At 43.1% G+C, this 121896-nt stretch overlaps 1 protein-coding gene across 4 annotated transcripts; it reads left to right on the top strand.

Annotated features, from left to right (window-relative positions):
• Positions 1-595: 595 nt before the first annotated feature.
• LOC142049447 (uncharacterized) lies at positions 596-57934 on the top strand. 4 transcript variants are annotated; one of them, XM_075077181.1, is made up of 13 exons: positions 871-1073; positions 10922-11055; positions 18234-18357; positions 18647-18762; positions 21927-22091; positions 23122-23300; positions 26176-26306; positions 27813-27927; positions 33502-33621; positions 36586-37110; positions 54014-54106; positions 54940-55075; positions 56795-57934. In XM_075077181.1, the coding sequence occupies exons 4-13, from the start codon at positions 18712-18714 to the stop codon at positions 56945-56947; spliced, it is 1668 nt and encodes a 555-aa protein (XP_074933282.1). In that variant the 5' UTR covers positions 871-1073; positions 10922-11055; positions 18234-18357; positions 18647-18711; the 3' UTR covers positions 56948-57934. The 4 variants fall into 4 exon arrangements, with proteins under 4 accessions (XP_074933281.1, XP_074933280.1, XP_074933282.1 ...); XM_075077180.1 differs by lacking the exon at positions 18234-18357 and having other exon boundaries at positions 596-1073; positions 27870-27927; XM_075077179.1 differs by lacking the exon at positions 18234-18357 and having other exon boundaries at positions 596-1073.
• The last annotated feature ends 63962 nt before the right edge of the window (positions 57935-121896 follow it).

Raw genomic sequence — 121896 nt, 5'->3', positions numbered from 1 at the left:
GTAAAATCAATTTAATTGGTATAGATCCCCAGTGAAGTTATAACAAAACTGTTAACAACCTATTATTCCATTACAACCCTTCCTGTTTAAACATTGTTAGGGTAAGTTTTCAAGGGTTTATTCCCTAGGGTAATTAAACTGCCTCTTATTGAGCTTGGCTACCAAAAGAGCATTTAAATTGGAAATCTATTTTTCCTTTCTATTTCTTGCGGGCATATTTTAATTTGATGGCAGAGCATTCAGTGTATTTCATGCCAAACTGATTAATAGAGCTAAACCTGACCTATTAAAGGTGGGGTTTTGTACCTAGACTTGGTATCCCGGTTTTAAAATTTCCTTGTCCTTGCTAAAGTTAACAAGGTATTCAGGCTCCGTTTGTGCAGGGATTAGTCAGATGCGCTCACAGCTACACCTTCCCCATGTGTGATGGAGCTATCTAACTGCCTCAGTCACCCTAGCAGGGCGCTGCGTGTGGCGTCCGGGCCATTGTGCTCGCTTCCTCCGCAGGATCTGCGGTTCGGTCCCCTGGCAGCTCAGGGCGGGTAGCGTTGTGCATGAAGGGAGGGGCGCTGGTCCCGCCCTGGCAACGGCGGCTAGGCTAACTCCTTGGGAAACCGGAGGAAAGAGAGGTGAGGTGAGGTCGTGTCGTCCCCCCCACAAGAGGAGCCCTCACGGCTGAGCTCGAAGCCTTGTCTGTGTGGAGGGAGAGTACCCGCTCCCCCACGAGCCCCAGCCGGCACGGGAAGAACGGCTGCCCGCCCAGAAATACCCCCAGGGAGCAGTCGAGTTCGCCACTAGAGCGCCCGCACGCTAGGACGCTCTGGCAGACGACGCGCGCTCCTCTCTGTCGTCAGGCCCGCCTCTCCGGCTGTGTGGCACCGCCACAAGGGTAGCGATCGCGCGGGCTCCGCCATGATGAGCAGCGGAGGGATCGGGGTACCGCTTGGCTTCCCCTTGGGCCCTACGTCTGTCATCCAGGTCACGAACCTGTCCTCAACAGTGACCAGTGATCAGATGCGGACTCTCTTCGGCTTCCTGGGAGACATCGAGGAGTTGCGCCTCTATCCTCCAGAGTAAGTAGGGCCTGCGCTGGCCTCTGGAGCGATAGACTTGGGATGAGGGAGAGGCCTAGAGGGATCGGGAGGATAGAGGGAAGGGGAGAGAGAGAAGGCCTTATGTGCCATCTTGAGTGTGGGCACCAGAGTTTCCCCCACAGGGAGGGGAATCACGTGGTCGCACCCCTTTGTATGGGGCAGGAGCGTTAGGGAAAAGAGGCTTCGCCCGGACCTAAGATGGCGGCCCTGGTCCGGAGGAGGGGAGTTACTGCGGTATCTCCGGAGCGGCCTGTAGAAACACGACGGGTTTTGTGTTCTCGTGGTGGCGGCGGCGGCCAGGGCCGCGGCCACCCGGTGGAGACTGCTGGCACTGAGTCACAACCTAAGGCCTGGCGAGAATCACAGGTTGGAAGGGACCTCAGGGATCATCTAGTCCAACCTTTCTAGGAAGAGCACAGTCTAGACAAGATGGCCCAGCACCCTGTCCAGCCGAATCTTAAAAGTGTCCAATGTGGCTGAGTCAACCACTTCCCTGGGGAGATTATTCCAATGGTTGACTGTCCTCAATGTGAAAAATTTTCCTCTGGTGTCCAGTCGGAATCTCCCCAAGAGCAACTTGTGTCCATTCCCCTTGTCCTGTCCATGTGACTCCTTGTAAAAAGGGAGTCTCCATCTTCTTTGTAGCTACCCCTTAAGTACTGGTACATTGTAATGAGATCCCCTCTAAGCCTCCTTTTCTCAAGGCTGAACAATCCCAGTTCTCTCAGCCTTTCCTCATATGGCAGGCTTCCCAGTCCTTTGATCATCTTGGTGGCCCTTCTCTGGACCCCTGCCAGCCTGTCTGCATCCTTTTTGTATAGTGGGGACCAGAACTGTACACAGTTCTGTAGAAGCGTGCTCCCCGCCTGCCCCGAAGCGCTTCCCCCCTTTTCCTGAAAACTTCTTTTCTGTGGCCCACTTTTCTCTTTGCTCGGACTTATTCCAAGCGGAGGGTGGTCGGGCGGGAGTGCTCCAGGCTCGACCCTCGCCCGGTTGGCTGCTAGGCCGTGCCACCCGGGCGATGCGTACCGGCGGGACCAACTCTTTTTGTTCGAAGGGCTCTTTTCTCCTTTGAGAAAGGGCCGCTCGAACAGAAGCCAGCATAGCTGTTAACAGAGGAACGGTACCTGCCCTGTGCTCAGAAATACCCCCGATAAGACGTTTGCAGGAAATGAAAGATAATAATGGACGTTACATGTTTCTCTAAATTGTAGGTGTTCTCATTATGTTAGCTGCATGCGAGGGATCCACTGAGATGGGAGATAATATTGTTATTTTGCTAACCTTAATGTTTCTTTTAAGTAGTTGGTGGTCAACAGAACAGGGGAGGAAAAGAAATATTTTTTTCTTAACGTGTCTGTTGTATTAGGAAGTGAATGACAGACATGCTCTTTCAAACTATTTATCTTTTCATTTTCCTTATGAAAATTAAATAGGAATACCAGAAAGGGACAGAGGGAGTAATTCACATCCATACTTCAATTTTAATACAAAGAAGACAGGAATAAAAATTCAATTTCTTAAAAGCTAAATAGCAAAAAAGTTAGTATTTGTCTATTTTTATCTGTTACTCGATTATATTTGGCTACGTTTGAATGGGGCCATTCTGAAAAAATTAAATGTGATTTTAATGTGTATATAAAGTATATGTAATAGGCATTTAATCATGTAAAGATAAAACAGCCTTACCAAGTTTTAAACACTCTTTAATAGATTTATGGTGATTTTTGTACAGTTTTCTAGGTTTTTACTTTGGACTTGTTCCACAATATACTTAATACACTTGTTTTCTTCTGACTTAGTATATTTTTTTGTTATAGCTGTTGCTCTTATTTTTCACTAAGTTATATAGCAGATTTTAAGGCAAATAGATATTTTCTTGACATTCGTATGCAAATAATGTTTGTGCCTATGTATAAAATTTTGCCAGTCTGTGTATACACATAAAATATTAAAATCCAGTACCATAGCTGATTTTGACTTGGAAATGTCAGGGTTATAATGCAGTAAACATCAGTTCTAAACGATTACTTTAGTTTTCAGAGATAGGATGTGGGATTGTGATTACTTACTTTACTCTTGGTTCTATTTACAGTTTTTATGCATAACTTTTACAAATATGCATTTCCTTGCCAAATAGTTCTGGACATTTGACCCGACTTTGAAATTATTACCTTGGAGAGAGAAAAAAAAATTTAATCTAAATCTAATGCCCTTCTTGTGAAACAGTAAAAACATGCTTCCTATTGACCCCTGAAAATATATTTTAATAATAAGTTCAGAAAATAGTGTTTCATTGACAAGTACACAGGTAGCAAAGGTATCCCAAGCAAAAAGATGCTACAATAGATGTCTGCAATTTGTTAAAATTATTTTCTGCTCCTATTTTTTCTTAGGTATTTAACAATTTAAGGCTTAATTAAAAAAATTATTTCTAGTAATTCAATTAAAAAGGAAGTTTGCTTTTTACATTAAAGTCAACATCATACAAAAATTTATGTCATCCTAGTCTTAGGTTTAAAAACATTTCTGTAAGCAATCCAAACTTCTGATGTATTCTAGAGCGTGAATTTTGCTACCTTCATGGAACAGCAGGAAACCCGCTTTTCAGTCTGGTTTCTAGCTGAAAAACATAATTCAGTAAATTGAATTAGTGAATTACAGATCTCATGGATATTGACTACTGAATGACAAATATTAATATGCTCCTTTAAATTTATTTAATGCTGAGGAATAAGAGAAAGGTAACATGGTAGTTTTCAGTTTTTCGAGAATAATTGTGTTACCTAAGTTAAGGAAAGGTTTTCACCGAGACTGGGACCCCCTTTGCTAGCCTTTGTGTAGAAGCACATAGTTAAAAAAATAAAGCCAACAGTTCTTGTTTCAAGAATAATATATAGTGTATTATATATATATATATAGTATCCTAACTCTTTTATAGATGAAGTGATGTGGTGAAATAAAGTTACATGTCGCATTGTGTAGAATTGTAACTTGTTTTCTCTCTAATTCTGTATTGCAAATATTCAGCCTACACACAAAATATTTTTACTTAGTCAAGCATGAGTTTGCAGAGCAGAGGGAAGCTGTGTTCTCTTCTGTATGCATCCTCATGTATTAAAAAAAAGGGCATTCAAGTTAAGAGATTTACTGTAATATTTGTAATCCTGCCATTTGTAATGCCTTTGCTGGGCATGTTTATTTCTAATGGATATGAACTTCTAGTTCTGTTGATGCTCAACAGTAAACAAAATATATAGACATATGTATGTATATGTACATGCGTACACACACACTTTATAAAGCATATAGACTCCCCTTTTTCTAATCCAGCATTATGGTCTTTCCAAATACAAGTATAAATTATCCATCACCTCTTCCAAGTCATTCATGTTTGTCAGCCTTCTACTTTTTCCCTTAATCTGCTGAAAATCCATAAAATCTGATTGTATTAAATACTCAATTCATTTAATAACAAAACTGCCTTTTTTTTTAATTGAAAGGAAATAAATCTCATTCTGGTATTTGTGAATTAACTTGGTCAAGGGCACGGATCATTTTGGAGCATTGCTCTTGATAATTTAATTTCTTTTTGAAATACTTTTCCCCATTCTTGGAAGATGCAGCATTACATGCTAGCTTTGGATGGTTTTTTTTGTTTTGTTTTGGTGGTTGGTTTTTTTTTTTTTGCTTCTTCCTAATCCTCTGATATTTTGCTCTGTCAGAAGAATTCAAGAGGTTTGTAGAAGTGGTGAATTTGATCAGGTGATCATTTCAACCTTATAGGAAATTCCTTTGATAACACCGTTTCACTATAATTCGTTGTGCAGTACGCTACTGCTGACTTGTATGAAAAAAAGAGAAGGTTTATGACTTACTGGGCAGTGAGGATGATGTATCTGGCACCTATAGGCTCTTCAATGATTGTAGAACAAAGTATAAGGCTATGCTATGGTTGTCTGAACTAGCATTATAAGAGAGGAGAGATCCTTTTTATCCATTTCTGCATTTCTCCAGTCTCCTGTCATTAACATGTCCCTTGGTTTTATAGAGCGCAACAGATAATTTCTTTAAAAAAACTGACAGGAAGTCTCAATTGTTGAATATAATTACTTACAGATTTCAATAAATAGAAAGCATATTAATGTTAGATTAGTTCACTTGAAGTTCTTGTAAGCATGTGAAATGTGGAGGGGAAGAGAGAGAAATCACCTCTGTTTCTTAATGCGTTAAATAAAATGCAGGTTCTTTAAGATGACTCTTCAGTATTCCTAGCAAGCTTCCTGAACCTGGTGACTTTTCCCAGCAGTTAATATCTTAAGACTGTGATTTTTAAAGGAGCAGTTTCTGTTCAGGTCCTTTATTTTGTATACTGAATTGATTGGGAAGACTTTTATGAACGTTGAGCCAAATCACACTATGCTCTTTGGTAGTTTGTCACTTCATGTTTTATCTTCATTCACCAAAGCCCTTCAGTTTCTTCAGTCACTGCTAATCAGATGTCCCTTTAAGAAGGATGGATTTCATACCTGTCATGTTCCTGAAAGCCTAGTTGTCCATGAGGAAGTGTCTATCTCGTGTATTAGAGACTTTCATGCTTTATGCAGGTGGCAGTAAATGCTATTTTATTATTACTGTTATTTTCCAGAGGCCTGTGTGACTGCGAGTAGCCCACTTTCAGATTCAGTGTTGAGGGCATTGGAAACTCTTGGCACTAAAGAAGTTATTTCCATACAGTCATCATCCTGATTTTAGCTACTTGTCAGTGAGGCTTCATTGGCACTGAAAGCAATACTTCTTTTTATTGGAAAGCCATTAATGTGAATCATCTTTCAGTGGGTCAGAGATGCTTGTTACTGATGGCTGTTTGTATTTAAATATTTTCTTACAAGAAAATTTTAAATTTGACTTGATTGTACAACTATATACTGTTCTGCTCTCTGGAAGGCTTTCCATTGAAACTTTAATCTAAAATTTGAAAGCACCTATTTGATGAATAACATCAGTAGACAAGTATAAGTTATGTGGAGGTAGGAGAAGAGGTGGGGTTTTTTATCCACTCATTTTACTCTTAATTTGTATTTGATTATCAAATCTTAAAGAGACTAGCTGAGTTTGTTTTATCATGCTACAACTGTCTGCTGTATTGATTTAAAGTTGGCATCAAAAACTTGCCCAAGAAACTTTGACTTCATGAGGTTTTTTTAACCCTTTCCTTGTAAGACTTGTCTCTTTAAGAGTGCTGTAGGTAGTTTTCAGTGCTCAAAGACCCCTTTCATTCCATTTCATTACTATTTCCAAGAATTTTGGTCACCTCTTCTTCCCTGTCCCATAAACAGGGCTTTAGTCTTGAGAAGAAGGATATTCAGTGAATTTGCACTTTTTTTTTTAATACCAACTGCTCAGAAAGGAAAGTAAGGGATGATTGTAAAATCCTTTCAGGAAATAGGATTTCGATGATGTTGGGTTTTTAATTTACTTGTACGTATAGTATTTTCCCTTTTGCTTACATCTTGAGGAAAATAGGATGACTGAATTGCAGGTTTCTCATTTTACCAAATGAGATCTGGTTTCTTCCTGAAGCTAAAGATTTAAATATTGTAAGGAAAAGTTAAAGGTGTATATGAGAATGACTTGGAAAATTATGGTTAGATAGGGTGAAACAGTCAACAAGACCAGAAAATATTATTACAGTTGCAGTCTGTGACAATTAGTTTATGTACTAACAGTTGTTACTATGTCAGGGCTTCAGCGTGGATTTGCCACTTCTGCGTAGAAGAGGGTGGCTTTAGTGGGACTTTGCTGTCAGCTTCAGTGATATTTTGTCATCAGTCTGAGGAAAAACTCCTGAAGTTTTGAATACCTGTGTATGGTCCTGATTTGGCTAGAGATCTGAATTCCTATGTTGAGAATGGAGAATTGCTGTCGCTGTTTAACAAGTGCTCCTCAGTTTGCTATTTGCAAAACTTTCAGTGCTTATTGAGTTTTCTCAAGTGGGAATACACAGAGGCCATTAAGGAGGTAAGAGGGAGGCATCCTGCAAGCCCTGTGTGCAAAAGATCTCTGAGAAACCATGCTTGTGTGGTGATGCCAGGAGCATGAGAGGGTATGCTGTATTCCCTGCTTTGTAGAATATTCTGTGAAACTTTTGTCTCCTTGCTGCATGATTTTTTTGGGTGGGGGTTTTTTGTTTGTTTTGTTGTTTGTGGTTTTTTTTAATCAGCCTAAAATTACTTGCACTTAAACTTACAAAATGTGTTGTCCAAGAAAGTATTAATTTGGTACCTTTTTGTTGGTTGTTTAAATAGACTTTTGTGTGAAGATGAAGTATGGCTTCTTTTTCTCACAGTTCTGAACAAGACCGAGACCAGTAGTTATAGATTACTTTCAGTTTGCAGTACATTTCAAATCTGAGGCTGGTTTGCAGGTGTGGCAGGTCTTTTGCCTTGGGTATGTACTCCAGTATGCTAACTACTCATACAGTTTAGAATTGGGTTCTGGCACACTAGGAGACCAGTGACATCTGTAATCAGATTCTTAGTCCTAATCATGCTTTTGCATTATGCTTGTCACCCAGTTGAAGTCTGTGTTTCAGAGGCTTCAAAATTATAGCAATAAGCTTCAAATGTGGCTGTAAGAGGATTTTTGAAGAGTTAAATATTGATAAGCTTTATTGAGCAACAATTGAATTTTTGCAGAATGAATTATTTGAAAGCAGGGAGGCACAAACTGTCTACATTAGGTGTTGAAAGCTCTGCTATAATACTGTTTGCTTCTGGATGTTCTGGAGTGGTCTTGGAGGCTAGTACAGACAAGTGTTTCTTAGACATAGTTATATCCTGCAGTGACTTTGGGATAAAACATACAGAGCCTTATTTAAATGTGATCTGCACAATTATTCCAGAACATCTTATGATAGGTTATTAATTTCTGCTGTTGTCTCCACCACCACCCTGAGAAAATTTGGACCCTTAGAGGGATGTTTTGTAGCCTTTTATTTGATTTTTTTTTTTTTTTTTTTCACTGTAGCTTTCTGAATAGGTTGTTCTTCTGTTTTTGGTTGGTGGTTGTTCTGTTGGGAGATGAATGTTACTGTCTCCCTACAAAGGAAAACAAAAATGGCAGAAACATCTGAATACTATTCAGATCTTTATTTCCTTTTTTAGTTTTCTTGCTTTCCTAAAGAAACTAAATTATAGTAACCTTAAATCAGAGATGTAGGACTTGCTTTTTTGCATCCATGCTTTGTAACCCTAGGAAGAAGACTACGACTACCTCAATTCAGCCTCAGAAAAGGTTGGCAGAAAAAATGGAACAAAAGGAATTAAAACAGAATAGGACTTCTCTGCTTTAAGAAAGACTTCTTATGAAGCCTACTGAGTTAGTGTTGTGGTTTAGCCCCAGCCAGCAACTAAGCCCCACACAGCTGCTCGGTCACCCCCCCACCAGCAGGATGGGAGAGAGAATCAGAAGGGTAAAAGTGAGAACTCGTGAGTTAAGAACAGTTTAATAGTTAAAATAAAACAATAATAATAATAATAATGTAATGAAAAGGAAAATAACAAGAGAAAGAGGCAAAACCCAGGGCGGGGGGAAGGGGGAATAAACAACAAAAACAACACGTGACGCAGCCGCTCACCATCCGCTGACCCGATGCCGCCAGTCCCCGAGGTGCAACGGCTCCCCCGCATGTGCCAACTCCCCCAGTTAATATACTGGTCATGACATCATATGGTATGGAATATCCCATTGGCCAGTTTGGGTCAGGTGTCCTGGCTGTGGCCCCTCCCCTCCCGGCTTCTTGTGCACCCAGCAGAGCATGGGAAGCTGGAAAGGTCCCTAACTACTATAGGTGCTACTTAACAACAATAAAACATCAGTGTGTCATCGGCACTATGCCAGCTACAGTGAAGAAAATTAACTCTATCCCAGCCAAAACCAGCACAGTTAGCAATGAAAACAAAAAAGGAAAAAGCAAAGAGATGTTAGAAGTGTGGATCACAGAATCTTCAGTGGAGGCTTCAGCCATTTGGGTTGTAACACTGGCATGTGTATTTAAAAACAAAAAAACCCCAAACAACCAAAAACCCAAAACATCCTCCCTCCCAAACCCATGCACACAGACTCCCTTCCACCCCCTTCACCTTCCAAACCAAAACAAATGAAAAAACCCTATGGCCATTAAAAAAAAAATAATCTTTGCAGTGAGCAGTCTGGCTCTTCAGAATATGTAAGATCATAAGTTGTATGCAAACATTTCTGCTGAGTACTGAGAAAGTCATTGCTCTTTGTCAGCTCTGATAGAAACTGTTCTGAACCAAGACCTTACAGATGGCTCAAAAGCTATTTTATACATTTATTTCCTTCTTGAACATGAAAACTTGAAACTGTGAAAACATTGTCCGCTACAGACAAACTAAACAGACAGAAGAAATGTAGTCATCTTGCAATGTTTTTCTAAATCATGTAAGGTTGACTTTCATGTTTATGTTTCTCCCACCCTGTTTATTTTTGCTTCCTCAATGTCTTTGGTTTCACAGAATTCCATCATAAATGTTTCTGGTTGCCATTCTGAAGTTGGCTAGCTCTCTAGATATTTTACCTAGATGTTACCTTTCTGGTAGCCAGAAACATACCAATCTGCCTGCCTTAGTCTAAGTTCTTGGTTCATTTATGATGAAATAATAAAACTAAAACTTCTGAGTTTGTATTTAAATACTAAAGCCTAATTCCATACAACTACTTTGGGAGTACCTGCTTGGAATTTGAGGGACTACAAGATGGATTGGGCTAAACTTGAACTGCTTCTGGTACTTCCAGAAAGTTGTCAAGTGTTTCTGTTTCAGTTGAGGGAGGGTCAGTATTAAACAGTTGATGCAGTGTATTTTCCATGATTTACTACTTTGCTAGAAGACAGATGTTTTTTTCAAATGGAACTTGCTGATGTTCCAGCAATACCCTATTATATTGTCTTTTAAGGTTTCACCTGTATTTACTTCATATGAAGAAATAAACTGCTTGTATAAAGAGTATAAACCTTGGTTAGGGGGAATACATTTTTTTAAAGCAAACTTTTTTTGTATCAAGATTTTTTTGTTCAAGCTTACGTATTGTGCTTTCTGACCTCTGTTGGTGTGCTTTCTAATGGAAAATCAAATTACCCAACATATTTATAATTTTCTTCCTTATTCTAGCTTAATAGTGAATTCCTTCTACCTCCTCCGATCTTATCCTGTACTACACTATACTAAACTAAGGCAGATGATAAAAAGGATTTTTGTTACATTAGTGATCTAAGACCTAACATTTGAAAGAACTCTCAAGAATTGCTTTTATCTTAATATGAATTAACAAAACTTATTTTGTGAAGGCCTAAGAAAGATACTCGGTTAATATGGGCTAATATCTGAAGGACCCACTAAAAATGACTGGGTTTATTGTTTGAATCCTTAAACAAGGATTATTTTGAGGATAAAAGGTAAACTATAAATTATTTACTTGACAAATGTGTTGAGTAAATGTGCTACTTAAAATAGTAATTTTGAATGTACTGGTGAATGCCATTTAGCAAGGTTTGTAAAGAAAATCAGACTTGTTAATTTGGGATTTTGGCTTCTGTAAATTTTCATTTAAAAGGAGGAGGGGCTATGCTATGCTTTTTTTTAGTGACTTAAGTGGGCAAATTAGTAAATTTCTATATTCTTGTCTTTTGGGTGACTTTTCCAGGAAGTCTAAAACTTTTTTTTTTAATTAAGAAATAATAGTTGAAAATGCATGCATACAATTATTTAATATGGCTAACTGGGTTTTTTCCTTTTATCTTGCAGCAACGCACCTCTTGCTTTTTCCTCCAAAGTATGTTATATTAAGTTTCGTGAAGCATCAAGTGTTGGTGTGGCCCAGCATCTAACTAACACGGTTTTTATTGACAGAGCTTTGATAGTTGTGCCCTGCGCAGAAGGTTGGTATTTCAGACATTCTTGTGTAATGTTGGTCTTTGTCCTGTCTGCTAATTGTTTTAAGCTTTCTATGTAAGGAGGTGGTGCTCTGTTGTTTTATTTTATTGCTTTTGAAAAAAAAAGTCTTGAAACAAAATTGAAAATTGAATGAAGAAACCCAATTGTATAGATTTAATTGAAATTCAGCATTAGAAAAAAATCAGTTGATTTAAATTAGGATAATTCCGTTTTCCATAATTATTACATTTTTGGGGGGAAAAGAAGGTAAAATAATTCCCTTCAATATGGTTTGTGTTGGTAAGCTTATTCCCACACAAAGTTCTCACTGAAGTCAATGGAGCACTGGAAAGATTAGGCAATTTCCTAGCACCGATAACATGGCAGTTTGGATCTTAATGTATCGCCCTTGGTGCGGTAGGTTTTTTTTTTATTTTTTTTAAGATACTAATTATATTTTCCTTTTTTTTAGCCTGAATCCAAATTTTGTCTTGTAGACATGTGATATATGCATTTGACCATTTTGGATTAATCTAATCTAAAATATTTTTCATTGTGGTGATAACTTCTGTTTGAATATAAATGTTTGTCTGCTGGTTTAATTAAAAAAAAAGCAGTTTTCTTTTCTTGTTCCTGTGGAAAATTTTACTTTGTATGCAATAAAAAGGCTTTCTTATGCATACTGGTACTCTTTTTTGATTTTAGATATCTCTTTAAAAATGCTATCAGCTGTACAGAAATGCTTCTACTGTAAAATATTTTTATAACTCTTAATACAATAAAATGCTTGGTGAATACTAAATCTACAAGTGTTCCTTTAACTAGCTTTGAGGTCATGCTTTTACGGATGAGTTGAATACAAGGTTATTCTTATTAGTATACTGTCCGAGATCTGAATACAATTCTATGAGGCATGGCTCTACTGTAGGCAGATTGCTAGAGTTAGGCAGAGCCCCATTAACTTCATTGGGATCATTGTGGGAATTGAGTCTGCCTATTTGGATCTGGACTTTTTGCCTCTTTGGAGTGGAAACATTCCAGCTGGTGGAGTGAAGCTAACTTTACTTTGAACACGGTAGCTGTTTTGCCATGAACAACATTCTTTAGAATGATTGATCCATAAACTGCAGCAAGTCCAGAAATATCTCCTATTAACAGGACTCTTCTAATTGCAAGAGTCAGGTTTTGGTTCAAAAAATACTGTTGACTTCTTGGAGTTTGTTAACAGTAGTCCCAGAGTACCATTTTTTGGCATATTGGCCACATCATGATCTGGAGAGTATGAGATTAGTGCTGCTGTAATAATGGTCTGGGGTGTTCCTAGCAAACTCTGACAAATCTCCAAAATTACATAGACTCTAAAATGACCTACAATATACTGTCTGTTCTTGTAGCCTTGTTAATATGGGCATATTAACAAGTCTTTGTGAAGCCTAGATTTTTAGTTGCTTTTATGCTTTGTTTTGGGGGCTTTTTGGTTTTATTTTTGGAACTTGACTTGTTCTTAAACTACAAAGAAGATATTGCTGTATCCACCTGAAGTTTTGTAGAGGCTTTGGGTAGGCAAAATGTATCAGGCCAGAGTCTTTATTGAAAAATTGCCCTTAAATAATTGACTACAAATTCTTCAGGATCTTAGTTTTATGTGTCATTGAAAAGACCTTAACACTAGTTCAGTACTGCCAGAGAGGAAAGATTGCTGCCTAATGAATGAACAACACTTCCTGGTGTTTTTCTTGTGATGAGATCGCTGCCTGACGTGATATGGCAACAGGCAGGTAAAGCTATGTTTTCCTGGGTCTCTTGATGGTAGACAATGAGTGGAAGGAGAATGAAATCAAGGTTCTGAGAAATCTTGTTCCAACCCTGTTTGTAGCTGACTTATTAGGCGTTTGTGAGAAAATGTATTACAGAAAAATCGTCACTATTCTAGATCATTTTGAACTCCACAGAGATTTATGCATAATTAGGTGAACAAGTGATTGGGTTGTGAGGTCAAATTTTGTTTTAAAGTCAGAATGCTGTTTCCATGTAACTTTCTAACAGAATCACTAATTTTAATTTGTAAAGGTATGAATTCATATAGGTTTAACTTTGAGGAATTTATTCTGTGGAATAAGCATGGCTTTGGAGATCACAGCGCAACATTTTTTGATTCATTATGTATCATTGTTAACAGAGTCAGTGGATTGTATCACGAGCTTTAAAAGTAGCAATGGCTATATTCTACTGGAAGATTAAATTATATCCATGGCCAACAGTGCCAGTAATAAAACATTTCATGTGCTGCATCAAACATAGAAGAGAGGTAAAATGGAACTCTGAAAACTTGGTTTTAAAAACAGAATAAAATCTGCAATTTGGAGTGTATTTAAACAGTGGTAAATCAAGGGAGTATGATGAGGGAATCACTACACAATGAAAACAATATTAATTTTGTGACATTTAATAAACAATTTAACAAAAATGTAAATGAAGTAACATGGATTTGTGAAAATATTACTTTCTTTTGCGTGTATCAGTATGTTTTTCTTTAAACATTATACTTTGAGAATGCAAAGGCTGAAAGATAAACAAAGATGCCACCCTAATAATTCTAAATTTTATGTCCACATTGCCTAGTAAATGGATTTTGACTATTAATTTGGTTTTGTATGTTTTCTCTGTGTGATATTTGTGCATTATTAGATGACTAAACTGGCCAAGGCAGACCTGTTACACTTGCCTGAGTTAGGCATTGTTTGCCATGCCACTAAACCTGCCGCCAAGTGAAACCTTCATGGGGGAAATGAGATTGAAGTCTGGCCTGCTGAAGATGGACGCCCTGTCTCTGTTTTTATTTTCTTTTGCTTTCTTTCCTTTGTTTCTTTTATTTTTATTTTTTTCCTTTTTTGTTTTGTTCTGTTAAATCTCTTTTCCTTGTACTTGTGAACTGGTAATTCAGTTCTGAAAAAATGATGTTTTGTAAAGGGTTCACAGTGTTTCATTTTGAAGTTGACCTGGAGCTGCTTGTGGATGGTATACACAAAATTTAGAATATGTTTAACTAAGTTTTATGCTGTGAATTATGGATAAATTTGGTTTGGAATACATTTAAGCATCTAAATTCAACAGATGAGCACATTGTGTCAGACTGGAATAGTGAATGGAATAGTTTTAAAAATAGTTTTTAAAAATAATTTTAAAATGCAGTCTTTCATATGTTATGCTTCATGAGCATATCTTGGAAGAGGACAGTTGAAACTCTTACTTTCTAGATAAATTAACTTTACAAAGTAAAATCACGATCTTTGCTATTTTTCCTCTTCTCAGCAGAGTATTATTTTAAGGTTGCATAGTCTGTTTGAAAGAAAGCTTTCTATTTACGTCTAATAGGAAGAGTTTAAAAGAATTATTTCTGATATAGAACTTTCATGAATATTGAATGTCATGAAATATTTGTTTGCTTCTGATTAAACCTTGTTCCAGTGAGGTCAGTGGCAGTAAGATTTCATCCTTTTGTTTTTGTAGTTTTTTTAGAAAAAACTGTTTACCACTCATAAGTACAAATGCAGCCTGAGGTTTTGGTTGGAAAGTGTTATGTGAGGCACATTGGTTTTTAACACTGTTATTTGTGGGAAGATTGAAAAGTTCTGTGTGTATGTATGTGTGTATTGCACTTTTACATGCTCCAGTGGTGATTATTTATAGAAGAGTTTAAAAAAAACCCAAACAAAACTGTCATCTCACAATCTCAGAAGCCCTGGCAGCTCATGCTGGAGCAATTGAGAAGGTTCTCATCCCTAAATGATGTTTGTTTTTCTTTCTTGTGAAATGGAAGCCCTGAAACGGAAGTGCTGGACCAGGTGGTGTGTCTAGTCCTCAGGCATTGCTCTTCCCAGCAAGCTGCATTAGGACCAATTGGTTTCACTGGTAATGCACCAGGCTGTGAACTGCAGCTGGGAAGAGCTTTGCTTTGTGATCTCTGTTGGATTTAGCTGTGCCAGTTGAGTTAATTACCAGTAGTTGTAATATCTTTAATCTCTGCTGCTAAATCCAGTAAGAATCATGAATTGGATCACACAGAAATTATTTTATTTGTAAGTGTGTGTTTTCCATTGATTTAAAATAGTAGGAAAATAACAGTTCCTTTACGTTTCGAGTAGATGTGACCAGAAAGTATTTTTAAAACAAATATACTTACTTATTGCTGAAGCAGTTTTGGGGGCAGGGGAGGATTAACCATGTAGTTTCAGTACAAAGAGTAGGAAATTAATTTCTTCTGAGCACATGGAGAAGGATAAAAATACTGTGATCACTACCTGCTTAACACAGATGCTCCTGTTCAGCATTTAGAAAAATGGATTCTGGTATGGACTAGGTTGACTAGGGCTCTTAAGCCCTTTGGCACAAAAAAGTAACAATCATAACTGATATTTAGGACAGCTGTACATTTCTGAAGAAGCATAAGGTAACTCTAGGCAATGCAGAGCTAATCTACATATGCTTCCAGATTCCTTTGCAAAGCAAAGAATAAATAAATAAATGATCATAGAATCTGTAATTTACTAAACACTCATAAGCTTCTAAGGATGTGGTATAGATGTGGCGTATTTATTTTATCTGTTTTCCTTATTAGAAAACAAATATCTTTACCTCATTTCTATTCAGCTGTTAAATACCATGAGTTTAAAACCCGAAACAGTTATTCTTAAACTAAAGTGTCCTAATTTGTTATGTCATTACCCACATGCTTTGTTGTATCTTTGTGGGCTTGTATTACTTTTATAAATAAAATCATGGAGATAATATTCCAAAACTTAAAGGCTGTAACTTGTGAGGTTATTTGGCCTCACATATTAATTTGTTTTTCAAAACTTTTAAGAACAGGGAAGTAAATTTGCAAGATGCTTCAGGTTCTGGGGCTTTGGTTTTTTTTACCCACAACAATTTATTTTCTATAGAATTGTTAAAAAGTTTGACCTGATCTTAAAAACTGGAGGAGGATCTTTTGAAAAGAGTATCTCTGAAAATACAGGCAAATTTTCAGGATTCTGTCCGTAGAGATACGGATTCCTCATTCTTGAATAAAATAAACGAGCAGATCATTGTTTGTGGCATGGAACTGACCAACTAGATTTTTTTATTTAAAATAAAACATGATGTTGTTGAGGGACCAAATTATTCTGGAAATAATGCTGCTAACTTTATAATTTAGATATGCATGTTATTCATTTTTTGAACCGCTATAATAGTTTACTTAACTGAAAGTGTTCAGTGGATTCCTTAAGCAATGTTTGAGCAAATGAATAATTCCAGTTATTTCGGTAAGATGACCTATATGCTTAAAGTTTAGAATTGTATTTAAGTACCTTTCTGAACTTGACTCCCTGTCTGTTTAGTTATGTGCATAACTCAATTCCTGTTTAAAAGGGCGGTTAAGTGTATATTGAATTGGCTGTAAGTGCATACTTAAATTAGGCGTATGCACATTACTGACCAAGGATCTAAATTAGAATGCAGATGCACCACTTCAGGGGCCATTTCTGCCATTGGATTTACTTGAGCCATGTCTGTTGATCCTGTAGAAACATGTATGAGTATGGCTGTTCAGCATAAGGTCTGGTTCATCAGTCATTTGAAAACACTTAAGTATTTTGATTTTCAGAAGAACTGGTATATAATTGTATGCCTAATTTGCACGCACAGTTGCTGGAACTGTATGTTAGTTAGCTATATAGTAGGCAGGATGTGCAGCAAAGTACCTGATTCTCATGAGCAGTCAGGCAAATCAGGTACACCTGTTATTGCATGCCTGACTTCAAAATGAGACCTGTAAAGAGTGCTGAACATTGTGACAATGACTTATTCATGCATGTTTTTAAAAAAGCCCTGGAAGATGCAATTGCACAGTTAATTCTTAAGTGCTAATTTCCTATTTTTCCCCTTTAGATAGCAAAATCAAGTGTTTTGTTACATGTTAAGGAGCAAGGTGCCTCAAAACTTAACATAAATCTAAACAGGAGGCATGAGGAAAAAAAGAGTAGTTATCTTTTCTGTTCCACCCGTGCTACATATAAATTAATTTTCATTTAGATTTGTTTTGACCTTTGGTCATATCCAATTGTAACCCAGTCCTTGCTGCAGATCTGTAGAACAGGTTTGCAATGCTTTTGTCTTTTTATTTTTTTTATAGTATGATTCCTGTAGGGTTTATTGGAACTCATATAGCTAAAATAGCACAGTGTTTTGAAACTTATAATATATTTGTTTTTTGATAACAATATTTATATATCAATTTTTAAATCCTGAAGTTAGGGGTTTTATAGTTAAAACATACACAGTTTGAACCAAAGCAGTAAAAGCCACTGGCACAATATTTGTATATACCTTGACTTTTAAAACAATGTTTAAATAAAAACATTTACTTTATTAAAGTGCATGGGGTAATACCAAAGGGCTCAGTTGGATAGCATATATACAATTATGCCAGTAATTTTGAATAGATCATAGATACCTAGTATAATTATGAACTTCCTTTCTGTAGTTTTTCAGTTTAGTGTTTAATGTTTGTACCAGTTTAAATCCCTTTATTTCAAATTGAATACATATATTTAATTGTATTCATAATTAACTATTATCTTCTGATTTTTTTGAAGATTTTTTGGGGTTCATTTAGCAGTCTAATTGTAACTAATTTTGAATGAAACTTGTGTTTAGTTCAGATTAGATATTACTTAAACTTTTAGCATGATGGGGAATATAATATGGTTGAAATAGTAGGAAATACATATTTTAGGAAAATATAGCTTGCTTACCTGATCAGTTATGATGTTCTTCAATCTCAGTAAATTTAAAGCTAATTTATCAAATTTTCAGATAAATTGAGGTGACTTAGAATGTAAGACAGTACAAATCTGAATTTTTCTGCCCTCCCCATCTCCATTCCCAATTTTACTTATAATATGTCTTGTGTGGAGTCACAGTAGTCTTTATTTTATTTTTATTTATTTTTACATCAAAAGTAGGTAACATTAGGGGGGGAAAAAGCACACTAATTCCAGTTAGCACATACTCGGTTTGGGCTTGGGGTGGGGTTTTTTTTTTTTTTTTTTTAATACTGATTTGGTTATTTGCCATTTCTGGGGATTAAACTTTAAAAAATGTTCTTCTTTTCTGTATCTGATGTTCTGTGTGCTATTAGTGATGCAGCCAACACGAACGGTTGTCATGTGTAAAACAACTTTCGATCACCGTGAAAACACCGCCCTGGGAAAGCGTCCATGCTTGATATCGTTTGGTTCATGAACGTTAAGTTTCCAGTACAGGTGACCCATAGCTCAAAGTGTTAAATAATTGTGTACATTATTCAGTTTTAAAAATAATAATCCATTAATGAGATGGCTGGTCTTTGAAGTTTTGCTCACTTGCTTTTCCTAGTAGAGCAGGGTAAAAGGAAATACTTAAGTTTATATTTATTTCTTTGTAAGGATCTGGTAGATAGATTCCTTCTTATTTATTACTTTTTTAAATGCAAGGGTTAATTGTAAAATCATAGAAAGAGTAACATCTGTGTAGTGTTCCAGCTCTGTGTAATGCTTTCATTTGCTTCCTCAGGTAAAATCCCAGATGAAGCCAAAGCCCTTTCTCTATTGGCACCTGCTCCTACTCTGACAAGCCTGATGCCTGGTGCAGGGTTGCTTCCTATACCTACACCAACCCCTTTGACTACAGTAAGTAAAATTCAGTCCCTGTTTGATTTATGGTTTTCCTCTATACTCAGTAGCCTTTCTCTGTTCAGAAACATCCCCCCGTGGGATGGGGGAGAGAATCGGAAGAGCAAAAGCAAGAAAACTCATGGGTTGAGATAAGAACAGTTTCATAATTAAAATAAAACAGTAATAGTAATAATGGTAACGATAATGATTATGATGATGATGATGATGATAGCAATTACTATATCATGAAAAGGAAAATAACGAGAGAGAGAATGAAACCCGGGAGGGGAAAAACAAACAAGTGATGCAACTGCTCACCACTTACCCACTGATGCTGCCGGTCCCTGAGCTGCAGTCACTGATTCCCCTGGCCAACTCCCACCATTTAATATGCTGGGCATGACATCATATGATATGGAATATCCCTTTGGTCAGTTTGGATCAGCTGTCTTGGCTGTGCCCCCTCCCCTCCCGGCTTCTTGTGCACCCAGCAGAGCATGGGTAGCTAGAGAAGTCCTTGACTCTAGTACAAGCACTACCCAGCAACAACCAAAACATCTGTGTGTTATCTCAACATTGTTTTCACACTAAGTCCAAAGCACAGCACTGTGCCAGCTGCAGTGAAGGAAATTAACTCTATCCCAGCAAAAAATAGGACAGAGAACAATAAATAAATGAACACAGTATTTGAGGTGTGGCCTCACCAGTGCTGAGTAAAGGGGCACAACCGATTCCCTACTCCTGCTGGCCACACTATTCCTGATACAAGCCAGGATGCTGTTGGGTTTCTTGGCCACCTGGGCACACTGCTGGCTCATGTTCAGCTGGCTGTCGACCAACACCCCCAGGTCCTTTTCTGCTGGGCAGTTTTCCAGGCAGTCTTCCCCAAGCCTGTAGCGTTGCATGGGGTTGTTGTGACCCAAGTGCAGGACCCAGTTCTTGGCCTTGTTGAATCTCATACCACTGGCCTCTGCCCATGGATCCAGCCTGTCCAGATTCCTCTATAGGGTCTTCCTTCCCTCAAGCAGATCAACACTCCACCCCAACTTGGTATCGTCTGCAAACTTACTGAGGGTGCGCTCAATCCCCCCATCCAGATCATTTAGAAAGATATTAAACAGAACTGGTGTAATATCTGTGTTTAGATACATTTGTTTCTAAACTAACCTTCTAAGGTAAATTCACTTTGTGAATTTTATACATCTTTAATACATCTTTAATAAATTATCTGTGGATTTTAGAATATCAAAGAGTAAGTCAAGGTGTATAACTGTCTGTTCAGTAATAAAAGGCTCATTTCAAGTAAAGACCGAGTAGTTCTCTCGTTACATAAAGAAAATTTACTGGTGACTTGTTAGAAACTTTGTTTGCTGGAAAGGCAGTTGCTTGTTTTGGTGGAGAAAAAAATAAAACCAGGAACTCTGCAGACCAATTTAGTAGTGATTGTTAAGTCAGTTGTTTTTTTTTTTTAAATAGCATTCCCCAGGAGATATTTCAATCCCCAGTCCTAAAATTGAGAGTTATATTGTCCTCAATCTCTAGGAAGTGACTGTGTTTGTAGGGAAAGATCTTAGACTTAATATCATTTGCATTTCAACTGTAATTAATCTTGTCTTATGTGATGTTTGTTCAAAATGTACCTTATCTGTCCCTTTGATGGACTGATGTCTGTTATGGACCAAATTGGCCCTGGGCACTGCAAATTCCCATCTTTCCTTCTGGGCAAGGCCTCAGCAATTCCTCATCCACTTATACTACTTGTTGTGGCAAAAAATAAGAATATTAGCAGTGTTTGAAGACATCTTAATCAATTCAATTGACTGTAAGTTTTCTGATTGATGTACTGCGTCCCTGGCCAGACCTCTTTGATAAGGTGGTAACTGATAGCACACAGAAAATGTTAACTATAGAAGATTATTTATGGGTAGATTTTTATTCTTTAAAAAAAGTACTTGTTGGTTGACCGTGGCTGGGTGCCAGGTGCCCACCAAGTCGCTCTATCACTCCCACTGGACAGTGGAGAGAAAAATATGGTGAAAATCTTGTGGGTCGAGTTAAGGACAGGGAGATCACTCAGCAGTTACCGTCACAGGCAAAACAGACTTGACTAGGGGAAATGAATTTAATTTATTGCCAATTAACAAAGGAGTAGGATAATGAGAAATAAAACCAAATCTTAAAACACTTTTCCCCCTACCCCTCCCTTCTTCCTGGGCTTAACTTCACTCCTGATTTTCTCTACCTCCTCCACCCCCCAAGTGGTGCAAGGTCGATGGGGAATGGGGGTTGTGGTCAGTTCATCACATGTCTCTGCTGCTCCTTCTTCCTCACATTCTTCCCTTGCTCTAGCATGGGGCCCATCCCATGGGAGACAGGCCTCCACGAACTTTTCCAACATGGGTCCTTCCCATGGGCTGCAGTTCTTCACAAACTGTTCCAGTGTGGGTCCTTTCCACGGGGTGCAGTCCTTCAGGAAGAGACTGCTCCAGCATGGTTCGCTCATGGGGTCACAAGTCCTGCCAGCAAACCTGCTCCAGTGTGGGCTCTCCACAGGGTCACAGCTTTGTTCGGGCATGTTCACCTGCTCCTTTGTGGGGTCCTCCACAGGCTGCAGGTGGATATCTGCTCCACTGTGGACCTTCATGGGCTGCAGGGGCACAGCCTGCCTCACCATGGTCTTCACCAGGGGCTGCAGGAGAAGCTCTACTCTGGCACCTGGAGCACTTCCTGCTACTCCTTCTTCACTGACCTTGGTGTCTGCAGAGTGTTGTTTCTCTCACATATTCTCACTCCTCTCTTCCGGATGCTGTTGTGTAGCAGGTTTTTTTTTCCCCTTCTTAAATATGTTATCCCAGAGGCGCTACCACTGTCACTGACTGGCTCAGCCTTGGCCAGCGGTGGGGTCCATCTTGGAGCTGACTGGAACTGGCTCTGTCCAACATGGGGACAGCTTCTAGCAGCTTCTCACAGAAGCCACCCCTGTAGCCCCCTCCTCCGCTACTGAAACCTTGCCATGTAAACCTAATACAGTACTTAGCTGGGACCTTACAGTTTAAAGTCTTGCCTATATTCATTAGATTTATTTTTATAGAAATGCACAGAGGGAGCAAAGTATTAACAAGTGCCGTATCTCCCACCAGTGCTTGGTTGAAAGCATATTTTATTTTTGTGTTTTCCAGCTTGGTGTTTCACTTGGCACTTTGGGGGCTATACCAGCAGCAGCATTGGACTCTAATATTGCAGCACTGGGAGAAATACCACAGCCACCAATTATGGGGAATGTGGACCCATCCAAAATTGATGAAATCAGAAGAACAGTCTATGTTGGAAACTTGAATTCACAGGTAGCTTTTTTTGTTGTTGTTGGCAATAATAATGGAAGATGCACAATTGTAATTCATTAATTATAATCTTACATGTCAAGAGTTTTTGTTAGTTGATGCCAATAGGAATTTAAACAACAAAAAACTTTTTGGTTACTTGTGATATTTCAAAATTAGTATGCTCTTTTGCCAATCAGATCAGACCAGACTGGAATTCATTCTAGCAGGATACCAGAGAAATCACACTGTAGCTGAATTCAAGAAACGTACTTATGATTGTATGTGTTGATCAAATGTCCATCTGGGTTGTGTTAGCTGAACAGTGCTGCAAAAGTCATGACATTATGGTAGCTGTCCCCCTGAACACTGTGCAGTTGCTCAAGTACAGTAAGAAGGAATGATTTGTCCTAGTGGAAGTTGCAAAATTAGCTTAAATACCTTTGAGTTTCTCTGACAGGAAAGTTAGGTCTTTCAGAAATTTGTTTTTTTCAGCAATTGATTGAATTCCGTGAAAAACAATTTGCTATTGACTGATGGCAATATAACTATTTGATTTTGGGGTTTTTTATTTTGACTGCCAAAGTAGCTACTAGAGTGTAAAAGTTCTGTTGATCACAATAAAATAAAACAAGCTGGAAGCTAGTAGAAAACCAGATAAAAGTGAAGTCTTGTAATACTGTTGTTTTTTTTTTTAAATTGATCACAGTTCATAATGAGTAGCTTAGACATAGTTGTATAAGGAAATTCCTCATCAGTTATTTCAAATGAGTTGCCTGAAAAGTGCAAAATCATGTGTAAGTGCTTTTTTTTAACCTAGTTGTAGGACTTCAGGGCTTGTGGTTGCACTATTTTAAATTGTTTTATATTATTTAGATTAATGGAGGAAAAAATATCTCTCTCTCTTAAAGTGTAATGTTACCAAATTCATATCACCTGTGTAATAACGGTGAGATGTCTTTCCAAAATCTGTAGCTCTTAGATTACCTGATATGTTGGATAAGTGGTTTTCATTATATATTTTACTTCAGCTGAGCTCTTTGACTTTTTCTAGACTACAACAGCAGATCAGCTGCTTGAATTCTTTAAGCAAGTTGGAGAAGTCAAATTTGTGCGAATGGCAGGTGATGAGACACAACCAACACGATTTGCTTTTGTGGAATTTGCAGACCAAAATTCTGTACCTCGAGCTCTTGCCTTTAATGGAGTTATGTTTGGAGACAGGCCACTGAAGTAAGAAATTAATTATCTATATGAATATTTGTCATGGTTTAGTCCCAGTCAGCAACCAAGCACCATGCAGCCGCTTGCTCACTCCCCCTTGGTGGGATGGGGGAGAGAATCGGAAGACTAAAAGTGAGAAAACTCTTGTGTTGAGATAAAGACAGTTTAATAATTAGAATAAGCAAAAGCTGCATGCAGAAGCAAAGCAAAAGAAGGAATTCATTCACTACTTCCCACGGGCAGGCAGGTGTTCAGCCATCTCCAGGAAAGCAGGGCTCCATCATGCATAATGGTTACTTGGGAAGACAAACACCATCACTCCAAATGTCCCCCCCTTCCTCCTTCTTCCCCCAGCTTTATATACTGAGCATGATGTCATATGGTATGGAATATCCCATTGGTCAGTTTGGGTAAGCTGTCCTGGCTGTGTCCCCTCCCAGCTTCTTGTGCACCCGGCAGAGCACAGGGAGCTGAAAAAAGTCCTTGACCAGTGTAACTGCTACTTAGCAACAACTAAAACATCTCCACATTATCACCACTGTTTCCAGCAAAAATCCAAAACAGCCCCATACTAGCTACTACGAAGAAATTTAACTATCCCAGCTGAAACCAGGACAATATTGAATGAGAGATTTCTTAGTATCCTTATACATCTGTGACTCTGATGTGCAGGAACCTGCTGTGATGAATATTTTTTTAAATATAAGGACCTATTGTTAGTAAACTGGAACACTTTTACAAACTCTAATTTCAAGGTTGGGCATAACTTTCTCCAAGAAGAATATTTTCATTAAAAAAGAATTGTCTCAGACTTATGTTTACACACAGAATACACAGAATCATATAGGTTGGAAAAGGCCTTTAAGATCATTGGGTCCAGCTGTAAACCTAACACTGCCAGTTCACCACCAAACCATGTCCTTAAGCACCACATCTACACACCTTTGAAATACCTCCAGGGATGGTGACTCAACCACTTCCCTGGGCAGCCTGTTCCAATGCTTGATAACCCTTTCAGTGAAGTAATATTTCCTAATATCCAGTCTAAACCTCCCCTGGCGCAGCTTGAGGCCATTTCCTCTCATCCCATGACTTGTTACTTGGGAGAAGAGACCAACACCCACCTCACTACAACCTCCTTTCAGGTAGTTGTAGAGAGCGATAAGGTCTCCCCTCAGCCTCCTCCAGACTAAACAACCCCAGTTCCCTCAACCTCTCCTCATAAGACTTGTTCTCCAGACCCCTTCACCAGCTTCACTGCCCTTCTTTGGACACACTCCAGCACCTCGATGTCCTTCTTGTAGTGAGGGGCCCAAAACTGAACACAGTATTTGAGGTGCAGTCTCAGCAGTGCTGAGTACAGGGGCACAACCACTTCCCTGGTCCTGCTGGCCACACTATTCCTGATACAAGCCAGGATGCTGTTGGGTTTCTTGGCCACCTGGGCACACTGCTGGCTCATGTTCAGGCAGCTGTCAACCAGCACCCCCAGGTCCTTTTCTGCCAGGCAGCTCTCCAGCCACTCTTCCCCAGGCCTGTAGCGTTGCATGGGGTTGTTGTGACCCAAGTGCAGGACCCGGTACTTGGCCTTGTTAACCCTCATACAATTGGCCTCAGCCCATGGATCCAGCCTGTCCAGGTCCCTCTGTAGGGCCTTCCTGCCCTCCAGCGGAACGACACTTCCACCCAGCTTGGTGTCATCTGCAAACTTACTGAGGGTGCACTCGATCCCCTCATCCAGATCATTGATGAAGATATTAAATAGACTGGCCCCAATACTGAGCCCTGGGGAACACTGCTCGTGACTGGCTGCCAACTGGTTTTAACTCCATTCACCACCATTTCTTGGGCCTGTCCAGCCAGACAGTTTTTTACCCAGCGAAGAGTATGCCCATCCAAGCCATGAGCAGCCAGTTTTTCCAGGAGGATGCTGTGGGGAAATGGTGTCTAAGGCTTTACTGAAGTCCAGGTAGACAATGTCCGCAGCCTTTCACTCATCTGCTAAGCGGGTCACCTGGTCATAGGAGATCAGGTTAGTCAAGCAGGACCTGCCTTTCATGAAACCATGCTGACTGGGCCCGATCACTTGGCTATCCTGTATGTGCTGTGAGATGGGACTCAGGATGATCTGCTCCATAACCTTCCCTGGTACTGAGGTCAGGCTGACTGGCCTGTAGTTCCCTGGATCTTTCTTCCGGCCCTTCTTGTAGATGGGCATCACGTTTGCTAACCTCCAGTCAACTGGGATCTCCCCAGTTATCCAGGACTGCTGGTAAATGATGGAAAGTGGCTTGGTGAGCACTTCTGCCAGCTCCCTCAGTACCCTTGGGTGGATCCCATCTGGCCTCATAGACTTCTGAGTGTCCAGGTGGTGTAGCATGTCACTAACAATTTCCCCCTGGATTATGGGGGCTTCATTCTGCTCCTTGTCTTTCAGCTCAGTGGGCTGGGTACCCAGAGAACAATATGGATGGCATCGAGTAAAATATTTCTACATTTAATCTTGAGTTAGTGAAAGCTATAACAGTGAGAGAATCTGCAATGTCCTTGGTACTAATTAAGCTTTATATATGATGGGTAGGTAATTAGTAGGCCTTAATGTAGAGATTTGATTTGAAATAAACAGATTTCTAGACTTCTATTACAAAATATTTTAATACAGAAATATTGTGCTGCATTTTTTTAAAAGTGGTAAGATTTGAAAGCAATAAAAGGCAGACATTTCAGATACTTAGAACAGATGAGTGTTAGGAAAAAACTAGTTTTGCTGAACTTTGAAGTTTTTAGTCATACATAGAAGTTAAGATGTTTTCTTTTCTTATTTGTTTTTAATTTTCCCTTTTCAAGTGTTTGGGAGTTAAAGTTTAATTTTTCCTTAATTTAGAATAAATCACTCCAATAATGCAATAGTGAAGCCTCCTGAAATGACACCACAAGCTGCTGCCAAGGAACTGGAAGAAGTGATGAAGAGAGTAAGGGAAGCCCAGTCTTTCATATCTGCTGCTATTGAGCCAGGTAGGTATATTATCTTCATTACTTAACAGACATGTTCTGTGTGTACCTTGGCACATGCTTTAAAGAGCACTTTCAGACACAGGAAAAGGGTACTCAAAGGTGAACAACATGTGTGGGGAAAAGAAAACAAAACAATCAAAATTGTCTTCATGCAATAAAGCAGTGGAATGAAGCTGACTTTATTTCATCATATCTTATTTTCAGATACATGCTCATTGAATGTTTTCAAAAATATGAAATCAATATTAAATTAATACTTAATGTTGGTGCTTTCAAAGTTCGAAGTGCTTACAAACTTAAAAAAAATGCTTTATATTTTGTTTTGTTCTCTAGCACCCATTAATGCCATAGTTTCATTATGAGAGGGAGCTAGCATGCTGCTGAAAGCAGCATTATGCGTTCCTTCAGCAGGTTAGTTTTGTCACTGTGCTATGCTCTTTTTTGTGCTGGCTCAAGACTATGTGCATCATCGTAGCAAATGGCATCAGAAAATGAATCTGGGATAAAACTTAACATATTGTAATGGACCTTTTTTTCATCCAGATTGGTTCCCTGATCCCTGTTAACACTGAAATGCCACGCCAAGGAGGAAGGTGTTGGTGGGCTGAGTGGTTAGACAGACATTTCAGTGCTGATTTATGCTGACTTAAACTGATCGCAAAAACACAGCATAAAAAATTCTTAACTCGTTAAACCTGCAGTTGAAATCCTCCTTTTTCTTATCATCAGCAAGATTTTGTCATTCTTAGTAAGAAACCCAGACATTGACTTATGTAGGTTAGATAGTGGAGGGTCTTGAGGTATGGGTTTGGTTTTTTTGTGTGGGGGTGTGCGTGGGGGTATTTTCTATTGTTTTTTAGGGTTGGGAGAAAAATATTTCTAACATTTCCTCAGTATTAAGCAGCAGAATAATAATATTTTAGAGTCTGAACCAAAGTCTGCTGAGGTCACTGGTGAACTGTCTGTTGACTTCCTGGCCTTTGGATGAAACTTTTCACCCCCTTCTCTCCATCACTTCCTCCCCCAAAACAGCGTTTGAGGAACAGAATTTCCATATTTGTACAGGTTGGAATATCTAAAAGTATACAAAGTACTAATTATTATTATTATTATTTATATTTTATGCTTGTTTTCAAATTTATGCCCTCTAAATTTACTCTGTTCTTCTGAGGTTATTAAAAAACCCCCCACAGTTCTATTACATAATATACCGGAGGAGAACATGTTGTAATCTCGTGCATTGCGGCAGCAACATAAATCCTGTTCCTAACAGAGCCAGCTGTTTATGATTACCTGGTTTATGTGTAATGCTGCAGGATGGTTGCACTCAACAAGTATATGCAATGACTTTCTTGGATGTTTCTGAAGGATATTTATAAGGAAGGAAGATGTGCAAAGCATAGGCCCCTTGCACTATATGTGTGGTACATTCCACTTGTGCCAGATTGTTAACTGGGCTCTTTAAGTGTTCTGAGCTTACACTGCAAAGTGGTTTTTCCCTCTCAGAGTCTGGAAAGAACAGTGAAAGAAAAGGTGGTCGATCTCGTTCCCATTCTCGTTCAGAATCCAGGTCTAGCTCAAAGTCCCGATCTAGAAGGAAAAGATCACACTCAAAACACAGGTATGTATTTTATTTTGGACTAAGAGATCATACTGGGGGCTTTTTGGTGTGGGGTTTTGTCATGGTTTTGGCTGGGATAGAATTAATTTTCTTCAGTGTAGCTGGCATAGTGCTGTGCTTTGGACTTAGTATGAAAACAATGTTGATAACACACAGATGTTTTGGTTGTTGCTAAGTAGTGCTTATACTAGTCAAGGACTTTTCCAACCTCATGCTCTGCCGGGTGCACAAGAAGCCGGGAGGGGAGGGAGCACAGCCAAGACAGCTGATCCAAACTGGCCAAAGGGATATCCCATATCATATGACATCATGCCCAGTATATTAACTGGGGGGAGTTGGCCAGGGGAGGAGCGATCGTGGCTTGGGGACCAGCGGTGTCAGTCGGCGGGTGGTGAGCAGTTGCATCACTTGTTTGGTCGTGTCTGTCCCCCCCATATGATTATTGTTAGTATTGTTATTACTGTTTTATTTTAATTATTAAACTGTTCTTATCTCAACCCACGAATTTTATTACTTTGGCCCTTCTGATTCTGTCCCTCATCCCACTGGGGTGGGGGGTGTGAGTGAGTGGCTGTGTGGTGCTTAGTTGCTGACATTTCTTACTAAGTTATGAGACAAGTATCCCTGTAGAGAAGATTAGTAACTTACACTGACCAGATCGGAGTAACTAGGAACTTTGTCTCTGAACAGATACTCTTTCCCTCTAAATGCTAAATGTTTTCAGGATTACTTTCAGGTAAAACACACTTCTGTGGTTTCATGGCACATTTTGTGCCATCTAGCATAATTTCATTTTGTGACCTCTGTATTTTAAAAAGAAATAGTTATCTGTGTTTTGTGGATGGAACATTTAGTTTCCTGTTAACGCTCTGAACAGATAGGCTGGCTGGTTTTGCTAGTAGAATGTTCCTGCTGTCCTGAACTTCTAAACATCTAGGTAACAAATACAGTATTTTTATTTACCGTACTGTAAATGTAAAGCTATATTTTTTAAAAGCCAGAAGAAAAAGGCTTTTGGGGCAGTTTTTCATTCTTCAGAGTTTGTTTGCTTTGCGAATTTGTTCATTTCTGAAACAGGCTTCAAAATATAGGAGGAAATAAAATTACTAGATCACACTTAAAGTTTACCCAATAAGATTTTTTTCCAAGAATGACACAGTCTTGCTATGTGAGACCTACAAATGCTTCCTGAAATGGTTCCATGTCAGGAATGTCTTCTGATCATTTAGATATATTAAGTATCAAAAAAAAAAACAACAAAACTCAACCCCAAAAAACAAAAACCAAGCACCAACAAAACAAAAAACAAAAAATCCCCAAACAAACCAAAAACCTCAAAATGTATTTGATAGCTTACACTTTAAAAAGGCAAGTGTTGTCAGTGTTGCAGCAGCAGCACTGGTTGCATTCTTTCATCCATTGTCTTTTAACAGGGCAACTAGAGTTCTTTTACATGCAGAAAAGCTGGCCAGAGGGACACACCACATAAGTTATACTACCAAACAAATATGATCTATGTGCAGGCTTCAGTTTTGTAATAGTGTTACACTGTACATGTCTTCTAATGACATCAAAACATTGGATACCTTTTTAATGCAAGAAGAATAATTTGTTCAGTTCCTTATTGCTTGCTTCTCTTTTGTTTCTCTAACTCAGGACATAACTGAAAAACAGTCTTTGTTTTGTGTAACAGTGCAGTAATCTCAGTGCTATTTTGTACTGACACAAACCAAATTGATTTTTAGAAGATAAATTTGATTTTTTTTTAGTTGCAGAAAACCTGTTCTTTAAACAGTTGTTGATAGTTATATATATATATATTTTAATGATTTTGCCACTGTTACTGTCAGTTTTGAAAACATGCTGAAAAAAGGCCAGTCTGATCTGTTGAGGCAACTCCATCCCTAAGAATAAACTGTCCTTACCACTTATTTGGATTAAATTTTAATTAATTTTCCCTGTAATTAGTTTATATTTCTGCACTGATATGTGGAGCAAAGCTGTAGATAAAAATTATTGCCTCTCCTCTCCTCTTGGTACATCTTACTCTGTGTATCTTGAGTTGCAGAAGACAGGTGGAGCTGGTATTTTTTGTATCCCCCTGTTCTTCAGGATTTATTAATATACATGAATTTCTGTCATTGGTAAATTTAACTTCATCGTACCGTAACCTCTCAGGCAAAGTATTGAATGATATGTTCTTTTGAAACTTAATATTCAAATTCAGCTTTTTATTTTTGTTTTCCTAGGGAATATGACCTTCCAAATATAGGGAATATTTGGGGAAAAAAAGAGTATAATAATTTTTAAAAGTCTTGGTTTTTTAGTCAAATCTAAAACTATACTATATATGTTTATCAGAAGACTTTAATTGGATTTGTATTAGAGTATCTGCACATTATTTGCATTCCTTATTTATTGTATGGTAAATGCTCACTCCTTTTCTTGAGAACTCTTATAATTGAAATCCATGCTAACATATCCTTTCAACTGAAAAGGTAACTTGGAAAAGGTAACTTGACTAAATGCTGAAACACAGATAGTGGGGTTCTTTTTTTTTTTTTTTTTAAAAAATTCAATTAAATTGTAAGGCTGGAGATCAAAGAGGTCAGTTAAAGCCATCTTTCTTCATTGACCAAGACTGCAATAAGTGACTGGGCCTGGAAAAGAAGAAAAATGTAACTGATTATATTTTATGCACTTGATTTACTAAGAGCAGCTATCCTAATAAGATACGAATTTATATTTTCTGGGATATTTGTGGAAGTTATGAAATATTAGTGTTACTTAAATAGTGCATTGTTTCAAAGGAGAGCATGTGCACCTGGTGAAGCTTAAAGCATCCATATTTACAAAAATATTGGTAGGCAGTATATTACTGAGGTGAAACTCCCTATATAATTTTATGTAGATGTATTGGGTTTGCGTGGCAAGGATTTGGTAGTGGGGGGTTACAGGGGTGGCTTCTGTGAGAAGATGCCAGAAGCTTCCCCCATGTCCAATAGAGCCAGTGCCAGCCAGCTCTAAGACACAGCCACTGCTGGCCAAGGCTGAGCCAGTCAGCAATGGTGGTAGTGCCTCTGGGATAACATATTTAAGAAGGGGGAGCAAAAAACACTGCACAACATCAGCTGGAAGAGAGGAGTGAGAACATGTAAGAGAGACAACTCTGCAGACACCAAGGTCAGTGAAGAAGGAGTGGGAGGAGGTGTTCCAGGCACCAGAGCAGAGATTCCCCTGCAGCCCGTGGTGAAGACCATGGTGAGGCAGGCTGTTCCCCTGCAGCCCATGGAGGTCCACAGTGGAGCAGATATCCACCTGCAGCCTGTGGAGGACCCCACAAAGGAGCATGTGAATGCCTGAAGGAGGCTGTGACCCTGTGGAGACCCCGCAGTGGAGCAGGCTCCTGGCGGGACCTGTGGCCCTGTGGAGAGAGGAGCCCATGCTGGAGCAGGTTTGCTGGCAGGACTTGTGACCCTGTGGGGTACCCAGACTGGAGCAGTCTGTTCGTGAAGGACTGCACCCCGTGGAAGGGACCCATGCTGGAGCAGTTCATGAACTGCAGCCCATGAGAAGGACCCACACTGGAGCAGGTTTGTGGAGGACTGTCTCCCATGGGTGGGACCCCACGCTGGAGCAGGGGAAGAGTGTGAGGAGTCCTCCCCCTGAGAAGGAAGGAGCGGCAGTGACAACGTGTGATGAACTGACCACAAACCCCATTCCCTGTACCCCTGCGCTGCTGAGGGGGAGGAGTTAGAGAAAATCGGGAGTGAAGTTGAGCCCTGGAGGAATGGAGGGGTGGGGGGAAGGTGTTTTAAGATTTAGTTTTTATTTTCTCATTACCTAACTCTGATTTGATTGGTAATTAATTAAACTAATTTCCCCAAGTCGACTCTGTTCTGTTTTGCCCGTGACAGTAATTGCTGAGTGATCTCCCTGTCCTTATCTCAACCCACGAGCCTTTCATTATATTTTCTCTCCCCCTGTCCTCCTGAGGAGGGGAAGTGATAGAATGGCTTTGGTGGGCACCTCGTGTGCAACCAGGGTCAAACCACCGCAGTCCTTTTTGGTGCCTGATGTGGAGCATGAGGAATTCAAGATAGGATAGTAATTGGGAGAAGCAACAGGCAAAACATGGGCTGAACAAAGCTAGAGTGTGAAAAGTGGAATGGTCGTGGGGAATTTCTGTTATAATTGTGGTGAAGGGACGAGGGGTGGATTGTGTGTAAATTGTCCACTTTGGTTCGGTGCTGTGATGATGTTATTTTGATTTTCATGTGGGGAATTATTTTTTTGTTGATGTGAGTGAAGTTTGGGAAGACTGTGATGAGTGTGCATTTTAATGATAATTCTTAAGTATGTGATTCACAGAGGTGAGGGGTGGAATGTATTGGGTTTGCATGGTAAGGTTTGGGTAGCAGGGGGGCTGCAGGGGTGGCTTCAGTGAGGAGCTACTAGAAGCTTCCTCCATGTCTGATAGAGCCAATACCAGCCGGCTCCAAGACGGATGGACCCGCTGCTGGCCAAGGCCGAGCCGATCAGTGATGGTGGTAGCACCTCTGGGATAACATATTTAAGAAGGGGGAGGGAACCCCAAACTGCGCCATTGCAGCTGGAGAGAGGAGGGAAAACACGTGAGAGAAACAACTCTGCAGACACCAAGGTCAGTGAAGAAGGAGTGGGAGGAGGTGCTCCAGGCACCAACCAGAGCAGAGATTCCCCTGCAGCCTGTGGTGAAGGCCACGTTGAGGCAGACTGTCCCCCTGCAGCCCATGAAGGTCCACGGTGAAGCAGATATCCACCTGCAGCCCATGGAGGACCCCACGCTGGAGCAGGTGGATGTGCCGAAAGGAGGCTGTGACCCTGTGGAAACCCCGCAGTGGAGCAGGCTCCTGGCAGGACCTGTGGACCCATGGAGAGAGTAGCCTGCACTGGAGCAGGTTTGCTGGCAGGACTTGTGACCTCATGGGGGACCCATGCCACAGCAGTCTGTTCCTGAAGGACTGCACCCTGTGGAAAGGACCCACTTTGGAGAAGTTCGTGGAAGCCTGTCTCCTTTGGGAGGGACCCCATGCTGGAGCAGGGGAAGAGCGTGAGTGGGAAGGAGCAGCAGAGATGACGTGTGATGAACTGACCACAACCCCCATTCCCCGTACCCCTGTGCCACTTGGGGGGAGGAGGTAGAGAAATCAGGAGTGAAGTTGAGCCCAGGAAGAAGGGAGGGGTAGGGGGAATGTGTTTTAAGATTTGGTTTTATTTTCTTATTACCCTACTCTGATTTGATTTGTAATAAACTAATCTCAAGTTGAGTCCATTTTGCCTGTGATAGTAATTGTTGAATGATCTCTCCCTGTCCTTATCTTGACCCATGAGCTTTTCATTATATTTTCTCTCCCCTGTTCAGCTGAGGAGGGGGAGTGATAGAGTGGCTTTGCTGGGCACCTGGCACCCAATCAGGGTCAACCCATCACAGTAGTGAGGCAAGATTTATGTGGGTTTCTTCCCTTCTTGGTTAACATAAGTTTTATGAAATTTCAATAATAAAGTTTTTTTCTTCTGGCGTTGTTCATATAGAAGTAGATCTGGCAACAGATCGCTTTCAAGACACAAGGACAGATGCAAGTCCAGAAGTCCCCTGAAAAAACGGTCTAGATCTAGGGAAAGGCGGAAATCAAGAAGTCGCTCTCATTCTCGGTGAGTTCCATTCCTAAGAAATAATACTGTTGTTCTTAGCACACAGTACAAAGTTTTTTGAAAAGTCTAATAAACATTTTAGGTGATGGCAAAGGATGGAATCTCTAAATGCTTTAGCCTGTCCCTGGGGTTTGTTTGTGGGACAGAATAATAGAAAGTAAATTTTTATGCTGAGTGTACTGGTGTTGGCTGGGATATAGTTAATTTTCTTCATAGTAACTCACATGGTGCCTACGGGGGTTAAACCACAGTACTGAGGTACCTAAACTTTGATACCAAAATCTGGTCTACATTTATACCAATATGCAAACTGATTGAAAATAGGTAACTTTAATTGTTAGACTTTAACCAACTGATTAGGTATGTTCCATGTAGCCTGTGCAATGCACAAAAAAGTGGATAATGCTTCTTCAGTCTGTATCTGTTGAGAAGGTTGGGTTCAGGCTGAACTTGATCCCACATTCTGAGAATATGTGTAAAGTTTTTGAGCATGAGCTTTTATTTTTGCCTTTGGCTATTTCATATTGGCCATACACTGCTGTAGGCAGAAATGCATACGTCTGTTATGTGGCATATTTACATTTCAGGATCTAATACATCTATATTTTGCCTAGTCTATTAAGTCTGATTATCTAATTATTGAACTGTGAAATTCCAACAAGTTAATTCCTTCATCTCCTTGAGTGATAATGTAGTTTTCTGAGGGATGAAATAGTGAATATTCACAAAACAAAAACGCCTATGAGAGTAGCTTCATGAATAGAAGCCTTGGTACTTTTCTTCCTTCTTCATGTCTGTAATTCCCCTGACTCATTTAAAGGGAGCTTCATACTTAGGTTGTGCAGTTGTCTCTTGTTTTCTGAGGGGAGAAGTTTTATGGGAAAGAGGACTGCAGATCCGTGGACCTCGGTGGGAACAGTTAGGAGTAGGCTACGTAGCTGGGCTTCGTTGATGGATCCTTTTGATTATCTGTTGCTGTTTTCTGTAGCTTTTTGAGATATCTGCTCACCGGAAGGGGCAAGTCTAATGAAATCTCTGTGATAAATAACTGGAAGGTACTTCTTGGGTCATTGTGAGACCCCTTGCTATTGCAGGGATTGTGTGCTGTTTCATCTTTATGATCTTACATTCCTTCTGTGAGACATCTAAAGAGGTATTTGCCAAAACCCGATGGGAACCAAAGTCTTCAGGTCACAGACCATGAAACAAGCCTACTATTTATTAGTAGTCAAACACTTGTTCCAATGAAGAAAGGTGGGGGCTGTGTGCAGGGCCTTTCATGTCTGAAGGAGTCTCTTTGAGAATCTTTAAAAATCCTAGAATAGGTACCAATACCAATAGAAACAGCAACATCTGTCAGTCTGGTTCTCTTGGATATGAAAAGGTCTGCTGATCAACTTCTTCTCTTGTGCTTTCTCCTCTTTCTCTCTCTGCACATTTGCTCATTTTCACATGTCCTGGAGGCAGGTCTAGGAGTTGTGTGTCTCTTTGCTAGAAAGGAAAGATGGTTCGGAGTCTCGTGCTTTCAAATAATCCTTTACCAAAACATAATCTTCCAGCCAAAGATGTGATCTAATACATTTTTATTTGGCTTGACTACTAGAACGTCTATTGGAATTTTCCTCACTGTTTTTATGAACATGTATCATTCTGCCTATCCCAAAGAAGCTGACTTGTTCTGCTACCTTGCTTGTTTTTAATGTCTTACAATTTTTTCAATAATTTTCAAATTCCTAATGATATTACAGATGATTGAATTGTCTTGGTTGAGTTTTGACCTTACATTTGTCTTTTGAGGGAATTTGGTGAAATTTTATCCCTGTTTATTTGTTTCTGTGTATTAATTGATGTTGGACTTCCAAGCAGTTCCAGGATATTTATGTGAAAGAACACTGTAGAATAGACTTCTGTCCAGTCAGCTGTCATTATTCATGTGGGGGTGGTTAATCTGCAGTCAATTTTACGTGGACACACTTTTAGTAAAGAATGGATTTACAAATTGTAGAGTTTGTCTCACTCCTGACAAAATGTAGAAAATTTATGTATGTATAGTAACATAGCTGTGAGGTGAAAAGGCATATTTTTTCAAAGTGTAACAACATAACTTTGAAGATCACAGTTTGATTTGATTTTGGCCCCCCCTTCGCCTATTTGGTTTCAAAATTTTTCCTAGCAATATAGCCTCTCCATCCACGGGTGTCATGGTTTTAGCTGGGATAGAGTTAATTTTCTTCACTGTAGCTGGCATAGTGCTGTGCTTTGGACTTATTATGAAAACAATGTTGATAACACACATGTTTTAGTTGTTGCTGGGTAGTGCTTATACTAGTCAAGGCCTTTTCTAGCTTCCCATGCTCTGCCAGGTGCAGAAGAAGCCGGGAGGGGAGGGGGCACAGCTAAGAGAGCGGATCCAAACTGGCCAAAGGGAGATTCCATATCATGTAACGTCATGCCCAGTATGTTTACTGGGAGGAGCTGGCCAGGGGAGGGAGGCAGCAATCGTGGCTTGGGGACCGGCAGCATTGGTCAGCAGGTAGTGAGCAGTTGTATCGTTTGTGTTTTTGTTTTTTTCCCTTTTTCCCTTTTCCTCTTTATTATATTATCATTATTGTTATTACTATAATAATAATTATTATAATTATTATCTTATTTTAATTATTAAACTGTTCTTATCTCAACCCACAAATTTTTTTTTGCTTTTGCTCTTCCAATTCTCTCCCCCATCCCACAGGGGTGGGGGGAGTGACTGAGCGGCTGCATGCTGTTTAGTTGCCGACTGGGGCTGAACCACGACAATGGTAAACAGGGGTGGAGGGGTGGATAATTAAAATCTTGAATAATTACTATTTTTCAACAGAAACACATATTTCCTCTTGGACAATTAATGTATGCTAAAGAGTTATCTGTAATTTTTATTGGAAAGTTCAAAGATGAATTGATGGATTTGTGTTTGGCTTTTCACAGGGAGAAGAAAAGAGACAAAGAAAAGGCCAAAGAGAGGGAGAAAGAGAGAGACCGAGACAAAGAGAAGGAGAGAGACCGGGACAGAGACAAAGAAGGGGAAAGAGAGCGTGATAAAGAGAGAAACAGGGATAAAGACAAGGAGAAGGACCAGGAGAGAGAGAAAGAGCGAAACAAAGATCGAGAGAGAGTCAGAGACAAGGATAAGGACAAAGATGAGGACAGGGAAAAGGACAAAGATAAGGAGAAGGAAAAAGACAGGGAAGAGGTAAACCAGAACAAGGAAAAAGATGATGTTGAGAAAGAGGCGGAGAAGGACAGAGAGAAGATGAAGGACAAGGAGGGAGATAAGGACAAAGTAGGGGACAAAGAGAAGAACAGAGACAAAGAAAATGAAAAAGATGAGGATAAGGAGAAGAAGGAGCGAGAAAGAGAAAGAGAGAGAGATGATAAAAAGAAGAAAGAGAAGAGATTCAGAACACCCCCAAGAAGCTATAGCTCTTCAAGAAGATCTCGTAGCTCCAGCAGGTTTGTTTAGAATTTTTTCATGTTTCTTCGGTTTTGTCAGAACAGTGACACACCATGAAAAATGCACATCATAATTTTTATATATCAATATCACCATGTCACTTATTAATTCAATTTGTATTCTTTCTGTTTTGTAGATTTCCCTATAAAGTAAAATTTATTACAAAGAGCTCTGTATGATGCTTGATAGAAAATAATTTCTTGTTGGGCAGCTGGTGCTTGCCTTTCACATAACTGTATAGTATAGTCCTTGAGAACAGTAAGTAGATGGTTCTTACGCCATTTCTCTGTGTTGGAATCATCCAAAAGTTACAATAGAGGGACATGAAACATCATCTTTGTCCTGATGAAAGTTTGAGTCACTGTTACATACTTTCTTGGTTACTTACATACTGTACAGTGTTGGTCTATAGAGCAATTTGTTGGGCTTACAAACAGTTGGGTGGTAGTATTTGCCACTTGGCTACCTTAAAGATGGTGAATAATGAATTTTCTTGGCTGGATGGCTGAACAGCATGAAGCAAGCATGTCACTTGGCTGGCTAGCTATTCAGAAAGTGAATGTATCTCATTTGGAAGATAAGGATACTTTGTTTAGCTGGTTAGATGGCCCAGAAACAAGTAAAAAATAACATTCCTTAACCATGCTGATAGTAAACAGGAAAGCAGTCAAGGTTAATCTAGCTGTTGTTTTTGCCTCTGAGGGAGGGTAAACTGGGTGAAAGTCTGGATAAATTCAGTACAGGAAAAGGAGGCTGTGAGATTGATTATAAGCTCTGTAAGTGGACTAATTCAGGCATATTCTAAAAGCATTGCAGCAAACTTAAGTTCAGAAACTTTGGTGGAAAAACTATTTTCTGAATACTGCAGCAATTACAGAGTTCAGTAATATCACATGTCAAATTTAGATCCCAAATTTTATCTGTTGCCTTCAGAGAATGAAATGCTTGATGAATTGGGAAAAGTTCTACATATTATAATCACTTCCCTGGACAAAAGCAAAACTCCATAGCCCTAAAAATTCAGGAGTTCATAGTTCATATAATGCAGAAAAGCCTGTAATGGTTTTTAAACATTCTGTTTGGGTTATATGAAATGTCCATGTTGTTTTAGAGGTTTATGGGCAAAATACTGTGGCTTCTTTAAGCATATGCAGGCTCCTATTTTAATGCATTGTTAACATTATTTCATGGGTTGAATATCTGCACAGAGTAGAGATAGTTCTGTCAACTTTGAAAACATAACATATGCTGCCTGTATGCCTCAGGAGTGTTAAATTAGATAAGTAATTGTGGTGGGTTGATGCTGGCTGGATGCCAGGGCCCACGAAGCCACTCTATCACTCCCCCTTCTCAGCTGGAGAGGGAGAGAGAAAATATAATGAAAGGCTCGGGGGTCAAGACAAGGACAGGGAGATCACTCAGCAATTACTGTCATGGGCAAAACAGACTCAACTTAGAATCATGGAATCATTAAGGTTGGAAAAGACCTCTAGGATCATCAAGTCCAACCGTCAAACCAACAACACCATGTCTCCTAAACCATGCCCTGAAAGTGCCATGTCTACAAGTCTTTTAAATACTTCCAGGGATGGTCACTCCACCACCACTCTGGGCAGCCTGTTCCAATGCCTGACCACTCTTTCAGTAAAGAAATTTTTCCTAATATCCAATCTAAACCTCCCCTGATGCAGCTTGAGGCCATTTCCTCTCATCCTATCACTAGTACCTTGGGAGGAGAGACCACCACCCACCTGTCATGGTTTTAGCTGGGATAGAGTTAATTTTCTTCACTGTAGCTGGCATAGTGCTGTGCTTTGGACTTAGTATGAAAATAATGTTGATAACACACTGATGTTTTGGCTGTTGCTGGGTAGTGCTTATACTAGTCAAGGACTTTTCTAGCTTTCCATGATCTGTCGGATGCACAAGAAGCCGGAAGGGGAGGTGGCACAGCTAAGAGAGCGGATTCAAACTGGTCAAAGGGGTATTCCATATCATGTAACTGGGAGGAGCTGGCCAGGGGAGGGAGGCAGCAATCGCAGTTCGGGGACCGGCAGCATCAGTGGGCGGGTGGTGAGCGTTTGTATAATTTCTGTTTCTTTTTCCCTTTTTCCCTTTTCATTATATTATCATAATTGTTTATATCATAATCATTATTATTTTATTTTAAGTATTAAACTGCTCTCATCTCAACCCACAAGTTTTGGTTGAGTTTTTTTTTGCTTTTGCTCTTCCAATTCTCTCCCCCATTCCACAGGGGTGGGGGGAGTGACCGAGCGGCTGCGTGGTGTTTAGTTGCCGACTGGGGCTGAACCACAACACCACCTCACTACAGTCTCCTTTCAGGTAGTTGTAGAGAGCGATAAGGTCTCCCCTCAGCCTCCTCTTCTCCAGACCAAACAACCCCAGTTCCCTCAACCTCTCCTCATAAGACCTGCTCTCCAGACCCCTTCACCAGCTTCACTGCCCTTCTTTGGACACACTCCAGCACCTCGATGTCCTTCTTGTAGTGAGGGGCCCAAAAATGAACACAGTATTTGAGGTGTGGCCTCACTAGTGCTGAGTAAAGGGGCACAACCGATTCCCTACTCCTGCTGGCCACACTATTCCTGATACAAGCCAGGATGCTGTTGGGTTTCTTGGCCACCTGGGCACACTGCTGGCTCATGTTCAGGCAGCTGTCAACCAGCACCCCCAGGTCCTTTTCCTCCAGGCAGCTTTCCAGCCACTCTTCCCCAGGCCTGTAGCGTTGCATGGGGTTGTTGTGACCCAGGTGCAGGACCTGGCACTTGGCCTTGTTAACCCTCATACAATTGGCCTCGGCCCATGGATCCAGCCTGTCCAGATCCCTCTGTAGAGCCTTCCTACCCTCAAGTAGATCAACACTCCACCCTAACTTGGTGTCATCTGCAAACTTACTGAGGGTGCACTCGATCCCCTCATCCAGATCATTGATAAAGATATTAAACAAGACTGGCCCCAATACTGAGCCCTGGGGAACACCGCTTGCGACCGGTCACCAACTGGATTTAGCTCCGTTCACCACAACTCTCTGGGCTCAGCCATCCAGCCAGTTTTTTACCCAGCGAAGAGGACACCCATCCAAGCCATGAGCCACCAGCTTCTCTAGGAGGATGCTGTGGGAGACAGTATCAAAGGCTTTGTCCAGGTAGACAACATCCACAGCCTTTCCCTCATCCACTAGGTGGGTCATCCTGTCATAGAAGGAGATCAGGTTGGTCAGGCAAGACCTGCCTTTCATGAAGCCATGGTGGCTGGGCCTGATCCCCTGGTTATCTTGCACTTGCCTATTGAGCTCACTCAAGATGAACCGCTCCATAATCTTCCCCGGTACTGAGGTCAGGCTGACAGGCCTGTAGTTCTCTGGATCCTCCTTCCAGCTCTTTTTATAGATGGGTGTCACATCAGCAAGCCTCCAGTCATTTGGGACCTCCCCTATTAACCAGGGCTGCTGATGAATGATGGAGAGTGGCTTGGTAAGCTCCTCCGCCAGCTCCCTCAGTACTCTTGGGTGGATCCCATCTGGCCCCATAGACTTGTGAGTGTCCAGGTGGAGCAGCAGGTCGTACACTACTTCGTCCTGTGCGGCGAGCGAGGAAAGCAAGCAGCCAACTCAACGTGAGTGATAGAGCAAGCTTCAGTTTTATTTTTAAGTCACAGCGCTTTTATATGCTCTTGTAAACAAGCTTCAACAATTACTTCATACGGATTGCGACACCTCCTTAACGAACAGTCTATTTCTGTACTTCGTGCCTAAACTCCTTGTTGTTTGTCGGATGCTCTCAAGGCCGAGACATATCCCTGCCTTTCTTCTTTGCTCTCAAGGCCGAGATATCTCTCGCCTTTCTTCCTCCTCCTGGTGACTTGCAGATTCTCTGTAATTTCCCATCATCGGGTCTGATCTCTGTAATTTTCCATCAGCGGGTCTGACACTGGGTCTGTAGTCAAGCTAATTCCATCGCGTACCTATAATCCTCCAGCCCGCTTTCTATCTCAAACAACTTATCAGGGGACCTGCATGTGGATTCAAGCCTATAGTTTCCCACATTTCCCCCTTTTTCTTTTGTTCCTTGAGAAAGGAACACGGCACTCATACTTCTTTCCATCATTCGTCGCATACATTGCGATATACAAGGAACACACATTAATACAATGATAAACAGTATAAATATCATTAGTCCCATCTGCAAAATACTCTTAATCCAATTGCCAATGCCCCATCCATTAAACAAGCTGTTAAACCAATGCCATGGATCATCCTCCCTAAGTTCTGAGACCCTCCTTCTTAAGCTCTCAATACTTGCATGTATTGATTCCGAATGATCTGATAGATTCATGCAACACATCCCTTCAAATTCAGCACACCCATGTCCTTGGGCTAAAAGCAAAAAATCTATGGCTGCGCGGTTTTGCAGCGTAGCGTGTCTTACAGAGCCTACATCTAGTAATAAGTCAGATAACGCCTTTGATGTGGCATTTGTTTGCTTAGCTAGCCAACACCCTAGCTTGTTTAATGTCGTGAGGCTTTGAGCAACACCAACTCCAGGAGCCAAGAAGGAAGCAGCTATGATCTTTGCCGGATTCCAAAACTCAGCTGTAGAGTCACAGCTGTTCTCAAACTTATGAGTGCTCCTTTTGCTTCTCATCTTTCTATAATGTTGATAAATCATTGAAGTGTTAGGAGTAAGAAGTGTTAGGCGACCTATAGAGCAAGGCCCTCCCTTTATATGTGACGGGATGCCAGGCCAAGCCCGGTCTCCACAAATTAAAAACAAACCTGCAGGTAGAGCAATAGGCATATTGCTAGAGCGGGATATATTTGCAGAGGTATAGTTACACCAAGCAGTGGCATTTTTATATACACTTAGGGTGGCATTCACAGGCCAAGAAAGAGACTGGTTTCGTTCCGTATAATTAAAGTATAAGCAAGCATCCATTGACAAAGAACCCAATAGCTCAAGCTCTTGTGGCTCGAGATTAGTTTGAGGGCGATGGACTGCCCAACCGTCCCAATTATTCACACAATTCTGGGGAGTATCACAAAGGCTCCCTAAGTGTGGTGTATTTTGTGGTATCACTAGCGTCCAATTATCAACCGGCACTCCAACCAAACAGGTGGAGAGGGGATTTCCTGGCGATGACAATGATAGGCAGATGGAATCTTGGCCTGTTAGATTTGCCAGGGTAACCCATACATTCTGTTTTGGCTGGGGCGGTATGTACATGCCCTCGGTGATTCTTATCACGATACTTACGATGACTAACGGGAGTACTATTGATTTGTCTAATCCAGTCAAGGGTGTGCAATTCATATCGTCTAGAACCCTCTATTTCGTGGCCTGTGATGATTAAAACTTTATGTGTCTGTAATGGGTGATAGTAGCAACTGTCACACCACCCCCTAGCTCGATGGGTTCTTACCCACCCGCGCTGTTGACAGCTATGACACTCTTAGTACCCAGGGTCGGCACTTATTACATTGGGGACATTCTATCCGTATCCTGGCTACCTCTACCGGTGCAGTCATACGTCTTCACTGTCTCCTGTCACTTCGCAGATTTCGTTCTTCTGTTCATTAGGCATAGCCTTTACCCATCTACTGGGTATCCACCTTGGACCTGTGGGGGTAAGCACACACATGTAACCTCGACCAAAATATTTGACTTCTACGGGCCCTTGCCATAGACCAGTGGAAGGGTCTCGATACTTTACCATTACTGCCTGTCTTGACTCCTTCCTACCGTCATTCCCATGCACCCACGCAGGAGGGTTATCGTGTTCTGCAAATATGCACAAGTGATTTAATACAAACAAAACTATTGCAAGCCGTTCTTGTACATCTTTTACGTCTCGAAATTTGTTTAGATATTGTTTTAGAGTCTGGTGCGCCCTCTCAATTATTGCTTGCCCTGTGGGTGAATGTGGAATGCCCGTGAGATGGCGTACCCCCCGTGCCTGTAAAAATTTCCTAACCTTCTGACTACAGTATGCTGACCCATTGTCTGTCTTAATCTGTGCTGGAGTTCCCATTACAGCAAAACAGACTGTTAAATGACGTATAACATGGACGGCCTTTTCCCCTGACTGTGCTGTTGCCCATAAAAACTTGCTATAAGTATCGATAGTAACGTGAACATATTTTAGTTTCCCAAATTCTGACACATGCGTAACGTCCATTTGCCATATTTCCCTGGCCTGAAGGCCTCTGGGATTAACTTCTAGCCCTATGCCTGGTCCGTGATGGCTGCAGGTAGGGCAGGCTCGTACGATTCCCCGGGCTTCTTCCAAGGTGACTTGAAATTGTTTCTTTAAACCTCTTGCGTTCTGGTGAAAGGTTTGGTGAGATTCTCGTGCTTTAGCGAATTCGCTCACTGGCGCCGTAATGGCGACGAGCTTGTCAGCGCGATCATTTCCTTCCCCCAAGCCTTCTGTCCACTGATGGCTTCGTATGTGAATAATACAATATGGCAATGTTCGTTGTTTAATGGCGGATTGAAGCTGTCTTAGGAGTTCAAATAACTGTGGGTTTTGTACTTCTTTTAAACGTGCATCTTCGATGCGGTTAACAATTCCAGCCACATAAAAAGAGTCAGTTACCACGTTCAACGCTTTCATCATCCAGCGAGAAAATGTCCATACTACAGTGGCTAGCTCCAACGTCTGTAAAGAGTCACATGGCTCGGCATGTATTAATTGATATTTCCATTGACCATCTTCATGCCATGTCGCTGCTGCTCTCCTGGAACGTTTACCAGCATCCGTATAGACAGTCACTGCTTCTATTATGGGTACTGCTTTGCGTTTCGGCCTTTCCATCCAGCTGTTATTGCTGATCCATTTAAGAACGGGAGCTTTTATTGATTCCAGTTTGATTTCTATTGCTTCTGTTAATAAGCTTGATTGTAGCGCTGGGGAATTCCTCAGCCACCACTCCAGATCCTCTCGCTTTACTGGTAGGTAGATAGTATGTGGCTCTGCTCCTATTATTTGAAGGATACGAGACCGACCTTTTTTAATTATCTCTGCCAATTCTTCCGTCTTTTCTTGAATCGTTGTCCTCGGCTGTAGGCTTGTAAATATCCATTCCAACACCCTTATCTTCTCCCCCTTTTTCTTTTTGCACTGAGTAAGTGCACCCAAAATGTGAGTAGAACCATGGAGTATGGTGAGATCGATGGGGAGATCGGGGTCTAGCCGGTCTACTGCTCTCTGAACGATCTCGGAGCTAAGACGTTGTATCATAGAGGTTTGTTCGGCAGTCGGTCGGACCGGCGCGGCAGGGTCAGTGCCCTTTAACATAGGGCGAAGAACCTCCAAGTCATCATTAGTGATTCCGGCTACTGGCCGTAGCCATTGTAGGTCTCCTAACAGCCGTTGAGCATCATTGAGGGTTTTAATTGCTGTGTGTAACGTAAGTTTCTGTGGACTTACTTGAGAGTCACTGATGCGCCATCCGAGGTATTTCCATGCTGGCGAACGTTGAACCTTCTCTGCTGCTATTACTAGGTCGTGTAGCTGGAGCTGTTGCTGTAAATATAATTCTTGCTGTGCCGAGAAGGGTTGTTGTTGCGCAAACAAGATGTCATCCATGTAATGGTAAATTATAGTGTCCGGCCATTGCTGCCGCACGTTTTTTAATGCAGCATCTATGAAAAGTTGACACAGAGTAGGGCTATTCTTCATGCCTTGTGGCAATACTGTCCATTCGAAACGTAAGTCAGGACCCTCTCTGTTGATTGCTGGTAATGTAAATGCAAATCGCTGGGTATCCTGAGGATGCAGCTTTATAGTAAAGAAGCAGTCCTTTAAGTCGATAATTAGCAAATGCCAACCAGTTGGTAACATGGCTGGATTTGGAAGGCCAGGCTGTAAAGCCCCCATCGCTTGCATTTGCTGATTTACTGCTCGTAAATCATGTAACAGCCTGTATTTCCCTGACTTTTTCTTGATAACAAAAATAGGGGTGTTCCAGGGGCTTGTCGACGGTCGGAGATGTCCTTGATCTAATTGTTCTTTTATTAATATGTGGGCTTGCTGTAGACTTTCCCGTTTGAGCGGCCACTGCCCGACCCATACTGGCTCTTCTGTGAGCCACGTCAGTGGGATTGGGAAAGTCCGTGCGGCAGTGACCGCACCCGAAAAGGGGCGCCAGCTGATGCAGGGGAATCAGTGGTAAGTATCACGCCCAATTGATTCAGCACATCTCGCCCAATCAAAGCATGGACTCCTGCTGGCAACGGCATAACTGTGATGTATAAAGAGGCGACTCGGCCGTCGATAGTTATTTTAACTCGTTGTTGGCTGCGTTGAACTGGTGCTGTGCCCCCTACCCCTGCTACTCCGTCGACTGCATTCCTCAGTGGCCATTGAGGAGGCCACTGGTTTCGTGCAACAATGGTGATGTCAGCTCCCGTGTCCAGCAGGGCAGGAAGCCTCTGGCTCTCATTACCATGGGTAATCACTACACTGGTAAGGGGTCTTTCAGTCAGAGACAGAGTCAGGAAAGCAAGCCCCCCAGTGGATCCAAAGCCTTCTGTTCCTCTAGCGCTGGTACCATCTGACACTAACGGCTGTGCCAGCTGTTGTATCGGCACCAGTTGTGCGAGTCTGCTGCCTTTTGGTATATATATAGGGGGAAAGGCAGTCTGTGCCACGATACAAATTTCTCCTTCGTAATCACAGTCTATAACTCCAGGCAGAATAAACAGTCCTTGCAAGCCGCTTGATGACCGTCCAAATAGCAATGCTCCACACGCTTGCCCATCGATTATCAATGGGCCCTTTATTCCTGTCCTGATCTTCTGTGGACGAGTGTCTATCAAAGTGACATCTACTGCTGTTGCCAAGTCCAAGCCGAGGCTTCCGCTGGTGGCGGGTTGCAAATTGGAAGCTGGCCGGAGCTGCTCGGCACGACTGGTGGCGTGGTGACGGAGTGCTGAGAAGTCACTGGAGCCGCGATTGGTGTCTGCGCGCTGCGACCCCGGGCGCTCAGCTTCCCGTTTCCCGAACGCCGGCAGGCAGCTGTATTGTGGCTTTGAGCTTGGCAGTGTTTGCACCATAAGTTAGCTTCGCTGCACTGTCTCTTCATGTGTCCTGCTTTTCCGCAGCAGAAGCATCTAAAAGTAGCTGGCCCTCTGTTAGGGTTTTTAGCTAGACCCAATGGGGCGAGAGCGGCACAAACTTGTTGTTGAACCTGTACCATTCCCTGCCCAACTTCCCTCAATGCCTCAACTAACATAGCTTGAGGGCCAGTAGGTACTCGACTCATGCGTTCAAGCATCACCTCAATGCCTGCGTCTAGGGGAAGTGTAATTAAAATACTTTTAGTAGCTTGGTTGGAGTTTTCCATAACACATTGACGCAGCAATGGGCCCTTCATAAACTCAGGTAAGTCGGTACGATCTAACGCTTCTGTAACTCGATCCACAAACGTGGCAAAAAGCTCTTCCCTCCCTTGCTTAATTGACATGTAAGAAGGGGTGATTGGTGCTGTTTTGACGCGCTGTAAGGCGTCCCTTGCTAGCCTCATTGATTCTCTTAATACATCAGGGCCTGTCTGCATTTGCATGTCTAGGGACGAGAAGGGTCCTGTTCCCATGAGTTGCTCTACTATTACTCCTGCTAGCGGATCGTTTTGCTGGCGTTGGGTGTTTGCCGATCTATCGCATAGGGCGTGCCAGTGAGCCTGCCATAAAAGCTGCTGCGACTGTGTCAGTATGAACTTCATAATGTTTTTAATATCCTCGGGACAAAGCAGCCCGCTTCCCCAAATGTAATTTAGCATCTGTCTGGTCGGCTCACTGTGTACACCCGATTCGCTGACTGTACTTCTCAGCTGGTTCAAGATTTTCCAATCAAGAGGAGTATGGTGTGCAAATAAATTTTGATTGTTAGCAGGGTCCGGTTGATAGATGACAGGGAAAGCCTGAGCCAACAAGTCGGCGGTCTCTAGGTCCCCATTTTGTAATGCCTCTAACCCGATTTTCCGCCAGTCAACTCGGCTGCGCACACTAGGCACAGAACGGTGACTAGACGGGGTGCTCGGCTTATTTTCCTCCACCGGAGAAACTACATCACATAAATTTTCAATATCTTCACCTCCCTTTCCCAAGCTTATTCCTTCTCCGCTAGTTTCTACAGATCCACCAGGAGGAGGAGGAGGGGGAGGAGGAGGAATAAGGGGCCTTCGAGGTACAATAACTGGGATCCCCGAGAAGGGAGGCGAAGGATTGCCTAAGCCAATTCCAATCTTTCCAGCATTGGGGTCACAATTGTCTAGCCGATCAGAGGCGGCTGTTGCTAATCTTTTTTCAGTTTTATATTTTTTCATACAGTTAATCACTTCCCGCCAAGGTTTCATTAGCTTTTTCGCTGTCTTATCGTCATCTATCACCAAGTCCCACAAACAATCACCATAAGCTCTCCACTCCTCTACTTCAAAAATCGACTCCGGTTCTTTAAAGAACCCTTTCGCTTTGCCCACTGCAACTAGCCCTGACAAGTCTTTTAACTGACTTACTCCCCGCTTTTCTAAAAAGCGCTTTAATAATTCAAAAGCTACCTCGACCTCCATCGCCCGATGTGAGGATAAATCAGCGTCGTTTGTACGGCTCTCGCTCCCGGGTTAGCTTCAACTGCGGAAAGCGGATCCCCTCTTGAATTCCGAGGTTGGATCCAGGCCGGAGGGTCGGAACGTATCAGAAATGATGCATAAATCGACTCCTCTTTTGCCCCCTGGCCGCCGTCTGCCAGTGCGTCTCCGTCTCTCGCTGCCGTATCAGAAATAGTCCTTTTCAAGTCCCTGTTCGGGCGCCAGTTGCGGCGAGCGAGGAAAGCAAGCAGCCAACTCAACGTGAGTGATAGAGCAAGCTTCAGTTTTATTTTTAAGTCACAGCGCTTTTATATGCTCTTGTAAACAAGCTTCAACAATTACTTCATACGGATTGCGACACCTCCTTAACGAACAGTCTATTTCTGTACTTCGTGCCTAAACTCCTTGTTGTTTGTCGGTTGCTCTCAAGGCCGAGAGATATCCCTGCCTTTCTTTGCTCTCAAGGCCGAGATATCTCTCGCCTTTCTTCCGCCTCCTGGTGACTTGCAGATTCTCTGTAATTTCCCATCATCGGGTCTGATCTCTGTAATTTTCCATCAGCGGGTCTGACACTGGGTCTGTAGTCAAGCTAATTCCATCGCGTACCTATAATCCTCCAGCCCGCTTTCTATCTCAAACAACTTATCAGGGGACTCACATGTGGATTCAAGCCTATAGTTTCCCACAGTCCTGGATTATGGGGGTGTTTCTTCTGCGATCTGTCCCTGCCTTCCAGCTCAGGGGGCTGAATACCCTGGGGATAACTGGTCTTACTGTTAAAGACTGAGGCAAAGAAGGCATTTAGTACCTCAGCCTTTTCCTCATCCTCGGTGGGAATGTTCCCCTCTGCGTCCAATAGAGGATGGAGATTCTCTTTGGTTCTCTTTTTGTTGTTAATATATTTGTTAAAACACTGTTATCCCTTACAGCAGTGGCCAGGTTGAGTTCCATCTGGGCTTTTGCTTGCCTAATTTTCTCCCTGCAAGACCTATTGAGGTCTCTGTACTCTTCTTGTGTTGCCTGCCCCAACTTGGGGACATTAATTTAATTTATTACCAATCAAATCAGAGTAGTGTATGAGAAATTAAACCAAATCTTAAACCACTTTCCCCCTACCCCTCCCTTCTTCCCAGGCTTAACTTCACTCCTCCCTGAGTGGTGCAGGGAATGGGGGTTGTGGTCAGTTCATCACATGTTGTTTCTGCTGGTCCTTCCCCCTCTACACTCTTCCCCTGCTCCAGCATGGGGTCCCTCGCACGGGAGACAGTCCTCCACGAACTTCTCCAAAGTGGGTCCTTCCCACAGGCTGCAGTTCTTCACAAACTGCTCCAGCTTGGGTCCTTTCCACGGGGTGCAGTCCTTCAGGAAGAGACTGCTCCGGCATGTTTCCCCCACAGGGTCATAGGTCCTGCCAGGAGCCTGTTCCAGTGTGGGCTCCTCTCTCCATGGTTTCACAGCCTCCTTCGGGCACATCCACCTGCTCCAGCATGGGGTCTTCCATGGGCTGCAGGTGGATATCTGCTCCACTGTGGACCTCCATGGGCTGCAGGGGGACAGTCTGCCTCACCATGGTCTTCACCACGGGCTGCTCCAGTGCCTGGAGCACCTCCTCCCCCTCCTCCTTCTTCACTGACCTTGGTGTCTGCAGAGGGTTGTTTCTCTCACATATTCTTACTCCTCTTTCCTGGCTGCTGTTTTGCAGCAGTTTTTTCCCCCCTTCTTAAATATGTTATCCCAGAGGCACTACCACTGTCACTGATTGGCTCAGCCTTGGCCAGCGGTGGGGTCCATCTTGGAGCTGGCTGGCACTGGCTCTATTGGACATGTGGGCATCTTCTGGCAGTTTCTCACAGAAGCCTCCCCTGTAGTCCCCCACTACCAAAATCTTTCCACAGAAACCCAGTACAGTAATGTGTAGAAGACCCAGTTCCTTATATGAAATAGCAAGTGTAGTTAGCTGAATGCTACAAAAAATTCATACTCTAGTTCGCAACAGTTATGCTTACCTTTAAGATCCCACTATTTAAGAAAGCGTCACAGAGGGCTCAAATGTCTTGTACTTGGGCAGAGAATTCTAGTGAAATTTAGTGCATCTCTTCTAATGGACTCACAGTGCAAAGCCCTACTTTGATATTAAATTAATTTTTTTTTACAGATTCTATTGCACAGGGACAATGTTCTTTTTGAAGACTGAGGATGAGAGAAATACACTGTTTTTTCATATGTATCCATCATACAAGGAGAGGCTGAGAGGGCTGGGATTGTTTAGCCTGGAGAAAAAAGAAAGCTAAGTGGGTTATCTTATCAGGGGAGTGTGTGAAGAAGATGGAGCCCAACTCTTCTCAGTAATGGCCAGTGACAGGGCAAGAGGCAGTGGGCGTATTTTGAAATATGGGAAATGAAAGGTTTTTTCTAATGTTTAAATTGTGTGTTTCCTGGGAAAACTGGAACCAGTTGCACAGAGAGATTATGGAGTCTCCATCCTTGGTGATATTAAAAACCTGACTGGACATGGCCTTGAGTAACCTGCTCTAGTTGATCCTCTTTTGGGAGGGTGGGGGTCTGGACTAGGTGTTCTCTAGAGGGATCTTCCAACCTCAATAATTCTGTTATTCTGAAAAGTATGTGTCAATAGGTTGGCCTGCCAAGTCCTGGTTAGCTTGTATTTAGGGGTGTCTGTTTGCTTTGGTGATTGACTTGGTCTAGTTGAAATGGTTACAAACTGTTCAGGAGAAGATTATCCAACAACCTGGCATTTTAGCTGTCTGGATTTACACTGCAGCATTGAGTTGGGACTGTTTTTGAAGATGCAGATCCTTTTTCTGAAGAGTGTAAAATATTAGACAAATAGTCTTCTAGTCTTTTTGGAGAAGAGGGTGGAATAGAACATATAGGACCTTCTAAGAACTAGGTGGCAGCTCACCTTGCTTTACTGACACACAGCATGCAAGTACTAGAAATCAGATGGCTATTTTTGATTCCTAGCTGAAGGAAGAGACACAGACCAGAGGAAGAGGAGAATCAGGCTTCTTTTCCAAGAGACATCTACAGGCTAGCAAAGGAGAATGGTAGGGACTTTGTCCAAAGAGAAGACTTCTTGATGGCTGAAGCAGTATCTTCCTTCATAACCCAGTAATGGCCCAACCTGAAGGTGGTAATATCAAGTCCAGTCAGTCTTACCCATTTAATATTGTCTGTCTGGGATTTTTTCTTAATTTTTTGCTTTTTTCTTTTTTACCTGAAGAAGGCAGAGGGACCCCATATATTCCACTGGCAATTTCTGCTGGCATTAGCAAGGCTCAGATTCCATCAGGGTCAAAACCAAAATATGTGCCTTTATTAGGGGCAAACAGAATATGAAGAGGCTGAAAGCTACCTCTCTTTCCAGGAAGTTAGCTCACACTGCCACCATTCTTCCAAGTACTGCTAGTTGGAGACAGGTATTGAGAAATCTTTCTGCCCCAAAGCTTCTGTCTGTCTCAGAATTAAAAGATTCTAGCAATGCTAGACCCAGTGTTGGTCTAAGGCAAAGCTTGGAGCCGTTTCTAGTTAACTTTATTTAAATCAACAGGAAGTTGCCTCCAGTCATGAGCCTGTGGGATTTTTCCTTTCAGACAAGAATGTTAGTTCTGTGTATGATTTATAGACACAGGATCACTATCAAAGTTTTCAAACTTCTTTTTCTTAAGTTTTGCTGTATTAGTGTTGTTGCTTAAGAGTGATAATAAAAACAGGTGCACAAAAATCTTTGTATAGACAAATGTAACAGAGAGGAATGCTGTCAGACACAGCTTAGTTCTTCAACTTGAAACATGAAAAGCAGAAACTAAAAATTAGATTTCATGAATAAACAACTTCTAGTTTGAACACAATTACTATGGCACTGTTGTGTTAATAGATGAAGATATTTGGCAGGAAATAAACCCCCTTGCAATCCAGCTGGTCCTCAGATGTCAGAGGGGCTGGGGGCAGCTGGGCTTAGATTCTGAGCGATACCCAATTCAGCACTGTTAGTCTGCGAAGGAGTCACTAACAGGACAGTCACTATTAGTCTAGTCGTGCTCAATAACACTTCATGGCCAGATTCACTAATAGTGCAGTTATTTGAAGCAACAGAGATACAGGTTCTTATCGGATTGCCAGTGATAAATACACTGTCTGCAAAGCACGTGCAAGTATAAAGTGCTAAAACACAAGATAACAAGGTTGTTTTCTAAATTTCCTGGGGAATCACTCAGTATAACCAAGTGTTCGAGTCTTTCCCAATAGGTGTCCCTATGGGGGAGAAGAGAGGTTCAGCCTGTCGACTGATCCCAGTAGTCTGCAATGGTACCTTCCCTAACGTCCCTCTCTCTTGGGGTCATTTTTATACTATTTTATGTTTAGGTGGAGCTTGAGTGACTCTAGTCATACATACTTTTGTTATTGATTGGTGTAGAAATTCCTCGCTTTGATTTAAAGGTATAGACTAAGAGAAATTCAGAGGGCACACTCAGTGAGGGGTGGTCGTACCTTGGAGGCAGGTAACTTTGGGATGGAGATGTGTGTTTTAGTATTATAATGAGGTTATAATGAGCAAAGTTCACCCACAGGGCATGATGTCCAGGCATGGTTCCATGGTTCTGTCCAGCCCCCAGATCTGCAGTGATTTATGGACGAGTTTGGCCATGAAGCCTTCGCTTGACTCCCTCCTCCAGTTATCTCCCTTAGATTAGGACACTGAGCTCCCTCAGTGTTCCTAACATCTAAGAGTGCAGGTGGTGTTGCTTAGGGGACAATCACTGAACCAATTTCCAGCATGCCAACCGCATTCCATCCTGGAAGTTAACTTTTATGAAATGTGGATATAACTTTAGCCTCAATAATTTCAACCTCAATAATCTCACCCCCAGTAATCATTCCACAGGCACGCACTTGGTTGCTCACGGATACGTATGCAGGAAAGCAGAATAAAGTGGGGATGTACTCAATGTAGACCAAGTGGGAGCACTGTCAGAGTAATATATTCATTTCCATGGTGATGATAAATGTGAGGATGTTCAAAATGAGGTGCATGTTAACCAGTGAACAGCTGATCAATGATTGTGGGAGTTTTTTCCATGATTTTGAGGCTACTTTATATTTTTATTTCTCAAAGAACGAAATAAACTTAAGAGCTTGCTGAACAAAATAGTTATGAACTTTTGTCCTGTGCAGCTTCAGGAGGTCAGGCTAGATGATACTCTCAGAGTATGAATCCAGATAGTGATACTAGGTATATCTTAATATATCCTTTTGTAATTTATCTAATAACTTGTTTTCTTGGCTTTTCTAAATATTAAAGAGATTAGGTGTGAATTGCAAAAGCTGGTATGCATAAGTGCAGCTTTTGTGCTGTATCTTTTAGTACCCTGTCAATTAGTTATTAACTTCCCTGTTTTTCTTTTTGATGGTTCTTCCTGTCTGCTTTTTCTGCTCTGTGAAGAGGTGATAGGAAAGAGTCATCTTACTTTGACAGAGATAGGTTCTACGTTTATGTGGAATGAAGCTTTACTTGCTCAGTTTTACTTTATTTTAACATGTGCCTCAGTATGTTTGCAACCAGTTATTTAATGTTCTGTTCTAATTGAGCTCAGACTCCATAACAGCAACTTCAAATTCCATACATCTGTGTAAAACAGCTGTTTTGTAAAATGTTCTTCAGTGCATTATAGGTTTGCTGAGCATGGACTGCTAGGAAAACAATAGATATTAACTTATTCATTTTGATTTTGACAACAGCTTGAGCTTCTTTTTGCACTGTTTGCTTCTAAACCAATAGGAATGCTAGCTCGTGTGTTCAGGAATTAAACTTCAGTCACGCTGAGCTGAAATTCCAGCGATCTTAAGCTTGTAATGTTACATTTTGAAGTTTGTATTGCTCAAGTTATGCCTTTTGTCTTAACGTGGCTTTTCATTCAGTTGGCTTCTTTTCCTAACAGAAGAAACTCTTAATACAGGATTAGTGAATTCAGTGTGTTTCCATAGTTATCAGGTATAAGTACAAGCATGTGAGGATAAACATAAAACTAAAATCTGAAAGGGCACAACTTTTTTTTTTCTTACTTTCCACTTCCATTCTCCCCTTTCCCATCAAACTGAAACATATGAATTTTTTTTTTTGCTTTGTACGGTTAATATATTGTTGTTGATATATAATGTTAAATTCAGGGATATTTACTTAATTGTGTCAGATCATTTTAAGAGCTTTCTGGTTTTTTATGCAGTTCCTGAATTTATTATTTTTCTTCTTGAATTTCTTGGTCCTCCAGAGAAAGGCGTAAAAGGAAGAGCAGAAGTCCCTCCAAGTCTCCTAAAACATCTAAAACAACAAAAAGAAAGTCTTCACAGAGTCCTCAGAGAAGGTCAGTTTGATGTAAACATAAAAGTTAATGAGCAGTAAAGGAGGAAAAAGTTATAGTATTTCTGTTAAATTTAAACGTGACAGAGATCAGTGTTATGAAAGGGGCTAACTCAGTTTTTGTTTCTTGTGGATTTTTTTTGTTATGCAGGAAGCTCTTTAATAATTTTCTTTTCTAAGGAAAAGGTTTGTTTTTCAATAAACAGAACACTAGAAGGTGGATACAGATACATATATTGAAAACAATTTGGGAAGTATTTTCATTGATTTACTGCCTTTTCACTAGTCGCCTCAGATAATTTCAATTGGTCAGTATGATTCAGTTCTAATTTAAAACAAAACAAAAAAACCCTTCATAGATTTGATCTTTGGTATGCTTTCCCCTAGAGAGTTTTAAATCTGTTAGTGATGCAAATTTGCTTCAAATCAATAAAAGGCCTTCACTGGATACAAACTAATTTGGTTTTCTCTTTGCAAATACCATGTATACTGAACTCATGCATTCTTTAGCTCTCTCCAGTCAAAAAATCCCCTTGTCTTTATGAAGGGGTTTTTGTTATGTTTTGGGTTTTGGTTTTGGTTGTGTGTGGGGTTTTTTTGGTGGGTTTGTTGTTGGTTTTTGGGGGGTTTTGTGTTTTTTGGGTTTTTTTTGTTTATGGTTTATTTGGTGGTTGGTTTTTTTTTTGTGTAAACCCCCAGATGAGAGACACCACGATACCAACATTCTTAGTTACTGTACTGTGCAATTTACTGTACAGTACACTCAGTGTATGGATTGGTAGTACATTTGTTGCTGTTGGATCAAATTCTGATTTGAGTAAAAATTTTCTTAAACAGAAACAAGAAAGAAAAAAAAAGAGAAAAGGATACAAATAACGAAAGAAGAGAAAAGGAACACTCAACCTCCAAGAAGAAAAATAGTAAAGAAATAGAGGGAAAAGAGAAATCTGACAAAAGCACTACTACTTTGAAGGTAAGCTGTGTCACCAAGTGATAAGCGGAGTGGAGTGCTGCAAGTGGAACAATTATTGCAATTCCCTTTCTTTTTTTTCTTTTCCTCACCCTCCTTTTTCTCCTGTTTTCCTTACCAAATTATTGCCACTCGGGTTTAGGTTTTGCCAGTCAGAGACATGAAAATCATTCTCCAGTTGATGTTAGTAGGCCAGTTTGAGAAGTCTGTGTTTGAACTTACTGGACCTATAGGAGCTTGTGTGAATCGGTTACGGAAACACTTTGGTTTGGTTTCGCTCTCTTTTCTGTTCTGTGTCATATGTTAGGAGTTGGCTGGCTGCCTATCTGTGTGAGCAGGCAGGAAGCAGATTGTGTAACTGAGCAGCAGGGTTCAGGATTAGTTTGGCTGTGTTGTGGTTTAACCCCAACCGGCAACCAAGCACCACACAGCCGCTCGCTGACTCTCCCCCAGTGGGATGGGGGAGAAAATCAGAAGTGTAAAAGTGAGAAAAATCATGGGTTGAGATCGACAGTTTAATAGGGAAAGCAAAAACCGTGCACACCAGCAAAGCAAAACAAGGAATTCATTCACTACTTCCCATGGGCAGGCAGGTGTTCAGCCATCTCCAGGAAAGCAGGGCTCCATCATGCGTAATGGTTACTTGGGAAGACAAACACCATCACTCCAAATGTCCCCCCCTTCCTCCTTCTTCCCCCAGCTTTATATACTGAGCATGACATCATATGGTATGGAATATCCCATTGGTCAGTTTGGGTAAGCTGTCCTGGCTGTGTCCCCTCCCAGCTTCTTGTGTACCCCCTGCCTGCTTGCTGGGGTAAGGAGCAGAAAAGGCCTTGACTATGTAAGCACTGCTCAGCAGTAACAAAAATGTTCCTGTGTTATCAACACTGTTTCCAGCACAAATCCAGAACATAGCTCCATACTGGCTACTATGAAGAAAATTAACTCTATCCCAGCCAAAACCAGCACAGCTGAAAAGATTTTTAATAAACTTTCACTCTTCAGTTCTGCCTCTCCCTGGTCACTTTGGTCCTGGGCTGCATATTGGGCTCTGCAGAAGTAAAGTTGAAGATTTGGGGAAGAGTAGTATGGGATTTTTCCCTTGCAAAATAGAAGGTGGTGTGATTAAGAAAAGAACCATTTTCAAAGTGTTTAATCTTAGAATTTGAAAAGCAGCATGCCTTTAAAGAGTAGTTTGTGATACTCAGAATTATTCAACTGTTATAAAACAGCTGATTTAGGTGACTCTGTCCACATGCTTAAGTAATTGTCTTACCCAAGAACTCTCTTAAAATTTATCAGTTATGTGACAAAAAATATGAAAGAAAAATTGTAATCCTGTTTTATTTAGAAAATATGGTGAAGTCTTAATTTCTGGAGCTGATTCTCATAGGTCCCATGATGCTGCTTGTTCTGCTTGACCTGAATATTGATGATAAAGATAGATGACTATGCAGTGATTTCTTGGATGACAGGTTGTTATGAGAACCTAACTTCAGCCAATTGAAAAGAAAGCTTTTTAAAAAGAAAACACAACAAAACAAACAACAAAAACACAACAGAAAAAATAACCTGATACCTCTATTATGAAAATTGCTGAGACAAGATAGGCATGTAAAAATTGAGGCAAACAAAATACCAAAAATTGTTTGGAAGTCATATCCTGTAATGCTAAGAGTATGATTTTTATTTTTTTTTTAATAATTTCATCTTTGGTAGGACAAAGATCACACTAAAGAGGATCCGAATTCAGGAACTGACAAGGAAGCAGGCAACAGAGATACGCAAAGGACAGATGAAGTCAAACTACAACAGAATGGGAACTGTCAACCAAATGACGAAAACCTCTCAATTAAAATAGAAGAGATTTAAAGTGAAGAATGGGCCTCTGACTCAACTAAGGAATGAAATCCAAAGCTTTTTATTTCCCAGAATGAGGAAGAAAATTCAAAGCAATCAACCTGAACATGGTGATAGTACTAGTAGCTCTTCCAGTTCTTGTGATAGCTTTGTTGATTTCTTGCTGTAAAGCAAGAGAGTACGGACCAGTAATTATACCATGAAAAGGCAGATGCCATCAGAACTATTCATCTCTGAAAATCCATATTATTTCCATGATGGCTGTACTTATTTGTAAAATGATTTATGTTAAGTTTTGTAATAAGCTGTTACAAATAAGTAGAAAATGAATGATGTAGACCTGTACTATCAAAAAAAAAAAGCTGAATATGTGCATTGAAGGTTGTTTAAAATACTGCTTGTTGATGAATTTTGTATTGTTTTACTTTGTGGGTTAAAAAAATCCACAAAAATCTCAGTGCGTATTGTTTGATATGCTTGGAAATAGTGCATAAATATACAGAATTTCTTTTGTTGTAAATGAAAACTAGAGAAAAAGGATTTTTAAACATATACAGTTTTACGGTTCTTAGGTTAAATGCCCACTGACTAGTTTGTTTTTTATTTGCTCACTGCTTGAGATTCTTGGGTTTTATTTAAAACAATTTCTTACTAATATCCCTAAAATGAATATTTCTTTTAAAGTATTTGAACAATGCATGCTACTTTTCTGTTCCTAAAAGGAACATTGCCATGTTATAGATAACAGGTTCACTTACTGGGTTATTTTGGGGTTGTTTTGGTTTTTTGTTTGCTTTTGTCCTTCCAGAAGTGAGCACATCTGTATGATGATATTAGAACTTACAGCTTTGTTTTGAGCCGTACTGCAGTGTGTCTGTTCAGCTGCAAATAGTACAGGTGTCATTATGAAAATAATTTATTTGTTTAAAAAAATATGGGAGCACAAACAGAAGATTTAGTGCCTTCTTAAAGGTATTTTCTAGAAATGTATATGTGCTATTACTAATTTTCAGCTAAATCTTACATGATCTCTATTGCTATTTTGCCATCACAATACTGTAGACAAGAATGCAGGTGATTTGTCAGAACAATTGTTTCACAGAATCACAGAATGGTAGGGGTTGGAAGGGACCTCTGGAGATCATCATCTCCAACCCCACTGCTTGAGCAGGCACACCTAGAGCAAGGGGCACAGGAACGTATCCAGGCAGGTTTTGAATGTCTCCAGGGAAGGAGACTCCACAACCTCTCTGGGCAGCCTGTGCCACTGCTCTGTCACCCTCACAGTAAAGCAGCTTTTTCTCATATTGAGGTGGAACTTCCTGTGTTCCAACTTGTGCCCATTGCCCCTTGTCCTGTCATTGGGCACTATTGAAAAGAGCCTAGTCCCATCATCCTGACACCCACCCTTTAGATATTTGTAGGTATTGATGAAATCCCCCTTCAGTCTTCTCCAGGCTGAACAAACCTAAGTCTCTCAGCCTTTCCTCATAAGGGAGATGCTCCAGTCCCCTGATCATCTTGGTAGCTCTCTGCTGGACTTGCTCAAGCAGTTCCCTGTCCTTCTTAAACTGGGGGGCCCAAAACTGGACACAGTACTCCAAATGTGGTCTCACTAGAGTAGAGGGGGAGGATAACCTCCCTCGACCTGCTGGCCACATTCCTTTTAATGCAACCCAGGGTACCGTTGGCCTTCTTGGCCACAAGGGCACAGTGCTGGGTCAGGGTCAGCTTGCTGTCCACCAGTGCTCCCAGGTCCTCCACAGACCTGTTTTCCACTAGTTCAGCCCCCAACCTGTACTGGTGCATGGGGTTGTTCCTCCCCAGGTGCAGGACCTTGCACTTGCTCTTGTTGAATTTCATCAGGTTCCCCTCGGCCCAGCTCTCCAGCCTGTCCAGGTCTCGCTAAATGGCAGCACAGCCTTCTGGTGTATCAGCCACTCCTCCCAGCTTGGTATCATCAGCAAACTTGCTGAGGTTACACTCTATCCCACCATTCAGGTCATTGATGAATATGCTAAACAGGACTGGGCCCAGCACAGACCTCTGGGGAACACCACTAGTGACAGGCCTCCATCCAGACTCTGCTCCATTGATCACGACCCTCTGAGCTCTGTTGTTGAGCCAGTTCTCTATCCACCTCACTCTCCTCTCATCTAACCCACACTTCCTTAGCTTGCCTGTGAGGATGCTATGGGAGACAGTGTCACATTTATAGGTGAAAGCAAAGATGCATTTTGGGGACCACCACTGTACAGAAGTAGTAGCTGAATACAAAGCATTTTCTGATCACCTACATCAAAGACAGCCCTTTAGACATTTAACATACATTTGGATTACCTTAATTGTCACCTCTCCATCATCAGCTCTCATATCTGTTGGGTGATATAAAAGGAATTGTATGCAAAGCTGAGGGGATAACTAATTTTGGGGGGGAAAAGTTCTAATTTACACAGGAGTTATATGGTAGAGATTCTTTTTTCATTCTTTAAAGAGAAAGCATGTAAGAAGAAAATGACAAAGCAAATATTTTTGTCAAGGTAAAATATTGCTTGTGCTCTCTGAACTAATTTAAACATTCATCATTGTGAGATTTCTTAAGAGTCATACCTTTATACCTAAAATCAAGTAGATTATTTTTAATGCAGCTTAATACAATCAAATTACTTAATTGCCTTACCTCATGGGGAGAGTTATTTCTTTCAGTTAAAAATAACTTAATAGCATATTGGCTATTTGCTTTCAATTTGTTTTTCTTTTCCTTTGTATAGTTAATTCTTACCAAAAAAAAAAAAAGGCATATTACAGGGAATGAAACATTTGCCAAATTCTTAAGGTAATGAAACCCAACTTGATTATGAAGCTGCTTAATAACTTTTTTTTTAAATAGGATTTTATGTTCTTGTACATTTAAGACTATAGAAAATGCTTTACCATGTAAAGTATAGACAGTCATTTTTGTGATATTTACACCACATGCTGTTGGCTGGTAAACAGCTTATTCTGATAAATGAATGACAAATCTGTATGCTTATAGAAAGACTGTGAAGGATTGTGTCTTGCAACAACAGCTGTCTTATTTATGGTGTGTAAGTAGCGTAAAGCAAAGAGATTCTTTGTATACTTGTTATCTTTGGTACCATTTCACTAATAAAACTAAGTATTTTAGAGAGAAGTTTGTGCTGACACATACTTTTAGTTGATCCGGTCTTATTCAGGCAGCTTCTTTGATTTGAAATGTGGATACAAGTGAAAATCTACATGTAGTATTTATAATATCTTTGAAAATCTATGTCGTGGTTTAGCCGGCAGCTCAGCCCCACACAGTCGCTCGCTCACTCCCCACCGGTAGATGGGGGAGAGAATCAGAAGGGTAACGCTCGTGGGTTGGGATAAGAACAGTTTAATAATGAAAATTAAAAGAAACAACAACAGAAATGCAATGTAAAGGAGGACAACGAGAGGCGCAAAGCCCCGGGGGAGGGGGGAAGGGAGGGGAGAGGGGGAACGAACCGCCGGAACAAAACGCACGCGCCGCAGCCGCCCGCCGACCCGGCGCCGCGCCACCTGCGCGCTGCCGCTGCCCCCCCTCAATATACTGGTCATGGTGTCACATGGTATGGAATGAACCTGCCATTGGCCAGTCGGGGTCACCCGCCCCCACCATGGCCCTGCCCCTCCCAGCCCCCCCCCGCCACGCGGCAGAGCGCGGGAAGCTGGAAAGGTAGCCGACCCCCACAGTGAGGAGAATTAACCCCTTCTCAGCCAAAACCAGCACATTCTCCACCCCTTATTCCATACCATTTACACCATGCCCAGGTCCCATATGATGCAATACAACTGTACCAACCACCACCCCTCCCCTTCCCATCCTTTAACATAATACACAGACATCATTCCTTAGTCTATGGACCTTCCCTGTAAAATGTCCATTAAAATGTCCATTGAGTTCACCCAGTCCATGACTCTGGGCTCCATCTGTCGTATCAGTCTTTCAGGGTGGGAGAGATGGTGTGTGTGGCGTTGGGTTGCTGCATACCGAGTCAGCCATCGTTCCATCACTGCTGCACTGCTTGTTTCACAGTTTATCTTCCATGGGTTGGGAGGCTTGTACTCTGATATCATTGATACAACACGGAGGTGACACACAATATTAAACAGCAGATCGCATTGTGCCATTCAGTTCATTGACTGTTTTCACCCAAAATCAAATCCCCTTGAGGCACACATCGGATTTCTCCATCCTCCCACATCACCCACCAAGTACACCCAGGTCCTCGAGCAAAAGCAATCCCATGGATGGGTTTGCCTTTGCCGGAGGCAGGAAGAACCCAGACTGTCTTGCCCAGCATACATTTTGCGTGCACTGCAGGGACTCTATCCCCTTCCACAGTATGTAGGATTTCTGACTGGGCAGGGCCAGCTCGATTGGCAGATCCCCTCGTGTTGACTAACCACATGGCTTTGCTAAATGTGTATCCCAGTGCTTGAATGTTCCACCCCCCATTGCTCTCAATGTAGTTTTTAACAGTCCATTGTACCGTTCAATTTTCCCAGAGGCTGGTGCGTGATAGGGGATGTGATACACCCACTTAATGCCGTGCTCTTTGGCCCAGGTGTCTATGAGGTTATTTCAGAAATGAGTCCCGTTGTCTGACTCAATTCTCTCTGGGGTGCCATGTTGCCACAGGACTTGTTTTTCGAGGGTCAGGATAGTTTTCCGGGCAGTGGCGTGGGGGACAGGATATGTTTCCATCCAGCCGGTGGTTGCTTCCACCATTGTAAGCACATGGCGCTTGCCTTGGCGGGTTTGTGGGAGTGTGATATAGTCAATTTGCCAGGCCTCCCCATATTTATATTTCAGCCATCGTCCCCCATACCACAGAGGCTTTACCCGCTTCGCTCGCTTGACTACAGCACGTTTCACATGCATGGATAGCCTGTGCAATAGCGTCCATGGTCAAGTCCACCCCTCGGTCACGAGCCCACCTGTATGTTGCATCTCTCCCTTGATGGCCTGAGGTGTCATGGGCCCACCGAGCTAGAAATAGTTCACCCTTATGCTGCCAGTCCAGATCCACCTCAGCCACTTCAATCTTGGCAGCCTGATCTACCTGCTGGTTGTTCCGATGTTCTTCAGTGGCCCGACTCTTGGGGACGTGAGCATCCACATGACGTACCTTTACAACCAGGGTCTCTACCCAGGCAGCAATATCTTGCCACAATGTGGCAGCCCAGATGGGTTTGCCTCTGCACTGCTAGTTGCTTTGCTTCCACTGCTGCAGCCAGCCCCACAGGGCATTTGCCACCATCCAGGAGTCAGTATAAAGATAGAGCACTGGCCACTTTTCCTGTTCAGCAATGTCTAAGGCCAGCTGGATGGCCTTTACCTCTGCAAACTGGCTCGATTCACCTTCTCCTTCAGCAGTTTCTGCTACTTGTCGTGTAGGACTCCATACAGCAGCCTTCCATCTCCGGTGCTTTCCCACAAGGCATCAGGACCCATCAGTGAACAGGGCATACTGCTTTTCACCTTCAGGCAGTTTGTTATAGAGTGGGGCTTCTTCAGCATGTGTCACCTCCTCCTCTGGTGATATTCCAAAGTCTTTGCCTTCTGGCCAGTCCATGATCACTTCCAAGATTCCTGGGCGACTGGGGTTTCCTACTCGAGCCTGCTGGGTGGTCAGTGCAACCCATTTACTCCACGTAGCATCAGTTGCATGGTGTGCAGAGGGGATGTTTCCCTCTGAACATCCAGCACCAGCAGTCAGGGTGCCAGGAGCAGCTGTGCTTCAGTACCAACCACTTCTGAAGCAGCTCGAACCCCTTCATATGCTGCCAATATCTCTTTTTCAGTTGGAGTGTAGCAGGCTTCGGGCCCTCTGTATCCCCGACTCCAAAACCCTAGGGGGTCGACCCCGGGTCTCCCCATGTGCTTTCTGCCAGAGGCTCCAGGTAGGGCCATTCTCCCCGGCTGCAGTGTAGAGCACATTTTTTACATCTTGTCCTGCCCGGACTGGCCCAAGAGCTACTGCATGAATTATTTCTCATTTAATCTGCTTGAAGGCTTGTCATTGCTCAGGGCCCCATTTGAAATAATTCTTTTTCCGGGTCACTTGATAGAGAGGGCTTATGATCAGACTGTAATTTGGAATATGCATTCTCCAAGAACCCACAACGCCCAAGAAAGCTTGTGTTGCCTTTTTGCTAGTTGGTGGAGACATGGCTGCTATTTTGTTGATCACATCCATTGGGATCTGATGACGTCCATCTTGCCATTTGATTCCTAAGAACTGGATCTCTTCTGCTGGTCCCTTAACCTTACTTTGTTTTATGGCAAAACCAGCTTTCAGAAGGATTTGGACTATTTTCCCTCCTTTCTCAAAAACTTCTGCTGCTGTGTTGCCCCACACAATGATGTCATCAATGTATTGAAGGTGTTCTGGAGCTTCTCCCTGTTCCAGTACAGTCTGAATCAGTCCATGGCAAATGGTAGGACTGTGTTTCCACCCCTGCGGCAGTCGATTCCAGGTGTACTGGACGCCCCTCCAAGTGAAAGCAAACTGTGGCCTGCACTCTGCTGCCAGAGGGATTGAGAAGAATGCATTAACAATATCAGTTGTAGCATACTACTTGGCTGCCTTGGACTCCAGTTCGTATTGAAGTTCTAGCATGTCTGGCACAGCAGCACTCAACGGTGGAGTGACTTCATTCAGGCCACAATAGTCTACTGTTAACCTCCACTCTCCATTAGACTTCCGGACTGGCCATATGGGACTGTTAAAGGGTGAGTGGGTCTTACTGATGAGTCCTTGGCTCCTCAGTTGGTGAATGAGTTTATGGATGGGGATCAGAGAGTCTCGGTTGGTGCGATATTGCTGCCGGTGCACTGTTGTGGTGGCGATCGGCAGCCCCACAACAGAAGGGTCCTTTGAGAGGCCAGGCAAGGTAGACAGCTGTTTAGTTTCCTCCGTCTCCAAGGCAGCTACACCAAAAGCCCACTTGTACCCTTTTGGGTCCTTGACATACCCTCTCCTGAGGTAGTCTATGCCAAGGATGCACAGAGCCTCTGGGCCAGTCACAATGGGGTGCTTTTGCCACTCATTCCCAGTGAGGCTCACTTCAGCCTCCAATACAGTTAGCTCTTGGGATCCCCCTGTCACTCCAGCAATGCTGATGGGTTCTGCCCCTATATAGTTTGATGGCATTAAGGTGCACTGTGCACCGGTGTCCACTAAAGCTTTATACTCCTATGGGTTGGACGTGCCAGGCCATCGGATCCACACAGTCCAGTAAACCCGGTTATCCCTTTCCTCCACCCGGCTGGAGGCAGGGCCCCTCTAGTCCTGATCATGGCAGTCACAACTCACTTCCTGTAAATGTGAATCAAGAGTCCCTCTATTACACTTAGAAATAAAATCAGCACTTCTACTCCTCTGTCTGGGGAATTGCTCACTGGAAATTGGAGCAGCAGCTTTCCTGGAAGAGCCCCCCGAGTCTGTCTGAGACTGTTCTTCCTTGCAGTTCATGCACTCGTGCCTGTAGGGTCGAGGTAGGCTTGCCATCCCACCTCATCATGTCCTCTCCGTGGTCACGCAGGTAGAACCATAGGTTGGCCCGTGGTGTGTATCCCCTACTTTGAGCCAAAGGACGCTTATTCCTAACAGCTGAGACACTACTCTGAAGCGGTGGGGAATAGGACATATCTTCTTTGAGTCGCTGGACCTCTTGGGATATTTCCTCCACAGCAGAGACGAGTGAGGAAGAGATATTTGTTTCGTAATCCCGGAGTCTATCAATCACCTCCGCCACCGTTGGGGTCTCATCATCTTTCCAGGACATTACTGCCAATGAGTTTGCATGCGAAGATGGTGCGCTCCGTACAAACTTCTGCCACATGGGTCGTGTGCACTTGGCTTCATCTGGATCTTTGGATGACTGTTGATCGTCCAGGTCACCATAAATCACCTCAAGCACAGTTAATTCCCTTAGATACTGAATGCCATTGTCCATAGTTGTCCATTTTCCTGGGCGATATGTAACATCGTCTTTAAAGGGACACCTTTCCTTCACTCCAGACAGGAGTCACCTCCAGAGGCTGAGGGCTTGTGTTTTTTTTCCAATTGTTTGTCAACGCCCCCTTCCCCAGAAAGGGTTCCCAGTTGTTTGGCTTCTTTTGCCTCTAGTTCCAGGCTACTGGCCCCATTATCCCAGCATCGGAGCAGCCAGGTGGCAATGTGCTCACCTGAACGACGGCTAAAATGTTTTCACATATCTCACAACTCTCTCAAGGACAGGGATCGGGAGGTCTCTATTTCATTTATGACTTCTTCCTCCTCTCTCCGTGACAGCCCTGCTTTCTCATCATCCCGTTCTAAACAAGTTGACGTCCGCTTCCAATATTTCATCTTGTGTATGGGGGCAACTGGTACAGGTTTATTTTCTGAGGGGGGAGGGGGAGGGGGAGGGGGGAGGGGGGAGGGGCGAGGCGAGGCGAGGCGAAGCGAGGCGAGGCGGAACGAACCGCCGAAACAAACCGCACGCGACACAGCCGCCCACCGACCCGGCACCGCACTGCTCCTGAGCCATACACTGCCCCCCCCTCAATATACTGGTCATGGTGTCACATGGTATGGAATGAACATGCCATTGGCCAGTTCCCCCACCACGGCCCTGCCCCTCCCAGCCCCCCACCACGCGGCAGAGGCAGGAAGCTCCAAAGGTAGCCGCCCCCTCACAGTGAGGAGAATTAACCCCTTCTCAGCCAAAACTAGCACAATCTAAGTTTCTCCTTTGGGAGAAATTACAATTCTTGCAGTGTATCATGTTTCAGCTGAGATTATTTTGATTTCCCGTCTTTTGTTATCCTGAAATTGCATAGCTCTATTATATAGCAGTTACAGAATATGTAAAGATTATGTACAGTTAGCCTTAGCTAACTGAAACATGCCTTTGAAAATTAACAATGAAGGATAGCAGCCTTACTAGCTAACTTATGGATTTATACATGTGATATGCAGCACATTGTTATATTGTATGTGAATTAATGGTTCCCTTACAAAAAGGTGTTGTTTTTTTTTAAAAAGACAAACAAACAAAAATTAGAAAATCCACCAAACACATAAATTTCCTCCCCAGCCCAAGTCATATTTTCTTACAAATGCTGTATTTTCTGTTTTTGCTTTGTAAATACTGTGCAGATCTGTGAAGTAGTTAAATCTATTCGTATTATATGTTTTACATTTCCCCTCTTCCTAAAAAGCCACCGCTAGACAACTATTATTCTGTAAAATCTCTCCAGAGGTTAGCCCATTTTTAAACCAGTAGCATAGCACAATAGTGAAGTTCCTGCTTGCTCCACCAGGATTGTGTGCATCATCCATTAAATGTGTATATCTTCCACTAGCAAGTTCATTGTCTTAATCATTAATAAGTGTGCATACTGTGCCGCCATGTCAGGTTTGGTTTTGCAATTTGTAAACGAGATGGAATTGAGTGGAGGGTTTGAGAACAGCTTAGTTCATGATAGCTGTATTGTTTTAAGTGTAATTTCATTTGAATCAGCCTTTATTTGAAAACATTGTGACTTGTAATTGCTCAGAAAAATGATGATATGGTGCCATTTTGCTAAGACCATGTAAAGCACTTATGTGGAAGCTTCCATTAGTGACCAGTTATTTCACAACAGTGTTTCTGGAAAACAGATAGGATGATTCTTTGGATTTTAAAAGAGGAAGGTAGCAGAAGACAACTGCTGGTGGATGAAGCAGGATTCCAAGCTCAAAATAGAGGTGGCTGTGACTTAGATAAAGTCATTTAAGTAAATCATAAACCCAGATGTGAGGGATGACATTTTGTTTGCAAACACTGTTAGTAGTATAGTGTGTAAAAAATCTTGGGTTTCCGATTTCATAATTAGAACTAAGAGGGGAAAAAAGTACTGAAGTTGGAAACTAGAAACATCTGAACAATGCCCGAGAAATCAGTGAGATGTGTGTTCTGCCTACTCACTAGTCACCTGCTAATTTATTTGATTGCAATTTCAGATAGATACATATGAACTAGCTTTAAATTAGCTGGCTAACAGTGGCAACCTACATACAGCTTGGATTCTGAAATGAGCTGACCATTTGAGTGCATTTACTCTAATGCTAAGAGGGTAAATTCTGCAGTCTGAAGCATGCTTGTCCTTGCTTGTTAGTGTTCTCCAGCCCAGCTATATCTAAGTCAATACCTGAAATTAATTTGAAACTCTGCAAATCTGTTTGTTACATGGTAGCTTATTTGTGTTGCCCTTAGCTTGAACTGGTATTTTGTAATAGTTTTTAGATTTAGGGATTTCTGTGATTTTTTTTTCTTTTGGTCTAAGGAAGAGATAAAAAAAGCAAAGCAACTGGCAGCGCAGAGTCAAACCCATCTGGGCTGCCACATTGTGGCAAGATATTGCTGCCCGGGTAGAGACCCTGGTTGTAAAAGTACGGCATGTGGATGCTCACGTCCCCAGGAGCCGGGCCACTGAAGAACATCGGAACAACCAGCAGGTAGATCAGGCTGCCAAGATTGAAGTGGCTGAGGTGGATCTGGACTGGCAGCATAAGGGTGAACTATTTCTAGCTCGGTGGGCCCATGACACCTCAGGCCATCAAGGGAGAGATGCAACATACGGACGGGCTCTTTGAGGGGTGGACTTGACCATGGATGTTATTGCACAGGCTATCCACGGATGTGAAACATGAGCTGCAATCAAGCAAGCGAAGCGGGTAAAGCCTCTGTGGTATGGGGGACGATGGCTGAAATATAAATATGGGGAGGCCTGGCAAATTGACTATATCACACTCCCACAGACCCGCCAAGGCAAGCGCCATGTGCTTATAATGGTGGAAGCAACCACCGGCTGGCTGGAAACATATTCTGTCCCCCATGCCACTGCCCAGAACACTCTCCTGGCTCTCAAACAACAAGTCCTGTGGCGACATGGCACCCCAGAGAGAACTGAGTCATACAACGATACTCATTTCCAAAACAACCTCATAGACACTTGGGCCAAATAGCATGGCATTCAGTGGGTGTATCACATCCCCTATCACGCACCAGCCTCTGGGAAAATCAAAAGATACAATGGACTATTAAAGACTACACTGAGAGCAATGTGGGGTTGGAACATTCAAACACTGGGATACACATTTAGCAAAAGCCACCTGTTTAGGTAACACGAGGGGATCTGCCAACCGAGCTGGCCCTGCCCAGTCAGAAATCCTACACACTGTGGAAGGGGATAGAGTCCCTGTAGTGCACGCAAAAAGTATGCTGGGCAAAACAGTCTGGGTTCTTCCTGCCTCAGGCAGAGGCAAACCCATTCATGAGACTGCTTTTGCGCGAGGACCTGGGTGCACTTGGTGGGTGATGCGGGAGGATGGAGAAGTCCGGTGTGTGCCTCAAGGGGATTTGATTTTGGGTGAAAACAGCCAATGAACTGAATAATATGCTGTTAATTGCTATATAATGCTGTATGTCATCACTACTATGGTTGCTATAGGCCATATCATGGTGGGAATCTCCCAAATTAATAAAAAAATGAACTTTCATTGAACCAAGCAAAGTGCAGTGGTGGTAGAACGAGGACTGACTTCAGTATACAACAATCCAACACCACACACAGCACCTCTCTGAAAGAGTCGTGCAATAGATGGAACCCAAAGTCATGGACTAAATGAACTCAATGGGCATTTCACGGACGTTTTACAGGGGTGGTCCATAGACTAGGGAAATGTTAAATGAAATCTGTATATTCTATTAATGGATGAGAAGGCTGGTAGCGGTTATTGAAATTGTATGGGATAGTATTGGACCTGAGCATGACGTAAATGCTATGGAATAAGGGGTGGATACTGTCATGGTTTTAGCTGGGCTAGAGATAATTTTCTTCGCTGCAGCTGGCATAGTGCTGTGCTTTGGATTCTTCCGATTCTCTCCCCCATCCCAGTGGGGTGGCGCAAGTGAGCGAGCGGCTGTGAGAACTGTGTATGATTCAGTCTCCCCGTTCCTTTTGGATTATGAAAGTATGTCCTTCGTGAAGGATTAATGGCTATACTGGTTGAAGAGGACTGCACGTGTAGAAGTGGAATAGTTGCAGTGTGAGACAGAGGAATGAAAGTAGTTTGCAATGAGGCCCTGCTGTTATAGCGCTGCTTAGGCAGGATGCTGATTTGGGGGTTATACAGAAACTTGGCTTTACCACTGTGATTTGATAACCTTGAACACGATATTGCAGAAAGGTGGTGGGTGGTCTGTCGTGGTTTAGCCCCAGTCAGCAATTAAACACCACAGAGCTGCTCACTCACTCCCCCCACTCCAGTGGGATGGGGGAGAGAATCGGAAGGGCCAAAGTAAGAAAACTCATGGGTTGAGATAAGAACACTTTAATAATTAAAATAAAACAATAATAATATAATATAATGAAAAGGAAAATAGAGAGAGAGATATGAAACCTCAGGAGGAGGGAAAAAACCAAACCCACAACAATACAACCGCTCACCACCAGCTAACCAACGCTACCAGTCCCTGAGCTGCAATTGCTGCTTCCCTCCCCTGGCCAGCTCCTCCCAGTTAACATACTGGGCATGACATTATATGATATCGAATATCCCTTTGGCCAGTTTGAATCTGCTCTCTTAGCTGTGCCACCTCCCCTCCTGGCTTCTTGTGTACTCGGCAGAGCATGAGAGGCTGGAAATGTCCTTGACTAGTACAAGCACTACCTAGCAACAACTAAAACATCAGTGTGTTATCACTATTGTTGTCATACTTAAGTCCAAAGCACAGCACTATGCCATCTACAGTGAAGAAAATTAACCCTGTTCCAGCTAAAACCATGACATGGTCTTACTTTTTGGATCACTGGGCTACTGTTGACAATATACCCTTTCTATCACAATGCTTTGAATCAAGAAATGGGAACCTTCCTTTTATAATATGGTTCTGTGTATCACTTACTAAGGCTTTGCAAATTACAGTCTGGGATTTGCTGTAGCAATACATTGTTTTGAAAATGTTGCCCTTTGTTGCTGTGAACGTATGCTGGTTTTAAGTCCTGAGAGAGAAATCTCCAAGAAAAGGTCAAGCTCCTTAAGGCATGATGAGGGAATTACAGTGGGAAAACAGAAATGTTTAAGCCAGAATCTGTACTGAAATTTCAAGAAGTAAAAGTGTGATAGCTGGTGTTAATAGCAGCATCTTTTTCAAGAAGTTAAACTATGCTTCACTGCAGTATAAAATTCAGTGCTATAGCATCCCCTTTTGAGCTACCACAGTAACTTTTCAGATATCATTTGAAATACTGCATATTTAGACATATAGTGTGCTACAGACTTTGTGACAAGCTTACTAAAAAGCATTGCTATTTTTAGTACCCTGATGCAGTCATAATCTGCTAAAATGCATTGGAAAGTGATGTACCTATTTATATGTTAATAGGAGATATTCTGTGTATCGGTTACAGGACTTTTTTTTTAGTCGTGGCTGGAATAGCTTCCTTTTGACTTTGAGGACATGCCACATTCGTTACCTGGTGCTTTGGACCAACACTAGGGGACTGAGGCTGATATGTGTTGGAGGTTTGCATTTGGTAACATGCAGCATTGTAGCTGATGAAATGTATTTGTTTAAACTGTTTCTTTTTGGGGGCAAGAGTAATTTAAAATGCTTGGGAGCAGGAAGGTGCTTTTACTTAATCTAAATCAAGAGACAATTAAGTAAATATGACCTAAATAGTCCTTACTCAGTTTTTGACTCCAAAAGATGTGGGGACTCCAAAAGAGATGGAAACGGTAAGGTTAGATTCTGCTGACAGGGCAATAGTCAGAGTTCCATGGTGTCAGTATGCAACACTGGGCCTCCCAGGCAGCACAGCTGGCTCCAGGTCCAAGACATATTGGGACTGCTGGAAGGCCAGACTGTGCAAGTGTAGGAGTATAAGGAAAAATAAACAGTGTATCTTCCATTCTCTTCCTAGTGCTTAGAGCTCTTTCAGTCAACACGTCCTCGGCATCCAAACCTTCCCTTTTGTTTCTTGAAACTTTCCAATTACCAATCAGTATTTTAAAAAAACAAAAAAAGCCCACGACCTTATAAAAGATGCTGTCCTTAAAGATGAAAAAGTAGCATTCTCAGTTATACCTGTAACTGGTTCTCCAGTGTTACTTTTCCATGCACTAGGATCATACATTTTCATCAGATCTGGAGAGCAGAAACTGAATCACTTGCAGTATTACAAACCAAATAAATTGACTATTTGCCAATAAAATATTTGATGGACACAGAAGGCTGAATTTAAAGTAAAGTTCACTGCAATCCTGCAACTTCAAATACACAAATATGGAAACAGAGAGGAGAAACCCTGATGCTTGATGAAATGTAAGAGTAAGAAAGAGTCTTAGAGCAAATGGCATCAAAGCAATTGTATAGTGGGTTTCTGAGTACACACACAACCCTTTTTGGAATTGCAGACAATTCAATCATTCCAATGAAGATATGGCCCATATATGGTGAATTTAAGTATACTGCTGTAGCTTGGCTTTTCTTATTTACATTTTGCAAAATCCTGAGGGTCTTCTGACCAAGGTTGAATGAACATTGAAATAGGGTGAATAGACTCATGTTCCACTGTCTTGCATTTTAACTGTTTTTGGAGCCAGGACTTTTCTCAGTGTCTACAAAATCTCTATGTTAGTAGTGGAAATATTTTTATTTTTTCCTAGTAGGATCTTTACTGGCAATGTTAATTTTCATTGAGTCAGTGTATTCCATGTAAATTGTATCTTAATTTTTCCATAAACGCTCTGTAGGATTGGAAGGACATTTGTATGACTCAGCATAACTGGAGCTGGCAGCACATACTCACACTGAAGTTCTAATTTGTTATTGCTTTTTTCTCTATGAGATACTAAGCCATGCAGTGTTGAGAAGCTACAATATGCTCTGTGCCTATATAGATAGCTCATCTATATGTTTTATGGGTATTGGCAGTTACAACCAGTTGACACAGCTATGATAATTAAAAATTGCAGAAACACAGGTAGCCTCTCTTCTAAAAATGAGCATGTAGCACTTGGCTATAACACACAAAAGTCACAGTGGCCATGTTCATTTCAAGATAGAATGTAACCCACCAAAGCTGTTCAGATAATGAACACACAGCCACAGTATCATACCAAAAGGGAATTATTGAGCCATATGGAGCCTAATTCTGGTGAATCTCAGTAGCCATTCACTTAAAATGCATGCCAGAATGCTTATTTAATTGCCACTGTATTGAGTTTGCATGGCAAGGTTTTGGTAGCGGGGAGGCTACAGGGGTGGCTTCTGTGAGAAGCTGCCAGAAGCTTCCCCCATGTCCGATAGAGCCAGTGCCAGCCAGCTCTAAGATGGACCTGCTGCTGGACAAGGCTGAGCCAATCAGCAACGGTGGTAGTGCCTCTGGGATAACATATTTAAGAAGGGGGACCAAAAAACCCCTGTGCAACAGCAAACAGAAGAGAGGAGTGAGACTATGTGAGAGAAACAACTCTGCAGACACCAAGGTCAGTGAAGAAGGAGGGGGAGGAGGTGCTCCAGGCACCAGAGCAGAGATTCCCCTACAGCCCATGCTGAAGACCGTGGTGAGGCAGGCTGTTCCCCTGCAGCCCATGGAGGTCCATGGCGGAGCAGATATCCACCTGCAGCCTGTGGAGGACCCCACAAAGGAGCAGGTGGATGTGCCTGAAGGAAGCTCTGACCTTGTGAAGAGCCCATGCTTGAGTAGGATCCTGGCAGAACCTGTGGCCCTGTGGAGAGAGGAGCTCACAGTGGAGCAGGTTTGCTGGCAGGACTTGTGACCCCATGGGGGACCCCACGCTGGAGCAGGGGAAAAGTGTTGAGGATTCATCCCCCCTGAGGTGGAAGGAGCAGCAGAGACAATGTGTGATGAACTGACCACAAACCCCATTCCCTGTACCCCTGTGCCACTCAGGGGGAGGAGGTAGAGAAAACTGGGAGTGAAGTGGAGCCTGGGAAGAAGGGAGGGATGGGGAGGGGAAGGTGTTTTAAGATTTGGTTTTATTTCTCATTGCTGTGATTTGATTGGTAATAAATTAAGCTAATTTTCCCAAGTCAAGTCTGTTTTTCCTGTGATGGTAATTGCTGAGTGATCTCCCTGTCCTTACCTTGACCCACGAGCCCTTCATTATATTTTTCTCCCCCTGTCCAGCTGAGGAGGGGAGTGATAGAGTGGCTTGGTAGGCACCTGGCATCCAGCCAAGGTCAACCCACCATAGCCACTCACAAGAAAGATGAGGGTTGCTGATAGCTGGGTATCTTGGCTTGACCCACTACCAGCGAAGTTCAATAGTAGCAGTTACTGTTTGAGAAAGGTCAGAGGCTACTCATGAGAGCTTTATGATTCTGCTATCTCTTTCCATACTAGCCATCCATCAAAAACTGGCTGCAGCCTGCAATTTTTCAGGTAAAGTGGCATGTCTACTCTTCTCCAGCCTGCCTAGACTCCATTGTCTCCAGTAAGGACCTGAGCCTGTTTCATCACAAGTTCCCTAGCCTGTGCCTGTGCACAGGTTATAACTGCATTCCTTAGGATTTTTCTTTGTTCTGTCTGTGTCTACCACTTCAACACATCCAAATTACTTCCTTGGTTAGTTTATTTCTGTAAAGTTTCTGCCCTGGCCCAGGGAAGGCTTTGTGCTAGGAAATGCTGAAGGGGTTTCTGAGGATGGGTGATGTGAACGACAGTTTCTAGCGCTGCAGATTGGTTTCAGTTTTATTAATCAAACTGGTGTGTCCACTGTAGAAATAAAATAGATACAGGGATAAGTCTTTCCCCACATAGTCATGATTTATCTTAGTGGCACTCTTCTGTAAACAGTGCTCAGAAGTGACTGATGTAAGCTGTCCCAAGTTTTATTACCTACAGAGTCCATCAACACAGTACTAGAACACAGTTAACATCATTCAGGCAGTAGACATACAGTTCTTTGAGGAAACAGTGCCATTGAGAGAGAGAAAAAGGCAAACCAAGAGCCTGTGATACAGTCAAAAGCTCTGAGACAACTGTCTTTTGTAAGTAGATGGCTTTAATGAAGTGCTTCATTATTTTACAATTTTTGTAGCAGTAACTGGGGTTGACTTAGACTGACAAGATTCCCCTGTGCTCTCTGCTTTCAAGAGGACACTGTTCAAGCGCAGATGCCATTGTGCCATAAAGGTGGCTTTTAAAGTTTCCAAAATAACCCAAAGGCTTAGGTTTTTAGGGGATTTATAGATAGTCTGTGGTGGTTATTATTCTATTTGGTAGTTAATACAAAGTGAAAAGACTCTGCAATATTGTGGTCACTGCAATTTCCTGTTCCAGGCTGAGTGGCTGTATATCTTGTATCTGAAACACTGTAATAATTTTCAATGCTGTTTAGCTACTGCACTGTAGTCAGACCTTAAGTATAAAAAGTGTAGAAAAATATAGGAAACTCCCTGGTCTGGTACAGCCCTCTGATTACTACCCAGGTGGGCAGTGATGAGGTTGTGGAGAGAAGCCCAAGAGCAATCAAAAGGGTTTTCAGGGCACTGGGGGACTGGTTGAAGGATCGGGAGTGCAGGTAGTGCTTTCCTCAGTCCAGTCAGTGGCAGGGAAGAACAATACTGAAAGGAACAGGAAGACTCATCTGATTAACACGTGGCTCAGAGGCTGGTGCCATCAGTGGAATTTTGGGGTTTTTGATCATGGGGAGGTTTACATGGCACCAGGCCTGCTGGCAGCAGATGGAGTTCACCTAACTCAAAGGGGGAAAAGGATTCTTGCAAATGAGTAGGCAGGGCTCATCGAGAGGGCTTTAAACTAGGTTTGAAGGGGAAGGGGATGTAACCAGGCCCACTAGAGAGGAGCCTAGAGGTGGCATGCCAGGGTTGGGGGTGAAACCGATAGCCCAGCTCAAGTGCATCTACGCCAATGCACGCAGCATGGGCAACAAACAGGAGGAGCTGGAAGCCATTGTGCAGCGGGATAGCTATGACTTAGTTGCCATCACAGAGACATGGTGAGATGACTCTTATGACTGGAGTGCTGCAGTGGATGTCTATAAGCTCTTCAGAAGGGATAGGCAAGGAAGGAGAGGCAGTGGGGTGACTCTTTATGTTAGAGAGTGCTTCGGTTGCATAGAGCTTAGCGACTTCGATGATAAGGTTGAGTGTTTATGGGTAGGGATTAGGGGGAAGGCCAACAAGGCAGATATCCTGCTGTGGGGTCTGTTATAGACCACCCAAGCAGGATGAAGCGGTAGATGAAGTGTTCTACAAGCAGCTGGAGGAAGTATCACAATTGGTTGCCCTTGTTCTCATGGGGGACTTCAATTTACCAGATGTCTGCTGGAAATAAAACACAGCAGATAAGAAACAGTCTAGGAGGTTCCTGGAGTCTGTGGAAGATAACTTCCTCACATAGCTGGTAAGTGAACCTACCGGGGAGGTGCCTCGACCTGCTGTTCACAAACAGAGAAGGACTGGTGGGAGATGTGGTGGCTGGAGGCTGTCTTGGGCTTAGCGACCATGATATGATTGAGTTCTCAATCCTTGGTGAAGTAAGAAGAGGGGTCAGCAGAACCACTACCATGGACTTCCAGAGGGCAGACTTCGGCCTGTTCAGGGCACTGGTTGGGAGAGTCCCTTGGGAGGAAGTCCTGAAGGGCAAAGGAGTCCAGGAAGGGTGGGCTTTCTTCAAGAAGGAAGTCTTGAAGGCGCAGGAGCAGGCTGTGCCCAAGTACTGCAAGACAAACCAGCAGGGAAAACAACCGGCCTGGCTGAACAGGGAGCTTCTGCTGACACTCAGGAAAAAAAAGGAGAATCTACCGCTTTTGGAAGAAGGGGCAGGTAACACAAGAAGAGCACAGAGACCTCGTTAGGTCTTGCAGGGAGAAAATTAGGCAAGCAAAAGCCCAGCTAGAACTCAACTTGGCCACTGCTGTAAGGGATAACAAAAAATGTTTTTACAAATATATTAGTAACAAAAAGAGAATCTCCATCCTCTATTGGATGCGGAGGGGAACATTGCAACTGAGGATGAGGAAAAGGCTGAGGTACTAAATGCTGCCTTTGCCTCAGTCTTTAACAGTCAGACAAGTTATCCCCAGGGCATTCAGCCCCTGGAGCTGGAAGGCAGGGGATGAGGGGGATCGAGTGCACCCTTAGTAAATTTGCAGATGACATCAAGTTGAGTGGGAGTGTCGATCTGCTCGAAGGTAGGAAGGCTCTACAGAGGGACCTGGACAGGCTGGATCCATGGGCCGAGGCCCATGGTATGAGGTTTAACAAGGCCAAGTACCGGGTCCTGCACTTGGGTCAACAAACCCATGCAACACTACAGGCTTGGGGAAGACTGCCTGGAAAGCTGCCCAGTAGAGTAGGACCTGGGGGTGCTGGTTGATAGCCAGCAGAACATGAGCCAGCAGTGTGCCCTGGTGGCCAAGAAGGCCAATAGCATCCTGGCTTGTATCAGGAATAGTGTGGCCAGCAGGAGTAGGGAAGTGATTGTCCATTTGTACTTGGCACTGGTGAGTCTGCACCTCAAATACTGCGTTCAGTGTTGGGCCCCTCACTACAAGAAGGACATCGAGGTGCTGGAGTGTGTCCAAAGAAGGGCAATGAAGCTGGTGAAGGGTCTAGAGAGCAAGTCTTATGAGTAGAGGTTGAGAGAACTGGGGTTGTTTAGTCCGGAGAAGAGGAAGCTGAGGGGAGACCTTATCGCTCTCTACAACTACCTGAAAGGAGGTTGTAGTAAGGTGGGTGTTGGTCTCTTCTCCCAGGTCACTAGCAATAGGACGAGAGGAAATGGCTTCAGGTTGCACCAGGGGAGGTTTAGATTGGATATTAGGAAAAATTTCTTTACTGAAAGAGTGGTCAGACATTGGAACAGGCTGCCCAGAGAGGTGGTAGAGTCACCATCCCTGGAGGTATTTAAAACGTGTAGACATGGCACTTTGGGACATGGTTTATGAGACACGGTAGTGTTGGGTTGACAGTTGGACTCGATTATCCTAGCGGTCTTTTCCAACCTTAATGATTCTATGATATTTCTGTGTCCATACAACATTACAGTAAAAACATATACTGTGAGCTTTATAACTGAAAGTGGAATACGTCCATACCTTCTATTTGAGGCAAATAGGTACTTCTAGTGACTTTCTCCTAGCCTGATGAATGGATTTTCCTCAGCAAGAGATCAGTCAGTGGCTAATATTATGGAGGCAGTACTCATCGGGTCAAAAACCCAAACTGTGAGTTTCATGTATGAAGGCCACTTCATATACTGAAACTGCTCATAAGCCATTGGTTTGATTCTACTTATTTACTTTATACTTTCTACATAATGCAATAATATGTACTGTTTTGGTAGATGCAGAGTAAGAAAAAATGAATTCATTGTTTACAGGGATGCCTAAATTACTGAAGATATCAACTACACCAGGAAGATAAGTCATTCTGAGCAGAAATGAAAGAAATGGTATAGGTAAGGAACATGGCTAGTTCTTAGATTTGGGAAATCAACGCATTAGGCTGTGTTCAGATGACTACTTGATAATGATTGCATATGATTTGAGGACTTTATTGTCTAGAACAGCTGTTCATTTCAGCCCCTCTACTAGATACTGCAAGTACCAACAGCTCTGCTAATAGCAGGATCGTATGTGATCAGGCAAAGTCACCTGACTGAAGTTAATCAAATGAAGAAAGAGATTTAAAAGATTGCTCAAACTTTTGAAGTGGTCTGGGGAGTGCTCCTGTTACTCCTTTCAAAGAGCAGAAGTAATAAGGGTGGGTGGTAATGGGTACATTGCTTTGTAGCAAAACAATGCATTTTAAGTGCTAAGAAAGAACAATGCAAAACCCACAGTGACATACAGGTTGGTCCCTGCCAATCCTAACAGACATAGAGAGATACAAATAAAGAGTGAATATAAATAAGGAAAGTGAATAAAACAGGTTTTGTTATGGGGCTTCACTGAATCAATCAAGTGGGGGGGATTTGTAATTTCTTTGAGCTTTTTGCAAGCATGGATATTCTATAACTCATACTCTCTAATATGCATTGAAATATTTGTGTGAATGTGACTCATCCTTAACTTTTAATGAGAGAATTTTAAAATATTTCCATCTGTCGTGGTTTAGCCCCAGTCAGCAACCAAGCACCATGCAGCTGCTCGCTCACTCACTCCCCCCTGGTGGGACGGGGGAGAGAATCAGAAGAGTAAAAGTGAGGCAACTCATGGTTGGAGATAAAGACAGTTTAATAGGTAAAGCAAAAGCTGCATGCGGAAGCAAAGCAAAAGAAGGAATTCATAATTCATTCACTACTTCCCATGGGCAGGCAGGTGTTCAGCCATCTCCAGGAAAGCAGGGCTCCATCACGCATAGTGGTTACTTGGGAAGACAAACACCATCACTCCCAATGTCCCCCAGCTTTATATACTGAGCATGATGTCATATGGTATGGAATACCCCTCTGGTCAGTTTGGGTCAGCTGTCCTGGCTGTGTCCCCTCCCAGCTTCTTGTGCACCCGGCAGAGCACGGGGAGCTAAAACAAGTCCTTGACCAGTGTAAGTGCTACTTAGCAACAACTAAAACATCTCCACATTATCACCACTGTTTCCAGCAAAACTCCAAAACATACCCCATACTAGCTACTACAAAGAAATTTAACTCTGCCCCAGCTGAAACCAGGACACTAGCTAAGGATCCTCTGGTGCTTAGGGTACAGTTGGTCAATGTCTTTCTCCACAAAACAATGTTAATAAAATGCTCCATAAACTAGAGATGACAGTAATAAACTGGGTCTTCTAAAATAACTGCAAACCATTAATGCCTACGGAGTTCATGGGTGAGAACCTGTTGTAAGCTGGAAAACCAGTTCAGACTCCTTGCATCCTGGAGACACATGATGGAGTCACATAGAGAGCATACTAAGGAAGACCCTTTTTGCCCCTATATTCCAATGACACCTCCTTTACACAAGTTTTGGGGGGATGACTAACTAAACTATCTATTCAGCTCTTGAAGTCTGTTTGACAGATATTGTCATTGCATACAGTGTGAAACCATATCTGCAACTACATCTCATAACAGAATGTGAATGGATTTCTATGTCTGTATAGATACATGTAGGAAGAAATAGCCTTATTTTAATGCAAGTAAAAACTCGCATAATAATGATACTTATCATTTTCACTTACGCAGCACTATTAATCTAAGATTGTTTTACATAGATGGATAAGCATCATTCTCCATTCCTAAATTCAAGGCCTCTCACTCTTTTGTTTGGCCAGCTTTGACCAGCTGGAGAGCTTCTTTGAAGTGGTAGATGCTTTTGGTGGAATTTTTACTGAAGAGCTTATCAGATCTTAAAACGGTTGCACTTATCAGATAACTCTCCTGTTGACTAGAACAACATTGTGTTTAAAGTAGAAGCCTTGAAATGGCTTCCTACGAGTGCCCTGGGATTAAGCAACTAGCAAGATGTACCTTACTGGAAGGTTTTTCATAGAGTTCCCTGAAAGTTTTGCCTGTATGAAGACTGTAGGAATTTCCACAGAATGACTGTGGTGAAATAGCTAATCTAATTATATAATTAATCTGTTTCACCAAAGGAAGCTTATTGAAATAGAGAATAGCTATTGTCACAAGCTCGCTGTCATATATGGGCCTAATGGCTCCATTCAAGCATCAGAGGTTTTGGAACTTGATTTTATAGTATGGGAAATTATAGAGATGCTTCAGTTCAAATTGACTTGTCCCATCAAAGTTGGTCCAGATAGCAAAAATATTACCTGGCTTTGTTTGAGGTAGTCTTGGGGAGCAAACAAACCCTGATGCTCAGTTCCTTTTCCAGATGAGGCTGAGCAGCTCTTGCAGGCAGCTTCACTGTCAGGCTCATCAGGGCTTTCGGGCTGAACTCTATGCTGGTGTAGTCACTGAAGAGTAGTACTGTAATGGAAATTATTCCCTCTTTTTCAGTTGTAACTGCTTTTTCAGGGATTTCTTTGTGTCTTAGGCTCATGTCTATGTTATTGCTAGGTTCTTCTGATTGACAAGTGTCATACTTGCTGTCTTCACCACCTGTAAAGAGGTCTAGCTTCATAGGAGACTTTGACTCATGCTCTCTGACATAAAGGCTGGTGGTATTGTCTGGCAGGGCCTGAAGCAGTGATCTTTAAATGGGTGTCCAATTAGTCAGCAAGACAAAACAAAGAAAAAGAATAATTTCAGTATCATACTTATGCAAAGTGTAATTGGCAATTTACTGAAAAAAATGGCAGAAGAATAAAGCTTGGAGACAGGCAGCCTGTGCAGGGGTGAATGTCACAGACACCTGACAGATGCTCTGCAGAAGACCTTTATTCTCAGCTTTTCATTGCTTATATATTTTTTGACACATTCCTCACGCAATCACGACCACAAACAATTTCTGTTATTCATCAGCTAGCTCTAAGCACACACCTTATGCTACATTCTAATAGGCTGTTCTATTTGTGCTACTTCATTTGTTTTCGCTTACTTAAATTCTTCTTGGCATTTCCCGAGTTCCTGTCTCTGTTTTTCACTGCCTCATTGCTTCAGTTCAAGGATGTGCCAAACAGTGCTAAGTTACTTGCAAATTCATCCCCCAAAAGCCTGGTCCTGCCTATATAATATGGCTAACATCCATTTTAAAATATTTCTTTCCCTAATTCAGAGGATCATCTTCTCATCTCCCTTAGTATTTAAGCAAAGATTTCCTTGCTTTCATATGTGGACAGGACAAAACGTAATGGTGATAAAATGTAGGCTTCACTATGTTCTGAGTCCCACAGCTTTCAAAAATTTTAAATAATGTGTTGCTATAAAAAGGCAGCAACTTGAATTGAACAGCAGCCAAACTGGCTTTTGATATCAGCCTTTGCAAGCAGCTTGTTATTCACCTTAATTCCGTGTTGTGTTCCAAGCATACCTTAGGATACAATTGTATCCCAGTGCTTGAATGTTCCACCCCACATTGCTCTCAGTGCAGTTTTTAACAGTCCATTGTTCCGTTCAATTTTCCCAGAGGCTGGTGCGTGATAGGGGATGTGATACACCCACTCAATACCGTGCACTTTGCCCCAGGTGTCTATGAGGTTATTTTGGAAATGAGTCCCATTGTCTGACTCAATTCTCTCTGGGGTGCCATGTCGCCACAGGACTTGTTTTTCAAGAGCCAGGATAGTGTTCCGGGCAGTGGCGTGGGGGACAGGATATGTTTCCAGCCAGCCAACTGTTGTTTCTACCATTGTAAGGACATGGCGCTTGCTTCAACAGGTTTGTGGGAGTGTGATATAGTCAATTTGCCAGGCCGCCCCATATTTATATTTCAGCCGTCATCCCCCATACCACAGAGGCTTTACCCGCTTCGCTTGCTTGATTGCAGCTCATGTGTCACATCCGTGGATAGCCTGTGCAATAACATCCATGGTCAAATACACCCCTCGATCATGAGCCCACCTGAATGTTGCATCTCTCCCTTGATGGCCTGAGTTGTCATGGGGCCACCGAGCTAGAAATAGTTCACCCTTATGCTGCCAGTCCAGATCCACCTCAGCCACTTCAATCTTGGCAGCCTGATCTACCTGCTGGTTGTTCCAACGTTCTTCAGTGGCCCGACTCTTGGGGACGTGAGCATCCACATGACGTACCTTTACAACCAGGTTCTCTACCCGGGCAGCAATATCTTGCCATTATGTGATGGCCCAGATGGGTTTGCCTCTGCACTGCTAGTTGCTCTGCTTCCACTGCTGCAGCCAGCCCCACAGGGCATTTGCCACCATCCAGGAGTCAGTATGAAGATAGAGCACTGGCCACTTTTCCCGTTCAGCAATGTCTAAGGCCAGCTGGATGGCCTTTACCTCTGCAAACTGGCTCGATTCACCTTCTCCTTCAGCAGTTTCTGCTACTTGTCGTATAGGACTCTATACAGCAGCCTTCCATCTCCGGTGCTTTCCCACAAGACAAGAGGACCCATCGGTGAACAGGGTATATTGCTTTCCATCTTCTGACAGTTTGTTATACAGTGGGGCTTCTTCAGCACGTGTCACCTCCTCCTCTGGTGATAATCCAAAATCTTTGCCTTCTGGCCAGTCCATGATCACTTCCAAGATTCCTGGGCGACTGGGGTTTCCTACTCAAGCCTGCTGGGTGGTCAGTGCAACCCATTTACTCCACATAGCATCAGTTGCACGGTGTGTAGAGGGGACGTTTCCCTTGAACATCCGGCCCAGCACTGGCAGTCAGGGTGCCAGGAGCAGCTGTGCTTCAGTACCAACCACTTCTGAAGCAGCTCGGACCCCTTCATATGCTGCCAATATCTCTTTTTCAGTTGGAGTATAGCGGGCTTCAGACCCTCTGTATCCCCGACTCCAATACCGTCGGGGTTGACCTCGGGTGTCCCCATGTGCTTTCTGCCAGAGGCTCCAGGTAGGGCCATTCTCCCCGGCTGCAGTGTAGAGCACATTTTTTACATCTTGTCCTGCCCGGACTGGCCCAAGAGCTACTGCATCAACTATTTCTCGTTTAATCTGTTCAAAGGCTTGTTGTTGCTCAGGGCCCCATTTGAAATCGTTCTTCTTCCGGGTCACTTGATAGAGAGGGCTTATGATCAGACTGTAATTTGGAATATGCATTCTCCAAGAACCCACAACACCCATGAAAGCTTGTGTTGCCTTTTTGCTAGTTGGTGGAGACATGGCTGCTATTTTGTTGACCACATCCATTGGGATCTGACGACGTCCATCTTGCCATTTGATTCCTAAGAACTGGATCTCTTCTGCTGGTCCCTTAACCTTACTTTGTTTTATGGCAAAACCAGCTTTCAGAAGGATTTGGATTATTTTCTCTCCTTTCTCAAAAACTTCTTCCGCTGTGTTGCCCCACACGATGATGTCATCGATGTATTGAAGGTGTTCTGGAGCTTCTCCCTGTTCCAGCACAGTCTGAATCAGTCCATGGCAAATGGTAGGACTGTGTTTCCACCCCTGGGGCAGTCGATTCCAGGTGTACTGGACGCCCCTCCATGTGAAAGAAAACTGTGGCCTGCACTCTGCTGCCAGAGGGATTGAAAAGAATGCATTAGCAATATCAATTGTGGCATACCACTTGGCTGCCTTTGACTCCAGTTCGTATTGAAGTTCTAGCATGTCTGGCACAGCAGCACTCAACGGTGGAGTGACTTCATTCAGGCCCCGATAGTCTACTGTTAGCCTCCACTCTCCATTAGATTTCTGCACTGGCCATGTGGGACTGTTAAAGGGTGAGTGGGTCTAAACTGGTGACTCCTTGGCTCTCCAGTTGAAGAATGAGCCCATGGATGGGGATCAGAGAGTCTTGGTTGGTGCGATATTGCCGCTGGTGCACTGTTGTGGTGGCGATCGGCACCTGTTGTTCTTTGACCTTCAGCAACCCCACAACAGAAGGGCCCTTCGAGAGGCCAGGCAAGGTAGACAGCTGTTTAGTTTCCTCCGTCTCCAAGGCAGCTACACCAAAAGCCCACTTGTACCCTTTTGGGTCCTTGAAATACCCTCTCCTGAGGTAGTCTATGCCAAGGATGCACAGAGCCTCTGGGCCAGTCACAATGGGGTGCTTCTGCCACTCATTCCCAGTGAGGCTCACTTCGGCCTCCAATACAGTTAGCTCTTGGGATCCCCCTGTCACTCCAGCAATGCTGATGGGTTCTGCCCCTTTATAGTTTATAGCAGCTCACGTACCCATGCCTGTAGTGTCGAGGTAGCCTTGCCATCCTACCTCACCATGTCCTCTCCGTGGTCATGCAGGTAGAACCATAGGGTGGCCCGTGGTGTGTATCCTCTCCTTTGAGCCAGAGGAAGCTTATTCCTAGCAGCTGAGACACTACTCTGTAGAGGTGTGGAGCAAGACATATCTTCTTTGAGTCGCTGGACCTCTTGGGATATTTCCTCCACAGCAGAGACGAACGAGGAAGAGATATTTGTTTCGTAATCCCGGAGTCTATCAATCACCTCCGCCACCGTTGGTGTCTTGTCATCGTTCCAGGACATCACTGCCAATGAGTTTGCATGCGAAGATGGTGCGCTCCGTACAAACTTCCGCCACATGGGTCGTTTGCACTCGGCTTCATCTGGATCTTTGGATGACCGTTGATCGTCCAAGTCACCATAAATCACCTCAAGCACAGTTAATTCCCTTAGATACTGAATGCCTTTCTCCATAGTTGTCCATTTTCCTTGGCGATATGTAACATCTTCTTTGAAGGGATACCTTTCCTTCACTCCGGACAGGAGTCACCTCCAGAAGCTGAGGGCTTGTGTTTTTTTCCCAATTGCTTTGTCAACACCCCCTTCCCCAGAAAGGGTTCCCAGTTGTTTGGCCTCTTTTCCCTCTAGTTCCAGGCTACTGGCCCCATTATCCCAGCATTGGAGCAGCCAGGTGGCAATGTGCTCACCTGAATGACGGCTGAAATGTTTTCGCATATCTCACAACTCTCTCAAGGACAGGGATCGGGTGGTCTCTATTTCATTTATGACTTCTCCTCGTGACGGCCTTGCTTTTTCATCATCCCGTTCTAAACGAGTTGATGTCCGCTTCCAATATTTCGTCTTGTGTATGGGGGCAACTGATACTGGTACGGGTTGATTCTCTGAGCCAGCTCCAGTAGTTGTCGTGGGGGTTTGAGTGGCTGCACTACCTGTCCTCAGGGCTGGAGTGACTACAGTGCCAGTCACTTTGCATTTCAATCCAGAGACATTCTTTTCCCCTTGGGAGCCCTGAATACTGTTGAGCAGGGCTCGGTATGCATGGGCCAGGCCCCAGCACATTGCAGTTATCTGTGTCTCTCTGGAGTTCCCAGCGTAACAACATACTTTCTCCAAATATTCTACTAGTTTTTCAGGATTCTGCACTTGTTCGGGGGTGAAACTCCAAAACACTGGGGGTGCCCACTGCCCTAGGTATTTGCCCATGCTATCCCACATGCCCTGCCACTCGTAACTGTCAAGCCTCGGGGCAGATTTCTGGGTAATATTCTTAAGTTGCTTAGTTAAAACCAAAACAACATGCCCAAAAACTAACAATAAGTGCACCTTAACCACCCAAGGATGTTCAAGATACAAAAACGTTGTTGTAAGAAAGGTGGAAGCATCATAGAACAAAGTTGCAAAGGTACTATTCTGTATTTCCTCCATATAAAATCTCTCAGAGGAGGAGGTATAATTGCTAATTGCCTCAACAAGGTGGTATCCAAAGTACAGTAACGGTTTCAGCAAAAACCCCAAATACCAGGTAAAGCTGAAAACGAGTGTTTGTATAACAAATCTTGTAGGCAAAACATTACTAATCACAGCAGAACACAGCAGACTGAACAATCCATCACCGATCTTGAACACCAACTGCAAAAAGGACAACATGGTGCTGTGACCAGCAGCTGTTATTATCTCCAACCCTTGAGCCCAACGTTGGGCGCCAAAAAGACTGTTGTGGTTTAGCTGGCAGCTCAGCCCCACACAGTCGCTCGCTCACTCCCCCACCAGCCGATGGGGAAGAGAATCAGAAGGGTAACGCTCGTGGGTTGGGATAAGAACAGTTTAATAATTAAAATTAAAAGAAACAACTAAAGTGCAATGGCGAACAACGGGAGACTCAAAACCCTGGGGGGCAGGTGAAGGGATGGGGGGAGGGGAACGAACTGTCGAAATAAACGGCATGTGACGCAGCTGCTAACTGCCCGCCGACCCAACGACATGCCGGTCCCGAGCTGCAACCTGCCCCCCTTTAATATACTGGTCATATGGTATGGAATGAACATGCCTTTGGCCAGTTGGGGTCAGCCGCCCCAACCATGGCCCTGCCCCTCCCAGTCTCCTGCCATGTGTCAGAGCGTGGGAAGCTGGAAAGGTAGCCGCCCCCCACAGTGAGGAGAATTAACCCCTTCTCAGCCAAAACCCGCACACTCTGTGAGACAAATATTTCAAATGGAACTCAAGTCAAACCTTATACATTTTTGGGGGTTCCTGTAAGTGAAATCTAGTTCAAACAAGACTTGGCATTTTGGAGGTAGGGTCTGAGGCTTTCAGGTTTGTATTTTTAAGATATCTAGATATATGTTGCTGAGTTTCTGAATCCACCATCCAAAGGCAAACAGTTTATAATAAAAGTAGTATTTCCAGTCCCCATGCTATTATGTGAGCTCTAGCTCGTTTAATGATACTGTATTAGCCTATTTTATTTTTTTAGAAAGCTTTAAATGAGTGAAGCTGTGCTCTAACCAGAAAAAGGTATACTGCAGTGTTAGATTTAGACTAAGTGATAACATGTTAAAAATGAGTACGTTTAGCCAACTCTATATGAATATATATTATATTCATATATGTGAGACTTCATAAACATAACTGCATTGATCTTATTGGCCTATCCAGTCACCTTTGAAATAAGCACTCTTGCCAGTGACCTATAGGACCTGTTACATAAAATGTACTTAAATTATTAGAAAACAAAAGATAATTTGATTAGCTGTCATCGACAACAGGAGCAATTGGAAGAGAGGCTTTTTTAAATACTTAATGGCTCGGGGGCTAACTGGAAAACAGTTCTACATGATTGCTTGGCATTTTGCCAAGAACAAAGACTGCTGAACATAACTAGTCGTAGACAGAATATTTAAGCTGCTGAAATCTATGATAGGAATTGCCAGTAAAGATATGTGAATACAGCTAGCATAAAAAGGTCAGAAAAGACTTCCCTGCATGTTAGGTAATGAAATATAGGTAGCGTTGTGCTGTGATACACGAAATCATATACACATGAAAGCATTCCTTTGTTATCAGTAACTGTGCTGGTTTTGGCTGAGAAGGGGTTAATTCTCCTCACTGTGGGGGTCGGCTACCTTTCTAGCTTCCAGCGCTCTGCCGCGTGGTGGGGGGGGGGGGCTGGGAGGGGCAGGGCCATGGTGGGGGCGGCTGACCCCGACTGGCCAATGGCAGGTTCATTCCATACCATGTGACACCATGACCAGTATATAAAGGGAGGGGAAGGTTGTGGCTTGGGAGTGGTGTGGTGGCAGGTTGGTGGGTGGCTGTGTTGTGTGCGGTTTGTTTTGGTGGTTCGTTCCCCTCTCCCCTCCCTTCCCCCCTCCCCCGGGGCTTTACGCCTCTCGTTGTTCTCCTTTACTTTTCTATTTTCTATTGTTGTTTCTTTTAATTTTAATTATTAAACTGTTCTTATCCCAGCCCATGAGCTTTACCCTTCTGATTCTCTCCCCATCTACCGGTGGGGGAGTGAGCGAGCGACTGTGTGGGGCTGAGCTGCCAGCTAAACCATGACAGTAAATAAGGATTGAATAACAGATCTTGTGTATTAGCACTTTGTTACTCCTTGAAAAGCAGGAAAAGGTAGAGAATAATGCCATATGTAGTGCATAAAGCAAAGATTCATACTGGGTAACACAGATGCATAGCACTTCCATGGTACCATATTTTGGAGTGTTGAAAGGTTGTGAAAGAGTTGGAGGTCCTTCGCCAGTATTGGTGAATCCTGAAATCTACATAGTATATGGTCTTTTCCTTCAGTCCAGTAAGATGATAACTTGTGGTAGAAGAATTGAGAGTAGCAGCTGAAACACAAGAGAAGTTGAGGAATGAGATTATTAGATTAACTCTGATGGATGAGTCTTTATCAGTGTAGCTGACTGGGCAAAAGGCCAAATTTCTGTGTCCTAATTCACACCTGGCGGTAGCTGCACTGTACAGATTTTTTTTCATGGGTACAAAATGTCTCTAAAATGTTTGTGTACACTTTGAATCCAGAGCTAAAAACATGATCTCCTAACACATCAAGGGTGTTTAGGTGGTAAGTGCAGTAGGCTGTGTATAATGCATGACAGGGAAATATACCTAACATCCTGAACAATGAATACACTTGGCTGTAACAGTTGAAATAAGGACTGGTTTTCACAGCAGTAGTAGAACAAATGTCCATGTTAAGTCCTGTGTTTGTCATAATGGTAATTGTTAGTTATTTGCCTTGATATCAGTACTATTACTTAGCATTCAGCACAGAAAAAGGGGTGTGTGTTCTGCTTCATCTACTCCTAGGGCTTTCAGTTCAAGCTTTTTTGATGGTGCAGTGAGTTTTCCCCTGGATAGAATAACCTAACCATCAATGCTGTAGAATGCTTTTTAACATTGCAGAAATTACTTTTCAAGTTTGCCACTAATAATTTAAGTTTTTCATAGAAGGGGAAATGGTGCTATAGCCTATAGGCTTCTCTTCCCCAAATTCTCCAATAAAATTATTCTTCCTGCCTGGAAAATATGGTAGTTTGGTGTTATGTCACTGTTGTATTGATTGATGGGGTGGGGGTGGAGGAGTTCAGTCCTGGACACTCCCCTTCTGGTCTCCTCTTGTGCTCTATGATAGGTACTTGGGGTGGATTAGAGCCCCCTGAAGATGGTTCCAAACCTCCTGCTAATGCTGCATGCTTGAAGCTTTTGTTACTTTTTATGGTCTTGTAAAGGCATACGTCAACATGAATTACAGAACTCTTGTTATTCTCCTTTGTTGGGTTGTAGGTGCTATTTGTCTTCAAATAAAATTAAATACATGTTATGGAATGTCAGCATGTGTGAAGTTAATGCATTGTTGTTTATGGTAGGAAGACTTTCCACTTCAGACCAGAAGGAAAATCTTTTGATAGAGAGATGGGGATGGTTTTATTGAGCTCAAACCACTTCAGTTTACATAAACTATTCATTTATTCCAATGTGTAGAAGTTTAATCCCTTGCAGTTAAACATAAAAGCTACCAATTAAAAAAAAAAGTTTCTAAAAATGAAAATGGGTAAGAAAAACAAACTGTATTCCCTGCTAATTTACTTCAAAAAAGAATTAAGTCCTACAGTAATGCTCAGTCAGGCTTGGCTGAGTTGCAATGAAATATAAAAGTATTGTGACTGAAATCTTGTACCCTCTCAGTATTTCTTAAGTATCCTCTTCCTTTCAGTGTTACTAGAGAACTCTGCAGTAGTCTTAGAATGGTAAGCTTTAAGGAAAATTTTTCTTAACAGTATTAAATTTGAGATGCTATCTAGAAAATTCTAGATATTCATAAGACCATCTAGAGCATTAAAACTCTAATCAGGAGCTGACCTTTGAGAGCACTCAATTTCTATGGAAATCTAATTAATTCAGTAGTATGCTGTGAAAGTGCTTAATGGTCTGAAGGTTTTCTGTCATGGCTCTGAGCAACGATGACTTAGAGACTTTTTCCTCAATGAATCTATGTAGCTGATCCTGTATCCCTGGAGAAAGCCTAGTCTTCAGTAGCTATTTTGGTCCACTTCACAAGTGCAGAATGCTTTGTGATATTCAGAATTGTCATGTTAGCGGGACCTGTCCTAGGAACTTAAAATTCAGATAATTAAGTTCTGCATAAATACTTACACAGAAGACATACAAGACTGAAACCTAGCTGCTTCCTAGAGAGCTCCTTGCCTGATTCTAGTTGTCATAAATACAGCATAAAGGATGGAAGAGAAAGGAGAAATCCTATAGAGTAAAACAACCTCATCTTTAGCAATACCAAAGTAGGTAGAAATTGTGACTACTAATTATGAACATTTTTACTCCAATATTCACAGCTGTACTCATTTCAGTTTGCAATACAAGACGCTACTAAATTGGAAATGGAAAATCTGAATGAATTTGGCTGCAGTTAAATTTGAGCTACAGGGTCGAGTAACTCTGGGACCCTTTTCCTGTTATTTTGGTAATGTTATATGTAATTATATTGTTGTAAGGGGGCTCAGGCAAGAATGCACTCAAGGACATAATCTGCGCAAGCATGATCAAGACATCCTGGAGGGATGCAGACAACCTAGCAGCAGGTGCCAGTTGAAACCAAGATAAAAGAAACTAAGGACATTCTGTCATGGTTTTAGCTGGTATAGAGTTAATTTTCTTCACTGTAGCTGGCATAGTGCTGTGCTTTGGACTTAGTATGAAAACAATGTTGATAACACACAGATGTTTTGGCTGTTGCTGGGTAGTGCTTGTATTAGTCAAGGACTCTTCTAGCTTCCCATGCTCTGCTGGGTTGTCATGGTTTTAGCTGGGATAGAGTTAATTTTCTTCACTCTAGCTGGTATAGTGCTGCGCTTTGAAATTAGCATGGGAAAAAAAACCTGTTGAGATAACACACAGATGTTTGGGCTGTTGCTGGGTAGCGCTTATACTAGTCAAGGACATTTCTAGCTTCCCATGCTCTGCTGGGTGCACAAGAAGCCGGGAGGGGAGGGGGCACAGCTAAGAGAGCGGATTCAAACTGACCAAAGGGCTCTTCCATATCATGTAACGTCATGCCCAGTACGTTATCTGGGAGGGGCTGGCCGGGGGAGGAGGAGGCAATCGCGGCTCGGGGACGGGCAGCATCGGTCGGTGGATGGTGAGCGGTTGTATCGTTTGTGTTTCTGTGTTTTTTTTCCTTTTTTCCCTTTCCCTTCCTTTTCCATTTTATTATATTAACATTATTGTCATTATTATCATAATCATTGGTACTATTATTATCATACTATTGTAATCATTAAACTGTGCTTATCTCAACCCACAAGTTCTTTTGCTCGTCCGATTCTCTTCCCCATCCCACAGGGGTGGGGGGGGAGTGAGCGAGCGGCTGCGCGGTGTTCAGTTGCCAGCTGAGGCTGAACCACGACATGGGTGCACAAGAAGCCGGGAGGGAAGGGGGCACAGCTAAGAGAATGGATTCAAACAGGCCAAAGGGATATTTGATATCATGTAATGTCACACCCAGTATGTTAACTGGGAGGAGCTGGCTGGGGGGGAGCAGTTGCAGCTCAAGGACTGGCAGTGTTGGTTGGTGGGTGGTGATTTTGGTTTGTGGTTTATATATATATTTTTTTTAATTCCCCTCCTCCTCCCAAGGGTCCATCTCTCTCTCTCATATGTTATTTTCTTGTTCATTTCATGATTATTATTATTACTGTTTTATTTTAATTATTAAACTGTTCTTATCTCAACCCATGAGTTCTCTTACTTTGGCTCTTCCGATTCTCTCCCCCATCCCACAGGGGTGGGGGGAGTGAGTGAGCAGCCATATGGTGTTTAGAAGCAAACTGATGCTGAACCACAACAGTCCTTTTTGGTGCCCAATGTGGGGCATGAAGGGTTTGAGAGAATAACAGTTGTCTGTCACAGCACTGATTCACCTGTTCTCAGTATTAGTTTGTCCAGTCTATACCATGCTGATTGTGGAGTACATGTTAAAAATTGCTGTTGGTTTTTGTAGTTTGCTGTGCTCTGCAGTGATTAGAGATGTTTTGCCTAGGAGATTTATTATTAAAACACCAGCCTTGAGCGTTATCGGTTATTTGGGTCTTCCATGGAAGCTGTTACTGTACTTCGGCTACCACCTCCTGGAGACAATTAGCAATTATACCTCCTCCTCTGAGATGTTTTTTTATGGAGGAAATAGAGAATGGCACCCTAGCTACCATCTTGTATAATGCCTCCTCCTTCATTACAACAACTTTTCAGTATCTTGAACATCCTTGGGTAATTGAGAGACATCTGTTGGTATTGCTTTGGCAGACGGTTTCCATTCTGTCTAAGATTAATAAGCAATTTAAGAATATCATCCAGAGATCTGCCCGAAAGCTCAATAGCTATGCGTGGCAGGGTACATGGGATAGTATGGGCAAATGCCTAAGATGGTGGGCACCCCCATTGTATTGGGACTTCACCCCTGAAAAAGTACAGATTCCTGAAAAACTAGCAGAATATTTGGAGGAAGTATGTTGTCACCCTTGCAATTCCAGAGAGAGACAAATCACTGCAATGTGCTGGGGCCTGGCCCATGCCTATCGAGCCCTGTTTAACACTATTCAGTTCCCTTAAGGGGAAGAGAAGGCCTCTGGATCTAAAGACAAAGACAAGGAAAGCGACAAGCCCTGCAGCCATTCAAACCCCCACAACAAGCATTGCAGCTGAATCAGAGGACCAACACGTGCCAGTAGAAGTTGCCCCTATACACAATAAGAAATCCTGGAAGAGAAAGTCAACCCCTTTAGAAAGAGATGATGAAAGAGCAGGGCCGTCACGAGGAGAGGAGGAAGAAGAGGAAGAACTCGTACAAGAAACGGAATCTACCCAATCCTTGAGTGAGCTGCGAGATTTGCGAAGAGATTTTGGCTGTCGTTCAGGTGAGTACATTGTCACCTGGCTGCTGCAATGCTGGGATAATGGGGCCAGTAGCCTGGAATTAGAGGGGAAGGAAGCCAAACAACTGGGATCCTCTCTAGGGAAGGGGCATTGACAAAGAAATTTGAGAAGGTACACAAGCCCTCAGCCTCTGGAGGTGACTCCTGTGAGGTGCGAGAGAAAGGTACCCCTTCAAGTAAGATACTGTATTTTGCCTAGGAAAATGGATGACCATGGAGAAAGGTACCCAGTACCTGAGGGAACTAGCCATGCTTGAAGTGATTTATAGTGACTGTCGTGGTTTAGCCGGCAGCTCAGCCCCGCACAGTCGCTCGCTCACTCCCCCACCGGTAGATGGGGGAGAGAATCAGAAGGGTAACGCTCGTGGGTTGGGATAAGAACAGTTTAATAATTAAAATTAAAAGAAACAACAATAGAAAATAGAAAAGTAAAGGAGAACAATGAGAGGCGTAAAGCCCCGGGGGAGGGGGGAAGGGAGGGGAGAGGGGGAACGAACCACCGAAACGAACCGCACGCGCCACAGCCGCTCGCCACCCGACACCGCGCCGCTCCTGCACTGCCTCTGCCCCCCCTCAATATACTGGTCGTGGTGTCACATGGTATGGAATGAACCTGCCATTGGCCAGTCGGGGTCAGCCGCCCCCACCATGGCCCTGCCCCTCCCAGCCCCCCCCCCCCCCCGCCACGCGGCAGAGCGCTGGAAGCTAGAAAGGTAGCCGACCCCCACAGTGAGGAGAATTAACCCCTTCTCAGCCAAAACCAGCACAGGGAGCAAGTGAAAAATACTGGTGGCCATGTCATCTTCTCCTCCATCTTACCTGTTGGAGAAAAATGGGTGACTAGAAATAGGCAAATAATGGAAATCAACTCCTGGTTACGTGGCTGGTGTCAATGTGAGGGTTTTGGCTTTTATGACAATGGGATGTTCTTCAGCAACCATAGGCTGCTAGGGAGGGCTAGACTCAACCTGTCTGGAAGGGGCAAGGGAATCTTTGGCAGCAGGCTGGCCAGCGTGGTGAGGAGGGCTTTAAACTGAGGGACTGGGCGGGGTGGGGGCCAAAGTGGCAAAGCTAATGCCATCACACACAATGCAGGAATAAGCCAGGACAGCCAGAGCAGTGACAGAGGTGCCTTAGCTGCCTCATGAGAACACAACCAGGAGACCAACCATCTCAACGGTGTGCACAGCTATAGTGGGTCCTTGTGCACCCCTCCAGCGAAACCTGCATGCTCAAGTACCTTTCTGAAATGCCTGTACACCAATGCACGCAGCATGGGAAATAAACAGGAGGAACTAGAGGTCTGCATGTGGTCGCAGGGCCATGATCTGATTGCAATCACAGAGACATGGTGGGATAGCTCGCATGAGTGGAATATGGCCATGGATGGCTACAGGCTTTTCAGGAAAGACAGGCCAGCAAGGCAAGGTAGGGGAGTTGCTCTTTATGTGAGTGAGCAACTGGAATGCATTGAGCGATGCCTTGGAGTGGAGGAAGATCAAGTCAAGAGCTTGGGGGTAAAAATTAAGGGGTAGGCAAATATGGGCGACACTGTTGTGGGTGTTTGCTATAGGCCACCTGACCAAGAAGAGGAAGTTGATGAAGCCTTCTACAGACAGCTGGAAGTAGCCTCGCAATTGCAGGCCCTGGTCCTCGTGGGGAATTCAACCACCCTGATATTTGCTGGAAAAGCAACATGGCAAGGAATGCCCAATCCAGGAGGTTCCTGCAGAGGATTGAGGATAACTTTTCGATGCAGTTGGTAGAGGAGCTGAGGAGGCAAGATGTGCTGTAAGAGAACAGCCCCTCCTTGTTAAAAAAAACAGGTGTTGTATATGTTTAATTAGCATGAATCTAGATTCCTTCCTTTTTGATCAAGCACTGTTTCATGTTTTAATATTTAACCTAAGCTTAGGTGCAGGGATGAATGTCACGGTCTCCTGACAGATGTTCTGCAGAAGACCTTTATTGTCAGCTTTTCACTGCTTAGCTATCTTTTCGACACATTCCTCACGCGATTACGCGCACAAACAATGTCTGTTATTCGTCAGCTAGCTCTAAGCACACGCCTTATGCTACATTCTAATAGGCTGTTCTATTTGCGCTACTTCATTTGTTTTCGCTTACTTAAATTCTTCTTGGCATTTCCCATGTTCCTGTCTCTGTTTTTTACTGCCGCATTGCTTCAGTTCAAGGATGTGTCAAACAGTGCTAAGTTACTTGCAAATTCATCCCCCACATCTCCCCCATTTTTATTTTGTATTAGCCACATGTTTCTTACTGTTCTCTCTATTAATCGCTGCAAGCACTGACCAAAGAATGGCAAAATTAAAAGCAAAACAAGGAATTAATTCACTACTTCCCATTGGCAGGCAGGTGTTCAGCCATCTCCAGGAAAGCAGGGCTCCATCATGTGTAACAGTTACTTGGGAAGACAAACGCCATCACTCCCAATGTCCCCCAGCTTTATATACTGGGCATGACATCATATGGTATGGAATATCCTGTTGGTCAGTTTGGGTCAGCTGTCCTGGCTGTGTCTTTCTTTCATCGTTTATACCTAATCAACGAATAGTTCCGTAGCAATCATGCTCTTTCAGTCTGAAGTGATCCTCCTGCAGCAGCTTGTGCAGCTTTATAAACTGCTTCACATTCTTCCCTAAACTTACTAGTTATGGCCACGTAAATATTTTGAAGACTGTCAGAAGTTTATTCTGTAACAATTCTATTTCAGAAGTAAACTCAAGATGCACTTCAAAGGGGCACGCAAGATATTCATTAGAACTTGTGAAATATTAACATGAAATCACAATGATAAAATTTGACTCTGTCCATCAGCAGTTCTCAACCATCTACATAGACAAGTGTTTTGGTTTTTTTCCCCAAATCAAGGTCTCACGTGATTTCAATACCTGAAACAAAAGCTGCCTTATGGCACACATAGTATAGACATCACTAGTGCTACGTGGAAGAGCTCTATCTCCTCTCCTCCTCCCTTCCAGATGGGTATCAATATAAAACCCAGTTATCTTTGTGTTTTAGATTTACCCTTTGCTGCATAGTCAGCTGTGTATATTTAAAGTAATTCTCTGCTCAAAACCTCAGAGTAGTCTAGGAGTAAAAGCCTGCTAACTCACCACCAACAGAAGATTAAGAAAGAAGTGGGATTTAGTTTCTATCAAAAACAAAAGTATGCCTCACTTCTGGGGTGTTTTATTATTTTGCCAAAGACATGTAAATAGAGTTATTCTAGTATTCTGGTCTAGTATTAGATCACAGCCAGAAATATCAGCTTTAAGGAAAAGCCCTAATTTTACACCTATTTGAACTTCCAGTAGCTTTAAGCACCCAAATAATTTTAATTTTTCCATTTAATGAATGTCCTGCAGTTCTAGGAAGATGAGTTATGTATTGCTGTTCACATACAAAAAGACAGTCTAGCAGATGTTAAACTATTTATCAAATATTCGCCACCAATATTGTTAAATACATAATCTCATACTAGCTACTATGAAGAAATTTCACTCTATCCCAGCTGAAACCAGGACAGTATCCACCCCTTATTCCATACCAGTTACATCATGCTCAGGTTCCACACTGTCCAATACAACCTCATTAACTTCCCCCCTGCCTTCCCATCCTTTGATAAAATACAGATATCATTTAGTCCATGGCTTTGGTCTCCATCTGTTCTTGTGGTCACTCAGGACAGGAGAGGTGGTGTGTTGCGTGGAGTTACTGGGCCCCAAAGCCAGCTCAGGTCGGGTCACTGCTGCACTTGCGCTGCTTCTTGAAAGGCTTGTCCCCCATTGGTTCGGGTGGTTCCTGCTGTAGTAATTCCTATAACATGCAAGTCAAATCACAGGTTACAACAATTTAAAGGTAGAACCATTACAATCTCCACCCCTGGCCCCTTTGGGCCAGGTTATAGGTTTTAACATTGCGATGAACTCTTCCCCTTGCCCATGGCTTGCTGCAGTCCCTCCAGAAGTAAACCTGTTCCAACACAGCTTTGCCCATGGCTTTAGTGTTTTACTATAGGTGGGATATCATCATTTTGGAATGGTAGTGACAAGTGGTTCATCATGTATAATATTTTTGCTAATTGGTTGTGCAGGGTTTCTTGGCTATCTCCCCATTTTTGTTTTTGGAGTAGTTTTTTGACTGTGCAGTGTGTTCGTTTGTTGGAAAACACTTAATCAAACTTGGAACTGCCGTTTCCCCCTTTCCGGCTGTAGGTCTTTCCAAATCGGGATGTCATTTTGGCTCCTGTTTCATATTCTTTCGTCATCGGTGCTGGCGGCGGGGTCAAGCGGGCGTGGATGTGGGTCCCAGGTTGGCAGCACCGTCATGGATGTGCAGCTCTGGTGTCAGTTTCTGGCTGCCGATCTGCTGCCTGTGAATGGTGCGTGGCCAACGGCGGCCTCCGCTCCGCCCCTCCCTGGTGCCGGCACCGGCCCCGGTCCCTCGCGGGGTGGCGCAGGCGTTAGAGTCACGGCGCCGCTTCGTCCGCGCTGGGATTATTGCCGCTCTCGGGACAGGGCTCGGGACCATCTCTCCGCCATTTGCCCCGCTCCTTCCCATGTTTTAACATCGAACACTGCTGAGACTGTTGATGGAGCCCCATGCTTTTGCAGGAATTTCTGTAATAACTTTACTTTAAAAGCATCATATTTAATGCCTCGCTTGCTCAATAACTGAATCAGTAACTTAACAATCGCCTCTTCTTTGGCAGACAGATTAGCTCCCATGCTTACTGCCCCAGCCACTCACCTGTAATATTAAGGTGATGTCCCGGGATTAAAGCTGCGGTCCCGCCATCAGCTTGATTCGTCCGGCTGGGGTCCCTGCGGATGCTGCTCCTCAGCATTGCACTCCCACGTCGGGGTCACCATTTGCAGGGATGAATGTCACAGACTCCTGACAGATGTTCTGCAGAAGACCTTTATTGTCAGCTTTTCACTGCTTAGCTATCTTTTCGACACATTCCTCACGCGATTACGCGCACAAACAATGTCTGTTATTCGTCAGCTAGCTCTAAGCACACGCCTTATGCTACATTCTAATAGGCTGTTCTATTTGCGCTACTTCATTTGTTTTTGCTTACTTAAATTCTTCTTGGCATTTCCCATGTTCCTGTCTCTGTTTTTTACTGCCGCATTGCTTCAGTTCAAGGATGTGTCAAACAGTGCTAAGTTACTTGCAAATTCATCCCCCACACTTAGGGATGGAATATCTTGGCCATCAGTGTTTGAAAGTTTAATCAAGGGCAAGCGTTCCTTTTAGAAAAAAATTATGGAAAGTTAGCAAGAGGAAATAGCCTTAAATTGTCATTGCATAACACACGGCCATGTATGGGTAAAAAGGGTTAGGGTACTTTATCTCTGAAGACCCTCGAAGAGAGGAAGGCATGTGCATAAGAATCTGAAGCAGAGCCAAGAGGAATGACTTAATGCCATTACGCAACCTATGTAGATTAGAATAAAATGTATTAGATAGGCAGAATATGTATGGACTTATTGTATAAATATAATGAGGTAGCTGGCTTCAGTGTGCTTGTTTTGTGGGAAACCAGTGAGCACCCAGACTTGCGCAACCCTGAAGTAAATTAGCAATGTCTCTCCTGAGTGTGTGATTATTGACTCATTGCACACCGAGCAATGAATTAGCTTTTTGGACAACAGTGTTACTCGTCCTTGTACTAATGAACAAGGAAGGGCTGGTTGAGGATGTGAGAGTTGGGGGTAGCCTTGGCTGCAGTGACCACAGGATGGTGGAGTTTAGGATCCTGCGTGGTACAAGCAAAGTGACAAGTAGGATTAGACCAACCATACCCTGGGCCACATCAAAAGAAGCATGACCAGCAGGTCAAGAGAGGTGCTTCTGCCCCTTTGCTCTGGTGAGACCCCACCTGGAGTACTGCATCCAGCTCTGGAGGCCTCAGCACAAGAAGGACATGAACCTGTTGGAGCGGGTCCAGAGGAGGGCCACAAAAATTATCTGAAGGCTGGAGCACTTCTCATATGAAGACAGGCTGAGAGAGTTGGGGTTTTTCATCCTGGATAAGAGAAGGCTGCGGGGAGACCTTATTGCGGCCTTTCAGTACTTAAAGGGGGACTATAGGAAAGATGGGGCAATGTCTTTAGCAGGGCCTGTTGTGACAGGACAATGGCTAATGGTTTTAAACTAAAAGAGGGCAGATTTAGACTGGATATAAGGAAGAAATTTTTTTAAATGAGGGTGGTGAAACACTGGAACAGGTTGCCCAGAGAGGTAGTGGAGGCTCCATCCCTAGAAACATTCAAGGTGATGTTGGATGGGGCTCTGAGCAACCTGATCTCATTGAAGATGTCCCTGCTCACTGCCGGGAGGGTTGGTCTAGATGACCTCTAACGGTCCCTTCCAACCCAAAGCATTCTATGATTTTATGATTACAACCCTGGACTTAGAGAGCCAACTTTGGCCTCTTCAAAGACCTGCTTGGAGGAATCCCATGGGCTAGAGCCCTAGAAGGCAGGGGGTTCCAAGAGAGCTGGACAGTATTCAAGGACCGCTTCCTCCGAGCTTGAGATCTGGTGCATCCCTAGTCAAGCAGAGGAGCCAGGAGACCTGCATGGATGACCAAATAGCTTCTAGAGAAACTCAAATGGAAGAGGGAGGTTCACAGTATGTGGAAAAAGGGACTGGCCACTTGGAAGGAATACAGTAATGTTGTCAGGGTATGCAGAGGTGCAACGAGGAAGGCCAAGACCCACTTGGAACTCAGTCTGGCTAGGGATGTCAAGGATAACAAGAAGGGATTCTTCAAATACATCAGCAGTAAAAGGAAGACTGGGGATACAGCGGGCCCACTGCTGAACAAGGAATGGGCTCTGGTGATGCAGGAGCTGGAGTTACTGAATGCCTTCTTTGCCTTGGCCTTTACTGCTAAGGCTGGCTCTCAGGCATCTCAGCCCCCAGAGAAGAGAGGACAAATCTGGAGAAAGGAAGACTTCCCCTTGGTTGAGGTGGATTGGGTTAGAGATCACCTAGGCAAACGAGATCCTTGCAAATCCATAGGCCCCAATGGGATGCACCCATGAGTGCTGGTGGATGTTTTTGACAAACCTGGTGGCCTTCTATGACAATGTGACTTGCCTGGTTGACATGGGGCGGGCAGTGGACATTGTCTAGCTGGACTTCTCCAAGGCCTTTGATACAGTCCCCCACAGCTTCCTCCTGGAGAAATTAATGCGTTATGGCCTAGACAAGTGGTCTGTGCAGTGGGTGGGGAACTGGCTGACAGGCCACACCCAAAGGGTGGTGGTAAATAGCTCCTTTTCCAAGTGGCAACCTGTCACTAGTGGAGTCCCCCAGGGATTGATATTGGGCCCAGTGTTATTCAACATCTTTATAAGTGATCTGGATAATGGGATCAAGCGTAGCCTGATGAAGTTTGCAGATGACACCAAATTGAGTGGGGAAGTAGACACTCCAGAAAGGAGAGCTGCTCTGCAGGAAGATCTGGATAGGCTGGAAGAGTGGGCCAGCAAGAACCTTATGAAGTTCAGTAATGACAAGTGTAAGGTCATGCACCTGGGAAAACATAATCCAGGAGTGCAGCACAGACTAGGATCCACCTGGCTGGAGAGCAGCTCTGTGGAAAGGGACCTGGGGGTCCTGGTGGACAGGAAGCTCAACATGAGCAAACAGTGTGCTGCTGCGGCCAAGAAGGCCAACAGGATGCTGGGTTGCATCAAAAAGGACATTGCCAGCAGAGAGAAAGAAGTCATCATCCCACTCTACTCAGCGCTTGTCAGGCCACACCTGGAGTACTGTGTACAGTTCTGGTCCCCGCTATACAAAAAGGATGTGGACAGGCTGGCAGGGGTCCAGAGAAGGGCCACCAAGATGATCAGAGGACTGGGAAGCCTGCCATACGAGGATAGGCTGGGAGAACTGGGTTTGTTCAGCCTTGAGAAAAGGAGGCTTAGAGGGGATCTCATTACAATGTACCAGTACTTAAGGGGTAGCTACAAAGAAGATGGAGACTCCCTTTTTGCAAGGAGTCACATGGAGAGGACAAGGGGGAATGGATACAAGTTGCTCTTGGGGAGATTCCGACTGGACACCAGAGGAAAATTTTTCACAGTGAGGACAGTCAACGATTGGAATAATCTCCCCAGGGAAGGGGTTGACTTGGCCACATTGGACACTTTTACGATTCAGCTGGACAGGGTGCTGGGCCATCTTGTCTAGACTGTGCTCTTCCTAGAAAGGTTGGACTAGATGATTCCTGAGGTCCCTTCCAACCTGGGATTCTGTGATTCTGTGAAATTTTAAATAGTGATGTTGACAGCATTGCTTTCTACAGGCACCTAAAAACAAATGATGTTTAATTTATGTGGTAGCAATAAAACGTAATCTTATATTAACTCTTTTCTCAGTCAAGAACCAGTCTTCTGACTGCAGCTGAAAGATGGGGTTCCTATCATCGAACAGGAATTACTGCATATTTTAGCCAGTTTCTCTTCATTCTTTCAAGGCAATAACCTCTTTTATTCATAAACACATTCTGCTTGCTCAGGACATGTAAGCAGCAGTTTAGGTCTAAATATTGCTTTTTAAAATCAATTAGACATTATATATACTGAAAAATAATCAACTCTGAACTTTGCTGGTATTCTGAAGAACAAAATGTCAAGGTCAAATGAAATACTAAAAAAAAACCAAAATCCAAAACCCTTATTCTCAAATGCCTGCAGTATATAAATGGATCCATGTGACTGATGTCATAAGGAGCATAGCTGGACGGACCATGTGACTGCCCATGCCTTAGCACCACAGAACTAATGTGCATCTGCAGCCGATGATGGTATTGGAACTCCACTGACTGTATAGGGAATGTAGATTGTCTTAATGCAAAGATACCACCTGTGCTTAAGGAAATCCCTGAGCTGAAAACTGCTCATGGACACCACTGCTGGACAAGGCTGAGCCAATCAGTGACAGTGGTAGTGCCTCTGGGATAACATATTTAAGAAGGGGGGAAAAAACTGCTGCAAAACAGCAGCCGGAAGAGAGGAGTGAGAATATGTGAGAGAAACAACTCTGCAGACACCAAGGTCAGTGAAGAAGAAAGAGGGGGAGGAGGTGCTCCAGGTGCCAGAGCACAGATTCCCCTGTAGCCCCTGGTGAAGACCATGGTGAGACAGGCTGTCCCCGTGCAGCCCATGGAGGCCCAAGGTGGAGCAGATATCCACCAGGTGGATGTGCCCGAAGGAGGCTGTGACCCCTGTCATGGTTTTAGCTGGGATCGAGTTTATTTTCTTCACTGCAACTGGCATAGTGCTGTGCTTTGGACTTAGCATGAAAACAATGTTGATAACACACCGATGTTTTAGTTGTTGCTGGGTAGTGCTTATACTAGTGAAGGCCTTTTCTAGCTTCCCATGCTCTGCCAGGTGCGCAAGAAGCTGGGAGGGGAGGGGGAACAGCTAAGAGATGGGATTCAAACTGTCCAAAGGGATATTCCATATCATGTAACGTCATGCCCAGTATGTTAACTAGGAGGAGCTGGCCAGGGGAAGCAGGCAGCAATCGCAGCTCGGGGACCAGCAGCATCAGTCGGTGGGTGGAGAGTGGTTGTATTGCTGCTTGTTTTGTTTTTTTCTTTTTCCCTTTTCCTTTTTATTCTATTGTCATAATTATTATTATCATAATCATTATTATCATTATTGTTTTATATGAAGTATTAAACTGCTCTTATCTCAACCCACAAGTTTTTTTCTTTTGCTCTTCTGATTCTCCCCCCATCCCACAGGGGTGGGGGAGTGAGCAAGCAGCTGTGTGGTGTTTAGTTTCCAACTGGGGCTGAACCACGACAGTCCTTTTTGGCACCCAACGTGGGGCACGAAGGGTTGAGATAATAACAGTTGCTGGTCACAGCATTGATTCATCTGCTCTCAGTATTAGTTTATCCGATCTGGACCATGCTCTTGTAATTGCTATGTCTGTTAAAGATTGGTGCTGGTTTTTGAGGTCTGCTGTGCTCTGCAGTGATTACTGATGTTTTGCCTGGGAGAGTGGTTTTTAAAACACTGGCCTTGAGTTTTATTTGGTATTTGACGTTGTCAATGTTCAGCCCCAGTAGGCCAACTATTTGGGTTGCCTGATCTGCCAATAGGTCAAGGGCCTCAGCTGTTTGATTGGTGATAATTTCTAATACGGCTTGCAGCCGGATAATGCGATTTAGTTTATAAATGGGTTCTCAAGCACCACTAATCCATTCATTGGGGTTCCAAGTTGCAGGTCCATAATGTTGTATGATACGTTGGGGGTCCACATGTCTTTACCCCAGTACTGGCCACTCCCATCGATGAGGGAGGTATCAATAACTTTGGATCGTTTTTCCCGCTTCAAATCATCATATATTTGAATGCCTAAATGGTCTCTGTCTGTTTCTGAGAGTAAGAAAAACAAGGGACGGATCACCCCAACATAACATATTCCTGACCAGTTTGCTGGTGGCGCTTTATATGCATGGTTTCCACATATCCAATAGTGTCCCTCGAGGGCCACTGATCCGTTAGCAAAGGGTCCTTTCCAATGTTCCACACGGGGTGAAGGGTCAAAATAAGGGGTAGGTTCTAAACCCAATCGGTCACTTTCAACACAACAATATAGCGATTCCTTTGTGGAGTTTTCACAACATGGTATGTCTGAACAAAGTTCTTCCCACGTTGTCCTCCAACAGGACCAATCTATTCTATTACAATATTTACAGTTGTAAGCTCCTGCTTCCTGGTCCCAAATACAATCATGGCCTACAGTGTTGCCTCGGCTGGTATTAGGGGTGAGAGACCAAAACCTGGGAAATGCATTCTGGTATCCCTCTTCATTCACCCAGGCATAGATATATACGAGTTCATCCTTTTCATGTGGCCCCTCTCCCACCTGAATGGTTATGCTTATGTTCTGGTATGTCCATTCACATGTGCTGTTACCCACAAAGATGCCATCCTTTTGTGTTCTAGCCAAACAGTATTTACCTTTCTCTGGAAATTTTGTGTGCCATTGTGAATCCTGCAAGCTCTGCCATGTTTTATTCCCTTTCATTTTGCTATATTTACTCACCAACAATTTTGGTAGCAAAGGTACAGCTACCCAGGGCCAACTTGATAGACCAAACGGTCCTCCACATATACAGCATTCTGTGAGGTTATAAACACTTGCTATTTGTTCAGCCAATTGCATAAAAGAATTTTTTATATAATTTCCTTCATCCCTAAAGTCTATGAGGGGATAACTGATTGTTCCAGGGATCGCGACCCATACAATACACCAAAACAACAAAATTGAAATTTTGCTCTACAAATCCAGCCTAAGCTTACAAATGTTGTAAAAACAATCACAAAAATACAAATAGTCAAAATCAAATGTTAATCTTCTCACATTCGGTTGCGTTCCCGCAGAGGTCTCCTGTGAAATGAAACAAAACATCGACTTGCCCAGTTTGGGCTTCATCTACATGGTTAAAATGAGGGAACAATCCAGCGAGTGTTAATTTAGTGCTCACTTCGGCCTCCAATACAGTTAGCTCTTGGGATCCCCCTGTCACTCCAGCAATGCTAATGGGTTCTGCCCCTATCTAGTTTGATGGCATTAAGGTGCCCTGTGCACTGGTGTCCACTGTAGCTTTATACTCCTGTGGGTCGGATGTGCCAGGCCATCGGATCCACACAGTCCAGTAAACTCGGTTATCCCTTTCCTCCACCTGGCTGGAGGCAGGGCCCCTCTAGTCTTGATCATGGCATTCACAACTCCCTGTAAATGTGAATCAGGAGTCCCCTCTATTATGCTTAGAAAAATATTCAGCACTTCTACTCCTCTGTCTGGGGACTTGCTCACTGGAAATTGGAGCAGCAGCTTTCCTGGAAGAGCCTCCCTGAGTGACTGTTCTTCCTTGCAGTTCACGCACTCGTGCCTCTAGGGTCGAGGTAGGCTTGCCATCCCACCTCATCATGTCCTCTCCGTGGTCACGCAGGTAGAACCATAGGGTGGTCCATGGTGTGTATCCCCTACTTTGAGCCAAAGGACGCTTATTCCTAACAGCTGAGACACTGCTCTGTAGAGGTGGGGAGCAGGACATATCTTCTTTGAGTTGCTTGACCTCTTGGGATAGTTTCTTCACAGCAGAGACGAGCGAGGAAGAGATATTTGTTTCGTAATCCTGGAGTCTATCAATCACCTCCGCCACCGTTGGTGTCTCGTCATCTTTCCAGGACATTACTGCCAATGAGTTTGCATGCAAGGATGGTGCGCTCCGTACAAACTTCCGCCACATGGGTCGTTTGCACTCGGCTTCATCTGGATCTTTGGATGACCGTTGATCGTCCAGGTCACCATAAATCACCTCAAGCACAGTTAATTCCCTTAGATACTGGATGCCATTCTCCATAGTTGTCCATTTTCCCGGGCGATATGTAACATCATCTTTAAAGGGAGGAGTATTATAAATGAAAGATTAGGAAGAGCAAACATTTATGATCAAGATAAAAGCTATATTTTATGGTACTGTGATTCTTATTAATTCATGTTGTCACCGAAATTGGGAATAAACCTTGTAACACCTGTGTAGTGTTAAAAGGCAGGCCGGATGCACGGGGGAATCACTCCTCCTAACGTGCATACCGTCAGAGCTCATTGTGCCAGTTAAGTACATGCTTCATATACATATTCGTCAGCCTTTTGATAAAAGATATACATATTCTGTATATGCAGATGTCATTTTGCACATGCCTATTGGTGTCTCCAGGTGGTCGTCAGGAATCTTTCGATGAAGGACATACTCTTCCTCCCTGTGACCGCTAGTTATCCCTTGTGTTCGCGCCAACTCAGTTGTGAGATTACTTATGTGCTGTCCTTGAGGGATGGTCTGTTCTTGGTTTAGTGTTTGCTCTCTGCATTTCCTTATCTTTATGGCTCTGTACATCTGCTTTTCTTAAGGCCAAATGTCATCGTTACTTTGTTTAGGTACTTCGAATCTTGAGGCCTGTCTGACTCCCCTAAAGCAACAAGGTTTAGTCATCGTGTAGGCTGTTCTTGTTTCGGCTACCTCATTATTCTATCGTGCAGGCTGTTCTTGTTTCGGCTACTTCATTATCTTGGCTAAGTTTCGGCTCCGGGTCCCAGCATTAGTTGAGCTACAGTAGATTGTATTAGTAACTCCCAACCATTTATACCCTGAATCATTGCTACCTAAAAGTGAGGCTTTAATTTAATCCTTAAAACAGAGGTTTGGACCCTAAGCACTAGGAGTGAGGGTTTGGGATCTAAAAATTAGGCTTTGAGTCTGAAAGGAGAGGGGTTCTGACAGAAACACATTATCTATTGCATTAATGATTAACTAATGGCTAAAATACAGATCAAAGAATACACTGATTGTCCCCAGACTTAATGTTCAGTTGGATGGTATAGCAGCATCCATGTTTGGTTAACTTCATCACCCTGGTTACAATGCGCTGTTTCCCTTTTCAGTTCTTAAAGGCATAGTAGTGTGTGTTTGTGTTTAAACATTATAGTTGTTTATTTGGTGTAAGCACAGTAGCAATCAAGTATCTTGTGTTATTAGACTGTATCTCTGACTGTTTGACAATGATAAATAGCAGATTTTGACATCCAGGTATGCAGCTGAAAAGCATTTTCTTATTTTATCACTTTTGCCCTGAATAGTTGCTCTTGTTTGTAAGCTACAGTTCAGAATTCTTCTCAGGACAAGGTGGCTAAAATCTACAATTTTCTTGGGTTGGATGGCAACAGAGGAATCATACAATGGTTTAGGTTGGAAAGGACCTTTAGAGGTCATCTAGTCCAACTCTCCTGCAGTGAGCAGGGACATCTTAGCATAGAATCATAGAATCGTTAAGGTTGGAAAAGACCTCTAGGATCATCAAGTCCAACCGTCAACCCAACAATACCATGTCTCATAAACCTTGCCCTGAAGTGCCATGTCTACACGTTTTTTGAACACCTCTAGGAATGGTGTAAGGGACTCTCAACATTGTTGGCAGGCAAGTTTAACTACCAAAGCCTGATCACCATGGCAACTGAGCAGGACAGTTTAATCACCAAGGCAACCCATTGAGTTCTACCCGACAGGAATGTGTGTCCTGTTGTCTCGGCGGAGTACATGTCCTCTGCATATGCGCCCAGGTCCAGGGTCGACTGACAACATATGGTCAGGCTCAGACACTCTAGAACTTTTAAGCACCTTCTAGTGATGGTACTGGGCATGTGCCCCACCGCCAAGTGGGAGGCGTGGGTATGCAAAACAGTTATTGACTATGCAAGAGTACAACCCTATAAAAAGGGAAAACCAGCAGAGACCACGAGGAGCGTTCTGGAACATTCCCCCTCCACCGGATTCAAAGATACATCGGATGCACAGACCGCATGGACCAACCAACCAACCACATGGACTGACTGCACAGACAGATGGGCTGACCGATTGCGCAGACTGACCACACGGACAGACCAACCGACCGCATGAACAGACGGACCGACCGCTGCAGATCTGTGATGGTAGCTATCGCAAGACTCTCAGTCTCCCTCTCTCTTTTTCCCTTTCTCACTTTTTCTCTCTTCCTCTGCTTTTCTCTCACGCATTTATTGTTGGGCAAATAATGTGACTTGGCACTTGATGTTTTGAGTCTTAATTCTGTTTCTGAGAATGCAAAAGGAACCTAGTCACGATAAAACATTGGAGTTAATCAGAAATTAAGCCCAGCCACCCCCAACCTCCCAGAATTATCTGAAGTTGGTGGGAAAGAAAGGGGGTTTAACCTCTGCCAAATTGGTAACCCAACAGTGGATCGTGACAGATGGTGACTCTACCACCTCCCTCGGCAGCCTGTTCCAATACCTGACCATTGTTTCAGTAAAGAATTTTTTGCTAATATCCAATCTAAACCTCCCCTGACACAGATTGAGGCCATTTCCTCTCGTCCTATCACTAGTGACTTGGGAGAAGAGACCAACACCCACTTCACTACAACCTCCTTTGAGGTACTTGTAGAGAGTGATAAGGTCTCCCCTCAGATTAGTTGTAGAGAGTGAAAAGGTCTCCCCTCAGCCTCCTCTTCTCCAGACTAAACAACCCCAGTTCATAGAATCATAGAATCATTAAGGTTGGAAAAGACCTCTAGGATCATCAAGTCCAACCGTCAACCTGTAACCAAAGTGATTAAATCAGTCAACCAAGGATGTTGTTATATTATGGGAACATGGAATGTATGAATCAGTGTATCTGTTGATCTGTATTTTAATATCTAGGTAATCATTCATGTAAACAAAACAATAGACAATATGCTTCTGTCAGAAAAGGATAACAAAATGTGGTTTCATGCAGTGGACTGAGAAAACTGGCCAGGACAGCCAAGATTAGAAGCCAAGTAGGTAAAAGGTAATTCCGGCAGGGGGAGATCGTGACCACTGACTCACAGACCACCGACCCAAGTAATACCACCTACTCAAAAGAGAATAATGAGAAAGGACACCTGAGCCTGCGCAATGATTTGCATAGGAAGTGAGCAAGTCTGTTCCAATCACCAAAGAGAATAATATCGAATATGTATAGATGAGATGACTATGTATATTTTTGGTCTATATAAATCACATGAGAAAGGTGTGTAAGGTATGCACGTTAGGAGGAGTGATTCCCCGTGCATCCGGCGCCGTGAATAAAGAATGCCTGCCTTTTAACACTACATTGGTGTTATGAGGTTTATTCCCAATTTCGATGACAGTTTTGGTGACCCAGATGACAAGGAAATGGGTAATGGTTATGTGGATGATTAGAATTGTGGATGGTTAGAATTGTGGATACAAGGGACTCAGAAACTCAAACTGTAGAACAAATCGTTGAGGTCCCACAGAAAATCCCAGAGGAAAATTTGATGATTGGATTGATAGAAGAGTTTGCTAATTTGCAAAATGTGACCCAAATTACTGCATGCCTTCCAATTCCGAGAGCCGTAGGTGAATCAATCCCATGGGGAATTTTGACAACAAATTTGAACAAGGCGAAACCTGATAATGTCAGTTTTGGTGACCCAGATGGGACTCTGCTTTGAATCTCGACAGATCCATGGGATCATGGGACCTCCAGCCAGCACCGAGGGATTCTCGGGGAGAACTTCCAATCCCTGGACCGGAGAATTCTGAGCAAGTTGCCCTGGAATAAGGTAAACAAGGCATTCTTTTACAAAGAAACTTAGGTAGAATAATATGTGGGGTTAGCTTCCCACATAGGATAGGATAGGATAGTGGGTTAGAGTCCCACAGGCCTGCCTGTAAGGCGCAGCGAAAGCTACGCAGGGTTGGGGCAAAGAGGTACCTCGATTGGTAAGTCTCTGCTAGGCAAAAGCCTGTGGAGCAGGGCCCAAAGGAGGGGAGTCTTCAACGGGGGTTGAGGTCTCCAGGGATTTGTGGCAAGGGGCTGAGACTCTGAGATCGGAATCCAAGAGAGATTCGCGGTAAGGAGCTGAGACCCAAAGCTGAAATCCCAGAGGGAGCCCTAACAGGGGTTGGGGTCCCTCTGATTAGTGCTTGTGATAGTGCACAATCACAACCACTAGTCGATTGGGAGATGGGAATGTTTTCAAGTAAGAAACTTATCCCACAGAAAACACCTTTGCGATGTATTTTGAAGCATTGGAAAGACATTGAGGGTGGTGACCCGTTAACTCGAAAACAATTAATTGAATATTGTAATCATTGGTGGCCAATGTATAAGCTGGAGGATGAGGAGAAATGGCCTGAAAACAGAACATTAAAATATAATACCGTCTTGCAATTAATGCTGTTTTGTAAAAGGGAAGGAAAGTGGAATGAAATGGCCTATGTGGATTTGTTCTTTACACTGCGAAACCATCCAGAATGGCAGAAACAGTGTGGACTACATCCACGTGACAGCACAAAAAGTATAACAATGATGGCTCTAAAAAGAGATAATGAAAAGTGCTGCTCTAATTGTAATTTGGGGAAAAAGTGTTTAAGAAAAGAGCCAGAAGAAGAAGATACTGACTTATTGGTTGCACCCTGGAGAAAATGGGGAGATAAGGGAGAGGGTGCTTCCGCTCCTCCCCTCCCAGAGGAAGATGTTGGAGGATTTAGTCCAATCTCGGGGCGTACCCAAGGGAGAAGGGGAGGAACCGAACCCACGTTTCTACAAGCCCCTCTCTGAGAGGCTGTGGGAAACGATGGTCCAGTAGTGGTAAAAGTCCCCTTCTCAATAACTGACTTAAGATCGTGGAAAGAAACTGCGGGTATCTATCGAGAAGACCCTGAAAGGGTAGCAAAGGTAGTTGAAACAATAATTAGAACACAAGATCCGGATTGAAATGATTTACAAGTAATATTGGATACTCTATTGGATGACACTGAGAAAAAGATGGTAGTGCATACTGCTAGGAAACAAGTGGAAGGAGCACATGCAAATGGAGCTTTGCAAGGAACAGTAGACCAGAATTTTCCATCCACAAATCCTGGGTGGGATCCGAACCAACCAGGAGGAAGAGCAATGCTAACTAGGTATCAAAAGTGGATTTTGTTTGGGGTAAGGCATGCTATGCCAAAAGCTATAAATTGGTCTAAAATTTATGAAGTAAGACAAGATTTGAATGACGCTCTGCCCAATGTGGCTTATGAGGTTTCAGAAATCATTTTAAGAGCCCATTAGTTCGTTCCACTATCCCATTGGCCTGGGGGTAATACGGGGTGTGGAATACCCACTTGATTCCTTCTTCCCTTGCCCACTCCTGTACTCTGGTAGCAGTAAAATGACTGCCATTGTCTGACTGAATAGAACTAGGCTTTGGGAGGGAGCTAAACCAAATTTTCAGGGCCCGCACTGTATTTTCCCCAGTTGCTCGTGGAAATGCTTCGGCCTGGACTAGGCCAGAAATTACTTCCACGCCTACTAATACATATTGTTTTCCTTCTGACTTTCAGAAAGGCCCAATATAATCGATTTGCCAGACTTCCCAGAGGGTCTTTTTGTCTCTCAAATGGAGTGGGAATTCCTCCATGGGATGTCGCTCTAGCCGAAGTTGGCATTGTTCACAAGCTGAAATACAGGTCCTGCAAGCTTCCCAAGTGACAGGCCAGCCTCTGGCATGTGCCTCCTTGTATAAATCATTGGACCCTGTGTGGCCACGTTTAACATGGAGCCATTCTAGGACCCTATCCCAATTTTCTCCTGTTTGGTCCTCCTCCTGCAGAGGGGCAATTCTGGCCAATTCGTCCACCCTATTATTCCAGTCACTTGCCAGAGTACTCCCTTCCTGGTGGGAGGGCACCCATGCTGCTGTGAAATCCCTGCGTTTGGCAATATCTGAGATTTCTTGCCGCCTCTCCTTTTTCCACACTGGCACCCGATTGACCTCCCAGTTGTTCTGTTCCCAAAAAGGGAGCCATTCTGTGCAGCCTTTGAATACTGCAAATGAGTCGGTGTAGATACACACCGGAGTCCCTGCTTTTCCCTCGCTATTAAACACACTCCATACTGCCACTAACTCTCCCACTTGGGCACTGCCCTCGCCTTCAGTAATTATTTCCCTCTTGGTATCCACATTAATAGCTACAGCCCGATACTTCCACTGTTTGCCCTCTCATTTGGCGGAAGCGTCTGTGAACCATACGTTTCGCAGCTCCTCCAAAAATGGCGGGGCAATCTTAACTACAGAAGGAGGAGGGGTATCCTCCTCCAGAAGGTTTGTCACTTCTTCCTGCATGTTTAACACCTTTGGGGTACCTTCAGTGACTGTAAAAACACTACGATAATGTTTGATTTTAGCATACCATTTCCTCACAGTATCCCTTTGGGCCACCCTGTCAGGGGGAGGGGTCCCTGCTAACACAGGCTTAATTACCTTAAAGGGTCCCATTAAAACTATAGGTTGTTGCCATATGGTTCGCTCCGCTTCTCTAAGAGCTAAGCTCACTGCAAACAAACCCTTTTCCCAACTGGAGTACCGCTTTTCAGCGCCCTTAAAACTCCTAGAATAAAACCCAGTCAGTCGAATGGGACCTTCTGGTCCTTTCTGCCAAAAATGAATTGACAATCCCGAGCGTGCGAACCCCCATTCAATTTGAACTGGGTCGGTGGGGTGGATAGGGCCCAAAGTTTGATGGGCGCTTGCTTCAAACACCAAAAGCTGCAATGCCTCATCGTGAGCTGGAGTCCATTTCCAAATCGCCCTCTTTCGCAACAGGTCATATAAGGGACGTGCAATTATTGCAAAGTTAGGGTATGCTTTCTCCAAAAGACCAATAATCCCAAGGTGTGTTGCAGCTCCTTTTTACTTTCCAGAATTTTTACCTGATCTAACGCTGAGAGGGTGTCCCGAGGAATACAGACTGACCCTCCTTTCCACCAGATGCCCAAAAACTTAACTTCACTGGCAGGGGCTTGTATTTTTTCTTTGGGTATTTGAAGGCCTATTCCTTCCAGATGATTAATAATTCTGTCCTGCATAGTCTGCACCGAAGCTATGGTATGTCCCCCTATTAGTGTGTCATCAATATACTGATAGGCTTTGACCTCTCTTTCTGATGGGTTTATCGCCAATTCCTGTGCTAGGGCATGGTGGGCCAAGGTAGGCGAGTGTTTACATCCCTGAGGCAAATGGGTAAATGTATACTGTTGTCCTTCCCAGGTGAAAGCAAATTGATCTTGATCACACTCCTGGAGTGGAACCATAAAAAACCATGTCCTTCACATCAATGGTTGCTAAGATAGGGTGGGCCTGTTCTTGAATGGTTGCAATTAATTTGGCTATGTTGGGTACAGCCACAGTCAGGGGGCCAGTGTTTGCATTCAGTCGCCGATAGTCAATGGTCAATCGCCATTTTCCATTAGGTTTGCGTACTGGCCACACTGGTGAATTGTACGGGGAGTGGGTAAACACTAAAATTCCCCGCTGTTTGAGATCCTCAATTACTGGGGCTATCCCTTCCCTGGCTCCTAGCAGCAATGGATAGGGTTTTATGTTGGTAATCTTGGAGGGGGAAGGTTTGCCGTTTGCAATAGGCACACCTCCGCCCAAGATGTTTCAGTTAATTGCCTGATCTGGGGGATGCCAAAAGACCACGAGTTCTCCTGGGTGTCATGCCACTGCCTTCCCTTCAACACATCTATGCCTAAAAGGTTTGTCTGAAAAGGTCCTATGGCTACCATGGTATTGATGGGGGCTTCCTCTCCTGGTAACCATAGTGTCACTGAAGTCATAGGCATTGACTGTGTTTTTCCCAGAGCATTTAAGATAATTAGATTTCTAGATGGGATAGAGATCCCACACTGTTCTGCTTCGGTTTGCATCAGTGCGGTGATTTGTGCCCCAGTATCAATTAGAAAAATTACCGGTCTTTTCCTTGGTCCTACAGCTACTGTGATTAATAAATCCCCTCTTACATTCAAGGTGAGTTGTCTTACAAACATTCATCCTCCGCTCCCCTCCTCACCTTTGGGGAACGAAGGGTCTAGCTTTCCACCTTTTCCCTAGTCAGCTCCCCCTCAAGATCTATCAGGGGTGGAGCATCGGGAACTAATCCAAGAGTGGCCTTCTTCCCGGACCATTTATGTACAAGTTTTTCCAATTTTGGGGTCGGAAGTCCATCCATCAGGTCTCGAGGAACGCCCTTCTGAAGCCCTAGATGCCATAACCCCTGTCAACTTAGGGGTCTCTCTCTCCCGGGATGATTGTTGCGGAGCGGCCTCAAATCCTGGCCCTTCCCAATTGACAGCGGCCGATTGTTAACTTGCTCTGCAGACCGTACAACCCTTGTTTTGGTTTTTTGGAACGATCCACCAACAGGGCCATATTTTCTCCCAAAATTAATTAATTCCTGCGCTACCTCCCCCCACGTCCACACTTCCCTTCCTGACCGCCAATGGTCAGGGGTTATTATCCCTTCCAGAGTGGCCGTAGTTCTTTCTCCTTCGGAAGTATTTTGAATTTTCCCCTGCAATTGGATCCCAATGGGTTTCAGGGAGTCAGGGTGTAACCAAAGTGATGAAATTAATCAACCAGGGATGTTGTTATAGTGGTGACCCACTAACTCGGAAACAATTAATTGAATAGTGCACTCATTGGTGGCCAACGTATAAACTAGAGGACGAAGAGAAATAGCCTGAAAATGAGACATTGCAATATAATACCATCTTGCAATTGATGTTGTTTTGTAAAAAAGAAAGGCAAATAGGAAGAAGTGGCATATGTTGATTTGTTCTTCACACTGCGGAATCATCCAGAGTGGCAGAAACAGTGTAGATATATGTCCACAAGATTCTATGGCAATGGTTTTGAAAGGAGGAAAATGTGGTGAGAACTTGAAAAAGTGTTGTTCTACTTGTGATACTGGCTACTTTGCTTGATGAAACTGACAAGAAAATAGTATGTAATACAGCCAGAAGGCAGGTGGAGGGAGCACATGCTAATGGGAATTTACAGGGAACAGTGGATCAGAATTTTCCATCTACAAATCCCGAGTGGGACCCTAATCAACCGGGACCCAGGGGAATGTTGACTAGATATCAGAGGTGGATTTTATTTGGAGTAAGACATGCAATGCCAAAAGCAATAAATTGGTCAAAAATTTATGAAGTGAGACAAGAATTAAATGAGTCCCCTTCAGCCTTTATGGAAAGACTGAAGGTGACTGTCAGAAAATATACTAATTTGGACCCAGAAAAACCAGAAGAAGCAATTCAATCGGCCTCTCTATTCATGGGACAATCAGCCCCAGATATTGGAAAGAAACTTCAGAAACTAGAAGGACCTGAATCTAGAGATTTGGGTAAAATGTTTGAAGTAGCTTGACATGAAGGAGACCGGAGAAATAAACCCTAGATGAACACCTGCTTACACTGAAGCTAGGGAATGAAGAAATAGAATTTTTGGTAAATACGGGGGCCACTTATTTGGTATTGAATACATGTAAAGGGAAATTTAGTCATAAATCAGTAGATGTTGTTGGTGCGACAGGGCAAAGAAAAATTGGCCTTTCTTAGAGCCATTAAAGTTTAAATTAGGAAAACAATGAGTAACTCACCAGTTTCTGTATATGCCTGGATGTCCACTACCTCTGTTATGATGAAATCTATTAAGTAAATTAGATGCACAAATAACTTTTAAAGATGGAGAGATTGAATTACTAATTCCAGAATCAAAAGCCATAGAGGCGAGTGTTTATGTTACAGGATTCCTCCAGGGAGGAACAGATTCCCGAAGAAGTGGAAAATGCAGTAATTCCTTGGGTTTGGGCGAGTGAAGTTCCGGGGCAATCTAAATTGGCAGAGCCGGTAAAAATAACGTTAAAACCTGGAGCCAAGCCGGTAAGACAAAAACAATATCATATTAAGTGGGAGGCTCAAAAAAGATTAGAGAGGCTAATTACAACATTTTTAGAATATGAGCTTTTGGTAGAATGTGAATTAGAATATAATACTCCTATATTGCCAGTAAAGAAATCTAGAGGCAAGGAATATCGACTAGTTCAGGTTTTAAAGGCTATAAATCAGATAGTCCAAGATATACACCCAGTAGTAGCTAATCCATACACTTTACTGACCTCTTTAAAAGAGGAGCATAAATGGTTTACTGTACTAGATTTGAAAGATGCCTTCTTTTGCATACCTCCGGACATAAAAAGTCAAAGCATATTTGCTTTTTGAATAGGAAAGCCCCACCACAAGACAAATAACACAGCTAACATGGACTGTACTTCCACAAAAATTTAAAAATAGTCCTATGATATTTAAGAATCAGCTGGCAAAAGAATTAGAAATATGGAAAAAAACATAACCAAGGGAGAGGCATATTGTTACAGTATGTAGATGACATTCTAATAGCGGCAGACCGTGGAAGAACTGATCTTGGTGTCTCATAAAGTGTTTTGGGGTTTTAAAATAGAATTCTGTCAAAACATATCTCCATTAGAGTTCTGCACTGGCCATCTGGGACTGTTAAAGGGTGAGTGGGTCTAAACTGGTGACTCCTTGGCTCTCCAGTTGATGAATAAGCTTATGGATGGGGATCAGAGAGTCTTGGTTGGTGCGATATTGCCGTTGGTGCACTGTTGTGGTGGTGATCGGCACCTGTTTTTCTTTGACCCTCAGCAACCCCACAACAGAAGGGTCCTTCGAGAGGCCAGGCAAGGTAGACAGCTGTTTAATTCTCTCCGTCTCCAAGGCAGCTACACCAAAAGCCCACTTGTACCCTTTTGGGTCCTTGAAATACCCTCTCCTGAGGTAGTCTGTGCCAAGGATGCACGGAGCCTCTGGGCCAGTCACAATGGGGTGCTTTTGCCACTCATTCCCAGTGAGGCTCACTTCGGCCTCCAATACAGTTAGCTCTTGGGATCCCCCTGTCACTCCAGCAATGCTGATGGGTTCTGCCCCTATATGACTGTCGTGGTTTAGCCGGCAGCTCAACCCCACACAGTCGCTCGCTCACTCCCCCACTGGTAGATGGGGGAGAGAATCAGAAGGGTAACGCTCGTGGGTTGGGATAAGAACAGTTTAATAATTAAAATTAGAAGAAACAACAACAGAAATGCAATGTAAAGGAGAACAATGAGAGGCGCAAAGCCCCGGGGGAGTGGGGAAGAGAGGGGAGAGGGGGAACGAACCGCCGAAACAAACCGCACGTGCCGCAGCCGCTCGCCGCCCGCCGACCTGACGCTGCACCGCTCCCGAGCCACCAACTGCCCCCTTAATATACTGGTCATGGTGTCACATGGTATGGAATGAACATGCCATTGCCGAGTTGGGGTCAGCCACCCCCACCGTGGCCCTGCCCCTCCCATCCCCCTGCTACACGGAAGCTGGAAAGGTAGCCGACCCCCCATGGTGAGGAGAATTAACCCCTTCTCAACCAAAACCAGCATACTTCTGAAGAGGTTATATCAGTATAATTTACCTAATTTTTAGACTTGGCCTGTGATTTATTAAGAATTAGACTTGTTAAACTGGATAATTACATATTGCTACATTTAATCTCAAAACATCCTCATTGCACTTAGTTAGAATAAGACAGAATTGTTTATATAGAGTAGGTAACAGACCTATTTTTGTTAGCCTGGGCAATTTTCAGTAGCTTAATTCCATCAAAAGGAAATGTACAAGCTAAGAAACTGTGGGTTAGATGAGAGGTCAGTGAGGTGTATAGAGAACTATAGATTGCCTTCCTCAAGTAGGTGTACTACCACATGGAACTGAAGTTTGCTCCCAGACCTAGTCTACAAACTGGGTTTTATACAGGGGTAATTATTTGAGCTATAGCTAGCCAGTTAAATTTGCTGGTCTCCCCTCAGCCTCCTCTTCTCCAGACTAAACAACCCCAGTTCCCTCAGCCACTCCTCATGAGACTTGTTCTCTAGACCCTTCACCAACTTTGTTGCCCTTCTCTGGACACCCTCCAGCACCTCAATGTCCTTCTTGTAGCGAGGGGCCCAAAACTGAACACAGTACTCGAGGTGCGGCCTCACTGGTGCCGAGTACAGGGGCACTATCACCTCCCTGCTCCTGCTTGCCACACTATTCCTGATACAAGCCAGGATACTGTTGGAGACCTTATCGCTCTCTACAACTACCTGAAAGGAGGTTGTAGTGAGGCGGGGTTGGTCTCTTCTCCCTAGTAACAAGCGATAGGACGAGAGGAAATGGCCTCAAGCTGCTCCAGGGGAAGTTTAGGTTAGATATTAGGAAAAACTACTTCACCGAAAGGGTTGTCAGGCATTGGAACAGGCTGCCCAGGGAGGTGGTGGAGTCTCCATCCCTAGAAGTATTTAAAAGATGTGGTGATTGATAATATGGTTTAGTGGTGGACTTGGCAGTGATAGGTTAGCGGTTGGCCTCGATGATCTTAAGGGTCTTTTCCAACCTTAACGATTTTATGATTCTATGATTCTATGTAGCTATGTTAGTACAAAAGTACAGTTGAAAAAAAGAGTTTATAGTCTCATGGTTCATTCTGATTTCCAGCTGGGAAAATCTGAACCAGTAAAAGACTTTTATCCTGGTAAAACTAAAGCTGTAGAAGGGAGAATATGCTCATGTAACTATAATGGTATAGATACATAGCTAACTCTTAAATGAAGATACTGTATGTATAATAAAAATTTGTTGTTGAAAGAAGTGATTGATTTAGTTTCTGCAGTTTTGTAAATAGTGTCAAATATGTGCCAGTGCAAGTACATATTTCATTTTTTTCCTGTCAAATTTCTCATGAAGCTTTTTTAAACAAAAAACAATATGTCAGTTACATAATCACAGTCTTCATCTGGAAAAAAGAAAAAACAGGTGTATGGCTTTATCTATTGGTTATTTGTTGTTTTGCTATTGTCACGGTTTAGCCCCAGTCAGCAACTAAGCACCACACAGCTGCTCGCTCACTCCCCCACCCCAGTGCCATGGGGGAGAGAATCAGAAGAGCAAAACCAAGAAAACTCATGGGTTGAGATAAGAACAGTTTAATAATTAAAATAAAACAGTAATAGTAGTAATGATGATAATAATATAATGAAAAGGAAAATAACAAGAGAGAGGGGTGAAACCTTGGGAGGGGGGAAGAACCCCAAACAACATGTGATGCAACCATTCACCACTGCCGACCAACATCGCCAGTCCCTGAGCCGTGATCACTGCTTCCCCCAGCCAACTCCCCCCAGTTAATACAATGGGCATGATGGCAAATGATTTGGAATATCCCTTTGGCCAGTTTGGATCACCTGCCTTGGCTGCACCCCCTCCCCTCCTGGCTTCTTGTGCACCTGGCAGAGCATGGGAGGCTGGAAAAGTCCGTGACTAGTACAAGCAATACTTAGCAACAACTAAAACATCAGTGTGTTATCAATATTATTCTCATATTAAGTCCAAAACACAGCGCTGTATCAGCTACAGTGAAGAAAATTAACTCTATCCCAGCTAAAACCATGACAGCTATTAAAGGGGCGTAACTATGTTTGGGAACTCCAGGGGCAAAAAGAGTTATTATAGCTCCTTATGACTGATGGGGAATGCCACCTTGCTGGCTGCACATATGTGTCCAGTTGTACTGGATTTGTGTGGCAAGGTTTTTGTAGCAGGCGGGGCTACAGGGGTGGCTTCTGTGAGAAGATGCCAGAAGCTTCCCCCACGTCTGATAGAGCCAGTGCCAGCTGGCTCCAAGACAGACCCACTGCTGGCCAAGGCTGAGCCAATCAGTGACAGCAGTAGTGCCTCTGGGATAACATATTTGAGAATGAGAAAAAAATGCTATACAACAGCAGCTGGAAGAGAGAAGCAGCGATAATATGTGAGAGAAACAACCGTGCAGGCACCAAGGTCAGTGAAGAAGAAGGAGGGGGAGGAAGTGCTCCAGGCACTGGAGCAGAGATTCCCCTGCAGCCCCTGGTGAAGACCATGGTGTGGTAGTCTGTTCCCCCTGCAGCCCATGGAGGTTAATGGTGGAGCAGATATCCACTCTGCAGGTCGTGGAGGACCCCATGCCAGAGCAGGTAGATGTGCCTGAAGGAGGCTGAGACCCTGTGGGAAGCCCACACTGGAGTAGGTTTTCTGGCAAGACTTGTGACCCCATGGGGGACCCACGCTGGAGCAGTCTGTTCCTGAAGGACTGCACCCTATGGAAGGGACCCACATTGTAGCAGTTCGTGAAGAACTGCAGCCCATGGGAAGGACCCACACTGGAGAAGTTCATGGAGGACTGTCTCCTGTGGGAGGGACCCCATGCTGGAGCAGGTGAAGAGTGTGAGGAGGAAGGAGCGGGAGAGACAATGTGTGATGAACTGACCGCAAATCCATTCCCCCGTCCCCCTGTGCCACTTGGGGTGAGGAGGAGGTAGAGAAATCGAGAGTGAAGTTGAGCCCAGGAAGAAGGGAGGGGTGGGGGGAGAGTGTTTTAAGATTTGGTTTTATTTCTCGTTACCCTACTCTGACTTGATTGGCAATAAATTAATTTCCCTGACTTGAGTCTCTTTTGCCTGTGATGGCAATTGGCGAGCAGTCTCCCTGTCCTTATCTTGACCTATGAACCTTTCATTATATTTTCTCTCCCCTGTCCAGCTGAGGAGGGGGAGTCTTAGAGCAGCTTGGTTGGCACCTGGCATCCAGCCAAGGTCAACCCACCACACCAGTGATGTCTTATAGTTGTGGCCATGGATTGTCTGGTTGCTTACATTTCAGCATGAGTTTGCAGATGGCAAGTTCCTACTGTACAAACAGCCTGTTCATGAATGCTGTCATAGCTGGCATTAACTGATGCCCTTTTTGGCAGGCTCAGCAGACACCAGCAGCTGAATGGAGACAGTGAAAGGATTCCCCCCACCCTGGGAAAATAATGCTTCTAGATGCTTAATTATTATTTAATTAAAAACCTTCTGTTCAGCTCACAGTGTGAGGGAATGAGAATGTGGGTCTCAGTAAAGAAAGAGGGTCTTTTGTTTGCAAACTAAATTTCTGAACTGCAGTCAACATGTACACGCTCAAATGTCGGGAACTGATGGTGCCACCAGAGGTCTCATGGGAACAGCCGTAGCATTCAGGTTGAATGCCTCACAGTTAAATATTCATATTCAGGTTCCAAACCAGTAAAAGGCATGGTTTTCAGACACACATATTTTATCCAAAAATTATTATTTTTAAAAATGTTTTCTTTATTTCCTTAGTTCCAGTGTATTAACTGCTTAAGGAGTACTGAATACTTATTATGTCCAAGAAAAGACAGTACAGAATATTAATTGCAAAATGTTTATTGTATGGAAAGTGTGATACTTTAGTTATATAATGTTGCCTCTTGCTTTTTTTAAAAGTTCGGTTATAAAAGGAACAGGACCATTTTCCTGTTGTTTGCATTAATTCCTTTAAAGGAAAGGGTGCAAACTTAACTCATTGCTTAGTTTAAAATTAAGCATTTATTGCAAATTTTTGGTGATTCTCAGATGTGTAAGAGAAAAGAAGAGAAGGTTAAACCACTACAGTTAATGCCAATGTGCCATAGAAGGGATGACGCTTATTTCCCTCATGTTGCAGACGCTGAGTAGGCAACTGTGCTTCATTGTTGCAGTGCTTTCCAATCTGTCTAGCCTCCCTTCTGGTTCTCAAGAGGTTAACTAAAAGCAGTGCTCAGGAACTTCCACTCTTACTGGGAGAGTGTGTGTCTGCTGGAGACTAACATCCTAGAATACTTTTCCCTTTCTTTTTCTTTTTCTTTTTCTTTTTCTTTTTCTTTTTCTTTTTCTTTTTCTTTTTCTTTTTCTTTTTCTTTTTCTTTTTCTTTTTCTTCTTTCCTCTCCCTCCTTCCCCCTGGGCTGCAGCAAAAGGAGGTCTGTTTTTTTGTTGTTGTTGTTTTGGAAGCTACTTTCAGAAACATTCTGCTGAATTAAGTTGCTTGAGATGGTAGCTCACGTAGCTGTACTATTTTACCATGGTTCCAGCTGTTTTTTAAGGATCGTGGGGTCCCAGCAGTTGGGAGGGAAGTGCATTGCGGGTGGGGGGTGGGGCTTCAAGATGCCCCTTCACTGGAAAGCACTCAGCATGCCTGCTTCTGTTTCAAAACTGTGTGAAGCATTTGCTGCTTAAGTGATGATAGGCCTTATATATTGAAGTGGGATTACCAGTGATTTTGGTGAATACAGGTGAACTCTGCCAATGCCTGTGTGTGCGTAGTCCATCATCTCCCTGATAACTATGTGCTTCTCTTGAAAATGTGAAGTTTCTAGAAAAGGGAGCTTCAGTGTAAGAGGCATCAAGGCTTGCTGGGTTGGTATTCATGAACCTTATTCCACAAGCAATTTTTCAGGTGATGGAGGCTGAGTCCTTGCATTGCAGCTCTGGGGCATTCTGGGCCTGACTGAAGTGGAGCCAGTCAGTTCCCCCACACTGAAGAGCAGCAGTGGCAATTCCCTGGCAGACAGTTCTCCTGCACAGAGCTCCTGGTCAGTGCTGTCTCATGAAGAGTCCTGCAAGGTCTGGGGTAACTTGGCTAGAATTGTGGATGAGTGCATCTGCTTTCTCCAAGAAACTGGAAATATGGTGCCCCCAATATGCTTACAGCACCTTTTACAGGAGGGACGAAAGGCTTTTTCCAACATGCTGGCTGCGATCTCTGCCAGTCATGGTGGGGGTGTCAACAACTAAGTGCCTCCAAACAGGAAAATGGCATTTGAGATCTGGGCTAGTGTCTTACATCCCAAAAATGTTTGTGTTAAAAATTGTATACACATCTTTTATGTCTAAGGCAAGGATCTTCCTCTGAGTAATGCAATTTGAAACAAACAATATTTTAGTAATTCATGTAAGCTTGTTTTTAAGACAAGAAGGTGAGGTCACGATATTTATGAGGGAAGACAAAGGAAAGGGCTTTTCAATTTTTTCCTATGAGTGAGTTTACAGACTTTTTTAAATGTCATGTCATTTCCTTCAGTTTTTTGTCCTATTAAACTGTATTTTGCTCTTATTCTGTTTAATCCTGGTTGTACAGTGCTGTGAAAAGGTTGCTTTGAAGTACTGAATAATGAAATGAGGCTCATAAAATGTTTTGGGTTTTTTTTTCCCCAAATTTAATTCAGTGTCGGTGGGATAGCTGGAAAGCAAAGGACACGTAGTGAACAATCCAGGCTCAGACT

Source organism: Phalacrocorax aristotelis, chromosome W (assembly GCF_949628215.1).
Source record: "Phalacrocorax aristotelis chromosome W, bGulAri2.1, whole genome shotgun sequence".
Classification (NCBI taxonomy): Eukaryota; Metazoa; Chordata; class Aves; order Suliformes; family Phalacrocoracidae; genus Phalacrocorax; species Phalacrocorax aristotelis.
This window is presented reverse-complemented; position numbering and strand designations above follow the sequence as displayed.

Excerpts from the sequence above, each read along its gene's own strand:
- LOC142049447 (XM_075077179.1), top strand. The coding sequence starts at position 913 with ATGATGAGCAGCGGAGGGATCGGGGTACCGCTTGGCTTCCCCTTGGGC. Across the intron at positions 23,301-26,175 it reads TTTGGAGACAGGCCACTGAA|AATAAATCACTCCAATAATG; the intron begins GTAAGAAATTAA and ends TCCTTAATTTAG. Across the intron at positions 27,928-33,501 it reads AGATCACACTCAAAACACAG|AAGTAGATCTGGCAACAGAT; the intron begins GTATGTATTTTA and ends TTGTTCATATAG.